We start from the raw sequence: 107,309 nt of genomic DNA, 5'->3' as shown, positions 1-107,309 counted from the left end.
CCCTGGGGGAAAAGCCCCTTCCAGCCCAACTGCTCGGGGCAGAGCCTGGGTGATGCGCAGCTGGCCAGGAGGAGGAAGGACAAGGGGCACCTGGGATGCGGCAGGGGATCTGGGAGAGCTGCGAGGGGGTGGATAGCGTCCGGTTCTCAAATCTCTCCTGTGACTTCAGCTGTGGTCTCGCTTTGCCATTTGCCCAAAGGAAACGTGGCCTCCAGCGACCTCCACCATCAGGGCAAGACCCCTCTCCGCCCCACCGGCCCTCGCTGTCTCCCCTTCCCGTGACGTGGAGCTGCGGGAGCTGATCGGGGAGGTGAGACATCTCAGCCCAGAGGAGGTTTGGGACCCTTCAGCAGCTTCTTGTGTCCCCAAAGCTAACAAAACCCCTACCCTGCCAGCAGAGGGTTTAGAAGGGTCCACCATGAAGCAGCTGACGGCCTCTTTGCAGACAGCGCCAGACGTGCAAAGGGTGGAAGCACCTTTTGCCAGCACTCGTTCAGGAGCTGACTCCTGCCAGCCTGGCTCTCCCCAATGAGCAGAGCCACCATGATTCCTGCAGGGCAAACACCCAGAGGACACATGTACACCAAGCTCCCTGTGTTCCCTGCAGATGCCTTCAGCAGCAACCAAGTCCCAGCTCCTCGCCCACCCGCCTCCATCACCAGCGCACCAGGAACCCACTGGGACGGCACACGCGGCGGCTGTGCCTCGTTTCTGCCTTGCTTCGAAAGCTTTCGGAGCTGCCTGCACCTCTGGAACCTGCACCCACCCCCTCTGTCCAAACCGGTCCTGCTGAAAGCTAGTGGGAACCCCCTTCTCTCCCCACCACATCAGACACGCTCAGTGGCTCCTGCCCACAGGCCCTGAGGCAGAGGGAACGGGCAGGATGGGCCACCCGTTAACGGTGTGCATGGTGGCTTTGCCATCTTCACCCCAGCAGCTTTTCACCCCAGCCCCGGGCAGGCAGCACAGGGACCAGGGGACAACCCAGGCTGTCTTCCACTGCACCTCCACCCTGCCAAGGTCTCCTTGGTCAGTTGCCAAGGAAAACAGTTTTAATCTGGGGTTTGTTTTAGGGTTTTCACCCGCCAGCACCTACCACCAAGGGTCCCTGAGCCCCAACCGTGGTCCCCACACCCCAGCAGTCACCAGCCCCCCAGGCACACGGGGACCCCGAGAGGCACCGGAAAGCCTGAGCCCACGCTCAGAAGGCAGCGAGTGAAAACGTGTTTCAGGTGAAGCGGACCTGGGGCTGCTGCAGCCGGCCCGGCCGGCACCTCTCCCTGCTGGCCTGGTGCAAGCACAGAGGTGACAACAGGGGACAACACCATGGTGTGCACAGAGCATCCACGGGAGCAAAACTTTGGGGTTCACCCCGCCTCACCCACAGCCCCCTTGGCTGGAGCCCAACACCCTCTAACACTCGTGGCCCTAACTCTGAAGCCCGGCTTGTCCGAGCTATGGGACAAAGGCCAACGGGAGCCACTCTTGTCCCCGGGTGGTGGGAGCAGTGTGGGTGGGCAGGTCCCCATCCCCAGGGTGGCAGCACAGGGGCCCCCACACAGGTGGGGATGGCTCAGCGGGGCATTTCCCAGCACCGCCGGCAGCTGCTTCACACAGAAACACTGTGTGCTCTGCGGTTTTGGAAAGTCACTTTTCTCACCCCGAAGGAGAGCCGGTATCGGTTCTCAAAACCCGCACCGAGAAAATCCACTGGCTTGTGCTTCCTGCCCGCGCTGCCGGGGCTGCCCCCCCGGCGCTGGGAGCTGCCCGGCTGCTTCGGATGCCAAACCTGCAGGATTTTCAGGCCTGGCTGAAATATTTTAGCGTCATTTGGTGCAGGGGGAGGAGCCGTCTTAAATTGACTCAGATCTACAGCTCCCTGCCCGGTTGACGTTTTCTCTCCCGATTACAGCCCAGGCTGCTGCCGCTGCACATTTTTCCTCCAACTTCTCCAATGTGAGAGCTCCCTGCCCTACTTTTCTCAGCGAATAAAGCTCTGCGTTCATTTGCTTTTTGCTGCTAGAAAACCCAGGCAGCTCCAGGGCTGGAATCTTAACTGAAATGCTCATTTCTGGTGCTTTGCAGAGGGTCCAACGCTCAGCTCCAGCAGGCTGGCAGCAATGAATCACTGGGCGGCGTGGGCTGGCGATGCGGTGCAGGCGTGGGCGAGGAAGCGGCTCACCGAGCCAGCCTGGGTAGAGACAGCGGGTTCTTGGAAGCGCTGCAAGGTGCTGCAGACAGCGGAGGTGCAGCTCTCCCTGAAAGACCACCCGCGTTCAGCCCGTTTGCCTCGCCACTCTGGCTCTATTGCACTTACACTGCAGCCCCCACCAGTCTTACGTCCATATAAGCTGGAGTGGTTGCACATCCTGGCAAGGGGGAGGGAGGTCCCTGTGGGGTTTACAAGCCCCCTCACCCTCACTGAGAGGCACAGTGACAACGCACATGGCTTCTTGGGGACCAATTCCCAAGCAAAGCTCCCGGTGCTGGGCAGCAGGTGCAGCTTCCTGGGAGGATGATGTGAACCACCGACCCACACCCGGAGCCTGGTCACACGAGCCCACCCTGCCCTGGACCTGTGCAGAGCCCTCTTGTCACCTCCTCTGCACCATGGGGCCAGGGGACAAGGTGGCTGCGCACCAGGGGGGGTCCTGATGCACCTCCAGTACTGGAGCAGCCCCAGCGCGGCTGGACTGGAGCCAGGGGAGGAGGACGCAGCCTGGGGAGGCAGTAGGGAGGGAAAGGTGCTGTGACATCCAGCGGGACACAGAGATGTGCCTCATGTCTCTCTTGCTCAGGTCCATCTCCAGCATGTCACCCCAGCCCCGCTGCACAAGGCCGTGCTGCCACCCCGTGGCACCTGACGAGCGAGCCTCCCAGCGCTGGCCATGGCCCAGCATCTCCCCAGCATCTCCCCAGCATCTCCCCACCTATCTGGAGCCACAACCTCCCCAGCCCCACCTCCCTCCAGCTGGGGAAGGAGCCGCCCGCCTCAACCCCCCAGCCCCTTTCAACCTGAACCTCGGCACAGGTTGGTTTGGACACAGAGATTTGTGTCCAAAATGCCTAAACCGGAGCACCCCGTGGAGTTGTGTTCCCATCTCATCTCTGTCCCACAGACCAGACCTACTGGGCATGGCCAAGGTGCTTCTCCTGCCCCATCTCTGCAAGCAAGCAAGCCTGGAGAAGAATGATCAGGAAACTCAAAAGCTCCGGACGTTCACCAGGGATGCGTGAAAGCCACAGTCAGCTCCCTCCTCTGCCTGAAGATGCCAACCTGCTGCTCCACCTTCCCAAGGGGGCTCTGACCCCCCCGCCAGGGGCTGCCACACAAACATTGATCTGTGCCTGGAAGCGTCTGCGGGAGCTCAGAGCCACCAACCTGACTGGGTCCCGGTCTGCACCGTGCAAATACTCAACTTAAGCATCATGTCTGCGAGTCCCCAAGCCAAATGTGGGTTGAAACGTCTTTCTCTGCAGTGCTTCACCTCAACTAACACTGTGGCCCCCACACAGCCCCCCAGCTTCTCCAGCCGCACGTCCGCTATGAAACCCCTCAGGAAGCCGTGTCCTGGCTGACCTGCTGCACTTGGGACTCTTCAGCTCCATAAACCAGCACAGGACAGAGAACGCGCTGCCTCTCTGCTCCCGGCAGCATCACTCCCCAACAGCGACACGTTCCCTTTGCTGCAGCTGCTTTCATCCCAGATTAAATGCAGTTTTCAGGCTGTATTGGTTTTCCACTATTTTCTACAAAAAAAACCCAGAAATTGGCCTTTCCAGCTACATGATTAGCACAGAAAAAAAGAATGTGCTTATTTCACAGGGCTCCTGATCTTGGACAAGCCACCTTTGTGATTGGTGGCTGCTGAACTGGAACAAAAGAAATTAAGCAAGAGCCATCAGCTAAAGAGATTAAACCTCTTGAGAGCCCAGGCAATGCAGAGCAGGACATGCAGTGACAGCCAGGCCTCTCCAAGCAGGAGGCTGGACGGGCGTTCCCACCCCTGCTTGTCCAGCCCTCCCCAGTGCTGTCCCCCAGCCGCACCAGCACAGCGCCCACCTTGCTCTGCCCAGCCTGGAGGCCACCAACAGCCACTTGAACGTTCTTCAAGCTCACACTCACATCCCTGGTCCAGAACCCTGCAGGCTCTGGGCACTGTGAACTCCAGGTAACTCCCTCCACACAAAATAGTGACCATCACCTTACCCACCCAGCTGTGAGCTGTAAGGCACAAATTGCTGGTCTGCTTGTTCCCACAGTGAAGGACACCCCGGCTCAGCCAGGGCAGGATCTCCAGACTGGAACACGGTCCCTGGCACAAGGGAGGCGCAGGGCCCAGTTTGGCAGGCGTGGGGCTGAGCACACAACCCCTCACACCGTCCCCTCGCTGCAGCAGGTGAAACCAGTGACCGACCAGACATGTGGGCTCCACTCTGCCAGGCTGCACATTTTATTGAAATATTTACACAGCTACATCCCATCCCTCCTCTTTTCCACATCAACTGTAAAACCCTTGGTGTCTCACCACCAAACACCACTTTCCCAGACCTATTCACACCCTCCCCCTTGTCAAGGCCCAAAAAAAAAGGTCTACGGTCTGTGTGGGCAGCCAGTGGAATGTCAGAGTCCAGAGGTGCTGAGCAGGAGATGCCAGTGAGCTCCCTCGGAGTCCCTGCTCGCGCCCCCACATGTTGAAGCCAAAAGGTTTCGGAGCGGTGCCCGTGTGCCCACCAGCTCTCCAAACCCAGCACCGGGGAACGCTCCGGGCAGCAGCAGAGTCCCTTAGGTTTTTATAGCTGTGTCTCGGGACTTGTAAGCCACGCCACGGCTCTTCAGCTCTCGGACGATCCCTGCAGCAAGGAAACAAAACACATTTCAGTATTCTCGAGGGATGAGGAGCCCTGGAGAAACATGGTTGCTCCATCACAAAGCCTTCACCGGAGAGACCAAGAATTGGATGATCTCTATTGCTTCTGTATATCAACTTCACTCAAGTATTCCCTCTTCTGGTTTAAATGCCCAGACAGAGCTGTCAAATGTCAACTCTTGTTTTGCCTTTGGAAAGACATAGGTAAGAGATTTTGTTTACATCATTTTCTACTTGAAACTGTTTGAACATTATGACTGTACTGAACCGGTAAAGCTCCTAAGCGCAGTCCTTAAACCTTTCAGTCACTCTGTGACCTGTCTGCACGTCCCACCTTCTCAGTAACCCTTGGGAGCAGAAGGTACCAGGGGGTTTGACACGGTTCTCACCAGCGCCTCACACCACGGACAGCCAGACGACAGCTCGTGAGGCCCACAAGTGCTGGTTTTCATGCTCCCCAGTCTTCTCACTCTCATACTGATGTGAGGACGGGCTGAGCGAGGCCCAAGGCAGCAGCTCCCACCTGTACCTCTCGACATGTTGCCCCGTGCTCCTGCCTGCAGCCCCATCGAGCTCATGCTGTCGTCTGCCACACTCCGGTTACTTGGGATGTGCCCCAAGCCGGGCCAGCAGGTCTCAGCTTCCAGCCTCATCATGTTCCAGCTCCTTCCCAACGCAGATGGAGGAGCTCAGGCCAGAAATCAGGAGCCTGGGATTGCAGGCACAGCTCTCACCCCGGGGTACGGGGCTGCGGAACTCCCGGGGCAGGGCGCGGGGCTACGAGCAGGGCAGGGGCTCTCAGCCAGGCACCACATGCGGTTTGTGCCTTACGGGGACAGGGCCAACCCTCTGCACCCTCCGCTCCGTTTATAAACACAAACCCCACCTTAACATAAGCCCTCAGTGCAGCAGGGAAAGCGCCACCTGCTCCCTGAGATGGCCGTGACAGCACCCCCACCTGCGGAGCTCTTTTCTACAGACAAATCTCTGCGTTTCCCTATAGCTGAGCGGTTTGAAAGGCACCCACTCTCTGGATCGCCCCTTCGATCACAGTTTATCCCTCTGATGCTCTGCCTGGCACCACAGGTTTTATTCAGCAGCAGTTTCAGTATCAGCTTCTGGCGGGCACAATGTTAAACGGCTGCAGGTAGAAAACCTGTGAGCAGAACACCCAAACCACCCTCCCCCCGTTCAGCGCCTCCTTCTCACAGTCAATTTGTCCTTCACCCCCACGGCCTGCGCCCTGGTCACAACACACAGTGTCCACTGAGGCCCAAAATCGTGATTTCATGACCCAGTGCAATACGCTGCCGAGTTTGTCACCTCAGAGGTGGCTACAGCCCCAACACCTCATATACACAATAATCCCCAGGCGTTCAGGAGCCTCCCCTCAGAAAGCTGGCGGTGTTACCTTGGGGCAGGCGGCCGGTCACAGACACCGCGTACACACCCGGCTTGAAGTTACCTGGGGAAAGAACCACGGAGTGACCCGCAGGGATGGACCAGCCTCCCCACCAGCCCCTGACCCCCAGGAGCAGAACCCCCCGTGCAGCCCAGAGAGGGGGTGCTGGAGAAAAGGGACCTCCAGCTCGCAAACCAGACGGGACAAACCACTCACTGATCCGCTGCCACTTGGAGACCCAGCTGTCCTCGGGGCTCATCATGGCGATGATCCTGCGGGAGGGGCGGCGGTGAGGGGACGCTCCCGGCCAGGCGCCCCCAGGTGCTGCGGGGAACGCGGCGCAGGCCGCACTCACCCGTCGAACGAGGAGCTGGTGCAGTCATAGACCATCTCCCGGTTGCCCTTCATCTGCAGGTACGCATCGCAGTTGTCGCAGCCGTCGTACTCGAACTGGTCGATGGTCTGAGGGGACACGGGGGTGAGCGCGGGGCCGCGGAGGGCGGAGGGGGCCCAGCGGGGCCCGGGGCGGCCGCAGGGGCTTGGGGAGGGAAGAGAGTGGGGCCGGGGCGGCCTGTACCGGGAGAAGGGAGAGAGCCCCGGGAAGCGGAAAGGCCCGTCGGGGCGGCGGAGCGCCCAGCGGCCGGGGGAGGCCCGAGCCGGGCGGCGGGCGGGGAGAAAGGCCCAGGCCGGCAGGGGCTGCTCCGGGCCGGGGCACAAGGGCCGGGCGGGGAGCGGTCCCGGGGCCGGTCGCACCTTGACGAGGGAGCAGAGCAGGCAGGCGCGGAGGTGCCGCAGGTCCTTGGGCACGGTCTCCAGCGCCATCGCGCCGTCGCCGCCGCGCAGGCGCAGAGCGGGGCCAGGCGGCGCCGGCACCGCCCGCGGGGCGGCCCGGAGAGGGGGCGGCGGCAGCGCCCGCGGGTCGCGGCCCGGAAGGGGCGGAGCCCCCGGCCCGGTCCCCGGTCCCGCCCCCGGCCCGGTCCCCGTCCGGCCTCCGCGGCCCCTCTGACGGCGCCGGGAGCCCGCGGTTGGTCCGCCGTGTCGGTCGGAGGCGCCTCTGGCAGCGCTCGGTGCGAAGAACAAAACCAGGCGAGCACACCGGGTACATGGATAAATATATTAGTAAATAAATATATTTCTGAGCACATCAGCATATTCACACATCTTTGTTTCTATCGGATATAAATATACAGTTTTGCATATATATAAAACGTATTCTTTTTTTTTTTCTTTTTTTTTTCTTTTTTTTAGGGTCATAATTTATTCCCAAGCCCCACGAGCCAGGACAGACTCAGAAAACAAAACACAACAAAAAACCAGCGACAAAAATAACCAATATTCACATTTCAAGAGGATCTGACTGTTACAAAAGGGGCTCTGGGTCCGGCCCCGGTGCCATGGGGGGCGGGAGCTCCGGGGTGACGGTCCCTGGGGAAGGGGCTCCGTGTTCGGACAGAGCACGTTCGGGATGCTCTGGCTTCCATCAGTTTTCAGCTGGGACCTTGGACACAACGAAGGAAAATGAGCTCGGCTTCATGGCAGCGATGCTGAAGAAATGGGGGACAGGGGTGCTGCGCCGGCGCGAGAGCTGCAGGGCTGAGAGGAGCTGCTCCCCGTGTTCTCAGTTATTGCTTCTTCTCTTCCAGGCGGCCAAGGACGACAGTCCATCTACTGAAAAGGATCTTCAAAACCACCTTCAGGAGCGTTCCTCCCTCTCCTTCCACCCGGGAACCCACCGAGGCAGACCTGCACGCTCTCATTGAGCTCTGCAAACCCCGGGGAGGGGGCACAGCATCTGGGATGGCTGTTTTCTAGTAGGAAAGGAGCAGCAGCATAAACCTCAGGAAAGGAGAACACTCGGAAGCAGGCGTTGCCCCGCGCAGCCCGGTAATACTGCAGTGGGAGTGGAGGGGGTGCGTTAGTACTGACCACTTTCTCAAGGAGCTTGGGGCTTGCCGCAGATTCGGGCCCCCAGAGAAGAGGACTTTCAGACTGCAAACTAAACGGTCGTTCCTTTGAGGCAGTGAAATGTGTCCCTGGAGCCCCTCGGCCTTCTTGACTCCTAAAGAAACCAGCGGGAGCACTCAGACTTCATGACCCTCCCCGCTGTAAAGTCATCTGAGCCCTCCAGGATGGCCAAGGACAGGGGAGCTGGTTGAGACAAGCCATGGACCACACGCACAAGAAGTTGAACTGGGGGAATCTAGACCCTTTCCTGAGTTTTTGCCTCTATTTAAAGACTGACTTTCCTGTAAGGGAGAAAACGTCTGAGCTTGTGTTTTCTGCTTGCTCCGTAGGATGAGCAAAAAGAGCCTGAAATGGTTAAAATGGAATTATGCTGGGTTCTTTGAAGAAAGAAATTCAGCCCTTCTCTAGACTGAAAGATCCTGCAGTGGCTCGGTCACGGGAGACAAGAAATGAACACTGGCAAGGGAATCATGTTTTGTTTAAAACGGTGCTATCAGCTGATTTTTAACACCATCGCTTGAATGCCAGTGACTGATTAGCAGCTGAGAAAAAGATTAAGGGCAGCAAGCCCCGTGAAAGCTTTCCTTACCCATGAAGGCAAGATGAGCCCGAACTGACACCGAGTGCACTCTCACAAACTGGAGAAGAAGCTGCAGCTTCACAAGAAGCCCCAGAAAGCACCGAGCACTGGGCAGGTGGGGGGAGTCTGTCCCTGCTCCGGGTTTCAGACTGTCAGGAGTGACCCTCAGCTCTGCTTCACATGGTGAATTCTTTGGCCTGAATGATCATTTAGGGCGATGAACTCGACAGTCTAATTCCCTGCTGTTTGGGTTCTATGTGCTTTGAAATTGGCAGGTTTTATTTTACTTTGACGTCCCCAAATTATGAGATGTAGGAAATAAGAGCTAGTGATGTTGCAAAAAAAAAAAAAGGGAGCGGGGAAAAAAAACTAATAAAATGAGAGCCAAGCGATTTTGCAAGTTTTCTCTCTCCATCATCAAAACACTAGAAAAGGCAGAAGGGTATTTTGAAAAATGCCTTCGCAGGGTCATTTCAGGTGTATCAGAAATATGAAGATAAAGCTGGGTGATGGATGGGGCTCTGCTCTGCGTTTATTACACATGCTTTTGCTGGGATTTTTTGCTGCGGTTTGGGGCAATGAGGAAGGAGAGAAGCAGGAGCCTCGTGAACTCAGGGTTTCCTCGTGACTCCTGTGAGAGCGGCATCTCAGATGTGAAACAGGCTCAAGAAAGGAGTTGCTCCTACCAGGGCTGCCACCTCCCCTGTTCTGAGGGTAAGCGGAGGAGTTAGAAGATGAGTGAAGAGACTCGTTCACATTGCCAGATGAGAGGGTGGATTCTTTGCAATGGAAAGAGTCTGGCCCAGCTCCTTTCCAGAAACGCTGACATTGTCCCCGTGTCCCCGCTCCTGCTGCTGGCACAACACAGCGAACGGCCGAGACGATGGCAGCTGAGGGACAACGAAGTGATCAAAAGTGGCAAGAGCTGTTGGTTTCCAGTGAAGTCAGAAGCAGCACCTTGCAGCGCTGAGCTGGAGAACACCTTGTTCCCGTGTCTGAAATAAGAGTGGAAAAGTTAAATGAAGAAGTCTGGCTTTTGACCTAAGTGAGGAAATGAAGTCAGGAGCTATCAGGCCACAGAAAGTTGTTTCTGCAGCTTTTGGTCTTGAAGGCTTGTTTATTTTTGAAGTGTTTAGCAAAACCTTCTGTGGCATGAACATGCCAAAATAGCAGCTTGCTCTCGCTCCGCGAGCTGGTGACTCCCACACAGACGGTGCCCCGGGTGCAGGGGGCTGCCTGTGCTCCCACAGAGAACACGGCTCTGTGTTTCTTGACCATCGCAACGCAGGAACACGTGAGGACACCACAAGCGTCACGTTGCGTGTTTGCTGTGTGCAGCTTGGCGTGGCCGGGCTGGTCCTTCCGCGCTGCCCGTGCGGAGAGCGAGCCGTGAGCTCCTCTGCGGCCGGTGCGCTGAACATCTCTGTCCACTCCAGCTCTCCAGTAGGCAAACAGGCCAGTGTTTTATTAAACCGAGTGTTCATGGACATCCTGGACTTCCTCTTCAGATCCTGCATCCAAAGAAAAGGAAAAGAGAAAAGCATCAGCTACAAGTGGCTGAACATCCCCGGCCTCTGCAGCTGAGCCCACAACACAGGGAACAGATGCTGCGGTGGAAGCCACTGAGTTTCTCTCAGTATTTTGGAGGGGCTATTCTGGCCACTTCCCCAATCAGTTTATTCCTCTAAGCACAATAAAATAGAAAGGTAAGATGTCAAACTCCTCTTTAAATATTTCAGAAGATACAGGCTGAGGGCACAGTGCACCCCAGGATTCACATCACTGCCACGTTTACTTGAGGCTTTTTGATGTTGTCTCTTTAAGAAAAGTCTGTACAGCCATTTTAAAAATTATTAGCAACAGAAAATCACACTGATTTGTATTCACAGTGCCATGGCAGCACCTTCCAGGCACAGGGGACAACAACTGGAACTGCAGACAGCAAAAGCAAGTGGTATGTTTGTGCAAAAAAGGGATGGCACACGCATTTCGTGCTGACACACACACCACAGTCCCTTCCAGCTCTGCCCAGAGCTCCTGCACAGGGTCAGCATACCCCAGAAAGCTACACGTGCATTATTCTACGTTTCCTCTTTCCTAAATGTTCCTGAGATCAAAACGAAACAAATGCCCATATAGACATTCATAGAGAGCAATTCAAACCAACTTTTCAAAACATTCACAGCAAATTCTTGTTGGGTATAAATCAGCAGCTGTAGGAATAGGACCTCTGAAAATTAAATATATGGGAAGAAAACAAACAAATGAGATTCTGCTTTGAAAATGTAGCTAATTGATGTGAGAAAGTCAATGCGCAGGCACAGTGTTATCCATATATATGTGTGTGCAGGCGTGGTCAAAGTACCAGAAGACAGAGTTTGAGCGTATCTGGTGTTTTGCCACCAGCACATTGACTGAGCCATTGCCAACTGCTCCTCCTGGACCCCAGCGAATGTGTGACACAAAACACTGTGCAGCTTCACTCACTCTGTGATCAGTTGGATGCCCCGAGTCTCAAAGAGCATTGTTAAAGTACTTTCTGAAAGCTGTGCCTGTGTGAGTGTCCCTGTTACACAACCAGGAAGGGAGGTTAAAAACGGGCCGTGAAGTGGGAGGGGTGGCAGAGCCTCAGCTGCCGAACCGGCCATCGCAACCCACACAGGGCGACAACCTGCAGGGACACACCTTGGGGATATAGCAGAAATCTTGTTCTTTGGGTATTAGGTTTTAGCGGTGGTCTTTACCTTCAAATGCCTTTCCCCCTTTCCAGTAAAGATCAAAGACACAACATGAAAGGGAACGGCCGAGAGGGGAGGATGCTGCCGGCGGCTGCAGGAGCTGACATTGCCCAGAGAGAGAAATCGGGAGGTTTCATCAGTCTCTGCTGCTCTGGGATGAGATCTGTGTGTGCTGGGTGGTTTAGGCAGCCGTCTAGCTGTAATTCACTGCCAGCTGTCTGACGTCTCTGCAAAGGATCCATTCAGCATTGCTTGAGGACTGACTGCAGTGAAATGACTCCTGGGTACAGTCACCCAGGCAAGAGAGGCTGGGATGTGTCTTTATGCAAACCCCACCAAGAAAAGCTGGAGTTCTGCATCCAGTTCTGGGCTCCCCAGTGCAAGAAGGACAAGGAATTACTGGAGAGTCCAGCGGAGGGACACAGAGATGCTGAGGGGGCTGGAGCATCTTTGTGATGAGGAGACACTGAGAGAGCTGGGGCTGTTGAGCTGGAGAAGAGAAGCTGAGAGGGATCTGATCAATGGATCAATAGCTCAGGGTGGGTGTCAGAGGATGGACCAGACTCTGTTCATGGTGCCCAACGCCAGGGTGAGGGGCAACGGGCACAGACTGAAACACAGGAGGCTGCATGTGAACATGAGCAGAAACTTGTTTGCTGGGAGGTGCCAGAGCCTGGCCCAGGCTGCCCAGAGCGGGTGTGGAGTCTCCTTCTCTAAGACATTCAAACCGCCTGGACCCACCTGTGTGATCTGCTCTGTGACCCTGTGTGAGCAGGGCTGGGCTGGGGATCTGCAGAGCTCCTGCAGCCCAGCCAGCCTGGGGTTCTGTGAAAAGCTGGTGCTCAAGGAAGCGGCATAAACTCCAAGATCACCAAGTGTCTTTGGGGTTATGTGGCTGTGGGCAGTGATTCCCTGTGATGCCAGCGCACGGCACTGCCTGCACCAGTGAGTTTCTCCTGGACCAGGATTCAGCCTCACCTGCGGCTGGGCGAGGTAGGAACGCACCCGAGGGTGCTGCATCCCACAGGAGCACCCTCAGCTTCTAGAAACCCTGGTTTAGAGACTTCCCAAGCCAGAGATTGTATTTGCATCTCTGCCTTTGATAGCTCTTGATCTCGGATCTCAAATCCATTTGACTTCTGGCATCTACATCCTTTGGGCAATGAGCACCAGTTCCCTATGCACCCTGTGTTACTTTATTGGGTGTTTTAAAGCTTCTGGTTCCCATTTGATGCCACCGCTTATTTTGTTATAAACAATAGTGAGTCTTTCTTATCTGCCTTCGCCCCTGCTCTCCTGATTTCATATCCTCTGCTTGTCATCTTCTTCCCACATCAAGGTCTCTATATTCTTTCTGTTTTCTCAGAAAAACTCCATCATTGTGAGTGTCCTCGATGCCCTCATGCACGTCTCCCCAGTCTGCTATACCCGTTTCTGAGAAGCGGTGACCAGCGGCGGATGCGAGCTGTGAAAGCATCACACGCTTACGCAGCTGCACGAGGGCACTTTCTGCTTCTCCCCTGTTTGTTCCCTCACAACTCCTGATAATCAATTGATTTTTACTGAGAAGCAGTTCTGCTTGTGTCTGGCATTTTGTGTTACTCACGCGGGATTTCATCCGCCACTCTATTGCCCAGGAACCCGGCAGCAGGAGATCCTTCCCTAATGCTTTGTAAACGGTTTTAAAGCTGACAGTCCTGAAGGATTTTGTCTTTTATAAACTTTGCTATCTCCTCTCCTTGTCCAGGATATTTATGAGCTTGCTGAAAGGTGCAGAACTCCATTTACCTCCTTCTCTGAGTAACTTTCCTCCATTAAGTCTGATCTGCACTTTGTCTGCTATTTTTTAGCCAGTTATTTACCTATGAGAGCACCTTCCCTTTTATCCTTTGAAAGCTTCATTCCCCTAAAAGATCTGCAAGGCCTTATCTCTCTCTACAAAAGCTGCGTTACCTCCTCCCCTGGTTTTCACATTTAGCCATGTGCTTACAAGTCAGACCCTGTATTTGAATTTTTAACGATTCGCTTGGCAGGAAAGTCAGGCTCATCGTTCCCCGGCCTCAGCTGTTTCAGGCTGATGTTCCCCAGCTCTCCCTGTGGCTCAGGGCTCGGGCAGCACGTTGCTGTCCACGCTCCTGGTTCAGCAGTTTTGTGCTTCGGCCCCTGCACGATGCTCAGGTGAGTGATCTGCAGCCTGGGCAATTTGTCACTATCCACTTTATTGCCGCTTTCAGAAATGCCCGTACTGATGGTTTAATTTGTGAGGGATCTTCCACCTCACGCTCTGAACAATGTGAGAAGCTCCTCAAGCACTCCCACCCTCATCACTGGTGCAATACGTTCAGTGCAGCTCCAGCCCTTGAACATCCCCCTGAGACCCGCGCTGCTCCCTGGGCCTGCAGAGCCTCCTTCTCCCTTCTACTGGAGCCGAACACGTTTGCATTAACAGCCTCTCTCTTCTCAAGCTGTTCACAGCAATCTCCCCTGGCTGCCCCGCCGTGGCTCTGCACTTCGCTTTGCATCCAGCTCTCCTCTGATCTGTTTGTCTCACCACACCTTTGCTTCAGAAGAACAGCTTCTTGCTTTAATTTTGCCCCCTCTGCTGCTCAGCCAGCCCTTTTTGGGGCTTTAAATGATGCCTGTGCCCCAACGCATCTTCTTTTGACTGCTGCTTTTTGTATTATGTGAAGAAGATTCCCATGTATATGCAGGCTCCTCTTTCACAGCCTGTGCTAACAGTGTATTATAACCCTCACACCACACTCCTCCTTAGGTGAAGCTGGGGATTTTTGTGTCTCTTGTCCCTGTATTTCATACTCTCCTTAACACATAATGTCCCTCCCATGCCGCCAGAACAGACACACTCCTTTCCTCTCTGTAATTTCACGTGGGAATTACAGGGTCCCATTGTTTGTTTGGGTTTTGTTTTGTTTTTTAAACTGGGTTTCTGAAAAGTTTATATCAAAACTTTAATTGAAAGCCAGGCTTTCTAACTCATCCACCTATACTTTTAGCCATACATTATTTATCTAGAGGCACATATGCATTTCTCTTTGGTCTCCTTGTCTATTTTTTGTGTCCTGCTTACACAGGACTCTCTATAGAGATTGTTCTTTGCTCTTTTTACTTGTTCTATAATGATTTATGTCCAGTCTCTAAGATAAAGAACTGACATGATTATAACTGAGATTTAGTGTTATGTCAGCCAACGTGTTTTCAGCTTGATAGCTTTTCTGCATCAGCCCTGCATGAGCTCCCACTTTCTTCTTCCTTTCTATGCATTCTCTCAACATTACAAGGAGATTCTGACCCTCTGGCTGGTCCTGGAATTATCCGCTGAAGCTACTGCAGTCAAACCCAGCCCCACCACTGTCAAACACATTGGTTGTTCTGACTCCTGGTAAGGGGAGGAATGAAGAGGGAATGAAGAGGGAAGGAAGGCAGCGTGTGCTGGGCATGGCACACTGGCTCTGGCTCTGGGTGGGTGTCAGAGCACTGCCCCCATCACACTGTTGGGAAGTTGGCACAGATCTGGGCCTCAGACCATCTGCAAAGGGACAGAGACATCACAGCAGGGACCCCTGCGATGCCCCCGGTACTGTGGCACCCCCAGCCCACCTGAGGGGCACCAGGTCCTCGGCTGGGGCTCAGGGAGTCCCTCCTGGGTTAATTTTGCAATGGGAGCTCAGAGCAGCTCCTGAGCAGCCTGTCTTCGTGCCAGGAGGGCTCTCTCCATGCAGAAGACCCCCATGTCCTGTGTCCTGGCAATATCACCGCCCAACGCCACCAGCTCAGGGGACACCAGCCCTCAGAGCCACCTGCAAATCAGAGAGTCATCTCTGCACCACCGCCTCCTCATCTCTCGCAACGGCAGCATCCCTCCGGGCCTTTGAAGGAACTCCCGTATCACCTATCTGCACTGGCAGGCACTTCTGCACCTGGGAAAGTAAAAAGAATCTGCTCCTGGGAGTCGGGGAGGCCGGAACGCCGCGGGCAGGCAGCACCGTGCCCCCATCCAGCCTCTGCTGCCTCCGCCATCCCTGCAGCCCCAGAGCCTGGGCGTGGGGTAGGGCTGGATAGACGAGCACGGGGAGGAAGTTATTATCTCTGCGGCACAATGGGCACGGTGAGTCATGAGTTTAAAGCCGGCACTTGAACAGAAATTAGGCGGCTAGATCTGTGTTTGGAACCTAAATCAAAATGATTTGCCCGAGGAGCTGCGGTGAGTCAGTGGCGAGGAGGGAGCCAGTGCCTGCCCTGCAGACACATGGCGTCCTGCCTCCCGAGAGCGAGGGCTGGGAGCTGAACCCGAGTCCTTTCAAACCGCCTCGTCTCAAACACATTCTCCCTCTCTCAGGGAGGGATGTACTGCAGTTAGGCAAAGGGCCAAACTTCAATTACATCTGATTTCCAAAAGACACTAAAAAGCAACTCCCACACAACAGAAGCAGGTGAGAGATGTGCAAATCCATAAACTCATTCAGTCTGTTCTCCTACTACCACCGGCCACACACGCTTCCTTCCTTGTTGATTCCAGTTAGCTGGGCTTGACTAAAGCAACTAGATCCCAATAAGCCTTAAGGATAACGACCCTGCCAGTAAAACTGATGTAAGGACACTGAGAAATGTGGTCCCAATCCTTCCTTTGGGAGATATTCCAGCTGCTAGAGATGTTTAGTTAAAACCAGCCACCTTATTTCTCATTTGTATTATTTTAGGACGAGGCAGCACGGTTTGGTGCGCTCATTAGCAGACTTGCTAATCACCCAGGACACCATCTCCAGCCAGGTGAGCCCTGACACGCCTCTGGTGTCAGTGGTCCTGGAGGAAAACCCACTGTGAAGGGACCAGCTCTACTGGCACCCCAAGGACCTTCAGCAAACCACCCTGGTTCACCCGCTTGCTGCGAGGAGAGGCGAACACCAGACTTACCCTGACTGCCCCGCCCAGAGGGGCCGTGAAGGCGAACGCTCAGACTGCGTCTGGGGGTGCCCGTCCCTGAGAAATCAGCAGGAACCGTGCACTTTCCCTCCCGTCCTGACAACCCCTCCTCCTGCTTTCTCAGCTCGGAGCCGGACTGCAGCACTAAACACTTCCAGAGCGGCCGAGAGCCCGAGCCGTGGGGCAGGGGAGCGCTTGGGATCAAGGGCTGGACTTCGGGCGAGCAGCGGTAGCTGGCGGGATGGCCGGGAGGAACGTGAGCATCGCAGGCTTTGGGCAAAGCCAAGTCCTCAGGCAGGAGAGCAGGGTCAGGCTCCAGGGGACATTTTCTTTTCCTTCGGTGATGACGGCTCTGTAAGCTGTGTCTCGGGGGCAGCAGGGACGTTCCAGATGCTCCCGATTGTCTGGTGGCACTGAAGTCCAACCTGTTTGGAGAAGCGGAGGGGACATGAGGAGGCTCCCGGCCTTGCTGGGGACAGGCTGGAGCTGCCTCCTGTGGCGCAGCGCTGCTTTCCAGGGCCTGCTGACACTGATGGCTTTTCTCAGTTCTCTTTTGTGTCCGAACACCGTGGAAGCCAACCTTGGCCCCCGAGTGCCGGGATCTGCGCTGCCCGGCGCGCCCAGGGGGACACTCCGTGTCTCTGCCGTAGTGGTGGTGCTGGTGGTGGTGGTAGTGGACATGGCTGAGCACCTGGGGCTTGGCCGGAGCAGCACCCCCTGGCACCAACAGGTCCAAGGACCTGGGCCGCGTGTCCCTCAGCGGCCACGGCTGCTCCTGGCCCGTGTCCGTGGGGGGTCCCTCCGAGCTGCAGTACACGAAGGGGTCGTAGTCACTGCTGAGGGAGCTGCGGAACGTGGAGCAGCTGCCGTGGATGCCCTGCAGACTGACGTCCGTGCAGTTCAGCATGGAGTCACTGGAGGAACCATGGCAGGGCCCTGAGCTGGAGTCGCTGCCCGGCCCGTCCGCCAGGTACCCGCTGTGCTCGGTCAGGTAGCTCTCCCCGGAGCCGCTGCTGTTGTGCTGGTGCCCATGGCCGACCCCCCGGCGCAGGGCGGGTGCGCGGTGCTGCTTCTGTGCCAGGGCTGCCTTCAGCCCCAGGCAGGGGGGCTGGAGGGAACAAGTCCTGTGGGGTGACAGCGTCTGCCCACATGCTGAGGGGTTGGGGTGCTGCTGGCCCAGCAAACCTGGGGCCAGGGGGGATGGGTGGGCGCAGGCGGGCAGGGAGGTGGCTGCTCTATAGGGCACGTAGTGGATGGTGCTAAAATCCAGCTGGGAGAGCTCTGGAGAGTGGAAGAAGGGGTTGCTGTGGGTTGGCTCCAAGGGGAAGCTCCGGAGGTTCCTCTGAGGATATGCATGTGGGAGGTGGTAAAGGGCATGTCCCGGGTGCTGGCGGAAAAGGTGGAGTCGCCGTCCAGGCTCCATGTCCCGAGGGGCCAGCCTGGAGCCCGCGGCCACGGCCTGGTCCACCGAGTCTCTGGCTGTGGAGAGAGAAGGGAACATCCAGCACACGTCCCCAGCCCAGCTGCAGCAGCCCCAGCACCGGGGACCCTTCACTGCATTCCCACCCCAGTCCTGTGTGCCCTGCAGCTCCTCACTGCCACCACCAAAACGATGGGCCTGCACACCCAGCACCCCCAGATCCCACCTCGCAGGACTGGAAACCCCTCTTGGTGCAGGTCACACACCAAGCTGGGCTGTGTGGGTTTGCACACGCAGGGACCCCTCTCCACCCACACACTGCCCTGCACACACCCGTGAACAGCAACACGTGCTGCGTCTGATGGACCAATTGGATCCACCACCCACGGGTACACGGAGGTCCTCGGCACAACCCATTCCCTGGTCAAGAAATGCCGTGTCTGAGCCTTACCAAGAATATTGAACATGCAAAGAGGACACGTGTGGTGTTGCTGCAGCCAAGGGTCAACACATTCCCGGTGAAACTCGTGGGAGCACGAGATGATCCGCAGTTCCTAGAGAGGTGGAGAGAGGAGGAGGAGAGTGAGCAAGCATAACCACGTCTCAAGACCTGGACACAGAGTGGGGGCTCTCTTGGGATGGAAATAAGTCTGATGAGGAACAGTTTGCAGCCCAGCTTTGCATGGAGGGGGCTCTGCAGCAGCCTGTTCTGCTTGCTGTGTCCAGCTCTCAGGAGTGAACATCTAGAGAGGTTCTCACCCTTGGGAAGCGGGATGAGTGCTTTGGAGAAGTAAACCCCACTTGTGCCCTGCTGCTTCAACATGGACATTTTATGGACATTTTACCCTACAGTGACAGCTGGAGTCTTTAGGGAACTTGAATCTGCAGGGAATTGACTTCAGCAGGAGCTGGGCTTTTTGGCCAAGGGGCAGGCAGCCCTGCATTGGTGTGGTCATAGAGTCATGGAATCCTTTTAGTTGGAACAGACCCTCAATATCATCAAAAGTCCAACCATAACCCACCCCTGGCACTGCCCCATGTCCTGAGAACCTCATCTCCATCTATTTGACCTTCCAGGGATGGTAACTCCAGCACTGCCCTGGGCAGCCTGTTCCAATGCCCCACAGCCCTTTGGGGAAGAAATTGTTCCCCACATCCAACCTCAACCTCCCCTGGCGCAACTTGAGGCCGTTTCCTCTGCTCCTGGCGCTTGTTCCTGGGGAGCAGAGCCCGACCCCCCTGGCTCCAAGCTCCTTTCAGGCAGTTCAGAGATCAGAAGGTCTCCCCTCAGCTCCTGTTCTCCAGCTGAACCCCCCAGGTCCCTCAGCCGCTCCATCACACTTGTGCTCCAGCCCCTCACCAGCTCCGTTTCCTTCTCTACACTCGCTCCAGCACGTCAAGGGCTTTTTTGGCCCAAAACTGCCCCCAGGATTCGTGGTTTGGCCTCCCCAGGTCCCAGCACAGGGACGGTCGCTGCCCTGGGCCTGCTGGCCACACCAGTGCTGGTACCAGCCAGGATGCTGGTGGCCTCTTGGCCACCTGGGCACACGCTGGCTCATGTTCAGCTGCTGTCACAAACACCCCAGATCCTTTTCCACCAGGCAGCTTTCCAGCCGCTCTTCCCCCAGCCTGTAGCACTGCGTGTCACGGTCCTTTTCCAGCCTCAGGAGCTCTGAAGGAACCTCCCAAGTGCTTCTCACCCCGCCAACCCACCCAGCTCCCACTGCAGCCTCTTCTGACGGCACTGGGGAGCTCAGAGCCGTGGCCGCCCCGCAGCCGTGCCCGCAGCCCACCTGGCCCTCGCTGAACTCCTCCAGGCAAATGGCACAGACCGGGGCCGAGCTGCAGCTGCTGGCCGAGTCCCAGCGCGACGCCTGCCGGCACCGGGCCTGGTACGTGCGCGTGGCCAGCTGTCGGATGGCCTGCACCGTCTGCTGCTGCAGCGAGTCCTGCGGGGAAACGAGGCGTTACGGAGAGGCTCAGCCTCACGTTCTTCCTATTGCTCACTTCTCACTGCTCTTCTGTTTTTGAAATGGGATTATCAGGGATTTGGGGGTGATCCTAATTTCCAGAGGTGATTTGTCATCTAATATGGCTGAACTGGAGTGGGCTTTGTCACCAGCAGGTGACATCTGGCTCTGCACATTCAAAATCACTCAGCAATGCTGAATTTTTGAGCCCCAAAGGTTTTTCTTTCTATGGGACAGATGGGGTATTCTCAAATCTGGAAATACATCTGACTCTGGAAAGACAATAATTTAATTTGTTGGTTTCTGTTCGAAATACTGAATCTTCTACTCTCTGTCAATACAGACGATACTGTTAAAATGAAGAGCTCGTGGGCCAGCTTGGGATGCTGGGACGTGGTCTGGAAGGTGCTGGGACGGCAGCTGCAGTGCTGGTGGGGCGGCAGCACAGCGAGGTCACAGCACAAGGGCGCCCGTCAGGGTCACTCCATGCACCCAGAGACGCCCCTGCCTCATGTGGCCACATTTTCAGCTCACAAAGAGGTGCATTTCCTCTCCCAAACCATGTCCGTTCCTGCCCTTCATGCACTTCTGTTTGCTCAGACATGTCTGCTCTGTGAGATTCCTACCTGAGTCCTGTTTAGCTGGCACTTTGTGCGAACAACAAAAATCAAAATGATGACGACGACAGTGCTGACCACCGTGAGAAGAATCCACACGTCATAGTCTGGCTGTTGGATAAAACAGGAAAGAAATCAGTCTTGCATGGCAGGGGTGGGAATTAGAGGCTAGGGAGGGGAATCCCGATCTCTTCCTGACCATCAGCCTTGGAAGACATGACCCTTGGCCAAGCTCTGCCTCCTTGCTCTTTATAGGTAAAAAAGAAAAGGGTTCAGTCTTTTCTGCATATTCCAGCAAGAATGAAATTTGCTTTGCAGCATCTCAGCTCGCTATAGGCCACGGCCTAGGTAGTACAAGATGAGAAAATCAAGGGTTGGTCTCACCTGATGAGACAGGGAATCCCCTCACCTCACTTGGGATGCTTAAGCAAAATAAATTAAATAAGCTGAAAGCATTTTTGAGCCTTTATTGGCAGCACATTGTCTGAATGCTGCAGACAGGCAGCTCCTGCAAAGGGCTGTGATCTCCATCCCCAGGGAGGGAAGCTCAGCAGCTTTGGGGAAGTCCAGTTCTATGGCACAGCAGCTTGGGAGGGAGGATACAGAAGGCAGAGGGAATGGTCTGTCTCTCACCCAAGCTGGTGGCTCCTTGACCTCTATCTTCACGTGGGCCTCTCTGTTCTTGTTCACGACGCCCATGAGGAGCTCAGCGTCGTGGCCTCTGATCAGAACCACAGGCTGACTCAGACCTCTGGGCTTTCTCAGCTGTAAAGAAACAAATACCATGAGAGATGGTCCAGGACAGCCTGTAACAAGGACTCTCCAGGCCCCCCAGGTGTGTCTGGTTCCTCGCGATGCTTCTTGCACGCACTTTGGAGACTGGCTGCTCCCCCAAATTTGCACTGTCCCTTTATGATTAGATTGGGTGGAAACTTCTCTTTCACCAACTCTTCAGCACGGCTTTCTTCATTTCCTCCTCCTCCTGCACCACTGGATGCTGCTCAGTGTCTCTTGTGCTTCTCTTTCAAGCCCCTGTGCAAAATTCATGGTTTCTCTTCTTCCACGCAGTAATTGCCAACAACCCTGCTGAGCGCTGCCTTTGCTACAGCAGTGCGTCCTCTCCTCTTCCCATAACGCCCACCAGTGTTCCCCCTCCTCTCTCTGTGACCCGCAGGACATTCTCTTTGTTTCTGATCATACCTGCAGTTTTCCACCACGGACACAGGGTCCAGGCAGCCCGGCATGGGCTGGCTCAGCCAGGTCTGTCCTCTCCTCCAGACCAGCCTGGATCAGGGTCCATCTGACCCCCTGACCGCTCCCCAAACCCTGACCGAGCAACCCCGGCATCACCTCATGGGTCTGCACTCACCGCCACTCTTTTCTCCAGTCTTAAGTCCATGAAATACCCAGGAGGATGGACCCAGAGAGCAGGAGACAACCCAGAATTTTGATAAACTCAAACACCAGCTCCCTCATCTTGTCTAATGCTGGATGCTTTTCATTATCACTTGATGATTCTGATGGGGGACATGTTCCTTCCCAGAGATGACAGCAGTGCTGGTGGAAGGGATCTCTGGAGGGCTCTAAACCAAGGCTAAACTTGCAGCAGGAGCATCACCAGCAGCACAGTAGGGCAGCCATAACTTTGGCTTGAAAAGTCAAGACACCATCTTTCCCAAAGGCACAGCAGGGCTGTCCGTGCCAGCTGGGATTGGGTCACCTGGGACTTCCCAAGTGTCCCACTCCTGGCAGGAAAGCCCAGTTGACCAAACAATACCCTTTAAGAGCAGCAAGATGCTGTTCTTGAGCTGCTGGCCCGCTCATGCTGCACAGAGATCTGGACATGCCATGGGGTGAGGACAAGAGAAAAACACCATCTGTGTGCATGGACAAGCTGGGTAAGAGCTCATGTTCAAATTCAGTCTCCAGAATCCTCCTGGGACCTCCTAGTGCGTGGAGGTTGCTGCTGGGTCCTGAACTAGGCCCCTTTTGAGACAGGACAAGGGGCACTGGAGTTTAGCTGATAATACCAATGGGGTTTGTACCTGATCAGCAGCGCTTTCATCATCGGTAATGTCAAAGAGGATCGCACGGGCTCCACGCTCCCCCGCCAGCTTTGCCTGTCCAAAAGAACAGAAGATTCAGTGGACATTTGATATTGTACATCTGTATTAACATCTGCCATTTGGACATGTATCTGTATCCCTGGCTCTTACAGGAGAATGAAGCACCTGCTGCTTAGATTGAGAAAATAGTTTACAGCCTGTTCCCTGTACCTGTGTCGAGCTCTTGCTAGAGCTCTACAGCTCATGGACACTTGTTCCCTATATTTGTGGAGGCAAATGAGTTGGTGAGCTTGTAGTCACATCAACCCATAAAATCAACCAGCAAATCCCCCAGCTCTCTGTGTCGTGTGTCCCTTTGCTTCAGAGCTGTGGATGTCCTGTGAAGGGACCACAGAATCACAGAGCAGTTTGTGTTGAAGGGCCCTTCCCAGCTCCCCAGTGCCCCCCTGCCATGAGCAGGGACATCTGCACCAGCTCAGGTTGCTCAGAGCCCCGTCCAGCCTGGCCTGGGATGTCTCCAGGGATGGTTCAGCCACCACCTCTCTGGCCAACCTGGGCCAGGCTCTCACCACCCTCAGGGCAACAATTCCTTCCTCATGTCCAGCCTGAATCTCCCTCCTGTAGTTTAAAGCATCAACCCTTGTCCTATCGCAACAGGCCCTGCTCAAAAGTCTGTCCCCATCTTTCTTATTGATCCCTTGTAAGCACAGAAGGGCCGCAATAAGGTCTCCCCGAAGCTTCTCTTCTCCAGCTGAACCCCCCAGCTCTCTCAGCCTGTCCCCAGCAGAGCTGTTCCAGCCTCAGATCATTTCTCTGGCTCCTCTGGCCCCTCTCCAGCAGGTCCATGTGTGTCCTGTGCTGATCTGCAGCCCCAGGAGCCCCTGACAGCTACACAGCCCTCCTGTGCCAGGCCAGCAGACAGCTCGGCAGGTCCCCCCCTCTCACCATGGCTGCACCAGCTGTCCATGGACCTGATCCCACACACACCGCTCTCCCTGCTCCCTGTCCCTCTGTGTTGTCAGAGAGAAGCTGAGGTGATGCCTGGGCTGCAGGTCTGCTCTGGGATTTGGAGCAGGACGGGTTTTTACAGCCCCCCGGTGCTGCGGTCTGAGGAGGACAGCTTCCAGACCCACCCCAGCAGTATACGTGCCACCGGGGTGAGGTCAAAGCACAGCGCCCGAGGACCTCGCAGGGTCACCCACGTCCTCCCACCGAGCCCTCGCAGCCCTGCAGGCAGAGGCAGCCTCTTGGGAAAGGCAGCCGGGAACGTGAACTAAGTGCAGGGCAGGGCCGCTCTTACTCACACGGAGCCCTTTGATCTGCGCGTCCCGAGCGCCTGTGCAAACAGGGAGCTGCCGGAGCTGCCGCAGCAGTTTACCCGCCGCGTTGCCAAACTCCAGCTCGGGGGCCAGAGGTCAGTCCTGCCGCTTCCCAGCTGCGATATCAAACGCGAGGCGCCGGACGAGCGAAGGGACGGGGCATTCCCGGCGGAGCAGGTTCCGCTCCGGCCCTCGCTTGCAGGTGCCTGTCGCCTCCACGCACCTCGTCGGTGCCAGAGGCGGGTGCTCGGGTCTGGGGACAGGGAGGAGGGTGTGAATGGAGGTGCAGATGGGTGGGAAGGAGCTAAAGGAGGGAGGGCTGAAGTTATTTGACACTCCTGGGTTTGGTATAACAGGTGGAGTAGCCGGAGAAGTGGGATCAGAGGCTCTAGGCAGGGATCAGAAACTGGGGTCCTGCTGGGGATCCGAGGAAGCTCAGTGTTTGCCACCACTAAAGAAGAAACAGGACTTTCAGGTAGTAACTTCCACCTGTTGGAGCCAGTCAAGCTTTGACCAACAATGAACAGTTCTACAAAGATTTTATCCCACTAAAGACACCAACAATGTGGAAACGAACGACTGAGACCAGACAAATGGCTCTTCTCAACATCCTTCTGACTCCTGTTGCAGGCCATGCAATTTTTGTTCAAGCTATTCGCAACCTGCGTGCCACCATCATTTCCCGAGTGTTTGCTGTCTTTGTGTCAGATCTCTTCACCGACGCAGCACAGCTGACCTCCCTCTTTGGGGACTGCAATGCTTTTGGTGCAAATATGTATTTACAGGATGATTTAGGATGTTTCAACAGTCTGTCAGCCAGACTTACTTGCAATCAAAAATCAGGAAAAAACAATGCACACCAAAAAATTATAAATTATGCATCAGAAAGAAAAATAAACCACTTTGAATTGATTCCAGTGGTATTTTCTGTGCCTTCCTCTCCCCTTGCAGACCAGACACCTTCCCGACGGGTTTTAGCTTTGGATGCTGAAGCAGTGCAGGAATTTTAGAGAGGAGAAGCAGAGGAGTTCGTCAGGTGGCTGGTGGAGTTGTCCTCGTGCTGGGCTGGCCGGGTTGTTTGTGTGCACAGCTTGGCTGCGTGACAGCTGAAGCAGAGGTTACGATAACACGTTGCACATGGCTGTTCTAATCACCACTGACAGAGCGCTGCAAGTCAGCGTGCAAAGCAAGAAACACTTGCCAGGGAAACCAGGCTCCTGCTCCAGCAAACACCAGCCCCATCCCACAGCTGCATCCCTGCTTTCCAGGAGAAGCATCATCCAGGGATTTTGAGGAAAAGATCTGTACGATGGTGGAGTGAAGGAGCTTGGCAGAGGCTTCAGGAGGACAGAGGAGCAGCCAGATTGCAGGACATGGAGGAACCAAGGTACAAGGCAGGGCCTGGGGATGTGGCCAGTTTAAGGAGCACAGACCTGTATTTCATGGCTAAACCAGTCCTGTTTGTGGGGGAGAAGAGCTGTGAGCCTCCCTGGGGGAGATCTACCTGCAGGCAGGATGGTAACTGATGCTGTGTTCAGCTGGATCTCAAAACCCAGTGGTGCAGCACGTCTTGTCCTCCCTGTGCCGACCCTGCTCAGCTGATCCCGGGCTCATGAACACACTGGTACTTCCAGTGCTGTGATCAGACTCAAAGATTAAGGACAAAACTAGCAAACCAGTTGCTAAAACTTTTAGGTTCTGAGGTGGAAGATGAGCCTTCGAAGCTGCTCCTTCCTCCTGTTTGAGATTCTCCACAGCAGCTGCACTGACCAAACCAGCCATTGCTGCCGCCACCCCCAGCACCTTCCCTGGTGGGATGTGGCCACTTGGGCCCTCTGTAATGTGATGGTCATGTCTGGATGGACACGGGAGAGCACAAGCACCCAGCTGTGCTCCCTGAGGCACCGGCAGAGCACATGCTCTCACATCTGTCACCAGCTGCACCGGGAGCCCTTGGGTTCACTCTTTATCCCACTGTTCTCAGCATCACTAACAGCCCCAGGTGGGACCAGGCCATTTTCCAGATGTGGGGTGGCTGAGAGCAGGTCGATAACTCCAGTGGATGGCTCATGGGAACAGCTGGCATCAGCTCCCGAGCAGCAGCAAACCTCACTTAGGCTTTCCCCCAGTCCAGAAAGGGTCCGGCACTGCCGCCTGGCTGCCTACGCAGCGGTGGGGAAGCAGCCCCGAGGTGGCGAATCCATGACAGCATCACATCCCTTCCCTTACTTTTGTTGCCACAGACTCTGTGAAAAACAAACCTGCTGCTTAGGAACAGCCCCTTGGTCCCAGCTTTGCCTGCCCTCTTCAGCCGAGCTGCAGGGAGGCCAGAAAAGGACCCGTCCCCATTCTCAGCATGTCACCACCAGAAGAAAGCAGACAACAGGAGCAGCATCACCTGAATGCAACCCAGATAAAGCCTACAACAGCTAAACAAAGGGTTTTTCTCATGTTGTACAGTGCTTGTGGAAAATAACACAACTTTTAGTGCAGAGACAATAAAAGGACACGGTGAACCACTGAAGAAAAAGCCAACATCAGCCTTATCCACACAACTTTTACCAGAGACACAAAGATTTTAAGGTTTAAAATGACCCTCATTCCTACATGACTTCCTTATTACTGGAGAATAGTACCAGCGACCTCATCTTTTGGCACAGGAACTGCTGTTTCATGAAGGTCCCTCTTTCACGTGAGACCTGATCTGAAGACTCCTGAGATCTCTCATCCCTTTGTGGCGCGGATGGTAGCCGTGCTGTTTGAGTCACATCCCACCACTACTTTGTTTGCATTTGTCTGAATTGCTCAGTGCTGATTCTTAATGTGAAATATTACAGTATTACAGTATTCTTTTTAAAGCCAGGGCCACAGAAGATGTTTTCTGTGTCCATGTTTGCCCACAGGGCAGAGGACACAGGGAAATACAAATCCCCCTCAACAGGCCAACAAGCACCGGGAAGCTGCAAAGCATGAGGAGCATGATGCTGATGGGCAGTAAAGGCCCAGAGAGAGTCCAGTAGAGGGACACAGAGATGCTGAGGGGTCTGGAGCATCTTTGTGATGAGGAGACACTGAGAGAGCTGGGGCTGTTGAGCTGGAGAAGAGAAGCTGAGAGGGATCTGATCAATGTATCAATAGCTCAGGGTGGGTGTCAGAGGATGGACCAGACTCTGTTCAGTGGTGCCCAGCGCCAGGGTGAGGGGCAACGGGCACAGACTGAAACACAGGAGGCTGCATGTGAACATGAGCAGAAACTTGTTTGATGAGAGGTGCCAGAGCCTGGCCCAGGCTCCCCAGAGCGGGTGTGGAGTCTCCTGCTCTGAGACATTCAAACCGCCTGGACCCACCTGTGTGATCTGCTCTGTGACCCTGCGTGAGCAGGGCTGGGCTGGGGATCTGCAGAGCTCCTGCAGCCCAGCCAGCCTGGGGTTCTGGGAAAGCACCTGGGATGCTGGGGCAAGGTCTGAGCTGGCCCAGAGAAGTCAGGGTAGGGTAAACTCCACGCCTTTTACAGAGCCAGGCAGCCCAAAGAGCAAGATGGGGTGAGTATATGAGATGGCTGGCACAGTGTCTCTCCCAAAGGACCCCTTCTGCCAAGGACTTTGCTCTGTCCTTCTCCTTTTTTCCACTTTCCAACAGCTTTTCCTATGCTGCTGTCTCCTGCTCTTACTCTTCCCTGCACCACGGGTTTCACTTCCCAGGTTGGTGACACTCAGGGTATTTTTGCACCTACCTTGTTAGCCAGAGACAGGCAGGGGTTGGGATCCCGATCTGGCTGTTCAAGCTTGACGATGGTGATGAACCCCGATTCAGTGTGTTCATCCTCGCTGGTGTTGCACAGGGACAGCGGGTGGGACTGCAGGACAGAAGCAAAGGGAGACTCAGACCCTGGGGCTCAGCACTGCGAAGGGAGGCTCGAGCCCACCACAAACAAAACAAGCAAATAATTGTAAAAGTTTTGGTTCACCAAGAAAACATCCCAGAGAAAGGTGGAGTTTCTATGCGGGGCTGCACTCAGGTCTGGCTTGGTCCCAGTCAGAGATATTCCCAGCCAGAGCAGCCCTTGAGACCACGGCCCCTGATTTCTGGGATGGAGCATCCCGACAGCGCAGATCCTGCGGTACGGGGCTGCCCCACAGCCTCGCCAGCTGCTCCTCGCCAGCTGCTCTGGGCAAGGCAGAGGGACAACACAAGCAAACTTCTGGTGCCTTCAAAGATTTGGCACTTCTGGTTTCTCATCCACCAAATTCAACCACTTTACAATAAATTTGCAGAGGAGAAAACAAAGGAAGGAGTGAAAAAAACCTGAAAGCAGGAATAGAAGTATCAGGAATGAGAAAGGAGAGGAAAAGATCCCAGTAACCAAATCCTCAGTGAGTCCTGTAGAAATGTCCCTTAGCTTGAGGCAAACAGCTGGCAGAGGGGAGCTGAGATGGGACGGTGGAGGCAGCGGGTGCGGTACCCACTCTGCAGAGCCTCCTGCCCAAGGGACACGAGCTGTGGGGCCCGCTCCTGCCGGCGGCACACGGTTTGGGTGACGGTCCTGCCACCAGGACAGAGCTCGGATGGACAGAACTCACCATCATGACACACACCAAGCACAGCTCTGGTCCCTGCCTGGACAGCCTGTGATTGCCTCTGATTTTTCAGTCTAGCAGTGGATGGATAATGGTCTTGTGCTGGATGGTGGGAGGCGAAAGGAAAGTGCAATTTGGCTCCTGGCTCCCTCTTGGGAGTCCCCGTCATCCTGCATGAGCCCTTCCTGCTCTTCCCAATAAACCTGGCTGGCTTCCTCCCCTGTGACTGAATTGTGGTGCATGAAGCACACAGGTTATTGTATAGAGAAGCCTGTCAATAATAAAGCTGTTGGACAAGCTTACTACTATGTCCAGTTCTGGGCTGCCCAGTTTAAGAAGGACAAGGAATTACTGGAGAGTCCAGCGGAGGGACACAGAGATGCTGAGGGATCTGGAGCATCTTTGTGATGAGGAGACACTGAGAGAGCTGGGGCTGTTGAGCTGGAGAAGAGAAGCTGAGAGGGATCTGATCAATGGATCAATAGCTCAGGGTGGGTGTCAGAGGATGGACCAGACTCTGTTCATGGTGCCCAACGCCAGGGTGAGGGGCAACGGGCACAGACTGAAACACAGGAGGCTGCATGTGAACATGAGCAGAAACTTGTTTGCTGGGAGGTGCCAGAGCCTGGCCCAGGCTGCCCAGAGCGGGTGTGGAGTCTCCTGCTCTGAGCCATTCAAACCGCCTGGACCCACCTGTGTGATCTGCTCTGTGACCCTGCGTGAGCAGGGCTGGGCTGGGGATCTGCAGAGCTCCTGCAGCCCAACCAGCCTGGGGTTCTGTGACCTTTTGTTACCACATCAGTGTGCGGAAGTGTGGGAAACAGACAAGAAAAGTCAGTGTTACAAACCAGGAGGATCAGGACAGGCTTTGTACCTGGTGTTCTCCAGAAGCATGCCCAGAAGGTTTGCCTCGCCTGCAGGAACCCTGCAACAACACCCCAGTATGTGCAAAAAAGCCTCTTGTCCCGGCTGATTTAGAAACAGGGGCAGGAGTAGTCAGAGCAGCCCAGGGACACTCCTCGTTCTCCATCCACCCTTGGCCATGCCCAGGGCTGTGAGGCTGCATTGCTCCCATCCGTAGGCTGCTGTGCACCCAGCATGGAGCTGCGGCACCCAGAGACATGGGCTCACCCCTCGGCATGGGGCTGGCAGGGGCTGGGGAGTGGAGTGGGCTGGGAAACAGCCAGATGAGGTTTCCTCCTCTCTGCCAGCTGCTTAGTGCAGAAATCCAGCTGTGGGGGAAACGGAGAATGGGGCTCATTTCACCTAATTTCAGACATGCTGGTGTTGCCTTTTAATGTTCAAGCAGTTTGCTCAGACTCCTCATCAGCAGGAGCAGCTGCCTCAAGAGAACACAACTCACCTGGGGCAATTTTTCATAGAATCCCAGAATCATTTTGGTTGGAAAAGACCCTCCAGATCATGCAGACCAACCATAACCCACCCCTGGCACTGCCCCGTGTCCTGAGAACCTCATGTCCGTCTGTCCAGCCCTCCAGGGATGGTGACTCCAGCACTGCCCTGGGCAGCCTGTTCCAATGCCCCACAGCCCTTTGGGGAAGAAACTGTTCCCCACATCCAACCTCACCCTCCCCTGGCGCAACTTGAGGCCGTTTCCTCTGCTCCTGGCGCTTGTTCCTGGGGAGCAGAGCCCGACCCCCCTGGCTCCAAGCTCCTTTCAGGCAGTTCAGAGATCAGAAGGTCTCCCCTCAGCTCCTGTTCTCCAGCTGAAACCCCCAGGTCCCTCAGCCGCTCCCATCACACTTGTGCTCCAGCCCCTCCCCAGCTCCATTCCCTTCCCTGCATCTCCCCACCAGCTCAGAGCCCACCAGCCTGTGGGTCAAGAGATTCCGATTTTCACCCTGACAACGTCTCGCTGACCCCCCCGGGGCTGCGACAGGAGCTGCTATTGCTGGGCCCTTGGCCGGATCCTGCGTCCCCGGCCCGGCTCCGGGCTGAGCGCCCCCTGGGGCTGGGGGCTCCGGGGAAGCTGCTTCAGGGCCCGGCTGGAGCTGGGGGCCTCCTCCTGGACACCATGGGCTCCAGTTCCCCCACCCCTGGGCAGCCCTCTCATACCCGGGAGGGGAATTTGCAGAGATTGCCTCTTTGATCGCATGGTTCTACCCACTAGAAAAGGATTCTTACCCACGAGAAAAGGGTTATAGCCACTAAAAAAGCATTATACACACTAGAAAAGGGTTCTACCCACCAGAAAAAGGGCAAGGCAGGCTGCTGGCAGGCACAGGGGTGTTTTCGTGCAGCCTGTGCTGTGACACATCCCAGCACCGATTCCAAATGCAGAAGTACCCAACGCTGCAAAGCCTGGTGTTACAAAACCACAGTGCTACGGTTTGTAGTACTTAGTCTTGGGCAACAAAACAAGAACGTGTCTTGCAAAGCCATGAAAGTGAGTTAAAAAGGTGAGGATTAAAAACCAAACAAAAAACACTGCTGTAGACGTTTGCTGCAAATTGCCCAGATTTTGAGGTGGGTAATACCCACAATCACAAGGGCATAAAGAAATCAAACTCCAGACCCTCAGCTACGCCTTCGGGAGCCTGGAGACTGAGGTGGCACCACAAGTATGAGCTAAGACATAACCTTTACAAATAACACTTTAAAAACTGCACAGGCACGGATGACCTGCTGTGTGCTTTTGCCAGGCTCTCCCTCATCCTTCTTTCTCTTGGGATCTTCCTCTCTAATCCATAGTGATATTAGAAGAGAAAATAACAAAATACTACCTAATTTAGGCTTCAAACTTAAAGATGCTAGAGAGAGAGCGCAATTGTGCCAAGCCAAGCACCATAAACTCTAGGAATTCAGGTTTCTGGGAAAGGAATTAATCTGTTACGACTTGGGAGCGCTCAGGGATGGCTCCCAAATAACCCCAAGCTTCACCTCAGCAATGGCAGGTGCTGCACGCACAGAGACCAACACGGACTGAAGTGCTCGTGATCCTGCCGGCTTCACCAGGCAATGCCCTTACCTGTGTGCTCTGCTCGATGGGGAGTTCTCTGCATTTTGGGTAAGTTATCATTTTAATAATCGCAGAAAAAAGAAAAACGCAAAATAGGAAATGCAAAGAGCATGTCTCATGATATTTCTAATAATTTGGAGATAATCCTCCTGACGGTGTTACGGAGCCTTCGCTGGGTTGTTCCTGGAGCCTGCAGGAGCCCAGGCGGCCAGTGCTGGGCACGTCTCACCTGCTTGGAGCGTGTCTGGCCCTGAAGGGCATGGCTGGGGTGCTGTGACCCCCCTGGGCAGAGACTCCGTGGCTGAGTGACAGTCCTGCACGCTGAGCACGGAGCAGACTCTGTGCTGAGGATCACAGGGCCTGGTCACAGCATCCCCTTGGACTCAGCACTTGTGAGGCCAAACCTTGAATCCTGGGGGCAGTTTTGGGCCCCTCACACCAAGAAAGGCCTTGAGGTGCTGGAGCGAGTGGAGAGAAGGGAACGGAGCTGGTGAGGGGCTGGAGCACAAGTGTGATGGGAGCGGCTGAGGGACCTGGGGAGTTCAGCTGGAGAACAGGAGCTGAGGGGAGACCTTCTGATCTCTGAACTGCCTGAAAGGAGCTTGGAGCCAGGGGGGGTCTATTAATCTAGTCTATGATTCACAGATTCTACAAATCTATTGTAATTTTCTATCATTCATGATAGACACTTGGAATAACGGCAACAAGCTAAGCCAAGCTTCTGCAGCTCTGAGTGAGCATGGGGAGCATATACATTAATCAAATGTTGGCAGCTGTCCTGGAGGGACGCAGGCAGTAAATCCAGGGGGAGACATGCTGATGAATGCGCTGAAGCCTTCCCTTTGATTTTCTACTCAGTCTGGACACTGGGGTCTTTTCCTCTTTCCCTCTGTGACACCCGCGCTCCCTGGCCAAGCAAAGATCCTTGGCCTGGGGTATCGCTGTCGGGTAGAGCTGCACCCACCAAGGGCAGAGCAGGAGCTGGGAGAGCAGCAGCCGCGCAGGATCCTGCCAGCCCAGACCCTTCCTCAGGCCCGCGGAGCTGGGGCAGACTAGAACCCCCTCGTTATTCTCTAGCAAGTCCCTCATAAGGCACTAATTACATCTGGAGGCTTCCTCAGCCCTCTGTGCAAGCTGACTCGGGAGGATCCTTCTTCATGCAAGGGACACACATCATAGAGTCAGGGAATCATTTTGGTTGGAAAAGATCCTCAAGGTCATGGAGTCCAACCATAACCCACCCCTGGCACTGCCCCATGTCCTGAGAACCTCATGTCCATCTGTCCAGCCCTCCAGGGATGGTGACTCCAGCACTGCCCTGGGCAGCCTGTTCCAATGCCCCACAGCCCTTTGGGGAAGGAATTGTTCCCCAGATCCAACCTCAACCTCCCCTGGCGCAACTTGAGGCCGTTTCCTCTGCTCCTGGCGCTTGTTCCTGGGGAGCAGAGCCCGACCCCCCTGGCTCCAAGCTCCTTTCAGGCAGTTCAGAGATCAGAAGGTCTCACTGAAGCAACATGTTCCTCCCATCTCTGCTCAAGGCCACCTCTTCCCTCTCTTCCTACTGCCTGCTCCTCCTGTTTGGTGCTATATGGACAACTCCTCAAGCAGCAGCAAAGCAGCAAGACCTGGTTCTAACTGCCCCCATCCTACAGCCACACTTCTTGGCATTATGAGCGAGTGATCAGGGCTGCACATCATGCTCATGGGACAAGAGTTAGACTTGAAAAATGATCTAAGGCTGATGTGGAAAACCAAATATTCTGAGATTCCCCAGCGCAGAGGACTCCTGGCCCAAGAGGCGGCCCTGGCTGCAGAGCCAGGATCCCTCAGTCCCCAGGGTCCTGTGGTGCTGCTGGGGGGTCCCTGCTCAGCCCCCTGCTCTGACAGACCCTCTGCTTGGATGGGACCCCCTGGCTCTGCTGGGGCTGGGATTGGCTGGTTCGCTGCCACGGTTTGGGCCTGACCTGGGGAGACTCAGCCCTGCCAGCTCTGCCCATGTCCCAGCCCTGGCACTGCTGGTATGACACAGCAGCCAGACCTGTGAACCGCCTGGCTTTGTCACTCCCCCTGTCCCTGTCACCCCATGCCTCCTTTCACCCCTCCAACGGGACACAGAGACCTCTGCATCCTTATGTTCTTGCTACCACTTTATTTTTTCTTTTTTTTCCCCATTTTTTTATCCTATGGCATCTCCTTTTCTGTCTTTTCCATTCTCTGCTAAAATACTGCATTTCTTTTTGACTTATCGCTGCCATCTTTCCCGCTTTATTCCCACTAGACCCGCTATCTTCACACCACTCATGGGAGGTACCGAACAGCCAGGAGCTCCCCTGCAGAAACCCCCGGGACGTGAGAAGGCCCCAGATACCGCTGGGCACAGGGAGCTGCTCGATCCTCACTTGGGGGCTTCATTTATAAAACAGTAGGAAAAAAATATACAAATGACCCTGAGAGGTCACCGAGGCCACTTCACTGCCCGAAGGCAGGATCAGCCAGACCTAAAACATTCCTTAGAGACACTTGCTCAACCTGTTTTCAAGACCTCCGAAACGGGGACTGCTCACCCGCCCGGGGCCGCCTTCTCCAAACCGGGAAGGGTTTTCTGACGCCTGAGCTGAATTGGTTTTGCTGCAGTCTAAGCCTGTTCATTCTTACTACATGAACTATGCCCACAGAATAGAGATTATTTGCTTTTTTTGTCCAAGAATCATTTAAACCTATCATCTGCTCCTCTTTCTGTTCACAAGAGTCTTGAGGGACAAGGGCTGAACAAAGACTGGGAGAAGCAAAGTCCCCAGCAGCCTCAGTTTCCCTGTAAGTACTTCACATGCTTCTTCACGGGGAACGAGGCAAAAGGATGGATTTGATTTGAAGTGGCAGTAAAAATTTTATAGCCAACCAGTAAGGCTGGCATGGAAAACAGAGGAAGAGAACAGGATGAGTGTTCACCAAAGGGGTCTAGAAAACTCATGGACTAAACCAGTGAACTGTTAACACCAACATGCCACTCATCACTATATTGACCACAACCCCAGAAGAATTTCAGGTAGCAAATACCAAGCTGAATTAGAAGAAGTTGAGTGCAATGCTAAGCAACATTCCCAACCAAAGAAACTGGTAGGAAACAGCGTAAGGAAGAGAAGGGAAGAACGAACGGTGCTTTGGAACAGGCGAGTGATGCTCATGGAGCCCACGGCTCCTCGAGGCAACCAGCGAGCACGGGGGACCAGGTTCATGCCACACACAGGGATCTCCTCTCCTGCTCTACAAGGTCAAGGCTACAGAAGATGACAAACTGTCACACTATCCTACCCAGGGTCACCTCCAGAACTGAGGAGAGAGAAAAGCAGGGCAGCTTTTCCAACAGAGTGAACTTACCAGGACAGTCCCAGAAGTAAAATGTGTTGTCCAAATGTTCACAAAGGATTTGGAAAATGAGAGGAATGGAGCAGTGGTCGAGTTCTTTAACAACACATAAACATTCAAGTTGGTAAATATTGAAACTGGCTGCAAAGGGATCTGGTGGATGGACTGATAAAAGACGTTAAAAACGCAAATACAGCAAAATATATCTAGCTATTTCACACAGGGATGAGCTCTGGGTTAGTTGTTAACAAACAGAAAGATCTTGGTTTGATTGCAGGGTGTTTTATGGAAACGGTTGGTGCACCACCCAAAGCAGTCACAGGGCAAACAGATTGTTAAGCATCACTGTAAAAAAACAATTAAAAAAAGAAAATCTATCAGACGAAGTTGCAGTGTGTCAACATCTTGAATATTATAAGAAGTCTTGCTCGCTCCATCTGAAACACAGGGCACCGTTTCTGTACAAGAAGAGGTTAAATGAACAAGAACTCTTCAGCTTTGTACAGAAGGGATATGCTAGATCTACGTAAAATCATTAAAAATACAGAGAATAGATGGAACAAAAGACTACAAAAAGCTGTTACATGCAAAAATGTGGATATCAGCATGGCAGCAGCCTGGATCCCACATGAGATGTGGAGGGAATGTGTGCAGTGTCTGTGTGTCCTCCGGAGCTGCCCGCTCCCCACCAGCCTGCCTGCTCCAGCCAGCTGTGCCGCTTCACCCAGCTGTGCCGCTTCACCCAGCTGTGCCACATCGTGTCCCGCAGCAGGAGCTCCTGAGCACATTTTGGTATCTGTGGATATCAGGGTCTGTCTCCACACACACTCTGCCATCCCAGAAGTCTGTCAGTGAGGCTTTAAGCTACAAAAATTATATTCCTTCGTAGGTTTATATTCCTTCATAGGCTTTAAAAGAGCAAGTGGAAGTGCTCTGCTACCCTCCTTCCCATCTTTGCTGCTAAAACTGACCTTGTTATGAGAATTACTGGGCAAGATCCTCTGCTGGGGACTATCAGGAGATGGAGACGGGGAACCTGTGCTGGGACAGCTGCAGGAAGGACCAGGGGAGATGTACCAGCTCTGACAGCCAGATCCAAACCTGCATGCTGCATCACCCACGAGTATCAGATCACAGACACCGTCACAGCCGCTGGCACAGGGAAACCTCCAGTGGCCTCTGCACAGCCAGGGTGGAACAAAAAGCACTGAGGACCCTTCGCAGGCTCGGTCTGCGGTGCTGGGCATTGCTGTGTTCCTGTGGCACAGGACAAGCCCCAGGATGCTCCTGCCAGCCATGCCGCGCTGCCGGGATATCCCAGTCACCAGATCCTCCTCCACCAGTCCCCTCCAGCGCTCACACTGCCTGAACATCTTTATTCCTACCTAAGAGAGGCTCTTCCCAGTTTATCTTAATCCTTCAGCTCTATCAGCTCAACAGAAGCCCCTCTTACACCAAGGTCACTCCACTACGTAGCTGTTGCTCTACTCACAGCAGGAAGGAGGGAACGCTATCAAAGGTACAGGGGATCCTGCCAGGTGGCCGGCGCGCAGCCACAGCCGAGCTGAAAAGTGCTCTGGATGCTGCTGGAAAGACACATGAGAATGAGGAGGTGTGAGGTTGGGGATAAACAGGATGTCAACTGTGAAGAAGATGGATATGCCTGGTTGGAAGAGGAAGAGCATGGCAGGGTGTTTCAAGGGGCCCGAGGAAAAACTGCAGCTTCCATGACTCCTGGGCATGAAGCTCAGCCATCAGGATATGGGCTTTTTAATTGACCTGCATGAAGTTTCAAGAGCTGCTACAACAGCAAACACACCTTACCCACATGTGAGTCACAGACAAACATGTTCCCTGATAACAAACACATTATTCTTAGAGAGACACAGGTCCTACCTCAACGTGCGAATAGCTGGGACAGCCACGCGGGTCCCTGGAGCAGTGGAGAGGGGGAGAGGAGACAAAGGATCTCCAGCTGCCAGTGCAGTCCTGTGCCTGCTCCCTTACATGCGCTCATGAGCTTCGCTACCTTTGGCCTGTCTAAAGGGTCATCAGTGCCTGAGGGGTTGATACAACACATCAGTCCCTAATCAATAACTGCATCTCCTCCTCCTTTTCATTACAAAGGTGGTGAGCAACAAAGAGAAGTGCCAGACCGCAAAAGGGATGTTTATTTGATTATCACAGGTACAGGATGAGACAGTTTAGGTGAATCACTGAATCTGAATCTTTTCTGTCTTATTGCACAAGCACGACCATAGAGCTGGAGAAAAAAAATCTCACTACACACCTCACTGTCCTACTGTAAGCTCTGCCAGTTCGTTCTCCTAGGGACAGAGAGGTCCCACAGGTCAGAAGGAAGTGTCACTTCTTCTACCCCAGCCATATGATGATAATATGGGCCAACAAGGACATTTTTGTCAAAGTTTCATCACAATGTCGGGTTAAACTCTCTCTCTGGTCCACACATTCATTTTGGAATATCAAAGGCAAAGGCAGGTTCTCTGGTCAGCCCTGACTCACACCACTAAATGAAAGTAAGGGCAAGCTGGCCCATGTCATGGGGAACAGCTCCCGCTCCTGCTCCTCCAAGCGCCGCAAGCAGCCTGGATCGAACCCCGCTGAGCAGCACCCAGCCTGTGAGCAGCACCCAACCCATGAGCAGCATCCAGCCTGTGAGCAGCCCCCAAACCATGAGCGGCACCCAACCCATGAGCAGCACCCAAACCATGAGCAGCACCCAAAACGTGAGCAGCCCCCAAACCGTGAGCAGCACCCAAACCATGAGCAGCACCCAAACCATGAGCAGCACCCAACCCAAGAGCAGCACCCAAACCGTGAGCAGCACCCAAACCATGAGCAGCACCCAACCCATGAGCAGCATCCAGCCTGTGAGCAGCACCCAGCCTGTGAGCAGCACCCAACCCATGAGCAGCACCCAACCCAAGAGCAGCATCCAGCCTGTGAGCAGCACCCAACCCATGAGCAGCATCCAGCCTGTGAGCAGCACCCAAACCGTGAGCAGCACCCAACTCATGAGCAGCACCCAGCCCATGCTGACCTGCTCCTCACACCCCTCAGAGCGCTCAACTTATCTCCACTCGGGGGTACAACGCCACCAGCAATCTCCATACTCCAAGGCCCTCTTACACAATGACCTTCTGCACCACGCTGACAGTGGCTGGGAGGTTAAATCTGTTCCACAAAACTCATGTGAGTCCTGCCCCGCAGCAACAGCTCAAAGCACCGGCAAACCCGAGCGGTGCAGCCAGCGCGGCCGCCCGATGCCACCCTCCTGCTCACAGCACAGAGCTGTGCTGCCACTCGGGACCAGCTCAGGGGTGGTACAGACACATGGGATCCTCCACAAGTGATATAACAGGCGCCTTCACCGGACAGAGCTCTGACCCGAAAAGCAGCTCTGCAGTGACGGGCCAAGGACTCACCCAAACCCAGATACCGCAGAGAATGGAATAACGTTCCCTCAACCAGCAAGTTCCCACAGGGGGTTTCAAAGTAAAATCCTTGGAAGTGGATGCCAGAAAGAGCTTTCTTGCTCTTCCAGAAAGGCGATACCGGATCTAGAGGGGCGAAGACTGACAGGGAAATTCTCCTTGGGGCAGATTAAGCCATAATTTCTTCTGAAGCATCGCACATCTCCAGGAGGGCTGAACTGCTCCTGGAAGGAGACCACAGGGCTCTCCCAAGGCTGACATGGACGGGGGAAACCTCTCACACTCTTCTGAAGATGAAGCTCAGCAGCAGCGTTGCCTCCACCGTTGCTGGGAGGTCGCAGGGCCCTGACATGGGCCTGAACCTTCAGTGTGGCCATTTCTGGAGGGCTCAGCCATGGCACAGGGAAGCCTCACCTGGTCGCGAGTGAAACGTGGGCTTTGTCAGGACTGCACACGAGGCTGTGCCCACGGGGAAGAGCCGCAGGCAGGAGATGGGCACGGGGCGGAGGAGCCGCCTTCCCGGCTGGCGCTGCGCCCCGGGGAACACGGCCCGCTCCCCTCCCCCCGAGGCTCCCGGCTCCACCGCCTCGGCCAGGTGCAGAACAAAAGGAAACTAATGATTTAGTTATTGCTTCAGCGCCGAAGGTTTGAAGGTCAGCCGTTCAGCGCCGGGCCCGCGCGGCCCGTCCTGCCGGCAGAGCCACAGCTCCGCGGGGCCGGCACGGCACGGCCGGCTGCTGCGCGGGGACATGAAAGGCTTTGTGCTAATGTAATAACCGACGGCCTCTTCAGTGCCGTTTGAACTGTTTACAGACCGAGTTAACGATTACAGGCAATGTGTACCTTGGCTGCTGCCCAAAATTCTTACCCGCCCGTCAGATATTATCAAAGAGCCCTTCACTGCTGGCCTGGAGTCCTTCCAAAGCGCTGAAATGCTGGCGCAGAGGAGGGGCCTTCGGCGCTCGATCGTGAAGCTGGGGCTGGAAAGGCCCAGATCTGCTCCGGTGGGGTGTCCTGGGACCGGCCACCGAGACATGTAGAGACACGGGAACCCCCGGGAGGCTCCCGAAGCCCCCGGTGCCCCACGGTCCGTGCAGGGTGGGCTCTTCCCCGCAGGGCTTTGCTCCCAGACCCCATCAGGGGACACCGCAGAGCGACGAGTTCCGTGTGCCTGGGTGTTCCTCCCTGCACGAGGCTGCTGTCGTCCATGCCCCATTCTGTACACGTAGCCTGGGTGGCTGTGCTAACGCTGGTGGTTACACAGCTTAAAGCTACTCCTGCCAAAAGCCTTTTCAACACCCTGATGCCTAAGAGTGTGGACAAGAACAAACCAGGTGGTGGGAGATTAGATAAAATCACTTCCATTGTTATTTGTAGCTGGAAAAATGCAGGTGTAGGTATAAGGTCTGGCTGGATTTGGGTTAGAAAACAAGCCCCGGCTTTCTGGGGCAAACTGCACCAAGTCTGGAATTCCCGTTGAAGCGCAGGGATGAAATCAAGAACTGGCAAGCTGCTCTAATTACAGCTGAGTAACAGCCATGGCTGAGCAGCACTGAGGCTCCAGAGCAAACGGCATCCAAAATGAGGTGCTGCAGGGAACGGTCCATCCTCCAGCCACCCCGCACCTCGGACACCTGGGGAAATTCAGCAAGAGCTGAAGCTAATCTGTGCATTGCTCCTGGAAGTTTCTGCCACAGGCAACTCCTAAATACAACTAGGAATAAAAAGAAAATCTCAATTTCAGTAAAAACATGCCTCATGGACCGTTGGTCCCCCTTACTTCAGGCTTTGGATTGCTATTTAATACAGTTCAGCAGACCATCTGCAGACTGAGCTACCATGGCTCAAGGTACCCCCAGACCACTGTTAAAAACCCTCTGCTGCAGTCCAGCCTGGGGTTTCAAACTCTCAGCCACACCAGCAGCAGCCACTGATGCAGCCCGGAGGCTGCGGCTGGGCTGGACTCTTTGTAGAACAGGCCAGATAATAAAAGAACAAAAATTGATGTTAAAATTTTGCTCCTCTGTTCCCAAAACGAGACATTTTGTCCTGCAAAACGCCCCCTTCGCGGGCTGACACGGAGTTTCCAAGGGATGATTTCCAGAGAAGGGCTGATGCCTTTGCATGGTGCCGTTTGTGTGCTTTAAATACGACGTGTGTCATCAGGTCCCTGGCACAAGGGTGAGGACTGAATAGCTAAAGGAATAAATTACTTTCTTTTCAATCACATACCATACCGTCTTCCCATTGTTTTATTGCTCAGATGTAGCTTTTTAAATAGAGATGAGAGAGTGGCTGGTGAAGGACAGAAGTGTCTCTCTTGTTGGAGGTTGTAGTGGTGCCAGGAGACAGAAATGTAGATGCAAATAAATTTGCTGTGATTTGATTCAATAAAACTTGCTAGTACAGTGCAGCACACTACAAAAATTGGTTCCTCCTACGCTTACTTGCTAAGACATGAGTTCAGGCCCTCTGGGATCCGCAATCCCCTGGCTGCTGTCGATGACATCACTGACATCTAAGGAGCTGCAGGAATGCCGAGAATGTGGCTCCGGGCTCCTGGGGATGCTGAGCTCATCAGCTGCTCCGGAGACACAGAGATGGGGTGTCTAGGTCCCAGTTCTGGCTCATTCACAGCCTCCCCCTTCCCAGGTACAGGCACGTGCTGGTTTTAAGGCCACACAACTCATGGTTGCACAAGGCTGCACACGTTTGAACAGCAGCGTTGGAACAGTTTGAAAATGGATTTCACTGGTGGATGCAGATGCTGAGCAGAAATGAGAGTTTCAGCACAGGCACATGGGGTCGGACTCAAAACTCATGTAACGCTGTGACCCGCATCTCACCAGCCAGCACAGGTCACTCAGGGAGCGAACTTCCACTCTTTAAACCATCCAGCACCCCGCAGGTTGGGGAGTGTCTGATCCGTACCCAGAGCACGGCGGTCGATAGTCTGATGGATTTCACAAACACCTCATTCCCTTTCACCCATTTACAGTTTCTTCCACAACATCCTCTGCAAATGATCTCCACAAAGGGGTTCAGCGAAGTCAGTAACTATTTTTTGGCCTGTAGACATTCTCCCAGAACGCCCCCAAGGGTGATCTCTGTTAGTTCACAGATGCACCTCTATCACCAGCCTTGCTGCACGTAACCGACTCTGCATCCTGGGGATTCAGCAGCTGAAGGTACCACAGGCGTTCAGAGCTGGGCTGGCATGAAGCACAAAGCTCTTCCCCTTAGTTTCAGCCCGTTGGGAGCATCTAAGACTCCACATTCACCACCAAAGGGCACATCTCCACGCGGAGGTTCTTAGGGGCGAGGATGACACGGCTCTTGGCCCAGCGCTCAGCAGGCTGGGGCCAAAAAGGTGAAGACATTTCCGTTTTCAGCCACCTCTGCTGCAGCGCTCAGAGCAGCACGGAGCTGCAAATATGCAGGACCAAGGACAAATGGAGCAGAAAGGGAAATAACTTCCCCGTTCAACAGAATGATCAAGCGGATGATTACATACGCACTTGAGACCACCCAATAATTTGGACAAATGTTACTTTAAACTGGTACTGAGCAACTGAGCTCCAACAGCTTTTTTTCACTTTGCAAAATGGGAAGGGAGCCGTTCACAAACCATTTGTTGGAGGCAGCTAAAGTAGGTTAGTTGCGACATCGCCTTCACCGAAGGATCCAACTCTCACCAACCCGCGTCTCCTTGAGAGGGTCCCGAGATCCAAAAGGAGGTTGGTGCCAGGATAACAAGGACTTCTGGCGTCACACTAGTTAGGACTAAATTGTTCAGAAAGGAGAAAAGCCCTCCTGCTTACAGAGGAAAGTCTCTCATCTCTGGTTATTGCAGATTAGGAGACTTGATAAAGCTGCCAGCCTGACACCTGCTAATTCTGCCTTTTTCCACTTTTTTCTTAACAATGACACTGGTCCCTGCCAAAGACCACTGGAAAGAGGGTCTAACACTGTCTAGAGCTCCTGATATGGCTGCTCAGTGATAAAACTTCGCTATGCCGAGTAAAATCAGCCATCTGCACCTTGAGTTGACTCACACAGATTCTGGTTCCTGGACTCGATTGCCTTTTCTGGTTCTGAAGGGTGGAGATGGTTGTTGCAATCACAGATTCTCTCTCTGTATCTGCCGCTTTTCATCTTGCTGTGCTCCCCCTCACCGAGGCGGGACGGCTGATCAGCGGTTCGTTACACAGCCATGCTGGAAGCACAGGGAACAGGTTTTTAATGGTGTGTCTCCTCCCTCCGTGCCAGAAGACTCCATACTCCATAATTCTGGCCTGTGAAAATGGCAGGTGCCCATTGCCCGGGTACGGAGAGAGCTTGTGCTCACAGCTCCCGTCCCCAGAGCTGAGCTGTGCTGCGTCCACACAACGGGAACTCGCAGCTCTCTTTGCAGAAAGCAAACCGCACACAGCTGTGCCTCGCTGGCCTTGGCGTCACCACGTGGGAACCCCCAAAGCGTCTGTTCACAACCGTCTGCAGCCTCGGGAAGGGACAGTCCTTCATTAGGCTCAGTTGTTTTCTCCGCCGGTACAATTCACAGAATCACAGAATCACAGAAGCAACTGGGTTGGAAAAGCCCTCAGAGATCATCCAGTCCAACCCTTGGTCCAACTCCAGTCCATTGACCAGATCATGGCACTAAGGGCCATGTCCAATCTCAGTTTACAAACCTCCAGGGCCGGTGAGTCCAGCACCTCCCTGGGCAGCCATTCCAATGCCTGACCACTCTCTGCACAGAATTGCTTTCTAATCTCCAGCCTCAATTTCCCCTGGCAGAGTTGAAGCCCATGGCCCCTTGTCCTATTGCTGACTGCCTGGAGAAGAGCCCAATCCCCACCTGGCTAGAACTGCCCTTCAGGTAGTTCTAGAGAGTGCTGAGCTCACCTCTGAGCCTCCTCTTCTCCAGACTAAACAAGCCCAGCTCCCTCAGCCTCTCCCCATAGGGCTTGTGTTCAAGTCCCTTCCCCAGTCTTGTTGCTCTTCTCTGGACCCGCTCCAGCACTTCAATCTCTCTCCTGACCTGAGGGGCCCAGAACTGACCACAATACTTCAGGTGTGGCCTCCCCAATGCAGAGCACAGGGGAAGGATCACTGCCCTTGTCCTGTTGACCACGCTGGTTTGGATACAGGATTTCAGTGGATTTCCCACCGATCCACCCTAACATTACTCTGAACAACGTGCGTTTCCACTGCCCGATACACTGAGCCCTTGGTTTCCTCACACAATCTGCATCCCTGTCACTGTTTAAGGACAAAAAGCCACTGTAGCCAAAACCTTAAAGCCTGCAGAGCACTGCTTCGATGGTTTCTGTTGCATGAGGAATCAGTGCAACACTTGAGAACGCAGGGATAAATCATTAACAAGTCATTATTGTTCACCGGTGTTTTTGGCAGAAAACCACTGAGGTCAACTTGGACAAACTGTTGTGGAGTAATGGGGGTGGCACTTTTCCTGGAGGAGCATTCAAATCCTCCTCTAACACCATGAAAATCATCTGAAGTGACCGTCCTTGCAGAATCTAACCAACACAGGGAGCGCACAGCCTCTCCCTCCCTGGCCTGAGCTTTCTTCCCGTGTCTCTGATCAAGTCCTCGTGTGTACAAAGCGCCGGCCGTGCCGCTGGCACCCGCGGAATGGCAGCGCCAGTAATCACGGGCACCCTCACCACGCGGGCAGCCCCACTGCCCCAACTATACTCCTCATTTACCAATCCTCACATCTCACAGCTCGCATCAATCATCGCGGCTACCAGGGGCTGGGGAATTCCTAAACGCTGCTGCTTCTCCCAGAGATCTGCCCGAGGACGGCTGTGTCTCATCCTTTGGAAACCTGTGCAGATGCCACTTGTGTACAACTGGATCAATCATTCCTTCCATCCTCAGCAAAAATCATCATTTCAGCGGGTGATACAATGCTCCTGCTCCTGCGGGGGCACATGGAGAGGGATGCGAATCCACGCACCGTTTGCTCCCATCACCGCTGTCTGGGCAACCATGGAGAGGCCTCTCTGCGGGTCACATTCCGGAGGCTGATCCATTCTCGCAGCTTCTGGCACTGTCAGACACTCCAGCTCCATGAAATTTATTCTCCTTGTCATTCAGTTTCCTGCTCTGGTGGCCATCTGGCCACTGACCCCATCGCTATTCAGCTGCTGTACACAAGTGCCAAAGGACACTTCCAGAGCACCATGATGTGGCAATCCTTCCAATTACGGGGATACAGTCGTTTTAAAAATCAAGTGAGCAAACAATTCGGACACAAACAGCTCAAAGGCTGTTGTGTTGTTCACTCCTGGCCAGGAGATACAACATCGAGACCCTAAAAGTCTCCTACAGAATGCTGTGGAGTCAGCGCAGTCGCTCAGATGGTTGCGTGCCCAGCCAGTTCTGGATGGCTTGGTGGTGATTCTTTTGCTAAGGAAAAGTGCTTTCAACTTTGACATTTAAAAACCGCCTTTCGTAAGTACGAAAAACTTCCTTTCCACACTTGCCAGCTTCTGGACACCTTTGTGGAAGCCAAGAAAACCAGCCAGGTAACCGCGTCCAGCTCCTGAGCCCACGTTTCCAGCTTTCTCTAAAAAATATTGACTCCACCACCGCAGACCCAGGCAAGGACACTTGTACTGCAAAGGGGAACAACGGCTGCTTTACAAAAACCTGAAATATGGTCAGATAACTCAAAATACTTCTTCTGCGCAGCCTCAGGTTGCCACCTCATGTGTCCCGAAGCGGCGGCTGTGCCTCCACCTGGAGCTCCGTCCTTCTGAGATGTTCCTCAGCAACCTGCCCAGCGCCCTGCCCGTGGGCATCCTGGAACAGCCATGGGGCCGTCTGAGCCCCGCTTTTTTCTGAGCTTTGAGAAATTTTTGCTTGAAGAGGCTGAAAATGTACATGTAATCACAGCCTGAAAGGGCAAAGACATGAACAACAGTGACTGGCTTCATGGTAGGACTATGAGACCCAGAGAACAAAATGAGGCTGTAATACAGAAATACTAGAAGTAGGATTTGGAAGCATTTAATATTCCCATCACTTAAAAGGAGACCACAGGGCATCTCTCTGTGATAGAAATGGCAATTCCTCTATCTCCATTATAAACCATTTGCAATGGCGATGGCGGCAGCATAACTGCTCCAGGAGATGCTGGTGGCAGCTGTGGCAGAGCTGGTGGAGCCTGCACACTGACCCCACGTGTTTCAGGCTCCTGGGGACAGCAATGACGTCTGTCCGTCCCAGCTGGGTGCCATCAGCACTCCCCAGCACCTCCACCGGCACGGACAGACTGAAATTTGTTGGTTACTCACATCTACATGCTGCAGTTCTGAAAACTGTGCACTGCAAAACCCACTATATGTGTTTTCTTCAAGAAGACTTTCCTCCTTCCTTCCTTCCTTCCTTCCTTCCTTCCTTCCTTCCTTCCTTCCTTCCTTCCTTCCTTCCCTCCTTCCTTCCCTCCTTCCTTCCCTCCTTCCTTCCCTCCTTCCCTCCTTCCTTCTTTTCCTCCTGAACTTGATGTTGCTGAGACCTCTCCAGGCTTTCCTGACATCCTACTGCTGCAGTTCTGCATGGAAAAGAAGATTCACGACAGGGCTGCCATCAAGTATGGTACAACTAGATCACTGGAATGGTGACAAACTATACTTAGAGAAAATCCTTCTGGGTTTGACAAGGTCTTATTGACTCTGAGGTCCAGCTCAAGCTACAACCAACATTTCAAGGATCTTCACATGATGGAGCACCCGACAGAGACATTCATGTCCAGTCCCAGAAGCTGTGGAGTACGAGTCTTCTCAGTCTACCAGAGCACATACCAGGGATCCCCCTGCTCCTTTGTTTTAGGAGCTGCTCCTCTTCTAGTATTTTGTCTAATTACTCCCACTCCTGCAGCTGTCCATTGACTTTTGAGTGCCCCCAAATTCATCTGCCCTGTTGTGGGAGGGCTGTGCCTCCGGCTGCCATCCCCTGCTCCCCCAGCTTCCAGCCTCCATTTCCCTTCAAACCCCCTTTCATACCCCAGGACTGAGGCTGAACATCGAGTTGATTATAAAACAATTTCTTTTGTTGATAGAAAATTCTTTGCAGGGCGTGAACAGCAGGAGAAAGAAAAGGGCTCCTCTGAACTGCGAGCTAGCTGGAAACCCCCGGAGGGCAAGAATCCGATCCCTCGTCTTTGAGGAGCGCAGGCCTGTCTGTACAGGCTGCCCGAGCCCAGGAGAGCTCTGTGTGCGCAGCGCCGACAACAACACACGCCAGCCCTCGCCTCGCCAGCCCGGCGCTCGTTAACAGCCTCGCAGTTGCGGCACCGTGCATGGAAAATGGCTTCATTCCTCCCGTTTGCACCCCTGGATGGAGTGAGTCCTCTCACCCCGATAATCCCTGTCCACGGAGGGAAATCTCCTCCTCAGCGTCTCCCAACCCTCCTGCCCCATCCTCCCTCCCCACCCCCACGTGCCCTTCGCCAGCTGGATCATCAACCCCCAAATAAATCCTGCTCTCCCGCTGCTCAAACCCCCCTGTGCATCCTCCTGATGCTGCTCAGGAGGTAGAAATCCTCCAGGACCAGCCCCCTCTGCTTCCCAGCCGAAAAACAAGCACCAAAGTCCTGTACCTTTCAGTAAATAACCTGTACAGATAAAATAAAGCATGAGCAATGCAGAAATCTTTAAGAAATTTCCCCTTTGAAGGTTTCTACTGACCTGCATCGTGATTAATGTAACACTAGCAGTACATATTCACTATCCACCAGCAGTTCTTGAGGCAGACATGCTGTCCTGAGTGGTCCAACTATATCACACCCGTTCCAGCACCATTTGTGTCCCACAGCCAGGAAAACCCATGGGTGCACTGGTCACCCCTGTAACATATTTTATTTCTCCCTCTACTCCCACCACATGGCTTTGCTATCAGGTTTTGCAGTGTCTTGTGCAGTGCTACTAGCTAAATATCTATATATTAAATATAAACTAATAGCTGCATCCCAGCTGTTTTGCTGGTCACAATGATCAGTACCAGCCTGTTAGCAAGGAGAAGGCAAAGCTGGGAAGGAGCTGAAACTCCATTTCTGGACCCCAGCATTGCAATGGAAGGAATGCTGAAGGTTTATGGTTTAATTTACCCCCTTGTCACCTGGGGATTTCAGGTGCTAACATGGTCCTTACAAAGCTGGGTGAGAGTTTTCACAGCTTCTCTGGTTATTTCTAGTGGCAGCCCCCTGGGTTGGGGCTCTGCTGCTCCCAGTGCCCTCCAGCCCACCATGGAACCACGGACAGCCCTGAGGGGATCTAGAATGACAGAATCATTTTGGTTGGAAAAGCCACTAAAGATCATCCAGACCAACCATAACCCACCCCTGGCACTGCTCCATGTTCTGAGAACCTCATGTCCGTCTGTCCAGCCCTCCAGGGATGGTGACTCCACCACTGCCCTGGGCAGCCTGTTCCAATGCCCCACAGCCCTTTGGGGAAGAAATTGTTTCCAGATCCAACCTCAGCCTCCCCTGGCGCAACTTGAGGCCATTTCCTCTGCTCCTGGCGCTTGTTTCTGGGGAGCAGAGCCCGACCCCCCTGGCTCCAAGCTCCTTTCAGGCAGTTCAGAGATCAGAAGGTCTCCTCTCAGCTCCTGTTCTCCAGCTGAACCCCCAGGTCCCTCAGCCGCTCCATCACACTTGTGCTCCAGCCCCTCACCAGCTCCGTTCCCTTCTCTCCACTCGCTCCAGCACCTCAAGGGATTTCTTGGTGTGAGGGGCCCAAACCTGCCCCCAGCCTTTTGTGCAAGTATCACCCTGTGCTGGTTCCAGCTCCCCGCACTGTCCTCTGCCAAAGAAGCCCCATAAACAAGTGCAGCTTCAGCCTCCTCTGTATCCTACTGGAAAGCCAAGGTGGGGGGATCACGATGGCTGTCCCCCGTCCCCGTCGCACTATGGCTGAAGAAACGCTCCTGCCTGTTCCTCACCCTCCTGGCTTCACTACAAAGGCCGTTTGGTGCCTCCGTGGCTGTCCCACCCCGGCAGCCTGGCCGTGCAGGGCCGGGACATGGCGGGGCCGGGGCAGGACTGGAGGGGCAGGGAGGGAAGGTCGGATCAAGGAAAGCTCAGCAAAAGTCTGATTAGGAATGTGACAGGAGGCGAGAAGAAAGCGTAGGGTGTGGAAAAATAGGGAGGAGAAAGATTGTTTTGGAGGAGAAAAGGTCCAGAGCTCTGGGCAGTTTCATTAGAGGAATATTAAGTAAATGAGTCAGAGCCTGCGGTGCCCCAGGCTCGGGAAAGCTGCTGTGTGAGGGATGGCGAGGGAAAGCGAGGATCGTGGCACGCTGTCTGCATGCGAAATTCAACCATAACAAAACAAGAGGAAACATGTTGCCTGCCTAATACTTTTATTAACATTTGCAGAGATTAAGTTCTGCAGACGTTCGATCAGTGCCTCCGCCTGTCCCGGGCCAGGCTCTGCCTCGGCCTCCAGCCACTCCGAGCAGCGTTGTCCAGCCATGGCGCCCGGTGACACCGAGCGGGCCGGACACCCCTCCAGCAGCGCACAGCACCGCTTCTGGATTCCAAACGCAATCGTGTGTGTCAGGCTTCACGCATTCACACCTGGAATCTGGATGTAAAATCTGTCTCTTCATTCCTACACCTAAAAAATGGGATATTGCACTGATATCCACCATGCAAGAATGCTATGTTATTAATAAGTGTATGTCTTATATGTGTGCCTATATATATGTATGTGTGTCTATATATGTCTATGTAGATATATATACAGATATAGGCATCTGTATGTATATATATAAATATTTATAGCTTGCAAACACAAAATCCAAGCCTGAAGTTAAGATGGGTAAAACAAAATGCCTGCTTTTAAATTAGAATTTTAATGTAATAAGTAGCTGAGAAATTCAAGGTAATGAAGTTAATCCAGAGGATGCTGTAACACTAGAGATAGAGGAATAATACAGTCAACTGTACTAATATGGGACTGTTGCTATATAGTAAAGAAAATAAATAAATTAAAAAGTCAGCTAAGAAATATGTTGACGAAAAAGTTCCAAAAATCCATAGGTTTAAATTCTATTTCCATATGGAAAAAAAAGTATTAAAGCTGCCAACCGATCTGTGGTGATGCCAGAGACCAGGAAAGGTTAAGGGAATTTAGGAAGGTTGCAAAAGTGGAAAAGCGCAGTATTAATGGGTGACTTCAATCATCACCACACAGACAGGGCACATGTGGTAGAGACCTGACCAAAATGCAGCTTTAGGGGTTTTTATTGACCTCTTTATGGAGCAAGTTGGAGAAACCTCCGAAGCAGATGCAATCCCGCATAGCACAAGGGGTTTCTGGTTTAAGATAGATTATTTCCGTAATAGTGACCACGAAATATTAAAATTCCCCTCCTCATAGCAAGGGAAAATTAAAAAGAAAACAACACCACCCTCAAACCGTAAAAAATTCTAAGAATAAAGAGAGTAGTTAGTTAAACATTTTAGAAAGCAACTGAGAAGGGTGATACAGAAATTGTTCCGAGGTCTCCTGCTAGAGGCTCAGGGTAAAGTTACACCATGGAGCAAGGGAGCCCAGTGGTGAACAGCAAAGGAGAGGAGAAGTTACACCATGGAGCAAGAGAGCCCAGTGGTGAACAGCAAAGGAGAGGAGAAAAAGAAGAGAGGGAGGAAAAGGCACCTCTGAAAGCTGAACTTGCATCCCAAGGATGGAGCAGAGCAGACTGACCCCGGCGAGCGGACACCGGCCAGAAGAGAACGTGCCAGGAGCTCCCGCACAACCAATCCGGCCGTTTTCAACACATTGGAGCAGGAAGCCTAGTAGCGAGTTTCTGTGGCTAACAAAGAACATAAAGAATGAAAGATGCACTCCAAAAATTTGCCAAACAAGCGAAATGAATTGTTTCCACCATGGTTCACTACCGAGAAGCCAGGAAGTTCCCCTGCCGGGCATTTCAGCGTGTTCATAAATTACTCGGGAAAGGGGAAATTAATGAGGTGACAAAATTTGCAGATGAAACAATATTATTATACTTTTTTGAATTATCAGATCTCAAGCTGATTGTGAGGACTCGCACCAAGGGTCTCGGGCTGCCTGGCGCATGGTTTAATGAGCAATGAGATGCCAACAGCTCCCAGCTCCTCCCGGCCACACGTGCTCACCAGCCTTGGCCTCTCCCCAGGCTCATTTCACTTATGGAAACATCAAAAAATGAACCTAGCAAATAAAGTCAAGCATTTTCTGCAGAGTTGGACATGTTTGGGAAAGAGTTTCACGAGCACTGGAGCCAGAGGAAGTGAGGGAAGAGTTGAGACATGGAAAGTAGAAGCAGCGCAAAGCAGTAATGAGGGAAGGAATAGAGAGAAGCAAGTTTCCTTCCTTCCAGCAACAAGCAGCCACCCTTTGGGATGTGCTGTACGTGGAACTGCAGCTTGAACATTTGTGATAAACCGACAGCTGAAATTAAGGGAGTGCAGCATCTCCCTTATGAGGAAAGGCTGAGGGAGCTGGGGCTCTGGAGCTGGACAAGAGGACACTGAGGGGGGACTCATTAATGTTTACAGATATCTAAAGGGTGAGTGTCAGGAGGATGGAGCCAGGCTCTTCTCGGTGACAACCAGTGACAGGACAAGGGGTAATGGGTTCAAACTGGAACACAGGAGGTTCCACTTAAAGATGAGAAGAAACTTGTTCCCGGTGAGGGTGTCAGAGCCTGGCCCAGGCTGCCCAGGGGGTTGTGGAGTCTCCTTCTGTGCAGACATTCCAACCCGCCTGGACACCTTCCTGTGTAACCTCATCTGGGTGTTCCTGCTCCATGGGGGGATTGCACTGGATGAGCTTTCCAGGGCCCTTCCAACCCCTGACATTCTGGGATTCTGTGATTCTGTGAAGGTGACGTGCCTGGGAAACAGTCATTCTGATTGTAAGGACAAAATGATAGGCTTGAGAATAGCTAATTCAACTCAGAGAAGATCCTGGAATCATTCCAGAACATTTTCTGAAAGCATCGCACTATTCGTGTTCACTGCATATATATTTCTTTTTTCTGGAAGGGATAGGAAAAGAGGACAGGGGAATACTGTCTGTGATACACAGTGCATTTGGTAATGGCCACTCTACCTCAAAATGAAAAAATGTAAAAAATACAGAGGTAGCAAATGTAGATGGATAGCAACAAGGTGTGGAATAGGTTGCGTGTAAGTAGAGTCTAGGATGCTCCACTCAGAAGAGGACAGAGTGTTGTAAAATTGTGAATATTGTAAATAATATAGAGTTCACTGCTCTTCATAATGCAAGGATCAAACCACTGCCAAGTAAAAGGTTGAAAGTGAACAAAAAATGTTCTTTTCACAGCCCCAGAGCTACATTCCCTGATGAAAGATGATGTGGAGGTGTAACAGATCTGGAAAGCCGTGTGGGCAAGATCCGTCCCAGCTCACACCCAAGTGTCCTGAGTGTCACCTCCGGCTCAGGTGGCCCCAAAGCCACTGCTGGGGTCTGGGAGGACAAACCCACCTTGATCTGTTTCCACTGGGCTTTTTCTCCTACCTTGAAGCATCTACCATATTATACATAAAAGTCATCTGCACAGAAGACAACATTTTGGAGGGACCAAGTTTAACAGCATGAACTGTATTCCCTGAAGAAATAAACATTGTCACAAATCTCTTATTTTTCACTTTTAGGTAAAGACACCTTTGACTTCACATTCTCCCATAAATGTAAGAAAATTATGCTTTTAAAGCCAGCAAAGAAAGTCCCTCTTCTACACAAAAAATTCTGACGTGGAGGGAAATGGTGACAAATGAAACCATTTCTGAAGGCAGGTACCCACGCTGCTCCGTGCGCCGATGGAAAAGGTTCAGCGCTATCTAATACACTAATAAACAACTTACATGGAATTAAACTCTTGACTCAAGCTTTCATACTTCCTTTAAATCTGGCTCCAGGCTTTGATGTCCAATAATTAAACCGATCAGGTGGTTTAGCAAGGCCGGGTTATCGTGCTATCTCTGCAGGAGCTGCAGTGCCATCGCTCTCCGTTGGCCTCAGCTCCTTCCTCTGCACGTTTGCGAGGTTGCTGGGCACCGTGGAACAGCGAAGATGCAACACAATAATCTGGATTTGCTCGGCTCCAGACACTGTTATGTCCATATAAACACTGACTGAGCACTGTCCAAGTAAGACTGGAACGGTTTTAGCAGGCAATAATAAAGAGAAAAGGCATTATCAGCTTGACTTTTGTTCAGTTATCCGAATTTACAACCTTGGTTTCTCATTTGATCCTGACCTTCTAGTCGATAGCGGGCAAAAGTACATCGCGTTGGTGTGGGATTGCAAAGCAGCCGTCCCCTCGCTTTGTGATGGGATCGCACCACGGCGATGGAGCCAGCTTATCGTGATCGGCAGATCAGAACAGTGAGCTCTGAGGATGCACAACGACGCTGGGTACTGGCTGAGCCCATCTTAGGAGAGCGTATCACATCGGGCTTCAAGCAGCAAAACTGCTTCCTAGTTTGCTTAATGTAGAATCTTAATTATTGCATTTTAGTCATAAATTCCTTTATGGTTTGTATCTTATATATACTGAAAACTTTTTTTTTTCTATGTTGCTCTGCATCGAGCCAGAGCAGCGGCAAACACTGAGTTTATAACACTTGGATTGAATTTTTTGGGGGGGCTAAATGTTTTCAGTGAAAGAATCACAGAATCCCATAGTGTCAGGGGTTGGAAGGGACCTGGAAAGCTCACCCAGTGCAATCCCCCCATGGAGCAGGAACACCCAGATGAGGTTACACAGGAAGGTGTCCAGGCGGGTTGGAATGTCTGCACAGAAGGAGACTCCATAACCCCCTGGGCAGCCTGGGCCAGGCTCTGCCACCCTCACCAGGAACAAGTTTCTTCTCAAATTTAAGTGGAACCTCCTGTGTTCCAGTTTGTACCCATTGCCCCTTGTCCTGTCACTGGTTGTCACCCAGAAGAGCCTGGCTCCATCCTCCTGACACTCCCCCCTTCCATATTGATCCCCATGAATGAGTCCCCCCTCAGTGTCCTCTTGTCCAGCTCCAGAGCCCCAGCTCCCTCAGCCTTTCCTCACACGGGAGATGCTCCACTCCCTTCAGCATCTTGGTGGCTGCGCTGGACTCTCTCCAGCAGTTCCCTGTCCTGCTGGAACTGAGGGGCCACAACTGGACACAAGATTCCAGGTGTGGTCTCCCCAGGGCAGAGCAGAGGGGCAGGAGAACCTCTCTGACCTACTGACCACCCCCTTCTAATTGGCCTCACCATTGGCCATTGTGGACCTTCATTGTGGACCAGTACCATTGGCCTCACCTCAGTGTTTGATGATGTCACATTTCCAGACATCTCTGTTGACACAAGTTGTGTCTTTGGGGAGAGAGTTCAGAGAAATTAGTGCTTTTTTTCCATTTGATTCTCTGAGGAACTTTTAATGAATGACCTGAGATGATAATATGATTAAGTGAGGGCTCTGTGCATGTGGGCCGGACACCAAGGTCTTGCAATAAATGAATAGAAGAGCAGAGGAAATCAGGCACTAGAGAAGGCAGTTACTGAAATGAAGGGGAAATACATGGACTGATGCTTATTTTGTTAAATCATGGTGGAAAACAAAGGAAAACAGAACAGCCAAATGAAGAGAAACTCAAGGATATCAGCAGACAGGTGCAGCCTGGGTGGAAATGACGGATCTATTTTTCCCTGTTAATATCTCTGAAAGGCGGTTGGATTCCTGAATTTACTCTGAGCTCTGGCACAACACCAAAATTTAAAGATGAAAGAGAAATTACTTTGAAACTAAAATTTTTCCCTCTCCACCAGTGCTCACAGCCATATTCTGTGCAGAAATCAATGCTGGACTCGACCTAATGAAGTGAGCTCTTATTTTCCTACCAGATGACATTTCTGCTTTAAAACCTGCCTGATTTGTATATTGTAAATCTTCATCACTGCCACAGTTACAAACAAAATGACCCAGATTCCTTCAAAGCTGATGAACACATCGCTTGGTCGGGCCTAACAAGAAGAATAACTTCAATTAAAAAATCTGATAAATAAGGTATTTCAGTTGCTCCTTTAGTCCAGCATGTTTAATTTCTCAATTGAAGAGAGAAAAGGAAATTTGATAAAGATGCACTTTCTTAATTAAAAATTCAGGTATGGTAACAGCCAGCTTCAAATATTTATATGGACAAGACTCCACACACTTTAGTATCCACAGGTGAGGCACTATTTGAAGAATAAATCAGAATGGCATTCGATATGCACATACATCATTCTGGTTTCTTCACCCTGCTCTAATCGCATAAGTTTAATCATTTAAATGGAACTGAAACAACATAATTTAAGAACTGCCTATTTAACTGGCAAAGTCAATCAAATGGGGAGAAACTTGGATCACTTCTCCCTGCCAATCTTGCTGTAGATAACACAAAGTCCTGCACCACCATAAATAACGTCAAAAGCAGAGCGATCAGCTCTGATGTCTTGGCCACGTGGGAGCAAAGGACATTTTATTACATCCAGATATAGTCACAGACACCGATATAACACCAGAGCACATGGCTCAGAAAATACTCCAAGGATGAGGGACTTGCACCCTTGAAAGCACCGACTCTAAAAACAACCAAAGGTCGATGGAAGGACAGTGTCACGGGGAAATAGCAGTGTGATAGTGTGGTCAAAAGGTCAAATGTGATCCTCTGAGTAGAGTTTAGCCTGAGGAGACCAAAGATCACAGGGATTGCCATAGTGGATCAAAGGAAATCTTTCACACAGGCCCAAGCTACAGACTGGGCTGTATGGCCATGAGACAGCCAGACCATCACCAACCTCTCCAGATATCGTGGTCCCTCTACCAGAAGAAAGAAAACCTACAATCGCACACAAAATCTTCCTAAATCCTCTATGAGAATGGAAAAATGCCAAAAAAAATCCCCAAAGATCTTCAGTGCCAGCAGCTTTCACCCAGGTTCTCCAGGGCTTTCCAGGTCCTACATAAACTTTAGAGCAGCACAGGAATATTCACAAAACATCTCCAGTTCTTCGGCTCACCTGCTGAAATCCATGTTCAGACAGATGCATAACCAGACCTTCTAAGCTGTTAATAATCTCTCAAAGTGCTTGACATGGTCAACAGAATTAAACAACCATAAGGAAGTTTGCCTTCCTGGAAACCTCAGGCTTCCCATTACCTCATTCTTGTTTCCTCAAAGCAGTGTGTCCACCCATAAATACCACTGTTTTCATTTTACCTTTTTTCCCCCTCACTTCATAAATCATGGCACAAGGATCAGGTTACTGCTGTGGAAGAAGGAAAAAAGTTTACCATCATTAAGCTGCCTTCTTTGAGATGCACGTTGTCCATATGTGTGTATTCTGTTGCGTAAGAATGGATTGATTCTTCATTGTGGACCTGCAACTCATCCCAACCACAAGACTTTGGTGGATGTGGAGACAGCAGTTAATGTGGATTCGTACAACACATCTCAAAACAGGCAATTACTATCACGTTATCTTATTTTATTCTTCAAATGGCAATCCACATCCATATTCAGAAGGTAACTCCAAGCAGTCATTCCCTCTCTGGCTCTCCCCACATGTCCGTGGGTTGGGGCGGCTCAAGCATTTTAGACTCATCTGCAAACCACAATCTGCCTCATTTGGCACCATTCCTGGGAGCATCTGCAACGGTACCAAGGTTACCAGAGCTCCACATGCCAGCTCTGCAGATGCCAAGAATGGAGACGTCCTCTGGAGAGGCCATTATACAACTTGACCTTCAATGGAATCTACTGATGGCTGGAGGCACGAACACTTCGGCAGTATCAGAACATCTCCTGATACAATATGTGATGCAATTACTGGTATCACTGCGCCTCGTTATCTCACAGTTGATGATACAAATGAACAGAGGCCACCGGGCAGGTTTGGTTCTGCGCAGGCAGGAAGGAGATGGTCTGCTTGACATCAAACATCTGAGGAGACATTCCGCTTCGTCCATGAACGTCTGGGGTTGGCTGGGGGGAATGGAAAGGCTATTTTCTGGCTCCAACAAAATTGAGATATGACCTCAGGAAAGCATATAAGAAACCTTATCTGGGAAGGGGGAATCAAGACGCTGGATGTCAGACAATTAGTAGTGGGTCTTTCCCGCCCTCTGGCAGAACTTGCTACCAGGAAACTCACATTTAAGAACACGGTTAGAATGATAAACAAGATGCCACAGGCTCATGTTATCACGCTGTCTGGATGGTGAGACCCTGCTTAAGATCTGATGCTGAGACAGAGGTCATCACTCTTTCACCAAAGCTCCATACAGAATTTTAGGACCACAGGGTCAAAGAAAAATGTAAATCCTTCAGATGGCCAGAAATAGTTGCTCAGGTATGTGTGCTGATGTAATCTATACGTTACGGCACATCAGTCCCAGTGAACAATCACTGAAATGTGGGTCTCTGGAGGGACAACAGGTCTGAGATGAGACAGGCTTCTCCTAATAACAACCATTATCTGGCACTGAAATCTAGAGGGTCAGCGGACAGACTGGAGCAAATGCCGTGACTTCTGTGTGAGCTGGCCCACGATGGGCAAACTCCTCTGATAACTCTGACTTCAGTGTCTCGGCCTGTCCTGCCGTCTGCAGGGTCACCACAAACGCATCTCACCTTGTCTTGCAGGCTTTCAGGGGAAGGAGGGTTAGACAGACATCAGTTGATCCTTCAGACTACAGAACCAAGGATGTGTTTACCAGGAATGATAGGACCAGGCTGGGCTCCAGGCAATGGAGCCAGTCCTTGTTGGCATCTGAGGAGAAGCAGTCGATTTTGCAAACCCCATGGCTTCTCCAATCTGTCCCCTCAGCTCTTGTCCCCCATTTCCCATTTGTGGTCCGCCAGCTGAAGCCGTTTGCTACCCCTGACGTGTTCGGCGTTCCCCACGCCGGGCTCCCGCCGGGCACGCTGGATTCCCAAGCTCCACGCCTTACAACGGAACAGACAGGACCTCAGAACATCTTGTTTGGCATTACCTGGACAATTTTAAAATGCCAATGGTATGGTTGGCAAGGGTTTGGAACTATTTTTGACTTAACACATCAACTAGCCCTCCTAGTGACCAAATTCCTGATGTTCTCAGGTGATCATGATGCACTCCCTAGGCAAGAAGAGAGGTATTATAGACCTGCAAAAGTCCCGCCTTTCTCTAATGCATAGAGAGACTCTTATTTCAACCACAGGAATATCTGACTGTTATTGAGATCTGGTTATTACAAAGTGAAGCCAACACCCGGAGCACATATGCCACCCAAACGCTCTGGTAGGTACCAAAGAGCCAGAGTCTGTATCCAAAATGGGGATGAGGAAGGGCAGAAATGGCAGAAACGGGTGGAAGGAGTAAGACCTGGATTATATCCAGTCTGGAGCACAGGAGCTGGGATTGCAAGGTGCACTCGAAGGTTTAGGTATAAAGAATTGTCAGTGTTTTGCCACAGGTTCTATTAGATAATTCAGCATTGGCTAATGTTAGACAGGAATAATTCCTGACAAATGCACTCAATATTGGGGTCTTTCTTCCCATGCCAAAGATTTAGGATTCCTACAAAATTTAAGTAGCACAAGAGTTCTTGCCTGACTTACAGACATGGTGTGTCCTACTAGTCCAAAGTCTATTGCCCTTGAATAAGGTCTTCCATAAAGAAGACACTACAGGAGAAACTGAGATCTAATGTAACTCTCAAGAAATACTTGAAAAATTATAAAAGGGTATCAAGCATATTTCACTATATATTCCTCTTTAGGAAGACAAGATTTCTAAAGCCCCACTGGCTGAACCGAGCCAGGAGTCACAGGAGACACATGCAGTGTTGCCCATCGAGCAATTCTCACTATTCCTGAAGAGCTGGAACAAAGTCATTTTATCCACTGAGGCAAAACTGGTACCGGTTATTTAACAGCCACTGATGGAATCTTATCCCATGTATTATTTCCAGTTGTTTTTTGAACTTCTCTAAACTTTCAGCATCCTCAGCAGTTCCTGCAGCAAGGAACCTCCAGCTGAATTGTGCACTATGAACAGTGCTTCTTTCGGTCCTTTTGAACCCGGCACTACCATGTGACATCCCAGTGTTTTCATACTGAGAGAGATTAAGAGTCAAGCCCTGTTCATGACTCTCTGTATTTTTTTCATGTCACCCTTTGGCTGTCCATTTTCCAGCCAGAAGAATATTAGGCAAGAACCTCACACAGTATCCAACATGGGGATGTATCTTCGTTAATACAAGAGCATAAAAATAAAGCAAAAATATGCATTTTGGAAATTCAGCTATACCTACCCAAATGTTACAGCTCTTGACTTCTTCACATCCATTTATTACACCCTGCATTATAGTTCCTACCAGCTTGCTCCATACGGATTTTACAGCACACTGGTCTGGGCTTTTGTGGATGACTTGGAGCCCAGAGATAAACTCATATCACATCAGCCACCTTCCAGTGATTTTAAACAAGATACATAATTAATGATTAAATGATTTCACCCTCCACACCTCTCAGGTGAACACCGTCTGATCCCAGCGATAATGTTAATTTTGTCTATCTACATCAGCATCTCATCTACAGACATTTCAGCTTGAGACAGATGAAAGCACAAAAAGAATTGCATTTGTTTTTCTGTCATTGCTTTGGCTGCCCTAAGTGCATCTTTTACATTTCAGGTTTGTGTAGGTCCTACAGACTGCCAGGCAAACTTTCTGCTTCTGATGTGGCTGAAGAGTACCTGTTATTAGTTATCTCATCATTTGCACGTTACTTCTGGTTTCCTCTTCTCACTGTGTTTTTACCTTCTTCCTCTTTTTTCTCATTTTATATATATATATTATTTTTTTGCTTTCCCAGGATGCTTTCATGTACTTTCTTACCCTTTTCTTTAGGTATGTTTGATACCCTTTTAGAGTATTTCTTGAGAGTTACATTAGCTCTCAATTCCTCCTGTAGTGTCTTTCCGTACCTCAATGCCAGCTGCAAGGATGCAACTCTTAGTTGGCCTCTCAGATTCTTTTTAACAACCTTCTGCCATTTCTCGTAACTCCCCTTTCTGAATTAAAACATAATCGCGAAGAACTTTTTGGCCTCTCAGTCAACATCTCTGCAGGAACAGAACACATGGATGTCACTGTTAGAGAGCGTCTTTTCAACAGCGACATTTTGAATGAGCCACTGGGGATGGCCAAGGTCAGTGTTGCTTCTCCCTGTCCTGGTTCCATGGCCGGCAGCTCTCTGAAGTGGGATGGATGTCATTGAAGGTTCCCATGACCCTTGATCCCCTTCAGCCCACCAAAGTCACCGGCCAGTTGAGGGTTCCGCAATGTCACATGGAGCCAAGATGCTCACACTCCGCCAGAGAAACCTGGGGCTGGTTTCCTCGGGGAAGGCCGAGCATGGACCTGTCCCACGGGCATTCCCTGGGCTTGGTTTTACGGAGAAAGCAACCGCCAAAGAGGTGACCAGCGATGGAGCACGAACACTCGGGCTGGCACCAACTCAGGCCACGACCAGGTGTAACTGCTGTAAACAACACACAGCGATTTCTCAACCAAGAACCTACATGAATTATTGCAATGATCTTTTTTAATGTCCTGCTTGTAGGAGCTGCATGTTGTACAAGGACATGGGGTTCGTCCATCACTCAAATCAGATATCTGTATTGCTCGTAGAGGTACGTGCTTTGTACAAAGTTTGCAGACAACAGTTTCTGGTACAGCCATCTTCCTTTTGGGAGACAAAACAGAGGACAGATGTACTCGAAGGAGGCAATAGAAAGAGCAGATGATCATGGAGAAGGATGGAGGAGAGCAAAGTGTTAGAAACAAGTCACAGAATCACAGAATCATTTCGTTTGGAAAAGCCACTAAAGATCATCCAGACCAACCATAACCCACCCCTGGCACTGCCCCATGTCCTGAGAACCTCATGTCCGTCTGTCCAGCCCTCCAGGGATGGTGACTCCAGCACTGCCCTGGGCAGCCTGTTCCAATGCCCCACAGCCCTTTGGGGAAGAAATTGTTCCCCAGATCCAACCTCAACCTCCCCTGGCGCAACTTGAGGCTGTTTCCTCTGGTCCTATGCCACCAGACATTGGTCTAAACAATTTTGTGCACCAATAGTGGTCAAGAAGACCACATACAGAAAAATAACAAGAATAAACAGTGTTCTGAGCAAAAGGGAAGATGAAAATGATAAAAGATAAAAGAAACTTCAGAGAGCAGATGGGTAGAAAAAAATAGCTGAGTGGAACTATATGACTTGAGGTGTCTTATATGAATGAGACCAGAGAAATAGAATAACGGGGAACACAGTGACATTTTTTGGCCCTGAGGAAATGTTTAGACAGAAATCTCTGGTGTTGACATTCAGGGATATATGTGCACCCAGAGCATGGCTGGAAATGAGGACCACTATTCAAATAAGGTATTTATGGAACAAAAGAGTAACTGAGGTGCAGCATGACAAGCGGAAAAGGGGGAACCCTCCTAGCCTTCAAGATCTTCATGAGGTTCCACTTCTTTTGGAATAAAACTGGCTTAGTGAATAAAGTTATTAAGATAATTTTGCAAGTATTGTGATTCAGGACTGAAGCAGTAACAGATACACACGACGGCTCTCTCACTGCTTTAAAACATGGCCAGGGCAGGGTTTCTGAAGTTGTATTTCTACACTAGATGGTGGTCTAAACAGATTATCTTGCTAAGCATTAATTAAAATTGACATCGGGGGTGACAGGAATTGCCACCATGCCCTCTTCATTATTTGACTTGAGGGTGCTCCCTGTTTTTAAACAATTTGAAAGCAACATTTTTGTGCAGAATCCTGCACAAAATGCAACTAATGAAAGAACCAACATTCTCCCATCACAACCCAGATCTCCTTGGTTGGCTCTTCTGCTCTCCCATGTGGGAATCTCCCCAAATCCTCTTTTGGTGTCTTCCCCACCCCTGCTCTGCTCTGATATTGGGCTTTTGTCAGGAAAACAACGTCCCATCTGTAATAGGACCAGAGTGCTACTTATTACTCATATCTGGATCGAACTCAGTCCCAATGTCTCCCCAGGTTCCTGCAGCGTGTCCCGTCCCCAGCTGAACAGAGACCCCGTGGAAAAACAGTTCCCGACGGGGTTAGATGTAGGACATCCAAATTCTGTTCTGTCGTGCAATTTTGAACAAGAATTCACATACCTTTTGTCAAACGATGGCAAATTTAATCCCCAAACTGCTTACTTACATTCAAAATTAACATATAATAACTGAACTTGGTAAAAAACTTGTGTTTAATGGAGTTTATGGTTTAATTCCACTCCCTAGTCTTAATTTCTGTATATGACCATCTGTTCCATTTCTGCCACTGTCCCGACGCTGTGCACAGTAATACGCATTAGATTAACCCATTCAGTCCCTGGAGACCAAATTACCGAGATGAAGAATAAAAGAGAGATCAAAGTGCCGCTAATGCCCTTAACTCACCCTTTCGGGTTAGGGAAGCAACAAGGTGAGAATCCATCTGTTGATGGAGGCAGATGATTCATGTCTCAAGCTGCAGAGGAAGAGGATACACACCCAAAATCTGTGATAATTTGAACGAGGTGGCTGCGGGGGGAAGAGAATCTTCCACTTCAACCTGGCGATCTGTTCCAGGAGCAGCACACACAACCTCCGCACTCGCCAGACAAGATTCTCTCTGCTACTTTGGAACACCAACCCGTTTGTTATAGCGCCTTGTTTGGAGGTAAAACCAACCCCTGACGCTCCTTAAAGAAAGAGGAAAAGGTCCCAACTGACTCTTGGCCGCCGGGCGCCCAGGCTGTGCTGGCAGTGAGCCCGAAGCTCCCAGGCGTGAGATGTGATCACAGAATCACAGAATCGACCGGGTTGGAAAAGCCCTCAGAGATCATCCAGTCCAACCCTTGGTTCAACTCCAGTCCATTGACTAGATCATGGCACTAAGTGCCATGTCCAATCTCAGCTGAAAAACCTCCAGGGCCGGTGAGTCCAGCACCTCCCTGGGCAGCCATTCCAATGCCTGACCACTCTCTGCACAGAATTGCTCTCTAATCTCCAGCCTCAATTTCCCCTGGCAGAGTTGAAGCCCATGGCCCCTTGTCCTATTGCTGATGCCTGGAGAAGAGCCCAATCCCCACCTGGCTAGAACTGCCCTTCAGGTAGTTCTAGAGAGAGCTGAGCTCACCTCTGAGCCTCCTCTTCTCCAGACTAAACAAGCCCAGCTCCCTCAGCCTCTCCCCATAGGGCTTGTGTTCCAGTCCCTTCCCCAGTCTCGTTGCTCTTCTCTGGACCCGCTCCAGCACTTCAATCTCTTTCCTGAGCTGAGGGGCCCAGAACTGAACACAGCACTCCAGGTGTGGCCTCCCCAGTGCAGAGCACAGGGGAAGGATCACTGCCCTTGTCCTGCTGACCACGCTGGTTTGGATACAGGACAGGATCCCATTGGCCTTCTTGGCCACCTGGGCACACTGGTGGCTCATGTTGAGCTTCCTGTCAATGAGTCCCCCCAGGTCCCTTTCTGCCTGGCTGCTCTGCAGCCACTCTGTGCCCAGCCTGGAGCGCTGCAGGGGGTTGTTGTGGCCAAAGTGCAGCACCCGGCACTTGGCCTTGTTGAGCTTCGTCCCATTGGAATGGGCCCATTTTTCCAGTCTATCCAGATCCCTCTGCAGAACCCTCCTGCCTTCCAGCAGCTCCACGCTCCCTCCCAACTTGGTGTCATCAGCAAATTTGCTGATGATGGTCTCAATCCCTTCATCTAAATCGTCAATAAAGATGTTAAACAGGACTGGACCCAACACTGACCCCTGGGGGACACCACTAGTGACTGGCCACCAGCTGGATGCTGGTGATTCCTTAACGCAGTGTCATGGGCAAATGAAAGGCAGCACGACATCCCTGTTCCTTACAGCCGGGGAAATAGGGGGAAAATAAACAGGTGTTTAAAAAAATAAACCGCGGAACTGAGAGAAGAGAGACTACCATGACCATCCACGCCATTTCTGCCTATTTTATAGCCTGTGCTCCTACCTGTGTCTAATCTCCAGACCCAGAATGAAAACCCAAAAGTGTCCTAAAATATGCATGTGCACTGCTCGAGTGTGATATATCCCCCGTACTGAGGTTCGGCTGACAAGTCTGCTCTGTTTGTGAATCAAAGTTTTGTATATTTGACCCTCGGCAACCCCTGCAACACTAATTTCATGATACTGAAGACACCCAGACCTGAAGATGAAACCACCCTGCACATTTTCCATTGCACTGATTTGTTACTCTTGTCCTTTTAGGTTCAAATTTGCTCATTTTCAGACTAAGACTTTTGGGGAAAGTCCATGGCAAACATTTAGGCATATTTGAGAGCTCTATGCCTGGAAAATTACAGAGATAGGATACATAAAAATGCATGCCAATTTTTGTTCCAAATAAAGTCTAATCCACCAGAGCTCCCTTTGATCATACAAAGTTTGTGATGTTTGTATGATTTGGATTATTCTGAAAGTTTTCATTTGAAAATATGGGATTTGTATGCGATTCCGAACAGACTTCCATAATCTGTACAAAATGCCTGGTAAAGCTGCATGGAGGCACAGAACAAAAAGTGATTTCTCTAATGGTTCAGCACCGTTCAGCCCCCAAACCCAGCCTGGCCACAGCAACCGGGAACAACTGGGGCCAGTGTCCCCCTGTCATCGCACCCCTCTCCCCGTTTATCTTTGGGAAATCACACAGAACCCCAGAATGTCAGGGGTTGAAGGGCCCTGGAAAGCTCATCCAGTGCAATCCCCCCATGGAGCAGGAACACCCAGATGAGGTTACACAGGAAGGTGTCCAGGCGGGTTGGAATGTCTGCACAGAAGGAGACTCCACAACCCCCCTGGGCAGCCTGGGCCAGGCTCTGACACCCTCACCCCAACAAGTTTCTTCTCATCTTTAAGTGGAACCTCCTGTGTTCCAGTTTGCACCCATTGCCTCTTGTCCTGTCACTGGTTGTCACCAGCAGAGCCTGGCTCCATCCTCCTGACACTCCCCCTTTCCATATTGATCCCCAGGAATGAGTCCCCCCTCAGTGTCCTCTTGTCCAGCTCCAGAGCCCCAGCTCCCTCAGCCTTTCCTCACACGGGAGATGCTCCACAATGTCCCCTTGCTCCTTGGCTCTGTCCCCACTGGCTGTGCATGGTGCTGGTCGCTCCCTCAGCGCTGTGGGTTTAACCTGCCAACCGCTGCACTTGGCTTTGCTGCTTCTCTTCAGCCCCGCGCCATGAAATCACTTGGGCCACCAGAGCTGTGGCCTTTTTAATACTGAAAATCTTCATTTCAGGGTGGGTCTGCACCTACACGTGTCATAAATAATTCCAGCAGGATGACGACCAGCGCCAGATGGTGCATGGAGAGCATTCAAGAAACATGCGAGGTGGCGGAAGATTTAGGTTTAAAGTCCTTCAAACTCCTTTTTAAACAGAGAGCAGCGTCCCACCGCACACTTTCCGACTGGGAAAGAGCCAGCACGCGGAGCTCCAGCCCAGGCTCTGCCTGTGCCCAGGACGGGGACAGAGGTTCAGAAACAGCCGCTAAGCTCAGCTTTTCCCAGCACGTAATTCCAGCTCACACTCCTCATTCTGATCTGTGTTTCAGTGTCTCACCTTTCAGATACACCCTACACTAATACTGTGTTAACCCACACTGCAGGTTATACTGTATCCTACACTATCCTATAATAATGCTCTGTGTCCAAATTTTAAAAGATCTGCCTGACCCACGTAGTGTCCCGCACACTATTTGTCTTGAGTTACTGCTGCCTTTTCAACTCAATGCCCTGTGTGGTTCCCAAGACAACTTCTCCTTTCCTGAGCAGTATCTATGTCACATCTAAAGACATTTTTTAGGCTGTAAGAGCCATTCTCACTGTTCCACTTTAGTGCAATTTCCCATTTTAAAGGTTTGTGTCCAAGTTCCACTTTTTGGCACTTAGGCAGCGAATTCCCTTATTCTGCAGTCAATACAACGGGCTCAATTCTCGCCAGCTTTTGAGTCAGTTCTTGCACGTTTCTTAACGCTAAGTCAAGAATCTCTTTCTGTGTACTCTAGTACTACCTGTTCCAAGAGGCAGAAACTGCTTCTTTGAACTCACCCTTATTGTGCTATCAGACCAGTTTATTCACAGGTAATTTAAGTCGCCATTATCATTTCGTTAGACTTTCCCACTTCTTTGATCTCTGTCAACATTATGCACTCAACATCCTTTTGTTGATCCAGGAGCCAGCAGTATAGAAGACGACTAATATATTTACTTTCTTATGGGCTGGGAGCGTAACCCTCTCTAAGCAGTTAAGTAGGTGATTATAACTCTCCAATCACACTCTGCGTTGCAACATCGGAAACACTCTCCATTTCCAGGATGATCACGTTGCAGCAATTCCAGTGGTTAATTAGCATTGGTGTTAGAAACATGCACCATGATTCTTTTCTGAATATGTTTGATTTTCAGCTTTTGAATCGTGCACAACACCCAAAAATGATGATTTGGGATCGTCCTCTGATTTTCACTTATTCCACCCTAACTAGATGATTGACTTTGACTTTTATATTTCTAACAATTTATTTCTTTGAGGGGTAAGAAGATAACCCTTGCTTTGGGGTTCAGAGCCTTGAGGGAGTTTGTTCTGTGTTCTCATGGGTTTTTCCTGCAGTCATAAGCTAAAACAACGTGCTTGGTGGGTAAATGCGCGTTGACTTTCTCCTCCAGTCAAGTAACTATGAAACTGCTGAGATTACATGGAAATGAAACAGAAGTATCATGAGAGTTGCGATAAAATAACGCATGTTGGGAAAACTGATTATATACTTTTATCTACTTGCTAAATAAAACTGTTGCACTGTTCTACGCATCAATAAGGTTTTTCTACACGTGGGAATGTGAAGTGATTGATCTCTGCTTTGCCTTCTCTATAGGAGAGTATTTGAGTTCAAGTCTCTCCAGTGGCTCTGGAAAGACTTTGATTTCCAGGACTTCTCTTATTTTCCTGTCTGTGTTCAAACAAACACCGTCAACTCTCTCCAGTATCACATGGAGACTGAGCTTTGGCCAAGAAGGAAACTAAGATTTATGCCCTGAAATCCACTAAAAGAATAGCGAAAATAGCGAAAGTGGGGGCTGTAAAAATTGCATTAGCGATGATATTAAAGGGAGTTGATCTGGGAAACAACGACAGGAGCTGCAGTTCAGAGGGCACACGGGCTCATGGGCTGCTCATGGTTTGCCAGTTGTCAGTGAGATCCAAGGATGTTCTTTCTCACCTACTTGTCTAAAGGGTTTGGTTCTTTCACCGCTAAGGGTGGGCAGTTTTCTGACTTCTTGGGGTCTTTTTGCATAGAATCACAGAACAGTTTGTGTTGAAGGGCCCTTCCCAGCTCCCCAGTGCCCCCCTGCCATGAGCAGGGACATCTGCACCAGCTCAGGTTGCTCAGAGCCCCGTCCAGCCTGGCCTGGGATGTCTCCAGGGATGGTTCAGCCACCACCTCTCTGGCCAACCTGGGCCAGGCTCTCACCACCCTCAGGGCAACAATTCCTCCTCATGTCCAGCCTGAATTTCCCTTCTTTAGTTTAAAACCATCACCCCTTATCCTATCACAACAGGCCCTGCTCAAAAGTCTGTCCCCATCTATCTTATGGGCAGAAAGTACAGAAAGGCCACAATAAAGTCTCCCTGGAGCTTCTCTTCCCCAGCTGAACACCCCAGCTCTCTCCCCTGTCCCCCAGCAGAGCTGTTCCAGCCTCGGGTCATTCCTGTGGCTCCTCTGGCCCCTCTCCAGCAGGTCCATGTGTGTCCTGTGCTGAGGACCCAGAGCTGGACCAGCACTGCAGGGGTCTCACAGAGCGGGGCAGAGGGGACAATCCCCTCGCCCTGTGCTCCCGCTCGCCGCCGCTTTCCCCAGAGCCACACAGGTCACTGCAACCAGCGCCCTCAACTTCCAGCCATTTGGAAACCGCAAGCAAGTTCCCAATGCTGTTTCTCCTGTGTGAGGCAACAGTCGACACTCAGAGCACGTGCTCTCTGAACGCGCTTGAAGCTGATTTCTGTCAGAAGTCCAAGGTGTTGGTTTTTTGACCTATAAAGTCTGAAGCAGCTCTGCCTACTTGAGAAATTCCTCTCCCTTTGCATCACCAGCGTGGTGCGAGTGCCAGAGGCAGCGCTGCGGGGCGGGCAGGGGGCAGGCAGGGAGCAGGCAGGGTGCAGGCAGGATGCAGGCAGGGTGCAGGCAGAGCACAGGCAGGTGCAGGCAGAGCACAGGCAGAGCACAGGCAGAGCATAGGCAGAGCACAGGCAGGTGCAGGCAGAGCACAGGCAGAGCACAGGCAGAGCACAGGCAGGGGTGCAGGCAGAGCACAGGCAGGGTGCAGGCAGGATGCAGGCAGGGTGCAGGCAGGGGCAGGCAGGGCAAAGGCTGCCTGCTCACCCACCACTCACTCACCAACGCAAAACCCAGAGAGCGCCCAGAGAATCGGCCACAGGGGCAAGGGGTGGAATATGACATCGTGGTTATTTTATTATAGGTAAGGAAGAGATTTTTCAAGTTGGCTTCTGAGAATGGAACACACTACGGTCAAAATCCATTTCTGTGGATGAGCCCAGAGAACGTGGCAGGGAGAGATGAAACCCAGAAAATGTTAAAATCACAGAATCATTTCAGTTGGAAAAGACCCTCAGGATCATTCAGTCCAACCATAACCCACCCCTGGCACTGCCCCGTGTCCTGACAACCTCATGTCCGTCTGTCCAGCCCTCCAGGGATGGTGACTCCACCACTGCCCTGGGCAGCCTGTTCCAATGCCCCACAGCCCTTTGGGGAAGAAATTGTTCCCAGATCCAACCTCACCCTCCCCTGGCCCAACTTGAGGCCATTTCCTCTGCTCCTGGCGCTGGCTACTTCTGGCACAAGTACATTTGGTGAGGCTCCATCACTTACGTGCCGGATTCCCTATATTAAATTAAGAATGTATTTCTAAAAGTGTACTGACCAGAACACTATGAAGATAATTACAAGTTAAAGAGACCTTTACTTGAATACAAGGCTAGTTCTGCACCACTTACCCTGAAGCGATGTCCTTACTCCGCTGCACTAGAACAACATGGCTTTGGAAACAGGCCGGGTGACCCACGTGCCCCCCGCGCTCTGCAGTTTGTGTTCCGCGATGGGCACGAGGGCCGATTGCACCTCACAGGGTCTGACAGGACACAGACCACCTACCCAAAAATGGTCTGGAAACTGGACTTCCTTAACTCATCACGATAATCATGTTAGGCACCTAAATTGTATGCACAGAACCTGTTGTGAAGGTAGATGTGACCAGGCTTAAGTTCTTTTAAATAAGAATTCCCATGACATCAAAGTCAAATGTGTGACCTAATGTTTTTGGAAGAGTGGGATGTTGACAACCACATGTAAACTGAGATGTGCCAATAAAGCCTAATTCAGGTGTATTTTATATCAGACTATCTAAATGTGAATTTAAAATAATTTCTTACTCACTTTGTACTTTAAGTTAGGGCTCTGTTTCCCATTTTGTCTCTGCAGAGGCAGGAACCCACCGCAGGATCAGGACCCAAACCATCTAAATGCCATTTTACATTCCGAGTTTCACTGTGTAGTGGCAGAATTGGAAATGGCACCATAAGACACACACGGGATGTCCCCGGCACGCTTGGCAAATCCTTCCCGGGACAAACATCCCCGACATCGTCACCTCAAACCAGACCCGGAGGATCCGGGGATCCGGCGGATCGGGATGGGACCGATCATCTGCACACACGTCGAGGGCTGAGAGCACCCCCGGCACGGGCCGGTACCTGCGTGCACTCAGGTCGGTGCTTCCCCAAGCCGCTCCGCTCCGAGGACGATTTTTTAAAGCACGAAGCCCATTTGTAAACCCAATGCTACTCACAACTTAGTAATCGAAGCACCTCGTCAGCACAGCTGTGACAGCGGGACGTCCAAACATCCCACTTTGTGTCATCCACACACATCCACACATCGCGCCACGGGATTGCAGCTCCCCGTTCCCAAAAGGGCCACGCTCTACACTTTGCGCTCGGTTGCAACACCGCTGTCGTTTTTGTAAGGAATAAATATTGACTTTGCTGGACATTGCCTCACAACAGAACAGGACCTCCAGTACATTTGTCTCAGGTATTTTTTATATATATATATATACATATATATATATATTTATAAAAATATATAGTTTTACAGCACAGCTTTCGTTCAGAGTAGTTCAAAAGGTGTGGAAAACCAGGCTTTACAAAGGTCGCAAATCACCCGTTTTCATTTTCAGCCAGGTGCCCATGTTCTAAAGCTGGCTCGACTCTATTTATTTTATTATAGGACTATACAAAATTGATTGCTTTAATTTAAATTTCCAAACTACAAACGTAATTAATATTACAACATCCCGCATTTGTCAAGTCAAGTCTGGAAAACGCCGTGCGAAAACCAAGATTGAATATTAACGCAGCCTGCTTTGTCATTCCTCGTTCTCGAGAATAAAGTGCACGACTGCCAAGCAAATTACCAGCAGAAATGACCAGGTCTTGAGAAACGGAGCTCAAACCAGCACGTGCGGGACACCAAACCGCTCAGCTCCACCTTCAACAGCATCTCATGACATGTTCTGCCGTTCTTTCCTTGGGAAAGGTCAGAAAGCAGCACTAATTTCACTTATCAAAACACACGGTGGTGACACCACAGGAAGCAGAGTCCGGGTAACATTGACCGTTCGGGTACAGGCAACACATAAGACAACAGGCAGCAGGGTGGGTAATTCCACGGGCGAGGTCTGGGTGTGTTTGAGCTGTAACAGAGCCCCGGCTGTTAGCAGGAGGGAGCAGGAAACCTTACGGATCTCACACACACACGAAAAGTCACGCTTTCCGACGGATGTTTAGCGTCCCAACGTGTGACTCAACACACTCGGCTTTATAACATCAATTAAGATACGCAATAATCTCCATGGGATCAACCGACCACAGCCAAAATCCGGCATTAATACGAGCGCGGCTACGGACCGTGACCGAGCGGAGGATGGGGCGTTTGCACAAACCAGCGAGCAGGGGCACAAAGGAGCAAAACGCGCAGGTGGACGGTTCACACACAAAGCGCCTCGTTCCTTCGCTTGGACATCTGCAGCCAGGAAATAAAATCAAACGCACTGTGCTGGGAGCTGAAGCTGAAGGAGAGACCGGGAGAGACCAGGGGAGAGACCGGGGAGAGGGCGGGAGAGGGTGAGGCAGACGGAGCGGGTAAAACAACGCTGCTCTTACCTGCAGCAGTTTTCCTTCGGCCGGAGTCACCTCGGCGACGTTCGCAAACTCCCCCTCCAGTATGATGGGCTCCACTTTGAGGGGGATCACGCGAATGATGGCTTTCTGTGCCGCCGCCCGCTCCGACTCGGCCGCCGCCGCCAGCCCCTTTTGGCCCAGTCCTGCCTGCAGCGTCGCCATGAGCAGCCAAGGCCAGAGGAGAGCCAGCTGCAGCTGGGGGCCAGCACTCATGCTACCAGCTGCAGCAGCGGGCTCGGGCCACACATACCGCTCGGGAACGCGTCCTCAGCCCGCGGCGGAGCTCCGGCCCTCGGCAAAGCTCGTCGGGTTCCCGGGCGCGCGGTCCCGGCGCCGGGGAGGTGGGAGGAGGAGGAGAGCGGGGCCAGCGCTGCTCAGCGGGCAACCGCGCCGGCTCTCGCCATCGCCGCGTCTCTTCCTCGCTGCCACGTGCTCAAAGGCCGCTGGGAGCTCAAAGGCATATTTTAAACAAACAGACACCCAAAATATCCTAGATTACGAGTCCTTCCTCCAGCAGATAAATCCGGAAAGATCGGCGAAACAGGTTGCACGCAAGAAATCAGTTCGGGGAGGCAGGAACAGCGGGGAGCGTTAGGAACTCGTCAGCCCCATGGAGACGAGGCCGGGGGAGATCTCCCCATGGACGCCGTGTCCTCGTGTCTCCTGCCCAAGCGGTGGGATGATCCACAGGTCCAAAACATCCATCTCAGGTACCCCTGAGAGACACCTCAGCTTCTTGCCAGCACTCAAGCTCTCCACCAGAGTGTTACCAGCAGTTACCGGTATCCTTCTCGGAAGTTGTGCAGGAGGTATTTATTGAATTTATGGTGAGAAGAAAGTTTGCTTCTGTATCGTCCTCTTCCAAATCGAGCGGATCCCTTCCATCTCTCTCGTGCCAGAAGCGCTTCATTCAAGTTTGGAGATCGACTTTACTTTTCTCCCAGCAATCCGCGTTCAGACTCCGGGGGCAGCTCTCCAGGATAATTAATAAGGCACAGAACTTCTCTTCATAGTTTCAAGTTCCCAGGCAAGAAAAAGGCCCCAAAACACTTCAAAAGATTAGATACTGAGCCAAGCAGATATCGAGCAAAAAGTTACAGCATATCTGGTTTCTCTTGTACAATTTCTGTGCACGCCTGAGTTCCGGGGCGGCCGCTTCCACGCGCACATTGAGGAGATCGCAACTAAAGGCCCCGCAAAATGAAACACAAAGTTCCATGGTCTGCCCAAAGGTCACATGAAACGCATCGAGGGGTCTTCAGCACTGGGAGGATTTAGACAGAGGGTATTTTCAATTAAAAGCAAAGTTGATCACGTTGCTACGAAGAGAAAAAGCGATTTAAAAGAGAAGAAAAAAGATCTGCAAACCTGTGAGGCGGCGTGGAGTCCGCGGGGGCCGGGCCGCAGGGAAACGTCGCTGTAAATCCTGGGGAAAAAGTTATTTCCAGTAGCTTAAGAAAACTACGCGGGTCTGATAATGTTTGGATTTGGCCTTATTAAAAGAAAAAAAAGCATAATAAAAAGATATGAGGAAAAGGACAAAGCGAGCTCTCCGGCAGGCGTGCGGCGGGCAGGTAGGTGCGAGCGGAGCTGCACAGCCCGAGAGAGAACCCAGCGAGATCAAAGGGAGAAAATGACTGCGGGCAGAGCTCCGGGGGCAGGCACGGCCGGGAGCCAAGTGCCCGCATGGGACCCAGAGACCTGCGGAACGACCCGAAACACCCCGGAAAAACGCCTTGGAAACACCCAAGTGTCTCCCCTTGCTCCAGCAAACGCGATGATCGGCTCCGAACGCCGAGAGCGCCAAGGAAAATAAAACCTGGACCATCCAGCAGCGCCCCGGCAGAGCGTCGCCGGGCGGGGAAGCCGCTCGGAGGGGGCAGCCAGCGGCCGGACAGCCCCGCGCCTGCTCAGGGGGGACTGAAAATGTTTAAAAAGGCTTTTTTCCAGAAAAAAAAAATCAAAATAAAAGCTTACAAGTGACGCGCTGACCGGAGCGGGCGGGCTGCGCTGCCGTGTCCTGCCGGCCGGCCGGCGCTCTCTACCTGTGACACAAAGTGAGGGTGGAGCCGCCGGAGCCACCGCCCCCGGCCCGGAGCGCGGGCTCCCCCTCCCGCCCGCCGCTGCGCCGGGCCTGGCGGGACGGGCCGCGCTGGGGAGCGGCGGAGCGGGGCCGGGAGACCGGGCGGAGCGGGTCTGGGAGACTCGGGGAGACCGCAGCCGGGAGACCCGGGCAGGGGCGGCCGGTGTGGGTCCCCGCAGGCCCGGGCAGGGCCCCGGACACCGCACCGTTCCGCTGCAGAAACTCTTGGGGAGCTGCTGGGGCTGGAGGTTCCAGGTCGGGCCGATGTCAGGGGGCTGGAATTCAGCTGATCCACTCTTTAAACCATCCAGCACCCCGCAGGTTGGGGAGTTTCTGATCCGTACCCAGAGCACGGCGGTCGATAGTCTGATGGATTTCACAAACACCTCGTTCCCTTTCACCCATTTACAGTTTCTTCCACAACATCCTCTGCAAATGATCTCCACAAAGGGGTTCAGCGAAGTCAGTAACTATTTTTTGGCCTGTAGACATTCTCCCAGGACGCTCCCAAGGGTGATCTCTATTAGTTCACAGATGCACCTCTATCACCAGCCTTGCTGCACGTAACCGACTCTGCATCCTGGGGATTCAGCAGCTGAAGGTACCACAGGCGTTCAGAGCTGGGCTGGCATGAAGCACAAAGCTCTTCCCCTTAGTTTCAGCCCGTTGGGAGCATCTAAGACTCCACATTCATCACCAAAGGGCACGTCTGCACGCGGAGGTTCTTAGGGCCGAGGATGACACGGCTCTTGGCCCAGCGCTCAGCAGGCTGGGGCCAAAAAGGTGAAGACATTTCCGTTTTCAGCCACCTCTGCTGCAGCGCTCAGAGCAGCGCGGAGCTGCCAATATGCAGGACCAAGGACAAATGGAGCAGAAAGGGAAATAACTTCCCCGTTCAACAGAATGATCAAGTGGATGATTACATACGCACTTGAGACCACCCAATAATTTGGACAAATGTTACTTTAAACTGGTACTGAGCGACTGAGCTCCAACAGCTTTTTTTCACTGTGCGGAACGGGAAAGGAACCGTTCACAAACCAAAGAGAACACTGTGGGTCAGACCTGCAGCCCCAGAGCGACAGGAAGCGTGTGGGTCAGCGTGGGATGGAGCAGACACGCGGAAATTACCACAGAAACACGGGTGACACATCTGGGGTCACGGGCTGTCGCTGCTGCGGCTCAGGAAAAGTGCATTTGGGGTTTGTTCCACGTGCAGCCAAATTAATCCAACTCCAGAGAAATTAATAAATTACACAAAGAAAGACTTCATCCACTTCTTTTTAAACTTCTGTGTGGGAATGGTTATTTGTTGATCAAAGTGTCAGCACAACCTACTGAAATGTGAAGCATTTTTTCAGCTACCACACTCTGTCATCTGTAATTTAAAACACAGGTAAACAGAAGCGCAACACCCATTTTGGTTTAAAAGTTTAATTTATTGCAGATTGCTGCAAACACGCTGCCGAAGCAGGAGTACAAAAGAACATCCTTGAGGTTAACCAAACCCACTATGCCCCCGTTCATAAAAATATCGTTAAAAACATCTTGTTACAGAAGTTATTTCTTATTATTTACGGATCTACTACATCCACGTTAAGGTGCTAAAACACTAGACATTCAATCTAGAGTTACCGAAGAGTTGTGAGGCCTTGTGCAATATTACATTTATTTCCTAAAGCAGCAAGTGCCCTTTCTCCTGTGCTCTCTCACAGCTAAAGATACATAGAGTTTACACACAAGTATATTCTTAAAGTGCTGCACTGCAGGAGATCCAGCTCCGTAACCTTGTCAAATGAGTATATTAAAAAATTTTAATACTAAGATTTCATCATTTGTCTTTAAAACCACAAAGTATTCAGATAAAAAAGTCTCTCCTAACTTAAATCTCCAAAAATAGAAAATCTTTTGGTGGTAAACAAGAGGAAGAAAGGTAAGCTAAGCAGTTCACTTTGTATTTTCTGTGAATTAAAAAGCTGGTAGCTCCCGTTTGATGAGGCCGAATTCCTGTGATCGCCATCCCCGGTGCTCCCGGCACCAACCCCACAGGACACACAGACCGGCCGCTGTTTCCACGGGATATTAAGCGATGGTCTCAAACCACATCAGCCGGGGAGCTCAGAACCAAACTCGGGTGCCAAAGCCGCACCAATGGTATCAAACGTCTTTTCCTTTTAACTACCTGGACAGTCTCATTTGGAAATGCTTTCCATGTCGTTTCACAGGAGGTGGAGGATTGGAACGTAGCACGTGCCCTTCCACCACTCACATCAACTGGAATTGCACTGCACACATGTCATATACAATAAAGAATCACAAATTCAAGGACAATCCATAGGGTGAGGCTCCACCCCACCCAAGAGCATCCTCAGATTGCATTTGTCTCGTTCGGAGTGTTGAACAATCAAAGGTTTTGTCTCAGTCCATCCTACCGCTCAGTGCTCAGCGCAGCCCGACGCCGCAGAGGCTCTGCAGGCACTGCGGTGGGCTGAGAAACTCTCTGCGCCTTCCCTGCACGTTTTGCTCAGGGCTGGCTCTCATTAAATATAAAAGCAGTATGAATATGCATGAAGCAATTACATTTATCTTTTAAGTGCTCTTTCACATGTTATTTCCCTACCAACACAAACACAGAATGGGGCCTCTTTATCCTTCAAACAGTATTTTGACATAAATAAAATCACGTAGCTATTTAAAAACTTAAGATCTACTATCAATATAGATACTATCGTATTTTAAGACTTGAAAAAGTATTTTGAAGACCTACTTAAAATAAAGTACCAAACCAACAAATTACCTAGCATTACAGATACCATTAGAATCAAAGGAAAAGTATTAAAACAGAAGAATTCCCTATGAATGTAAGCGAGGAGCTGTTGTCACGTGGAATGGGTACGCACTAGGAGCACGGCTTTAGGAAGGAAGAGCATTTGCTGGTTAATCACTCAGAAAATTAGCTCATCTTTCCTAGAGCTGCTCTCCCAAAAGCCCTGACCCATTCAGCCCCAGAATCTTGTGACTTTCCTGCGCTTTTGTTTCATCCACAATTCCCAGCTAAGGGCCAGAGTGCGACTTCAAGCAAAGCCACAAGAGCACCCAACACCATCTACGCTGAGCGTACTGTAGCTCCCAATAATGTTCAATAAAAAGATTCCTAATACAGCGCTAAAAACTATTTGTTTTCCAGTAAAAAAGTTATTAAAGGCTTCTCATCTACAAAAAGTTCAGACTTTTCCATATCTAAAAAATACAAGCAGTTAATTACTTCATATTAAATACTCTGCCACTAGATACCTTATAGCCTAACAGGTAGAAAACGTAATGGAAGAGGTATAAAAATGCAGTGACTAATATCCTACAAAGTTAAAAAGATAGCAAAGAGGGCTTGTAAAATATAAAATATAAAGTATAAAATATAAAAAACACAGTTGAAATGACGCAAAGTGCCTGTTGTGTGCAAGCGGGGCCGCTGGGGTGGGAGAAGAGAACCAGCCGCAGTCGCTGCACATTCTCACATACTTGTCACCCACTTCTCACTCTCTTGTTTCTTCCTTGGGAAAGTACCCCTGCTTGCAAGCCACATCTACCAGCAGATGGAAATCTAGGAAGAAAAGGGAATACAGAGTAAATATTAGTCCTTGGATATGTTTCGCTTGGCAGCACACGCTGCAATTGTACTGCGGTCAGGTGCTATAAAACATGGCCTGAAAAGCAGACCGTGACTTGAGAATTTGAGGCCTACTGTTTAAAGAATAGGAATTATTCTAATATTGCAAAACTTTAAATATAAAACAACAAATTACACGACTCCTTTTCTCATTCTTCAATGTAGATGTGCATTCACTGCCATGGATACCAACTGCCAAATGTTAATTATGTTAAAACCCTGGCGGGATCTCCAGAAATGCCCATTCTGCTTGTGACATTTATCCATAAAAGGCACAAAGCTCGACATCCTAGAGGAAACCCATGGTGTCACAAACAGGACAAACAAGAGACACCTTTCTTCAAAATTACCCTGATCCACAGCAAAATGGAGATATTTCTAATGTACGGCCAGAGCTTGCAGGTCAAGAAAGTCAATAAGAAAGTCACAGCAGTGCCAGCCCTGCAAACGGCACCCACGGGAACTCTAATGTCTGAACAGACACATTCACATCTTAAGAAGAGAATTCCAGATCTTGTTCTCTTTCTATACTACAAAATTCCTGTCCAATAGGCACCAGTTCTGCACCTTCTGACATTCGCCCCCTGCCAAAGGAGTTGGGAACAAGCCTTGAAAATGCACAGGGATGGAGAAACGAGGGGGCTCGTGACGCTGCAACTCTGAATGATGTAAAACTCAGAGACAGCACGTAACATCCACTCATCCGAAATCCAGACTGCCTGGTCAGGTCACCTGCAAGTCCTTCACTGAACATCCCGTTAAGTGCAAACAGCATCGGCGTTGAGCAGGAAGCCACAGTTCACACTCAGGTGTAACTGCACCAGGGGCTTCGGACGGGAGATGGGGAAGAGCTGGGGCCAGGCCTGTCCCCACGTGAACTCCTGACACCTCTGGAGATGATCTCACTGTGAGCGCTCGGGAACACTAACAACACTAACAACTGGCTGAAATTATTCTTGGCTGGAAGGTGTAGGAAATAGTTCAACTGAACAAATGACAGCACAGGAGACCTTGCCTGAATGCAGATTCACCCCCAGCAACTGGACCGATAGATCTGTTCACCTCGGAGTGACAGAGGGGACGCGGTGACACAACCGCAGCGGCACGGGAGCGAGCGCTGAATGTCCAGGGCACTCTGCACATGGTAGTGACGGATTCATCTGAGTCAGTTGCATCTCTGTATTGCGCCTGTGTTCTTGTAGCAAAAAAAGTCAGACAAGTTGCCAGATGATCTGAAAGACTAGATGGCTCACAAAATATATATGGCCAGCCACTGAGAAAGCTTTTTCCTTCATGTATCAGTATCAGCTTAAATGCTTAAGTCCAGAAGTAACAAATTTCCACCTGCTCCACTCTGACATCCCTATTTCCAGAAAGAAGGATTGCAAACAAAAATTTCTCCAATCACAATCTTCTTATATAGTGTTGTAGAAGAAGAAGGACAAAGCACAGCTTTATTTACTAGCTGAGTACAATGTAGAGGAGATGGGGCAGAATCTGTGAAGAACTGATAGCACTCCCATCAATCATTTGGGAAGTCCAAAAGGACTCCTGTTGCAGGTGTTGATGCTGCCAACATAACCAGGAAGACTTGTTCCAAAAATCCCATTTTACAGATGAGCTCCAGTAGAAAGCAGTGAAGAAGACAACAAGGTCCCTCTATCAAATTGTCAGCTAGATTGATGATTAGTGCATGAGGAATAAAGATATGGTTAAAGCAAACACATTCAAAACAACGGTTTTAAAACAAAGGAAGGGTTCTTCACCCACCATGTAATTAACCTATGTTAATGATGTTAACTTAGAACACAGTGGATGCTGAATGTTCGCATGGCTTCAAAATGCGACCAGAAAATTAAATGGAAGGAAAGTTTACTGAGTCCTTTCCTACTTAACAGCCCCAAAATGCCAGCGGTGCTGTTGGAGACGGGGCGCTGGACTAGAGACCTGTGTCCTGGTCCTGGGGGCAGGATGTTCTTAAAACAGGTAAACTGGGATTTAGCTGAGCAAGTTGCTCAAGTGGATCGTTTTTCATTCCAAGAAAACAGACACCTATTTCAGGGATTTACAGGGATGCAGAGATGGGGGAAAATCCCAGAGACTGTTTCAGTGAAACAATTGTTGTCTTTCTTGCTACAGAATAGCTGCGAAATGCAAAATTATCCAGTCCAGCTCTTCAAAGGAAAGTAACGCCTTCTCCAGAAATTCTTGGCCCATTTATATGAATTATCACCTTGGTTTCAGGCCCAGAGTTGCTCCCAGCCACAGAAATGACTTTTCCCTCCCTCTTCACTGCAGGGGCCTTTGGTACCACGTTACAATGGCTCTCGCTGTGTCCTATCTAGAACTTGGTGTCACCACATAACAAGGACAAGAGAATGATGTCAGCAGCCCAGTGAAACACAGCGTGTTCCAGAAAGATGGACCCAGCGTGTTACAATTACATGAAAATTTACAAATGGTATAATGAGTTATCAAGTTTTAGTAGCATTTTTATAAACGCTCTGTGTTCCCTGCACCTGCTGTACGAGCTCCACTCATGGGCAGTTTGTGTTTGCAGAGATAAGCGATTTCAAATTGGATCCATCTTTTTGAAACCCCCTGTAGATGGAACATGAGCCTCCCTATAGCAGGATGTAGATCAAAGTGTGGGCTCAGAACACTTCCAAGTGATGGCCCAAAAGAAAAGGGGAAAACAGACAGGACCCAGTGACTTTCAGAAGATACATTGTGAAGAAACACCTGGAAAATTGTCATCATGTAACATTTTAGCACCCAAAGATTAAAGAAGTTGTTTCCCAAGAGTCACAGCGGAAAGAAGTATAGACAGACAGACAAACACCTAGTCAGAGCGAGTCTGCTTAGATCTAAATCTGGCTTATAAACCTGGCTGCTTCGCTTACAGCTGAACTGCAGGAGATGGGCTGTCCCAGGATTGAGTCTTGTTGCATGTGCCCAGTTTATTTTGGGCCAACTTGGGCCCGATCACATTAGGCTGAGCTCTGCAGTCCGGCTCCGCCCTTCACATGCACACCAAGCCTAGAAGGTACCACAGTGGAAACGTAGACCTGGACAATTATCACATTTCCCAGAGAGCAGACTCTACGCTAATTGTTGCTAATTAGCATCAGCCTAACAGTGTTTCATCCCTGTGGAATGATCTCATGGAAACGGGTTCCAAAATGTTTCTGTATATAACTTTAGAACTGGCATATTAAGCAAATGTTTTGCTGGGGATATGCAAGTTGAGAAGTTTGCTAATCATACCAGGAAGCGATTGAACAAGTACTCGCAGTTCAGAGTTTTAAACAAAAGCCTGTTTCTTTCAAGATGGCATCCAAGCATCTTTTGCAGCTTTCTGACAAAAAAAGACTTCATTCCTTACTTAGATGTTTAAAACTGACGGGCCTTGTGAGCTGAATTATTAATTAGCATCATTATCTGGAATCTAGAAACTACTCTTTGAGGAGAGTGACAGCTCTTCAAACTCTCCAACCAGCTCTTTGATGATCAGTTGTGGGGGAAACAGCTTCTTGCAGGACGCACAGGCTGCACCAGCTTTTCCTCTCCAGCAGATCCAAAGCACTTTGTGTCCTCTCTTGTCTCTCTAAGCTGCGTACGTGTAGGTTTTTCCTCTAGTTACCAGATTTGTGAATGTTTTCCCTGTTACTTCAGTCACCTCATTACTCAGTGTTTCCTCCGTTGCACTGTCACCCTCCAGCAAACATTATCTATGGACTTCATCTCAATATTGTGACACCCACATTTCTGACACAACGCCCAGAACTTCAGGTTTTATTTCTTGATATAACTTCTACCCTTGTCCATATAAGAGTAATTAGCGTAAACTTACCTACAGAAGCACGTTGGTAAGTACACTAAGAGGTTGTACATGTACAATGTTTTAATCGAAGGCACAATGAAGCACTTAAATTGCAGACAATGACTGAACTATTCTGATATTCCCCTTTCTGTACTAGTTTCAGAGTAGCTGTCTCAGTAACCTCTAAAACATGCAGAGTCTCTGCTTACCAGGGGACTTGCCGCTGTCTGAGCTGTGTCGTCTTTTCCTGCATTGAGGTTTTACACATGAATCGGCATTTTCTTCAGATTTGTTCACAGGTTGAGTTCCTAAAGTGAATTCCTGTGTGTCTGATGTCCTGGATTCACATTCAACACCTGTATTCTCCTAAAAAAAATAATAAATTACTCAATATTTTCTTGTAATTACCTCAGGGAGAAAATGATTATTATCCTTCTCCACTCCAAGAGCACATCTAACAAGTGTTGAACATGCCTGGATGGTTTACATAATAAATGTTTTTAACTCAGAATTAAGGTTGCCAATTGAAACTCCAGCTCTTACAAAACGTCATATTAAGCAAAACATGAAATCAGAAAACAAAATATACAACGTTAGGGTACGTGCCCTCTCAGTCTGAGCTTTGCCCTCCGTTACCAAACCAGAAGAAATAGCCCAGAAGGAATCCAGGTGCACTCGCTGTTCCCAACACTTGTATTAGTAATGACGGATTGAGCCCAACGAACCCAGTAGAGCCGCGTGATGCAGAACGCCACACACAAGCCGCACATTTCAGGCTGGAAACCTCACCCCACCCAGCCGTTAAGACATTACATTATAAAGTGTTGCTTTGCTTTTTGGAGCCCTCTGCTGCTGTTCCATATGTGTTCTGCGGGCACCTGTTTACCAGACTGGGGTATTTCTATGAGTAGGTGGCAAAAATCTGTGGGTTTAAAGAAAAAAAGCCAAGTAACCATGTTTGTGTTCCAGTGAGGAACTAAAGGCCCAAAGTGAAGCACTTGGAGTTGACCTTTAGGCAGAAAGATGTTCTCATTGTCATCTGCTCTAGAATATTCATCTCTTCTACAAATATCCTATCAATGAATATCCTCAAGATGAATGATTGTTCAGAGCCTGCAACACTTCCTTCTATTAAGGGAAAAAAGCTTTGCAAAACTGGTATGTGTGAGTTTACAGAAGATAAAACATCAACAGACTTGGTAATAAGACATTAGTAATTCCAAAAATATCATGCTCTCCACCTTGAGTTAAATCTAGAAAAGGCAGCGTGCATGCGTATTAATAGAAATACATGTATTTTCTTTGACTAAGTTGTATAATAATACTGAAAAAGTCTGAGCGAACACAGTAACTGAAGAGTAACTGGTTCCCCACCAGGCCTCCTGCCCCTGCTCCGCACCCAGCGCACTGGAGGGTTTGTTCTCAGAAGTACATTGTAGTTATTGCATATGTACAATTAACGAGGGCACGTGAAAACCATTGGGCTGGCAAGGCTATGTGTCCAACATCTAAAGCACAACTCCCTCCTGAGCTTCACAACACGGAGAAGAAGGGCTGCAGTTCACCGCCTTCACCGCCTACAATCCCAATTTCACAAGCGATGATCTAAACCTCTCCATTCCTGGTGTCTAATAATAAGTTCTAGAAAACCGAGTGAGCAGCCTTAACCAACTAGTGAGAGCAGGGAAGATTTCTCAAGGAAGTATCCTTTTGGATACCCAATAGGACAATGGTTCTAGAAACAATTCTACAAATTCCATTATTTAAAAAAAAGTGAAAAATAGATACATGATGAAATGAAAGACAATATCATAGAATCCCAGAATGTCAGGGGTTGGAACTGACCTGGAAAGCTCATCCAGTGCAATCCCCCCATGGAGCAGGAACACCCAGATGAGGTTACACAGGAAGGTGTCCAGGCGGGTTGGAATGTCTGCACAGAAGGAGACTCCACAACCCCCTTGGGCAGCCTGGGCCAGGCTCTGACACCCTCACCAGGAAGAAGTTTCTTCTCCTATTTAAGTGCAACCTCCTGTGTTCCAGTTTGCACCCATTGCCCCTTGTCCTGTCCCTGGTTGTCACCAGCAGAGCCTGGCTCCATCCTCCTGACACTCCCCCTTTCCATATTGATCCCCAGGAATGAGTCCCCCCTCAGTGTCCTCTTGTCCAGCTCCAGAGCCCCAGCTCCCTCAGCGTTTCCTCACACGGGAGATGCTCCACTCCCTTCAGCATCTTGGTGGCTGCGCTGGACTCTCTCCAGCAGTTCCCTGTCCTGCTGGAACTGAGGGGCCACAACTGGACACGATATTCCAGGTGTGGTCTCCCCAGGGCAGAGCAGAGGGGCAGGAGAACCTCTCGGACCTACTGACCACCCCCTTCTAATCCAGACAGGGGATGTAGAAATCAAACTGCATTGTTGATAAAAACCAAATGCATATTGGGATAAGGATTACTAAGAGGCACGGGGATGAGTGTGGCCAGCACATTGAGGGAATTTCATTTTCCCCTCACTGGTGCCGCTGTGTCCAGGATCAAGCCCCACAGTTGTGCAAGTGAAAACCATCGAGCAAGGACACTGCGCAGCACTCCATTCGGATTCCTTTTTATCACCCTGTTTATAGGATCTTACCCACCAACTCCTTAGTAATCTAATAAAAAAAAGGCAATAATAAGATTTGGATCCTAATAGCATCAGCTTAGCACACACAAATCTGGTTCCAAGTTCTCTCTTGTTTAATTGTTTGTGAACATTGTTTTTTAAGTGAACATGCTTCTGCCCATGGGTTCACTGCATCTGTGGACAGACTCAGGCCCAGTACTCCTGCAATTTTAGAGTCCCAAACACTGTTTGGCAGAGAACCAAACAAAGCTACCAAAGCAGACTGATGTGTAATTCTGCATTTTCACTTCAGTTATTGAAAAATGCCAAATCTGCTGCATCTCACTGGTTACATGACTTACGAGATAGGGACTGGATACCCAGCAGGGAGCACAATGAGAAGCTCAGGTACTAAAATGAGCAGCTCACATGAATGGGGTTTGCTGGATTAACCCTCAGCAAAGCAAGCATGAGTTTCAACCTTCAGCCAAACTTACTGCGAAGGAGACTGAACAAAACAGAAGGCAAATTCCTTTTGATCAAGCGTTTACAAAAATGTTGTATTTCCACTTTAAGAAGAAAATAAAATATTTATTGTAAGAGTGGAATAAAATATGCCAGTTAAAGGCCAAAACCTGTAGGAGTCTAGGATAGGAATTTGCTAAGGCTAAGACGACAGCACTGGATCTGAACTATTGAATGTACTGTCTTTTCATGCAAAGAACCGCTCTTTAACTAGCTATCTTTTAAGAAATCAGGAAAGCAGAATAAAGTAGGTTTGTACTGAACTGGTAGTTCTATGAGGACAGTTCAAGGCTCAGTAGCTGTCACAAGAGCAATTAAATGCCAGAAAATACTGTGAAAGAAATACAGAACAAAATAGCAAACATGTTTGTACGACTACAAAACTGGATGGTTTTCTCAGAACTTCAATGCTCTCTTCATTTCAAAGAAGGACGTAGTAGAAAAAGTTCAGAGAAAACTCCAAGTTAACAGGGGTGCAGAGCAGCTGCCATGCAGTGGAAACTACAGCAGGCCTGGCCGGTTGGGGAGCAAGAGCCCTGAGGAGCCTGTGACAGGGACCCATAAAATCACAGGTGACACACAGGACACGGCCAGGGATGGATGACAGGCCAAGGTCTCTTCTGAGGAACATCCCACGGTAACAGTCATGCTCAAAAGCAGTAAAACAAAGCTCTTCGTGCGAGAGATTCTGAGCAACATACCTGCTTGGCCAAAGGATTCTGTGGGCTAGAACTGACGTGGTTTCCAGGACTGACTTCAGCCTGCAGAAGAGAAATTTCTGATTAAGTATATGGTGTCGTTCCAAGTCCTCAAGCTGAGAACAGCTGGGAAGCAGGAGGAATGGCCTGCGCTATTTGCTGTTTGCATGCCTGGTTCTCGCTCCTCCCAGTCTATCAGATTACAGCTATTGTCTGGAGACTTGACACTGGGCAAGACGGACCTTTGATCTGACCCAGCAGAGCTGTTTGGATGTTCTGGGATTAACTCTGGAGGAATTTGCTCCTCCTCTGCTGCTACACACAGGAATAAAACTGTATTCTGTGCAGGGCCACTATTCTGCCATGAGCTTGCTCTGAAATACACAGCACTGACAGCTACTCGAAGCCTCGGGAGGAAGATAACAAATTTTGTAGAAGCACAGAAGCCTCTTCGGAGAGTTTTGCACCTGTCATGAGTGCAGGCTCTGGGCAAGAGGCAGCTGGGCTTGGGTTAACCTTGAATCTCTTCAATTTGGGATGAGGAGACTCGGCACAGACAAAGTATTTTCTAACAAAAAGAGGGGATCTGTCACACAAAAGGCCTAATAGTCCCCAAATTCTTTTTCAACACATAAGAAAGTCCAGTTAAATAACCAGTAAACATCCAGATCAACAGACCAGGACCAACATCGGGATTCTCACCAGTTACACAAGCAATGGGGCCTCAAAACTAAAACACCTTCCCCCCAACAACACACAGGTCACACCTTTGATCCCTCCATTCTTAACAAGGGAGTTTGGGCCACAAGCTCTAAACTCCTTCAACAACGAAAAAAATCTACTTCTAAAAACACAGTCCATAAGCTGTTAGACTGGCAATGGTTAAATTTAAAGGGTGGTCGACACTGAAGATAACGAGTGGACGCTCATTAAGCAGCACTGCTCTTCTCTGCACAGCACCGAGCACAACAGCCCAGCCCAGGCTGGAGCTTTGCGGAGGCTCGATCAGAATATACGTCTTGCTGTAAAGATACCCAGGAGGAAGATGACTAAGAACAATCAAGTTTGCACCAGCTGAGGATTTCCGAGTGATAAACTTCACTGAAGGCTTCAAGATACTGATAGCACAATAGGACAGTATGTTACAACCTAAAAAAACTTCCACTTCACCACCACAAATACACCTGCGCTACGTACTCTTCACACACAGACAAGCACCATAACCCGGCCAGCACAGGCTAATAGATCTCGTGCTTGTTAACATGGGATACTTCTTTATTCCCTCCTTTTTAAAGTCTTGCTTTACCAAACAAACCCTTCACTGTTAATAAAAAGCTTAATTAAAGAAGCCTTCAGTTCTTAAGCAAGCAAGAGTATTAAAAAGCAAATCAGTCCAGACCCTAGCACTATAGAATATGGTCATCTCAAAATAAAGATGTTGTTTTATCTCCCTTTACTCCTTACCTGCTCTAGACTGAACGGTTCTTGCTGAATAAACATGAGGGAGGACTGAGCTGGGCAGTGATCCGGTTGCTCTCCCAGTTTTTCACATGCTTGCTGTGCGGCCATCAATTCTTGCACTATTTCAGCCGCAGCGCTTTCCACAGACGCAGCGGTTTGGGCAGCACAGAGGAATTCAGGAGGTTGTGATGGAGAACAAGTCTCAGCTTGATCTGGTTCCATCACAAACGACATGTCTGAAGTTACCGGAGTCAGCGCCTCCAGCTGGCTCTCCCCGGTGGAAGGTGTGTCGCTGGTCTCAGTGTGGCCCCCGCTGGACGGGAGGGTTGAACACTCGCTCTCCACAGGCTCCACTTTCACCATTTCGGCTTTGGGTGACGAATGCATCTCGTCTACAATCTTAAACACAGCTTCGAGATTGACTTCTGTCTTCTTGTTCTCATCGGATGTTTGACACGGCCAGTTCGAGGGCAGGAATTCAGCTGCATAAGGTGACTGCACTGGAGGACTCTGGGAGAAACAAAATACATGAACTTTTATATCAAAAAATTACGACAGTACGTGCATTGGTTCTGTAAGGTTTCGGAAATTAACCCGAGCGATCAACTGAAGTGTTCGTTTATCCAAAAGCTTGAAAGAGTGTTATTTTCAGTTAAAACAGCAGGTTTAATTAAAAGAAAGGGAAAAAAAAAGCGATTACTTCTGTTTTTCATTAAGCATCATACCCCCGGCACGCTTCTCTCTTGGAGAGAAAGGAAGGTCACTTACCAGTCACTGTGTCCCCTTTCATGAGAATTGTCTGCACACCATTGCCTTGCAGGTACAAATACACCCAAGCATTCAAACCAGAGCCTTCTAGCCTTAGCAGGACCTGGGGGGTACATTAGAACCACCCCCTTCACATGCCACATAGAAAATGATAAAGCAAATCTACCTGCCTTCCGTTCTTCTAAAACTCAAGCATTCCTGTTGTGTATAAAAACAGCACAAACCACAAGGTTTTTAAGCAAGAGAACAGGTACGTATGCTGAAAACGCGCATATGGACAACACAACTCGAAGAACTCGATTACTTACCAATAAACATCTTTTTCCTCTTCAAGTGATTGTCCATATAGGCACCCACACAAGGGGTGATGCCCAGGGATGCTCCAGAACCAAACTGAATGGGAGTTCAGATACCTATGAAAACAAATACTGTAGAACTGCCCTGCCTGTCACAGCCTCACATCCGGACACTCCTGACACAATGGTGCCCCACAAATGAACAACTCAAAGTCTATGTCAATCTGTATAACAGTCCTAGAGATGTTCAGGTCAGAAACACCTCCCAGAGAACCTGAGGAGGCTCCTGTGCTGTCACAGAGCAGGTCTGAACACTGCTAAATATTTCACTGCAATGACATCACAAGATGACAAGACACAGTCAGCAATCCATACAAATCAAAGAACGTCTAAAGCAGAAAGAAGACAATGCAGTTTTTCAAAAGCAGCAAGTCCTACCCAAGTCAAATGATAAATCACATTTTAACAGTCAGTGTCTGTATTGCTGTTTATTCTGGAGATGACTCAGATTTAAGGACAGTGGGAGGATAATTTCTTCTGACAAATATGAGTCATACAATGATCTTGAACAGGTATCATTAAAATATGATCTTATTTTGGAAGAGATCTACTATGAAGGATTAGCCCTTAGTGCCTGATTATCCTCAGACCTTCTAGCAGGTTAATAAAAAGCTACTTCCATAGATGATGAGTAAATTAGAGAACAAGAAGCCACAGGATCACCTACTAGGAAAGGCATATGAGATGAAATGCCAGTGAAGGACTTGGTGTCTCAGCAGCATGGACATCAGAGGCCCCTGAAGGAAACACGACAAAGAGATGAGATCCCTTCCTTGAAGTGTGTGAAGCCAAGTCCCGCTGTGGGTTCATGTGGATGTGCCGGTCTGCAGAGAGCCAGAAACTGCGGAGGGTTGGGGGGGCGGGAGAGGAAGAGAAAACCTGGAATTTGAGAAATTTAGGTTAAGCAAAGTCTTTTCACGAAAGGCAAGCGACCTTTCCATTTTTATAAGTTTAAACATAGTTTCTTCATTTAATATCTTTTTAAAATATTAACAAGGTGTTTCAATTTTGTTGTGTTGCTCCTTTGTTGACTGAAGCAGTTGGGATTTTAAGTACGATCAGGGTTACCAGGTCAACTGTCCAGGGGAAGATCATCCCTGCCAAAAACAAACCAACTCCCAACCCACACTGCGACCTCTTGGGCCTCTTCTTACGGGACCTCGGCCTGCAGCTGCTGTAACACCCACCGGCTCCTTGGATGCACTATGGGATCTCGGATGCATTTCCAACAGCAGACAGTGCCCACACAGAGACAATTTAAATCCTCTTAGTTTATCTACAGAAGACACGACGGACAAAGATGGGAGAGAGGCAGCAATGAAACAAAGAAAAGTGATAAAATACTGAGAAGTCAGGACTGAAAAGACTAACAGTTTGCTGGTCACTGAGCTCAAGAGGAAAAATGCTCTAATTTAGCAAAATGGGTGAAAGGGAAGATGGACATTTCACTTAGAAGATTAACACAACATATGCAGAAAGTAAAGCACAACCACACCTGTTTGGGGACTAGGACCAAAACAACCTGGCTTGAGTGCTTGGGCAATCATTCGGATACAATTTCATTTGAAATTATATGACTGATGATCATTCTTATTACAAATCAAAGCAAACTACTCAGCACTGCTTTTAACGTCAGGAAAGTATCCTTTTTTCCCTCCCACATTTATTTCTTCCATTTCCAGTTACCTCTTGCTTCAGTTCCACAAGGAAATACTGGCAGCTTAATAAAAATGCTAGTAGCAATGATCAAATAGTAGAGATGCTAGCAAAAAATAAAGGAAAAGAGAGGAAAAAGTCCCTAAAATCCAATATGCAGCCTTGGTTCATACCTGTGGTAAAGCAGCCGGAAAATACAGCACTAATGGTTGTGAGCTGCTGCAGAATATAGCAGTTTTGTCTCCCAAGGCTCATTCCTGCCCAAGGATCCCAACACATCACCCTGATCCACACTGCACTTCCTGAAAACCCAAATGTAAAAGAGCAGGAGGCTGCACCTGAGCTCCCAGTTTTGTAACCAATTGTGACCAAAGCGTACGACACATCTCTGAAACTTTAGTTTCAGAAACCTGACACGAGATACGTCCAAATCAGCCGCCATGTCTGGGTATAACCACCTCTATCCTCTTTCCAATTCCCTCTTTCTGGAGAGCGAACAGCAGCAAACAGACATGTCCTCACCAGCACTGTCTGCCCACGTCCCCAGCAGGGTCGCCCGACACGGTACAAGCCCAGCAATGCTCTCCAAGCCCCAAGACCTGTCTTAATCTCTCCTGAATTTAAAGCGGTGCTCCTGAATTTAAAGCGGTGCTCTCTGCAAGGCTCGGTAAGGCCTAGCTCAAGGTTTAGGCTTTCTTGGCCAACAATTCCTGGTTTTCTTTCTGAGGCCACACTGTGTGGATCCACCAGAAGGAGGGCTGGGCACAATGTGCAGATACGGCTCAGTGTCTTCTGGGCTGGTCCAGCAGTTTTGTGTAGACTTTGCCAGGAGCATCTGCTGCCCACAGTGAGATCAAACAGCCTCAAAGCCCCGCAAAGCACCTTCAGCAGCTTTGCACTGAACTCCCACACCTGGTGGAAGATACATAGTAAAACAATACAATGCAGAAGTTCTGTTCTTTGTGAAGAATGATAAAAATGCTCAGTCAGACAGGGCTGGTTAATTTTACTGCTTTTGAGGATTTGTGTGAGTGGTTACTGATGATCCATACACAGGCAGGGGATGATGATCAGTACAGTGCTGGCTGCAGCCCTCAGAACTTTGGGGAAGCATCTACCCCAGAGCACACAAAAAATAAACTGAATAATCCCCACAGCTCAGTGAGAACCACAGGCAAACTGCTGTCTGCTGTCCCACCAGCACAGTCCCTGTCACCGTGTCCCAGGAGAAACGATCTACGCTACACTAAGACTCAGAAATCTCAAGAAGCCCTGTTGATCCATTCTGTATGCTGTTTGTATTATCCTGCTCAGAGACCTGCTAACGACCTGGTGGAACAGATTTCCGCCGCTGCTCACACACAGGATCACCGTCCAGCAGCCCCTGCCCAGGGTTGCATTAGCAAAGCAACTGCTAGTAAGTGGCCTGAATTTCTTTAGACTCCACACGCTGCCCATGGATTTGCTTCTCCAAACATCGGATTTTCACGGGACTCTTTAGACAGCATATTTACATTGCCTTTCAATCTAGCCACACCACCACCCTTGACGACTCCCTTGGAATGTTCTGCTATCCCAAACACTGATCTCAGCCTTCTGAGATAAGGAGTTATCTGCTTGTGACTTCCTATCACTCCAATGGATCCTCATGTCCTAGCTGAAAAAGAAGCTTCCACAACTCTCATGATGCGAGTGAGAGGACAAAGATGCACTATGTGAAAAACAAACGCTTGAGTATCAATGGCACAGCTGGCCAGTGGCTATTTACAACCTGCTATCCTGGCCATAACCTGGCCAGCCTGGATAGGTTTATATTCAAACCAAACCAAACCAAAACATGAAGCCAAAGGTTGATATTTGCAAGACAGGAAACTGGATGATCAAGCTTGGGTAGGTCAGCCCTTTTTCAACACACATAAGCATAACTTGCTTTGCTTGTCCTCTGTGAGGGGAAAAAAAGAAAAGTATATGCATTACACTGTAATACAAAAGGAAGCCCTCGCATTTTTACTTCAGATCTTTTGATAATTGATAAGCCAGGCCCTCCAAATAAGGTGTAGTTTCCACCACAGTTTTATGAAGCATTTACAGTAAGTACTGTAGTTATCTTTATTGTGACATCTCTGAGGTGGAGCCAATTCCAAAAGTCACCTTAGTTTTTCTCATTCATCCAATGAAACTCAGGACTGTAGAAAGCTGGTCAGGACAAAACCATGCAGCTGTTTCCAGTATTTTCATAATATCAAAGAAACTCTTTTTGTCCAGGCAAGGACATTCTTCAAAGATAAACATAGACTCGTTAATTAAAATGAATTCTGGTGAAGTCAAGCAAAGAAGTTATACAGAAAATACCACTCCACTGGTGAGGACACACACTATGCTCCTACCCTGAGACACAACTAGAATTACAAATTCAGTGGTTCTTGGAAACAGATATTTGTGAGCCATATTCCCCTCACTTTCTCAAGCAGATCAAGTTGCACATTGACATTCTCCATCCAGAAGTCCCCAAAGCCAGCGCCGGTTCCCTTGGCCTCCCCCGCGCTCCCCTGGCCCCGCACGCTGCACTCACCTGGAAAAAGCTGCAGTGGGCGTTGGTGGAAGCGGCAGGACCAGCGCAGCCGGTCAGGGGATCCACGTGGGCAGGCGGGGAGCAGTGCTGCAGCGAGGCTGGGGATCAAACACACCGTCAGACACAGGTCATGCTGGGTACGCACAGTCCTGCTGCTTCCTTTGATTAAACATTTCTATAATCGCCCAGGAAACTAACTAACAGAAATGTATTCTTACCTCCCAAGTGATTGTAAGACTGATTTCTTCATCTTAGAAAATATTTATTCTAATATATGTGCACATATATTGAAAAATAGATATGGTAAAATTGATACACGTGCACACAGAAATTTCATAATCAGTCTTCTGTATCTTAATATTCACCTTTTTGATTTGGCTGCTTGACTTTCTCATCCCAACATACCACACAGGAAGAGCCTAGGTGTTCACATACACACTGAAATTAAATAGTCATTTTATTCTAAAAAGCAGCCTTGCAGATGACGCTGTATTCTGCAGGTATTATTTTGGGTGACATGTGGAGATATTTAATCTAAAAGTACAGGCATGATTTGCAGGACAGATAATCTTTAAAATCTGCAGTGATTCTGAGAGAGATAAATCATTGATGAAATCAAATCTAGTCCAACGTTCATAACAAAGAGTAATTAGTTTAACTTGAGACGGCAAATGGATCAGATCGATTTATTTGCAATGCTTGACGCCTCCAAGGGATTTCACATTAAACAGATGCTACTGTAACCAATATGTTTTTTAATATCTATACCTATTCCTCTCTTCTATATGATGTTGTTGAATTTTCGTGCAGTTTGGAGCATCAAAAGCTTAAGAGCACAGGCAGAGCCAGGGACACCCTTCTGATCTGTGACTCATGGTACTTCACAATCTAACTCAGAAGAACTTTCAGGAGAATATTATATGACCTATGAACATATTACAATTCTGGATATTGCCAAAAACCTAAATGATATCTGGGTGTAACTCACTGGTAACTCCAAAGTCATGCTTACAAACCCAAGAAAACCACCAAAGAAAACTGTGGAAAGGCTACTGTAAAAATATTTTGAGAGCAACGACAAAGGAGAAATTTATTGTAACCTGGTAGAGTGATTCTAAGGAAAACCAAACACATACTCCAGAGAACGTATTTTATAAGAATTTAAAAAAAAGGAAGGACCTGAAGGGAAAAAGTGCTTGTGAAATAATAGGTCAGTGTAAAACATTAAGTCCAGATCATACGCTATAAAAAACTACAAGTAAGAATACTGTCGTTTAGAGTAAAGCTTATAGCAAAATCAACTCATTAGTTAAACAAGTTGTTATGTCTGTAAATCAAAGTGAAAGGAACAAAAATAACTGTGTAGAAGACTAGACTGATGAACGATTCTGAATGGTTCTGAAATGCAGAATGTTGCATAAACAGAATGATTTGCGGTCACAAGAAATTTTTTTACCAGCTCATAGGCTACAGCAGTGGCTGATCTAATAGCAAGAACAACTGCATCTGTGGAAATATCACGGAAGATACAAAAGCAGGTTTATAAGAAGAAAATCCACCGTCAGATGGAGAGCAGTGCTTGGTAAGTACCACGGAGTCACAAAAGGTGAGTCACCCTATAGCCAGACAACATTTTAAATAACACTGAATAAAGTGTTACTGACACGCAGCGTTATCAAAGGCAAAGGTGTTGATTCATTGCTAATACTTCAAGTCTCGAAACGGAATCAAAATTCAACAAACAGATCTGCTTCTCTCACCCACTTTTGTCTTACCCTGTTAAGTGGAGAGAAGAAGTTTCTGAGCTCTTTTGTCTAAGATATAGTTAATGTAGTCATAGCCAGAAGAAATGACGGGCTAAAGCCCTTTCTGTCACCAGCTGTTAGGAATAACTGACAGTGAACATGGGTCTCATTCGAATACTGAGGAGACAGGGATGAATGGCATCTTACAGAATAAATTAATACTTACTGAATAAACGAAGGAAAAGATACAGCCCCTTCCATCAAACAAGATGGATTAGCCTCAAAATCTATTAGATTTCTGTCAAAAAGGGACACACTTTTACCCACACAAGCTGTGGATGGATAATGTCACATTCTCTTTAGGACACGGTGTGCAGAATATGAACGCTGATTTATGAACCTGGAATTGCTGTCGGTGGGGCTGGAACCAACCCAGCGCTGCCCAAGGAAGAGCAGAGCTCAGGGAACCAGGAAAGAATTGGACACCGATCACTAATCTCGGTATTACAGTAGATAGTTTCAAGAGGACATCAGCCTGACACTCAGTTGCAGTCAAAAAGACCTTTGAAGTCATAAATGAAACAATTGGGTTGTTAGGAAATATTACAAAAGGAACAAATAATGAAATAGGAACATTCTTATTCCACTGTATAAATCCATGATTCACACCTTGACCACTGTGTGTATTTTTGGACTCTATATTTCGATAAGAAAATAAGAGAACTGGCAAAGGTTACAGGGACGGTGACATGGGTGACGTGCAGGACACTGGTCAGAAGGAACAGCTAAACAGGGCTGGAGAAAACGCAACCGGAGGAACTATGATACAAGTATTTAAAATCATGATCGGTGCCATGAGAGGGATATGGATATAGATACATTCATTAAAAAAAGAAAAAAACACAAAAGGAGATTTAACGAATATGCAGTAGGGTTTGAAGGCAAGAAAAGGTGGCTCTGCACAAGGCGTGGTTAAGCCATGAACTGAGGTCCTTGTCACAGATGGTGGAGATGCGATGAACTCATGTCATTTTGGAGAAATAGACAAGTTGATGGAAGCAGAATCCCCCAAGTGCTATCACATACAACTGGTGCTACAGTTCATTAATGCTGGGAGCCCATATGTTGGGGTGTTTCAGAAACGCATCAGTCCGCGCTTGCTTTGCTCCTTGGGCATTGCTGTCTGAGAAAATGATGGACCTGACCAAGGCCAGTGTTCTTATCTCCAAAGCAGACAACTACTCGTTAGAGAATTAATGGGGTATTCACTAAATCCTGTTTTCCCAACACTGGCAAAGTTGGATGAATTGTGTAAAAATAAATATGGGTGAACATCACATTCTTATAAACATCCCCCTCCTTGTGAGACAATATTACTTTGTGGGCCTTCGATGTTTAAGCAGATAAAACCATATCAATCATCATCTTTGCTGAAGACACGAAGGTTACAACTCTACCAGTACACTAAATGCATCCAGATCCATTTTCTGGCACAGAGTATTAATACTATTAAAATCTCTTCCTTTTCCAAGTCAAAATAGCCGCATCCAAACAACCTGTTGGGAACGGTCCCAAGCCCATGCCAACCACTGAACTAAGCACAGATTTGTGGGGCAGAGAGGTAACCAGGCTAACGGTGCAGTGATAGGGCTGGCCAAGACAACTGGGCACTGTTCCTGGCAAAGCTTAATACAGTAGCAGGGACACAGTCAGATATGCTTGAGCTCAGCCATGGTTTTAGCAAAGATGTATCTTGCCAAATGTATCTGGAAGTTAGAACTTAAACACGCATAACATCTAAGAACTATCAAAAAAGCTCCACGCTCACAGTTCCATGTGCAGACATTTGTACCACATGCCTTTCTCAGGTTCCAATACTGCATGCAAGCTCAGGAAAGCTGAAAGCCCCAAAATATATGCAAACCCAATATGATCTGCACCATAATTTCTCCAAAGAACGCTTGGAAATGGAAGGAACAAGATAGCAGCAGATATTAATGCTATTATCAGCATGGCTGAGGCAAAGGGGATGAGACCGACACTCTCCAGCATCTTCCATCTCACTCAAACACAAACGACATGTGAAATACCAAGGAAGAACCTTAAGTTCTTACTGGCAGGATGGTCTTCTGATGTCAGGTCCAAACGTTATGCCCCAGAGAAGCTGGTTATTCATCAGACAACTGGGTCAGCAGTACCCAAAAGTGTGCAGGATGCCAGGGAATGCAGCTGTGCCTGTTCCTGCACATCAACAAACGCACCGGAATGGCCCTGAACACAAAAACTCTGCAGGTTCTGATCCCTTCCCAGCCAAAAGACTGAGGAAAATGAGGATGACACCCCAGGTCTCTTCAATAAGAGAAAATGGGAAAGAAAATATTGTTTGAAATATCTTAGACATTCAGGTAGGATTAATTGCCCTAATGCTATATAGGCTCAGATGTCCAGGAGTTGTCAAGACTTGGCACAGTCAATGAAGAAAGAAATTAATTGTCTTCCAAAGGTGCAGGTCTAAGAAATGGAATGACTCACCCTCTGGGAGGTGCCTGTTTCTCTCTGGCTATATATGTAATCTAGACAAGCCCAGGCACATCACCCATCAGATGAATCTTCGGCAAGATGAATCCTACTACTAGTTTTACAAGTGCATTACTAATGCATCTAGTCCACTTTTCTCAAGGGAAAATATGGTGCTATTTATGCTGTGTTAAAACAGATATTATGTTTTCAGCTGCTTATTTATGTTAAGAATCCCCTTTTTACCAACACATACATGAATTTTAAGCTTTACATACAAAGAAAAGTCTTTATCTTAATAGAGGGTGTATCATTCAGAATAACATGACTATTCCTAGGCTACCACTCACCAGAAAGGTTATTGTACCTATATGAACCTGACAGCCAGCGATGCGTTCAAAAGGTGTAACTGGACTTGTAATGCCAGGTGGCACCAACAACTAACACTTCTCACACAGTCTCCTTGGCTGATTTTTCATTATTAGGATATTCTCTGATAATAAAGCTTCACTACATTTCTTTGATGTAATCCTACTACTATCAAAGGTTTTGCAGGTAGCTGAAAGCAAACAGAACTAAATCCTTAAAGTAATCGTGGTCTAACGCTAGTGGAGAGAAAAGATTCAGATGAGGATCTTTTTTTTTTACTGCCCTTTCAATAAGAATCATAATGAAAAACCAGGGAAATCTTTTTGTCGCTGAAGTTAACAAACCAGTTTCAATATACATAAAAAGAAAACTTGGACAAAGTTCTACTTTGATTTAATTTAATGGGACTTCAAAAGTGAAATGAAAAGAGTCAAGAATAAGATTGAACATATATTCTTTAGGCCCTTTACTTATGAAATATGTATTTGAAGATTAACTATTACTTTCCAAATAAGCTAATCTTGGTTCTGTGCTCTCCAGATGAAGAAAAGCAGACTTTATGTGGATGCATGAAGAAATAAGCTATCAGCATGGTGTATGTTATAACATAGAGAAGAAAGGATAGCAGTGAGATTAAGAGATACACAGGAGCAGAAGTAAAACCACCGAGACAGTCCTAAATTACAGTGAAAATTAAAAGATTTATAATACCCCCTAGTAAAATGTCAAACTTATCTTCTCAGAAGTACTAAAGAATCCATTGGAGTTTTCAAAAGCCTCAGACTCCGTAAGTTTCTGTTTTAGCTTGAATTATGCCTTAATTTTTGTACCTTGAAAAACCTGATGTGCTTTCATCATGCTCCCATCACCACCCCCAGCCCCACAAGATTTTATCTGATACAATATAGCCGATTTATTCTTTACACTTTATATCTGTGAGACAGGCCAGTGTCATCCAGGTACAGAGATGTACAGATTCATGTCTAAATCCACGCTACCCTCCTCATTTCCTCTATGGTCAGTATGCACAACTGGCACTTTGGGACATGAGCAATCCCACCCTAAGACAAACTCTGACCCGAGCGAGATGGCTCACAACCCAGAGATGCCCATTTCCTTCCCCTGGCTGTACAACAGCTCTGGGGGTGTAGTTAAGATACAGATATAGAATCATTTTGGTTGTAAAAGCCCCTCAAGATCATCCAGTCCAACCATAACCCACCCCTGGCACTGCCCCATGTCCTGAGAACCTCATGTCTGTCTGTCCAGCCCTCCAGGGATGGTGACTCCAGCACTGCCCTGGGCAGCCTGTTCCAATGCCCCACAGCCCTTTGGGGAAGAAATTGTTCTCCAGATCCAACCTCACCCTCCCCTGGCGCAACTTGAGGCCGTTTCCTCTGCTCCTGGCGCTTGTTCCTGGGGAGCAGAGCCCGACCCCCCTGGCTCCAATCTTTGATAGAAACCGATAGAAACATGAATTAGGGACTATCTCCCACCTTCAGCATGTTCAAGATGAGGCTTTGAGCAACCTGCTCTATGGAAGGTGGCCCTGCCCATTGCAGGGGGCTGGAACTAGATGATCTTTAAGGTCCCTCCCAAGCCAAACCACTCTATGACTCTCAGTACCCGCTGGTCCAGGGAGGAGACTTGTAAGGCAGGGAGGAGCTTGTAAGGCAGGCACCAGCCACCTCTGTCATGTCTGTAAGCAGCACAGGGCAAGAAGTATATGGCAAAAGTTGCCCATCTCTTGAAAATTTACAAGCATCCCCAAGAGAGACATAACTCCTCAGAATTCTTCCTTGACAAAAATTATTTTATGGAAACCAGTGATTATTGTCTGAAACATTCCCAGCAGAGGTCTGAGAAGACGTGAAGATTTCACTGTGCACCTGGATAAAGCAGCCACCACAGGTAGGATGTCAAAGGTGCAGCTGCCAAGTGAGGAACAGACAAGGAAAGAATAATAACCAGGCTTTAGTTTGTCCAAGGAAGGAGTCACTATGTTCTGAGTTTCAGAAGTTTTAGGTAAGTTTAAAAAACAAAAACACATCTGCACCCCCAAAATTATAACCTATGACACAATTTTTCCAATTCAAGGTAAGGTTGAAGAACTATAATTTGCTTCGATTTCTCTTCTGAAGAATACAAACACTTAAGTGAGCCTGAAAATTTCAGCAGAAACATTTTAGACAAGAGAGTCAAGACTTTTGTACTTTCTAGTCTTCAATGCACAAAAACAAATACATCATAAAGAAGTTAACCAGAAAAAAATGAAGCTATGAAAATAGTAGAAGCAAATTTGGCATACTCTACATTTTACTTTTGATGGATCTTTGTCTTTAAAAACTTAACTTGGGAAAACATGAGACCAAGTACTACTATACTGCTGTTCAACAAGTTCTCAGTGCCTTAGTATCATCATCCTGGGTTTTTGCAATTAAAAACAAATGAAAATTGACACTGATTAGTTGTGGGCAAATGTTTTTTCTTCTCACCCTTTAACCTCAACAGAGGGGCCATCTGGAAAATCACCAGGGGAAGCTCCAAATCTAGAGCAAGGACAGGAATACCAAACAGAAAATATTTAAAGGTCTCTCTTCCTCTTAGACTTCACACTTTGTATCTAATTCTCACTTGAGATATATACATGATGGAGCACTGTAGAAAAAGATTTAAAACGATCGTTTTTAAATACCTTTTAGAAAAGCAAGTGCAGAAAAGTTTTTCCTACCTGTTGGATAGTAGGCTTGTGAATACTGCATCGAAGCTGTGTTGCTGCTGTATTTTGGAAGGGAGGTGGCAACGGTTTGAGAGCCTTGCTGGAGTGGCAGAAGCGAAGCAACAGGCTGGAGCGTGTATGTGACCTCTGTGGTAAGCCTCTGGAGCATTGGAAAGGCAACCCCTTTATCTGGAAAAGCCGGGGAAGCTTGATGGCCTGGAAGCAACCCGAGAGAGCCTTGCCATGTTCTGGAGGGAAGAGGAGGCCGCTCTAAACCCTTGGTTGGTAAAGTGCCATTGTTCTGGGATGAGGTCGATATGTAGGAGTACGGAAAAAAACGATCTCGATGATAAGGTTGATGAAACTGTCCTAAAGTCAGCAGGCCTGCAGTGGGTATGAAACAAAGCAAAAGGAGCGTTAGTGAAAGGCAATGAAAGGCAATACAAGAAGCTGAGCCTTTGCCCCAATACACTTAATCTAGAAACAGCCCGATTTCTTGCAGCGAACACACGGTTGCCGCTGCAGCTGAGCACGGCAGCTCCTTCAGCCTGCAGCAACACCTTATTAGTGCTTCAAATAAATCAAAACACATGGTAACTTACTAAACCAAACAAAAGCAATTTAGAAAGTATTGTGTGTTAAAGCAGACAATACATTAAAAAAAAAAAAAAAAAGGAAATTATAAAGCAAGACTTTACCAGACTCCAGTACTGCCAGCTCATAGGCAGCCAAGGGAAAGGCAATGTCAAAATCCTCCCCATGGCTTTGGAAGTACGTTGTGACAACTCATTTAATTCATCAAGAAAAGAAATTCAAAGCCAACTTTTTCCCAGTCAGCTCAACTAGTTCAGTTTAGACTAAAATATCCCAAACTTTGCCATTTTGTGATTTCCTAGATATTCCTTTTCTCTCACTTCCCTCTCTTCAGTTATTATTTCATGAAATGGTATTTGCTCTTATACCACGACAGCTCAATTTCTATTAGAGGTTTCGGTGACTCTGCTGAAACACTAACACTGAGAACACCCGTGCTCGTCAGCCTCCTGGAAGAAACGCTGCATTTGGGACCTTTCCACAGTGTTTTATACAGCCCTGCTAATCACGGGCCTCAGGGCAGCTTGTGTCAATCGGGTTTATCTGGAAGTCAGGCTCTCTCAAACCCGTCCTTCCCGATTCTCACTCTAAAGGACGTTTTACAAAAACAGCCTCACATTTTCCTCTTTCACTCCTCTGATGGGAACTAATTCAAGAAATGGGTAACATACAGTCATTCTGCTCATTTATATTAAATCATTAAGAATAACTAAATAAATATCACCTGCCCCTCAAAATGTAGCCAGAATTAGTGTATAGGACTGTTTATTTCCTGTTCAGTATTTTTATCATACATACACAGAGAATGAACAGCGGGATGAGACTATCTTTGTTTATATTGTACTTTTGGATAAGGAAATTAAGATTATCTAGTTTCAACACATAAACAAGACACCACAGGATGCCAAGTTATAAAGCACCGGTTGCTTTACAGGAATTGTTCCTGGATGTTTAACACAGAGTTACATGTTGCAAGACGTTTGGAACAGACTGACGCTTTGCAAACAAAAATATCTTTTATCTATCAAATTACCTCACATTTACAGCAAAGACGTGCCCCTAAATAGTCTGTACAGAGCGCACAGGAAATTGTCAGCCTGTCAGAACTTGACTGCACATAAACCCCAATGTTTTCCTTGTTCTGTCTTTCTAGAAACTGAGATTTGTAGAGCAAAAGCTGTCTGGAACTGCACTCACAGAACAGAGGCCAAGAAGTGAAAAGGCTGTTATCTGTCTTAGCATTTACTTTACCAACGGTCTGCATGACCTCAGACCAGATTTCAGTGAAGAAGTCTGTAAGGACTCATCTGAACAATATGTTAACACCAAATCTTTAATTTAAACGCTTCCTACCCTCAGTATGGAAATAAGTTCCTTCACTTCTCACATGCTTCATTTTGTTTTCTTGGTGCAGTTCTACAGACTCCACAGAAAACACCATATGAATGAGATAACAATTCCTACACCTACCAAGAATAAAACCCATGATACCGCGCTCTGTTCTAAAGGCGGGTGGTGCTGCAGTGAGCAGAGTCACCACCTGCTACTGCCCTTCTCCAGGTCTCAGTCCTGCCACTCCCCCGACCTGTGCCGCAGCTCTGCCCCGCGGAGCATCCCCAGCCCCATGGCCCCTCAGCTCTGTCCCACAGAGCATCCCCAGCCCCACGGCCTCTCAGCTCTGCCCCACAGAGCATCCCCAGCCCCATGGCCTCTCAGCTCTGCCCCGCGGAGCATCCCCAGCCCCAAGGCCTCTCAGCTCTGCCCCACAGAGCATCCCCAGCCCCAGGGCCGGCCGCAAAATGACCACTCAAATCTCCTTCTCAGGTTCCTCACAGAAACCCAGAATGTCAGGGGTTGGAAGGGACCTGAAAAACTCATCCAGTGCAATCCTCCCATGGAGCAGGAACACCCAGATGAGGTTACACAGGAAGGTGTCCAGGCGGGTTGGAATGTCTGCACAGAAGGAGACTCCACAACCCCCTGGGCAGCCTGGGCCAAGCTCTGCCACCCTCACCGGGAACAAGTTTCTTCTCACATTTAAGTGGAACCTCCTGTGTTCCAGTTTGCACCCATTGCCCCTTGTCCTGTCACTGGTTGTCACCAGCAGAGCCTGGCTCCATCCTCCTGACACTCCCCCTTTCCATATTGATCCCCAGGAATGAGTCCCCTCTCAGTGTCCTCTTGTCCAGCTCCAGAGCCCCAGCTCCCTCAGCCTTTCCTCACACGGGAGATGCTCCACTCCCTGCAGCATCTTGGTGGCTGCGCTGGACTCTCTGCAGCAGTTCCCTGTCCTGCTGGAGCTGAGGGGCCACAACTGGACACAATATTGTGCTCAACCAACTCCCTTCATCACCCTGGTCGGTCCTTCCAGGCCAGAACATTCTCTGATCGTGTGATTCTACAGTAATGTTCAACTGGTAGAGCTTTGCCAGCCCCACAGAGACTGGGCAAGGCTGTTCTTGGTGTAACTCACAACGGGGACTGCACAGTCCACACGCAGACTGAAACACACATGAACCGCACTCCCCACACTTACTGGCAGCAGATTGACCTGCACGAAGAACCATTCATTCTCCCACACCGGGTGAACTGAGCAGCACCCGCCAGGCCAGGCCACCCTCTTCCCTCAGAGTCAGGATTTCCAGCCCCCCAGCGCTCCCCACTCCCCGGCTCACCGTTGGCCCCGCTGGCCGTGGCGGGCGGCAGCAGCGGGTCCCCACGCAGCACGGAGCCGAAGAGGCGCTGGAAGCGGTTGGGCGGGCGGCTGGTGACCTCCAGCCCCGCCGCCAGCTTCGCCTTGTTGGCGCTCGTCAGGCGCTTCAGCTGCACGAGCAGCTCGGGCTGGCCCCGCCGGAAGTGCGGGCTGTGGAAATGGTGCAGCGGCCCCGCCGAGCCGCCGGGCCCCGGCCCCGCCGCGCTGCCCGCCGGCCCCGGCAGCACCTTGCGGAAGCCGTAGAGGTTGAGCTGTCGGATGAAGCTGGTGAAGTTCTTGGTCTTGAAGAGGTCGCTGGCTTCCGGCGCCCCGTCGCCCGCCGGCCCCATGGCGCGGCCCGGCCCCGCGCCCAGCAGCTCCCGCTCGAAGAGCGGCTGGTCGATGAGCAGCCCCTCGCCGCGGGCGTCCCAGCAAATGGAGTGGAAGCGCGGGCTGTTCACCAGCCGCCACAGCTTGGCCGGGAAGTTGCTGGGGTTGACGGAGGGCGGCAGCTGCGGCTCCTCCATGGCGCCGCCGGCGGGTGGACGCGACGCCCGCTCGCGCTCTCAACGGTCGCCGCGCGAGGCGAGGCCCCGCCCCCCAGCGCCGGCCAGGGCCCAGCACGTGCCCGGCTCGCGACGCGCGGCCCCGCCCACCGCGCATCCCGCAGCGACGTCACCGCAGCGACGTCACCGCAGCGCCTGTGCCAGGACGCGGGGGCGCTCCGCCCGGATTGACGCTCACATCACCGCCCGGCACTGCCCGCGTCCCCAGAACCTCGTGTCCGTCTGCCCAGCCCTTCAGGGATGGCGCCTCCAGCCCTGCCCTGGGCAGCCTGTTCCAGTGTGTGAGAGGTGGTGATCTTCAAACGGATGACTATCCATGAAAGAAACGATGAAGTGACAGCAGATGTTTGAAAGTGTCAGCTTAAGGTTCACTGGCAGTTCACAAAAGGGAAAAGAAAACGGGTTTAGAATGTATTGATTGAAGAATACAGAACAAATCAGGAATTACAAGTGTTGCATTTGCTGTAAAAAAAAACCCAAATGTGCGCGGTTCTGGTTTCCACCGCTCCAGAATAGATGGAGTAGAGTTAAAACAGCGTAGAGAAAATCAGCATCAAGGATTTGAACTAGCTACACCAGATGGACATATTGCAGAAGAACTCTTCAGAGGGGTTTTATTACAGGAAAAAAAGTAGGTAGTAAAATTGTAGGTAGTATAAAAAAGGTGAGCATGCTAATGGAGGACATCAAATCAAGTACTTAATCACAGGGAAAGTGAGGAGCTAATTGCCATGGGATGTTTGGGGTAGAAAATATTAAAAATGAGCTATGTTCCCAAAGAATATCGCTCTTAGAGGCGTCACCTTCGTGGCTTCTGCTCCTCAAATTGTGCACTGGTGGGAGCTCGGAGTTCACACCTGGTTGCAGCGGCACGTCTGCTCTTCAGCTCCTCTCGGGGCTCGGCTGGTGGCCGTGCCTGGGGCAGAACACGGGGACGCGGCATGTCCTTAGAGCTCTAGAACACAGCTCTGCTGTGAACCAAAAGGGGAAGAAGAGCAAGAGCTGGGGAAGGAGGAGTGACAGGACAAGGGGCAATGACAGGACAAGGGGCAATGACAGGACAAGGGGCAATGGGTGCAAACTGGAACACAGGAGGTTCCACTTAAATATGAGAAGAAACTTGTTCCTGATGAGGGTGGCAGAGCCTGGCCCAGGCTGCCCAGGGGGTTGTGGAGTCTCCTTCTGTGCAGACATTCCAACCCGCCTGGACACCTTCCTGTGTAACCTCATCTGGGTGTTCCTGCTCCATGGGAGGATTGCACTGGATGAGCTTTCCAGGGCCCTTCAACATTCTGGGGTTCTGTGGTCATCTCTCTACCCTCATCCTGCCCGTGGTTCACCAGCAGTGATAGAAGAAAATGACATTTCTCCACCTTGGCTGCCCTCAGAGCAAGATACCAGTGAGGAGACTGAGCACCTGCCTATTTCCTCACCTTAAATACATTATCTCAGAGTTGTCACAAGATTTCTTAGCAAGAAGGTACAAAACCAAACCCCTTCTTTAACTGAAACCATCCTTATTGCCTTGGTTTACAGCACAGCCCCAAACCACCAAAACAAGTGAAACTGCAGGAAGTGTCGGAAAGGGGACTAAATTGAATAAACTGATGGGCAACTGCTCCTGTTTGTAAACTGAAAGCAAAATCACTGCTCTTCCGCATAGCCGAAGTGAAGACAACGATGTTAGACCGACTGGCTTAAGTATTTTGGGTGGGGTTGCTCACAGGGTTCCCCACTTCACGTTAAAGCGGATGGGTAAAACAGGAAACAGGACAAGGAAAAAGACGATAAGGAGAGATTAGAAGATATTATTTTTGCCTCTTTTTTAGCAGATTGTTTCTCTCAGTTTCTGTCTGTCTTTGGCAGATCAAGCACATTTATCATTATTCTGAGTCAGCAGCAACAGAAATTTCATCTCATTGTCATCAAACCAAAATCCTGCACCGTGCAAGGACGTTACGTTACCCAAGGAATTAATGGCCTGTGATTCTAGTGCACTCATGCTGCCGCCTCCCCAAGAGACTTCGCATGTTTATTTGCTCACTAATAATTTATTCTCTGAAGAATGATGTAATGGTTGCTCAGGGTAAACAACCAAAGCTTTAGTAAACAATGTGGAACACAAACCTGAAAAATCAAGAAAAAGTTGACTTCACAAAAGCATTTTCTCAGCACTCCCAAGATTGTCTTGTGCGTTACTTCAAGGAAATGATTTAAGGCTTCTCCTCGCCCTGTGCGGCAGGAGTGCAAGACAGCTACCTGACAGAGGGGCACACGGGTCTCTTATTGTGTCATCCTAACTCAAGTCCTTCAATCTCAAAAGTCTCCGAAACTAAAACCCAGAAACCTAAGTCCCTTTTAAGCGCTGCCTTCAGGACTCTGAACCTGAGCCCGTAGCTGCAGAACAGATGATGTTCTGAAGACAGAAGGATGTTTCTCATCAGCACCCGGAGCGCTGGGAGCTGCCGGCAGAGCCGCACTCGGACCTTTCAGCACCTCAGAGCTCAGGGCAGGCGAGAGGAGACACGAACCCACAGCAGCTGCGGCGGGAGGTACCACACGAGGAAACCGCTCCAGGGACCTCCAGCAGCAAGGGGCTTGACTGGGAGCGTTGGTGGCAGCGGCTGAACGTGAGCCAGCGTGTGCCCAGGTGGCCAAGAGGCCACCAGCATCCTGGCTGGTACCAGCACTGGTGTGGCCAGCAGGCCCAGGGCAGTGACCGTCCCTGTGCTGGGACCTGGGGAGGCCAAACCTCGATTCCTGGGGGCAGTTTCGGGCCCCTCACTCCGAGAAAGGCCTTGAGGTGCTGGAGCGAGTTGAGAGAAGGGAACGGAGCTGGTGAGGGGCTGGAGCACAAGTGTGATGGAGACTGAGGGACCTGGGGGTTCAGCTGGAGAACAGGAGCTGAGGGGAGACCTTCTGATCTCTGAACTGCCTGAAAGGAGCTTGGAGCCAGGGGGGTCGGGCTCTGCTCCCCAGGAACAAGCGCCAGGAGCAGAGGAAACGGCCTCAAGTTGCGCCAGGGGAGGGTGAGGTTGGATGTGGGAACAATTTCTTCCCCAAAGGGCTGTGGGGCATTGGAACAGGCTGCCCAGGGCAGTGCTGGAGTCACCATCCCTGGAGGGCTGGACAGACGGACATGAGGTTCTCAGGACATGGGGCAGTGCCAGGGGTGGGGGAACAGTTGGACTCGATGATCTTGAGGGGCTTTTCCAACCAAAATGATTCTGTGGTTCTATGACTGCTGAGCCAGCCTGGCGATGAGGAGAGGGGCAAAGGTCCCTTTAGCTCCCGCAGTAGCTCGGCCACTGATACCGCTGAAGGAAACTGTTTTGCACTCAAAAGGAAGATGCTCTGCAGAGTGTATGTCCTGAATCTATTAAGCCACACGCTAGTCTTTATTTCTGACACAGCTGTGCCAAGTGCTTCCTTTGTCAAGTGCCTCTGCAGACATTAAAAAAAAAAAAAATTGGCTTTCTGCAAATCTAAATGAAATCTAAAGCCTGTAAAGATCCCCGCAGCCCAGCGGGGGGACACGGTGACCCGGTGACACAGCGCCCGGCTGTGCCGCAGGACTTGCAGCCGCCTGGACCGTCAGCAAGACCTGCACATACATGGTGACAACTGTGCTGATGCGGGGAGTAAAGCTGCACGGCTGGCCCAAACTTTGTGAGCTGGATGGTGTGCGCTGCTCCGGGCAACTTCTAAAAGCAAAAAATATCATTTTAAACCTACTAGAGACTGAATGCAGCATCTTTTATATAAGTACAACTTGGGACATGTATTATTTTTAACTTAGGAGACACAGAGATACCACAGTACCGTAACCAAATAGCAGTGCCCAAATTTCACTTTCTCAGCAGCCTAACATTTTGGGAGAGAAACATACTTCTTCTCTCTTCTACTGCGAACTGTGTGGACGGAAACCAACCAAATGCGCCTCACTCATCCCGCGCCCTCCCTGTCCGTCTGTCCCATGTTGAGCTGTTCCGTGCTCAGCACTCGCAGGGTTCGCACAGCCACACTTCACGTTCCTCGTCTCCACCGTAACCGCCGCTCCGCACGGCTCCTCCGGCCCCGGCACTTTTACCGTCATCCATTAACGACCAAGCAGCTGAACAGCACCAACCATTGCAACCTGGCTTCTCACTACACCGAAATCCGTGTTTATTTTGTGCAGTGGCTGGCAAGATATTACGGTACATCGCAAGCAGTTGTGGTTGTTAATTTGCCAACAATTCACGGCAGTCACAGCACTGATGGGGAAGGCTTTGATCTCGCTGTTTGGGCTGGGTTAGACCCATTTCAGTGCACACACATCACCTCAGGCTGAATGTGTTGGCAAATTACGGCTTTATATTCTTTAAGTGATTTAATGCTTTGTTCTATGCTCAATAATCATGGGCGTTGAGTGCCCTTTGCTGGTGTGGCCACTGCAAGTCACGAGTGTCTCCGGCAAAACGCTTCGATTCAGCTGTGGACACACAGGGAAATTCTGCTGAGGCTGGTGACCAGAGGCCAGAAGGTGCCACAGCTGCAGCAAGAGCTGCTGATGGGTGACACGGGCAGTGTTAACACCAGAGCCTGGAAGCTGACCAGCAGACTGTCCTTTCTTGCAGAAACCTCATTCATGATTAATAAGCAGCAATGTTGCCTTTGAAGATCCCAGGAGCCCAGACTGGTTGGGGTTGAAGTGACCTCTGGAGATCATCCAGTCCAACCCCTGCTAACGCAGGGTCACCAGAGCAGGTGACCTTTCCCATGGCTGTTTCAGGAGAAACGGTTCATTTTCAGCTGTGACAAGCTATCTCACTGCTAACATTTCCAATAAAACAAAGCATTTAGGTGCTACCTGTCTGATGTGAACCCTGACATGAACTTTGGGACTAGCTGACCAGGGATCTGCTCAATTTTAAGATCCCTGGATGCCTGAAATTGAGGACAGGCATCCTAACAGATCCTGTCCAGCTCCGCCACAAACTATAACTTACCTGCGTCACTCTGGCACATGGGGCTGAGCACATCTGTCCCCATCTACCAACCTGCACGGGCACACGGCCACACAACCTACCTGGCAAACAGCGGCATAAACGTGGGTGAAGAGCTGTGAACCCTGCGCACCTGCTGCTCCGGAACGGGAAGATTCCTCCCTGGAAGGCGCTGGAATCCTGGGCTGCTCGAGGTCGTTGGCAGAGCAGCGGAGCAGGAGAGCACAGCG

The 107,309-nt window shown here is 50.1% G+C and overlaps 3 protein-coding genes across 3 annotated transcripts; all 3 read right to left on the bottom strand.

The window, feature by feature from the left end:
* Positions 1-4,436: 4,436 nt before the first annotated feature.
* On the bottom strand, positions 4,437-7,551 carry SUPT4H1 (SPT4 homolog, DSIF elongation factor subunit). The gene is made up of 5 exons (XM_080357142.1): positions 7,027-7,551; positions 6,629-6,735; positions 6,490-6,545; positions 6,283-6,336; positions 4,437-4,854 (listed from the first exon to the last, which is right to left on the bottom strand). Exons 1-5 carry the CDS (start codon positions 7,093-7,095, stop codon positions 4,787-4,789), a joined length of 354 nt encoding a protein of 117 aa, XP_080213268.1. The 5' UTR covers positions 7,096-7,551; the 3' UTR covers positions 4,437-4,786.
* A 2,734-nt stretch (positions 7,552-10,285) lies between these two features.
* RNF43 (ring finger protein 43) lies at positions 10,286-70,894 on the bottom strand (the record flags this gene model as incomplete). The annotated part of the gene is made up of 9 exons (XM_080357061.1): positions 10,286-10,329; positions 16,489-17,976; positions 18,369-18,471; positions 19,711-19,866; positions 20,514-20,615; positions 21,138-21,269; positions 22,550-22,624; positions 27,623-27,745; positions 70,664-70,894. 9 exons carry the CDS (start codon positions 70,892-70,894, stop codon positions 10,286-10,288), a joined length of 2,454 nt encoding a protein of 817 aa, XP_080213187.1.
* Positions 70,895-76,297: 5,403 nt separating this feature from the next.
* On the bottom strand, positions 76,298-102,052 carry HSF5 (heat shock transcription factor 5; the record flags this gene model as incomplete). The annotated part of the gene is made up of 7 exons (XM_080356860.1): positions 76,298-76,365; positions 80,464-80,620; positions 84,080-84,139; positions 85,541-86,047; positions 90,890-90,987; positions 98,252-98,623; positions 101,497-102,052. The coding sequence occupies 7 exons, from the start codon at positions 102,050-102,052 to the stop codon at positions 76,298-76,300; spliced, it is 1,818 nt and encodes a 605-aa protein (XP_080212986.1).
* Between the last annotated feature and the right edge of the window lie 5,257 nt (positions 102,053-107,309).

This window comes from Nesoenas mayeri, assembly GCF_963082525.1.
Source record: "Nesoenas mayeri genome assembly, chromosome: 20".
NCBI classification, from domain to species: Eukaryota; Metazoa; Chordata; class Aves; order Columbiformes; family Columbidae; genus Nesoenas; species Nesoenas mayeri.
This window is presented reverse-complemented; position numbering and strand designations above follow the sequence as displayed.

Coding starts and splice junctions, on each gene's coding strand:
- SUPT4H1 (XM_080357142.1), bottom strand. CDS start 7,095: ATGGCGCTGGAGACCGTGCCCAAGGACCTGCGGCACCTCCGCGCCTGC. Junction 6,736..7,026: donor TGCTCTGCTCCCTCGTCAAG/GTGCGACCGGCC, acceptor GTGTCCCCTCAG/ACCATCGACCAGTTCGAGTA. Junction 4,855..6,282: donor GACCGGCCGCCTGCCCCAAG/GTAACACCGCCA, acceptor TCCTTGCTGCAG/GGATCGTCCGAGAGCTGAAG.